Source organism: Aotus nancymaae, unplaced genomic scaffold, assembly GCF_030222135.1.
Source record: "Aotus nancymaae isolate 86718 unplaced genomic scaffold, 86718_ANA_hifiasm-v0.15.2.pri h1tg000051l, whole genome shotgun sequence".
In the NCBI taxonomy this organism is placed as follows: domain Eukaryota; kingdom Metazoa; phylum Chordata; class Mammalia; order Primates; family Aotidae; genus Aotus; species Aotus nancymaae.
This window is the reverse complement of record NW_026988465.1, coordinates 20,326,123-20,470,301: the sequence shown is the minus strand read 5'-3', so window position 1 is coordinate 20,470,301 and position 144,179 is coordinate 20,326,123.

Here is a 144,179-nt window from a genome sequence, read left to right as displayed (position 1 = left end):
CCTGAAAACACCACTTTTATGACATAGCTTTTGGCTATTTTTCATTTTTTTTATTTTTCTTTTCAAATTTATTTGTAGAAATTCTTTAAAAAATATTGATATTAATGCTAAATTGATTTTTTGTTTGGTAAATACTTTCCCTCTATTATTATTCTTTTCTTTTTTATTTTAAAAATACTATCTATTTAGGTACCAATTACAACGAATCAGCTTTGGTAATCGTGTTTTCTATATCCTTATTGACTTTTTTCCTGCTTATTTTATTAATTATATTTTACCAATTACAGTATATATCATTTACTGAAAAAAATGTGTTAAATTCTATCATTCACTATGATTGTATATTTGTCTATTTCTCCTTAGACTGTGACCAATTTTTGTCTCCATATATCTTTATTTTGGGCTATGTTATTAAGTGCATACACACTTGTAATTTTATTATGTAGAGAATATCTGTACCCCAGTAATGCACATTGCTTTTTAAAATATATTTTATCTGATATTATACCAGTAACTGCACTAGTATTATTTGGGTCAAAATTTAAATAATTTCCAGATAACCTCCAGATTCTAAAATTCCCTGATTTTGTAAAAAATACAGACTGTTCAGTCTTGTATGTTAAGTTTGTAGTCAAACTTGACCTTTTAGCCAAAAATTCACATTTCCTAAAAATACTATTATATGATATGCTATATAATGCTAGTATTATCTGCTTACAAATTCCATTATCTACAATATAGCCTTTCCTGTTTTGTTCAAACTAGAAAGCTTACATTGTTGGAAATATCAACTTGAGGGAACCACATAGAGCTGAAGTTCTTGTGCGAAGCCTGTATGAAGCTAAGTTCTTGTGGTTTGCCATCTGTGCTGAGAAATCTGCTAAGAATTTGTTTAGGGTTTTCTTTCCCGGCTGTTGAAGGCCTTTGGCCTTTCAAAAAATTATGTTACCCAAGTAGTTTTCATTAGAGCTTCTCTTTCTTGTCTAGAAGAAGCAATCTAGTTTGTCATTTACTTTTTTCAAGCAAAGATTATATTTTTAAAACCCAGAACATTGAATGAATTTTAATTGTATAGAAGAGTGAAGTGAAGTGTTAACATTATAAAGCTAGTTAATGCTAGAGTCAAGGGTAGAACTGAGCTCCATCTCTAAGCCTGCACTCTGCAATATGCTACTCCTAACTTCCTAAGATCCAATATACGATTTGTAACTTCCCAATATCAAGTGATGAAAAAAATGGTGAAATTCACTTCCTCCATTTGATATCCTGCAATGAATACAGAATGTTAGCACATGTGAAGGAAGACATTTAGCATAGGAGGTAGCATATGGAACCTTTGAAAACATTATTTTGGGGTGGATTATGAATTAACCCTGGGTTTTCTTATTCTTAATTTACATATTTTAACATTGCCAGCATTTCATTTATATTTGGAACATTTCATGAGTATTCAAATATTGCTAGCATAATACATATCTGAGAAAAAAGATCCTGCTTTTTAAATACTTCTTATTCATCTTTTCTTAATTTATTGCTTTCAGAAAGTCAGATCTGAAAGTAACTTTTGTAAAGCATGATGTACTGTCTCATGTCTTCTGTGTTTGCAGATCTAGTAAATCTGCCAAGTCTGTTTGAAGGTCATTTGAAATGACCTTAGAAGTTATTTTTTAAAAAATAAAATAAGTCCAATGATTGAAAAAGAATAAAGTTATATAATTTGAGAGCGATATGTTAGAAAAGTCATCGTTCTTAAGCATTCATGAGGACTCTCTTGTTTTTCACATATTTCAATCCCAAGCCACTTAATGAATAAATAGGTTTTAGTAAGCAAAACTGTGATATAGGAATGGGTGGATACACTTTGTTTCTTTAGCCAGAAACCTGTACAGTAGGAAGGATCATGAGTGTGAGAATATCAGATGGATTGGCTTTTTAAAGCACTACAAAATACTGGTCTTAGTTTAAAAAGAAGAAAAGATGTGTGCTTACTTAGCATTATATTGATTCACAGTATACACAGGCTAAAAGCAAAAAACAAATCTTTAGCTTAAGGTATAATGCCTGGAAATGTTTGCTTTCTTATTAAGTTAGGGAAGATGACAATGGGAATTGATTGAATAAATGAATTTTTATCCTGTTAACTTGATTTCATATTTGTCTGCATAATTTACAATGATAATAACAAAAGAAAATGTCTAAAGAACCCAAATCAAGTCAAACAAATATATATTAACAACATGAGCTGTGGTGCGTCTATGTGAACTATGTCAAGATATAAAAATACATGACACATTTGTATGGAGAAGTTATGGCTATGTTATCACAAATATTAGAAACACATCAATGATTGTGAAAAGTTTCATTTTGCTATCATACTTTATAAAACATAGTTACTCTATTTTCATAAAATAATTTTAAAGTATAATAATTTAAAATTTAGTTTATAAAATATTAAACAATTTATGTAAAAAGTTTGGCATTTTATGTTACACTTATAAAAATGGTACCTCAGGTTTATGTAGCCTCTTTTCTTCTCTAACTATAAGCATTTACCCAGTGTATTTTTAAAGTGACCCCTTAATCCAATGTTCCTGTCACTAGACAAATGTTTTGTAAAAATAAAAGTTTTGGGTGGACCAAATGAAAGTTCAGATTTTCTCAAGAGACTTAAAACTGTTTTCTTCACTAAAAGATAGAGTCTTAAAAGCTGATGAAACTTAATTTAATTCTGGTTTTAGCTATCTATAAGCATGCTTAAGAGAAAAATATCAGTAGACATTTTCTCAAGATGTTTATATATATATATACACATTAAATTTCTGTCTTCAAAAATTGACACAGTAAAAAATTGTGTAAAGCATAATGTGTATTCTGAAGTTGTCGATATTTAAAAATCAGAGTAATTGTAATTGTATTTTATAATTTTATAATATGTGGTACATAACTGTAAATCTTATCTCAAAAATTATTTACAGTCATGTACCACGTAACATTTCAGTCAGTGATAGATCACCATATATGCTGGTGGTCCCATAAGAATATAATGTCTTATTTTTATTGTGTTTTTTTTATGTTTAGATATATAAGTACTTAACATTGCCTATAGTATTCAGTCCAGTAACCCACTGTCCAGATTTGTAGCCTAGGAGCAATAACTTATACCATATAGCTTAGGTGTGTAGCAGACTGTACCATCTAGGTTTGTGTAAGTATATTACATGATATTGGCTTAACAATGAAATTGTCCAATGATGCACTTTTTCTGAACATATTTATGTTGATTAGGGATGCATGGCCATAATACTGAAGCCTAATAATGTTAAATCATATGTCTAAGCACAACAGATAGTGAAGAAGCTGGGAGCAAATCTTGTTTTCTTATTTTTAATGCAATGCCTTTCCCAGTATGTTTAATTTGTACCTAAATTGATATAAGTATTTATGAATTTAATGCATTGAGACGATTGAGATGATTTGATTGAAAACTAATCCTCATCTATAGGAAAGATATAGAAGAAAGAAGTCTTGCCAGAGTAAGAATTGACTAGATTAAAATACTTGAGCAATTCTTTTGGCTTAGAGATTATTGGCAGCTAAAGCAGAAAAAAAATTACATTGAATTATATAGTTGTTGTTTCTCCTAATAAAGAGAATTCACACAATCATCCATAGAGACAACTTATTTTCTTGCATGTAAACTCGAAGTAGAAGACATAAAAAAAGTGAGAAGTTGCATTTGCAGGGCACCTACAATGATCTTCCAGGGATTATATTGGCTACTCTGTCATTCCATATTATTTAATATTCTTAAACATCCCACAATGTAAATATAATCACGGTCCTATCTATGAAGCAACTGAGCCTCATAACGATTAAATTAACTGCCAGTTACTCCCCGTTAACCCATGGTTACTCCCATCACTAGTAAGTGGCAAAGCCAAGATTTGAACTCTAGCTTGTCTGAGAGGGAAGCTAGGTCCTACAAAATTTTTGCAAGAAGTCCTCTATATATTCACTTTGTCCAAAAGTACTGTCTAGTTATCAACAAAATAAATTTATGTATCAATCCATATAATATTATTTTTAATGTTGTTTGGATTCCTGAAATGCATATTCTTTAAATGCATGACTGATTTTTAGTAGCTTTTTTTATATCATTGTACATTTTCACAGTCCAGGATAGTCAACATCCACTTATAATTAAATAAAGTCATAAGATTACATGATTCACCAAAGGAGTGCTCAAAGATTAGAAACTATTCACAAACATTACTCAATTATTTCTCATTTAATGAACACTACTGAGCATTAGTGAGTCTTGTGGGGACAGAATGAAATGTCTTAAACAGTCTTTATTAAGAAAAGTTTAATGTCAACTTGTTGATAAAGCTAAAAATGTGAAGATTAGTATCATAAAACATGTAATCAGTATAAACTCTGTGATACCTAGAAACGTAAGAAAAATATGGGAAGGAAAGAGAACGGGACTTCTGGTTTCCAGTTTGGCATTGAAGGAGCTTAGATGTCTCCACCCTGCCCTACTAACAAGTGAAAAGCTAGACAAACTAAAAAAATCAACAACTTTCCTTAATTCTTTCAGAGAAGTGAGGTCACAGGGCAAAATGATGCTCCAGAAAATGGAGAGACAGACAGATAAAGATAATGACAACTTACTAGAGCAGAAATCCATGAGCAGAATCTTAGGCAGGAATCGTTGCCGGAATGGGAATAACTGAACTATAAGTGACAAATTGCTGCAGGATTAGTGTGGACAAATCTGAGAATTAAAAATTCCAGGGGGATCTAGCTGGGTGAAGGGGACTTTTGAGGAGGGGAACACTTTTGTGAGTTTTACCTCCTGGAGTACTGCAAAGTTCTCACAGTGAATATGTGAGAATACCCCTCTGCTGCCTTCATAGAGCAAGGGGAAAAGTAACTACTTTGAAATATGCCAGAGAGCTGTTTGTAAGAAGACCTGGTCTCAAGAGAAACTTTTACCAGAGCCTAATCTTCTGGAGTTTTTTGTTTTTTTGTTTTGTTTTGTTTTGTTTTCAGAGCTTAGAGTTTAATGTACATGGTGTGAAGAAAAATACCCAACTCTCCAGTCCCCTTTAGTAGCCATCCTGTCCCACCTAAGCAGGAAGAAAAAAAAACAACTCAGAAGCACTGGGGAAAGTCACATTCCAGAGGAACAGGGCCAGCAAAAGACTGATGCCTTATCATAAAACTGTAGAATGCCTCCCCTACCCCACACGTTTCCACCCACATTATTAAAGACCAATTAACTGTAGTTCCTCTTAGTAAGTTATGTCTAACTTTTAATTAAAAAAATACAAGGCATAGTAAAAGGAAGAAAAAACAGATTGAAGAGAAGGAAGAGGCCTCAGAATTAAAGAGAGATATGGCAGCAATGTTAGAATCATAAGATGAGAAATTAAAAAAAAACTATGACTAATACACTTTGGGTTTTACTGACAAAAGTAGACAACATGCCAGAACAGATGAATAATGAGATCAGAAAGATGGAAATCCTGAGAAAGAATAAAAAAATGCTAGAAATGTAAAACATTGTAATAGAAATTAAGAATGCCTTTGCCAGGCTTGTCAGTGGACTAGACACAGCTGAGAAGGAAAAAAAAAAAAAAAAAAAAAAAAACTCTGAGCTCAAAGATGTGACAATCAAAACTAAACTTTAAAAAAGTGAAAAGCAGTGAGAACAAAGACTGAGAAAAACAGAACAAATGTTCAAGAGCTGAAAACACTAAAAAATGATATAAATATGCATAATGTTGATTCCAGAAAGAGAAGAAAAAGAGAAAGGAAAGGTGGTATTTGAAGCAGTAACAACTGAGAGTTCCCTCCAATTAATACCAAATACCAAACCAGAGACCCAGGAAGCTAGGAGAACACCAAGCAGGATAAATGCCAGAAGAGCATCTCATATTTAAACTTCAGAAAGTCAAAGATAAAGAGAAATGTGAAAGAAGTCAGAGGACAATAACACATTGCCTACAGAGGTGCAAAGATAAGAATTGTATCTGACTTGGCCTCAGAAATCATGCAAGCAAGAAGAAAGTGGAATTATTTCAAGTGTTGAGGGGGAAAAATTACTAATGTGAAATTCTGTACTCTGTGAAATTGTTCTTCAAATGTGAAGAAGAAATAGACTTTCTCAGATAAATAAAAATTGAGAGATTAATTGCCAGTAGACCTGCTTTGTAATAAATGTTAAAACAGTTCTTTGGAGAGAAGAAAAATTACACTGATCATAAACTCAGATTGATATAAAGAAAGGCAAAGTGTTAGAAAAGGAATAAATGAAGGTAAAATAAAAACTTTCATTTTTGTTATCGATAAAACTGATCACCGTTTGTTCAATATAGTAATAGCAACAGTATTATCTGATATATATGCGTGTGTATGTGTATCATGATACAGTTTGAAGGATTGTTCTTCCAGATCTCATGTTGAAATTGATTCCCAATGTTAAAGGTGGGGCTGGGGGGAAGTGATTGAATGACTGGGGCAGATCACCCATTAAGGTGTTTAGTGCCATCCCCTTGGTGATATGTGAGTTTTCACTCAGTTCATAGGAGATCTGGTTGTTTGAAGTGTGTGGTACCTGCCTTTTCTCTCTCTTGCTCCCACTCTCACCATATGATGTGCCTGCTCCCGCTTTACCTTCCACCATGATAGTAAGCTGAGGCCCTCATCAGAAGTCAAGCAGGTATTAGTGCCCTGCATTTACAGCCTGCAGAGCCCCAATCCAATTAAACCTCTTTTCTTTACAATTTACCCAGTCTCAGGTATTTATTATAGAAATGCAAAAATGACTTAACACAGAAAACTGGTACCAGGGATGGGGTGTTGCTATAAAGATATCTGAAGATGTGGAAGTGGTTTTGGAACTGAGTAACAGGCAGAGGTTGGAAGAGTTTGGACGTCTCAGAAGAAAACAGGAAGATGAGGGAAATTTTGGCACTTACGCAACTGGTTAAGTGGTTATGATCAAACTGCTGACAGAAATATGGACAGTGAAGGTCAGGCTTACAAGGTCTCATAATTTAGGAAACAACTGGGGACTAGAACAAAAGTCTCCCTTGTAATCCCTTAGCAAAGAATATGTCTGCATTGTGTCCACGTCCCAGCTATCTGTGGAAGTTTAAACATAACAGTGATGTGTTAGGGTATCTGGCAGAAGAAATTTTTAAACAGGAAAGTGTTCAAGATGTGGCATAGCTGCTTCTAACTTCCTATGGTCAGATATGATAATAAAGAAATGTCTTAAAGTTTGAGCTTATGTTTTAATGGGAAGCAAAGAGTACAAGTTTGAGAAATTTGCAGGCTGGCTGGCGGCAGAGAAAGAAAAAGGGTTTTCAGGAGAGGAATACAAGTGGTCTGCAGAGCAACCACTTGCGGGAGAGATTTGCATGACTGAAAGGCAGCCAAGTACTAATAACTAGAACAATGGGAAAAAAGCCTAGAATGTGTTTCAGAGATCTTGGAGGTGGTATCCCCTCCGTCACAGCCCCAGAGGCCTAGGAGGAAAGAATGGTCTTTCGGATCAGGCCCAAGGCCCTGCTGCCATGTGCAACCTCAGGACATAGATTCCTACATTCTAGCTGCACCAACAGCTCAAAGGGCTCCAGGTGCAGCTTGAGTCACCACTCGAGAGGATGCAAGCTATAAGCTTTGATGACTTCCATGTGATGTTAAGCCTGCAGGTACTAAGAGTGGAAAAGTGAAGGAAGCATGGCAGCTTCCACCTAGTTTTCAGAGGATTTATGGAAAAGCCTGGGTGCCAAGGCAAGTAGGCTGCCACAGGGATCTGGGGGTAGCCCACACAGAAATACTCTACTAGGGCAGTGTTGGGAAGAAAAGTGGGGTTGGAGCTCCTATACAGAGTCCACACTGGAATACTGCTTAGTGCAGCTGTGAGAAGGGGGCTGCTGCCCTCCAGACCTGAGAATGGCAAAACCACTAGCAGCTTGCAATCTTAGCATGAAAAAGCCACAGTCACTCCACTTCAGCCTGTGAGAGCAGTCATGGGGTCTGTGCCCTGCAAAGCCACAGGGGCAAAGGTGCCCAAAACCTTTGAAGTACATCTGTGCACCAGTGTGACCTGGATGTGGGACATGGAGTCAAGGTGATTATTTTAGAACTTTAAGACTTAATGATTGCTCAGATGGGTTTAAGACTTGTATGGGGCCTGTTGCCCCTCTGTTTGACCTGTTTATCCCTTTGCAGCAGAAATGATAACCCAAGGCCTGTACCATCATTGCATCTTAGAAGTAAATAACTTGTTCATGATTTCACAGGCTCACAGACAGAAGAACCTCATCTCCAGATTAGACTTTGAAGTTTGGATTTAGGACTTTTGATTGAGTTGATGCTGGAACAAGTTAAGACTTTGGGGAACAATTGAGAAGGGATGATTATGTTTTGCAGTGTGAGAAGGACATGCGATTTGGAGTACAAGGGAAGGAATAATATAGTTGGTATGTTTACCCCCTCCAAATCTCATATTGAAATGTGATTCTCAATGTTTGAGTTTGGGCCTGGTGGAAGGAGATTGAATCATGAGGGTCGATCCCTCATGGAGGAATTAGCACCATCCCCTTAGTGATAAGTGAGTTCTTGCTCAGTTCAAATGAGATCTGGTTGTTTAAAAGTTTGTGACACCACCCCAGTTTCTCTCTTGTTCCTGCTCTCCACATGTGATGTGCCAGCTCCCACTTTACTTCTGTCATGATTGTAAGCTTTCTGAGGCCCTCCCCAGGAGTTGAACAGATACTGATGTTATGCTTGTAGAGGCTTCAGAACCATGGACCAAATAAATCTCTTTTATTTATAAATTACCCAGTCTGAGGTGTTAAAAACAGCCTAACATATATGCTCATGTGTTCTTATATACAAGCGAAAGAATGACAGCAATGACATAAAGAATTAGGGGAATTATGAGGATTTTGTTATTTTAAATATGTGTACTGCCTGTGAAGTGTTACAGTACTCTTTTAAAGTGAACTTGGAATAGTCTGCAAATATTGCAAACTCTAGAGCAACCACTGATAAGAGTTTTACTCTGAAAACCCTAAAAAATAAAAAGAGGAAGTATAAGTGACCCGCTAAGAAAGGATAGAAAATGAAATTGTATACAATCTCCAAATAAACTCCGAAAAGACTGAAAAAGTGTGCAAGACAAAAATAAAAATAAAGACCAAAGGCAAGGAATATAAAACTGTAACAAATAGAAAATGTATGAATCTAAGAATATGAATATCTCTTTAAATGTCTTTAGTTTAAATTCACCAATTAAAGAAACCCCGTCTCTACTAAAAATACAAAAAATTAGCTGGGCATGGTGGCACTCGCCTGTAGTCCCAGCTACTCGGGAGGCTGAGGCAGGAGAATTGCCTGAACCCAGGAAGCGGAGGTTGCGGTGAGCCGAAATCGCACCATTGCACTCCAGCCTGGGTAACAAGAGCGAAACTCCGTCTCAAAAAAAAAAAAAAAAGAGACAGATTGCCAGAGTAGATCAAAAAACAACATTTAACTGTGCGTTTTCTACAAGAAACCCACTTTTAACATAAAGACACATACAGATTAAAATGGAGGAATGTTATTAGTAGTAAACTAAACTGGTAACAGAAACATACCTGGAAAATCCCCAAATACTTGGAAACTAAGCAATAGCATACTTTTAAATAACTCATGGGTCAAAGAAGGAATACCAAGAGAAATTTGAAAATATTTTGAAGTATGTGAAAATAAAAATACAACCTAACAGAATTGTGGGATACAGCGAAAGCAGGGCTTTGAGGGAAATGTATAGCATTGAATGATGTGTTAGAAAAGAAAGAAAGTCAGTATTCTAAGGAAACTACAAAAAGAAGGACAAATTAAATTCAAAGCAAGAAAACTGATAAAAATTAGAGCAGAAATAAATGAAGTTGGAAATAAGAAATTAGAGAAAATCAAAATCAGTAACTGGTTCTTTGAAAAGTTCAGTGAGGTTTGGAAGTCTCTAGACATGCTAATTAAGAAAGAGATGACACAAGTTACTAATATCAGAAATGAAAGAGGTACATCATTACAGATGCGATGGACATGAAAAGGTTAATAAAAGAATACTATGTACAACTCAGTGCCTACAGATTTGGTAAACTAGATGAAATGAATTATTTTTTAGATGTATACAACCTGCCAAAATTCACACAAGAAGAAATAGGCAATATGTTTAGGCCTATTTCTATTAAATAAATGAAATCGAGATTTAATAACCTTCCAAAACAGAAAGCTCCAGGGCAGATTGTTTAGTTCTACCATTTATGGAAGAAATGACAGAAAGTTAAGCAAAACGACCTACAGCAGGTCTTCAAGTAATATCATTTTGTTCAACATTATTATAATGTTGATGAGGAAAAAATGGTCTTATTATACATCGTTTTGCTTAAAGTCACATTTTCCAAGAACCTATTGATGACCTTTAGTGAGGACTGACTGTATACCAATTCTTTACAATCTCTTTTAGAGGACAGAAGAAATATTTTCTGATTTATTTTACGAGACTAGTATTGGCCTAATGCTGAACCCAGATAAAGTCATTAAAAGAAAATAAAGTTACAGACTATCTCTTATGAACAAAAATGGAAAAAAAAAACTTAACAAAATATTACCAAATCAATGTATACAAAGAATGTGTGATTTATTCTAGGTTTGCAAAGCTGGTCCAATTTGTGAAAATCAAAGAAATTCATAACATCAAGAAGCTAAATAAGAAAAATCACAGATCATAAAATGTGTTGGATTTTGTCAAATGAGATAAAGCATTAATCCAATACATTTTCATAATAAAAACTCTCAGTAAACTAGGAATAGAGGGCAACTTTGTCAAATTAATACACATCATCTACAAAAAACCTGCAGCTAACATTATACTTAATGGTGAGAAACTGGATTTCCTGATTCGATGAGGAAAACAACATTGCTTTAACCATGATACTGGAAATCCTAGCTAATGCAGTAAGACAGAAAAAAAGGTAAACTGTGCGTTGTTTGGTACTCGATATCCTAACATACAATAAAGCGGAAAATAAAATTGTGTGTTATTTGGGAAAGAAAATATAAAACTTGATTTGTTCACAGATGATTTGATCATCTACAGTGAAATTTGAGAGGAAAAGATTTAAAACAACCTCCTGGAAGTAATTAATAATTTTAGCAGTGTTGCAGAATATAAAGTTAATGTGCAAAGGTAAAGCACCTTTCGGTCTACCAGTAATGAACAAGTAGAATATAAAATTCCCTGCAAAACAAAACACTTAATTATAAAGCTAACAAAATGTAAGTCTAAATGAGATAAACTATAAAACTCTAATGAAGATACTAGAGAAGAAGTAAATAAGGAAATATTCCACGTTCATTCTTATGAAGAGATTCAATACTGTCTTTTTCCCAATTTGATCTATAAATTCAACACAACCCTAGTTAATCCCCACAAGTAATTTTATAGATATTGACAAATTGATTCAAAAATTTATATGAATAGGCCGAAAACACAGAAAATAGCAACCAAATATTGAAGAGGAACAAAGTCGGAGGACTGACACTACCTAACTTCAAGATTTTGAAACTACAGTAATCAAGACAGTATGGTGTTAGCAAAAAAATAAATCAAAAACAAAAAAAAAGAGAAAAAGACAAATATATCAATGAAATGGAATAGAGAGCTCAGAAATAGACCCACAATGAGATATAGACAATTGACAAAGGGGCAAAGGCAATTCAGTAGGGAATAGTAGTCTTTTCAACAATAGATGGGGGAACAACTGGGCAAGCACAAACAAAGTGAATCTAGACACAGACCTTATACCCTTCATGAAAATTATCTCAAAATGGGTTATAGACCTGCATGTAACACATAAAACTGTAAAACTCCTAAAAGATAACATAAAAGAAAGCATCCATGATTTTGGGTATGGGGTAGCTTTTTAGAAACAGCAGTAAAGGCATGATCCATGAAAAAAATAATTGATAAACTGGATTTTGTTAGAATGGAAAATTTTCACTCTGCTAAACACAGTGTAAGTGTATGTAGAATCCTCCACAGATGGGGAGAGAGTATTTCCGAAAGGCATATCTGAAAAAGGACTGTGACTCAAAATGTTCAAAGAACTCTTAAAACTCAACAATAAGAGAATGAACAGCCTGATTAAAAACTGAGCAAAAACCTTAACATCTCACCAAAGAAGTTACACATATGGTGTATTCATCTATTTTCATGCTGCTGATAAAGACATATCCAAGAGTGGGAAGAAAAGGAGGTAATTGGACTTACAGTTCCACATGGCTGCAGAGGCCTCAGAATCATGGTGGAAGGTGAAAAACAGTTCTTACCTGGCAGCAGCAAAAGAAAATGAGGAAGAAGCAAAAGCGGAAAGCCCTGCTAAACCTACCAGATCTCGTGAGACTTACTCATTATCAAGACAATGGCATGGGAAAGACCACCCCCATGATTCAATTATCTCCCCCTCAGTCCTTCCCACAGAGTTGAGGATCCTGGGAGATACAATTCAAGTTGAGATTTGGGTAGGAACACAGCCAAACTGTGTCAGATAGCAAGTAAGCGTATGAAAAGGAGTACAACATTATATATCATTAGGGAATTGCAGATTAAAATGAGCAACCACCTTACATCTATTAGATAAGACAAATTCCAAAACTCTGACAACAGGCAATGTTGGTGAGGATATGAAGCAACAGGAATGCTCATTCATTGCTGGTGAGAATGCAAAATGGTATAGTCACTTTGGAAGACAGTTTTATAGTTTGTTACAGAACTAAACTTACTCCTGCCGGGTATCCAGCAATTGTGCTCCTTGGTATCTACCCAAATAAACTGAAATCTTAAGTCCACACAAAAACCGTCATATGGATGTTTATTCATCACTGATGAAACTTGAAAGCTATCAAGATGCTTCCCAGTGACTGAATAAATAAACTGTGATACACGCAGACAATAGAATATTATTCATCACTAAAATGAAATGAGCTATCAAGCCATGAAAAGACATGGAAAAAATTTAATTTTACTATATGAAAGAAGCCAATTTGGAAAGACTATGTAATTCCAAGTGCCTGACTTTCTGGAACAGGTCGAGCACGGACGACTTTTAGGGCAGTGACACTAGTCTGTATGATACTGTACTGTGTGAATGCACATCACTGTACACTTCATAAAACCCATAGTATGCACAACAGCATGGGTGAGAGTTAATGTAAACTGTGAACTTTATATGATAGTGATGTGTAATTGTAGGTTCTTTGATTGTACAGACCTATCATTGTGCTGTGGGATGTCAGTACTCGGGGAAGTTGTATTGTGTGTGGGAGCAGAAAGTACATGGGAAACTCTGATCAATTTTGCTTTGAACCTAAAACTGCCCTAAAGTAAAGCTTATTTAATAATAATAAAAGGTGAGGGCAAGGGGAAAAGAACAATGGGGGCCAGAATATTTGGATAAAAGAGTTCATGGAGAAAAAAGTCATGGTCAGAACGAAAACAGGATATTTTCAGTTTAGGACGTTACTTTAACAGAGGTATGGCGCTAAGGGTGGGCATGATACACAAAGAAATATACAGAAAAGGATACATTTGCAGTATTAGATGAACAATATGGAAATAATAAAGACCAAGAGAATAAAGGTATGATTCCTTGTACTTCTCTTAGAGAAAACACAATTAAGGCCATTCTAGTGTGGCCAGCCACAAGGCGGGGCCAGGTAGCCATGTCCAGATTTGTGCCAACTGGTGACTCTGAGGCATACCTAATGGTGGGCATGATTTGATTCTGGGTTATCTAATTGCCAGCTGCTGGGTGGATATTTGTAAAATACAATGATGATAACCTCAGGCAGTTTTTTTTTCTTTTTAGTAAAACTGCAGTTGCTGCTGATTATGAACAATAAAGTTGGACCTTTATGGGGTGTGTAATGCACAGTACAGTAGCTGCTACATGTCAAAAACAGTAGGCTTGTGTTTCGTCTTTTTAAATTTTCTTTTTGACAGCATCAGAATAGCACAGAGAAGGGAAATTTCGTGGAGGTTTTCCCCCAAAGAATTATGGTTTTGCAGTAGTGCTGATTTATCATCCAAGAGACCAGTTCATAAAATAAAAATATAATAAAACATAATGGGGAATGGTTCTTCCTCATCCCTCCACGTAGCTCTTACTAACATTAATGGGAATTGTATGTGATTTGGGGAAGGGGAGGCTGATATTTCCAAAGGGTTTATGTGTAGATGAATTCAATGAGAATTCGTTTTTCAAACACAATATAGAATAAAGGGAGGGACACAGGGCCTCTCTTTGGAGAATACTGTGCTTTTTGTGGGGATAATTTGATTTATTTTCTTGTTCAGAAGTGTGAGGACAGAGCAGGAAAACCATGAGGCACGGAGAGAGGAAGGTGCTGTTTTATTGCTAAAGCCTAATGTGCTGTAAGTTCACTTAGCATAATAGGTTCAAAAATCCCCTCTTAAAATGGATCTTTTTTTTTATTTAGTATTCCACATGGTATATTTCACTCTACCCCCAATTCTGACAACATATAGAAAACATCTCAGAGGGAGAAATGTAATGGTTTTTTCTCTCCTTAATTGAATCAGATCTTAAAGTCTCTCTGGAATTAAGGCAATTGTCTTTAGCATTTGCTTTTTCTTACTTGGTCAGTGTTGTCCATGAGGTTGTATTACTGAACAAGTAATAGTTTTTTAAATTAAAAATATATAATACATTTTAATGCAATTTTTAGTGCAGTATTTGGAAAACCACGAGAAGGTATAAAAAGTAAAAATTGCCAATATTATTACCATCTGGAAATATAGTTCTATTACTATGTTGTTATATATAGAGAGATAGATATGCTATTCATATATACAAATGTTTCTATTTTATTAAACTGCTGCATATTATATATTGACTTTCATATTTCGCCTTAAAAAATTGTGTGACAACTGTTTCTTCATTTTAATGCCTGAATAATTGTCCATTTATTTAATGATCTTCCTATTGTGAGAGGTTTAGATTGTTTCTAGATTTTGCTATTAACAAAAACAACTTGTATAAATTTCTGTGCATGTAATTGATACTAGATATTATAAGTTTAATAATATTTGCCATTTTGGTAGACAAAATACTTTATTGCTGCTTTAACTTTCATTAGTTTGATTAATAGAGCAACTGGGCAGTTACTCAAATGTTTATTTGGCCATGCAGTCATTATATGGTGACTAGACAGTATAATATTTCATAATACCACATAAATCCTTGTATCTGAGGCTGGAGTTCATTTTAAGCTGTATTTAAGTATCAGCTATGAGCAAATGTTTTAGGGCTAGCAGTTACAGATTTTATTACAGAACTCTTAGGAACAGCTTGTTTAAAAGAGAGACATAATTATTCATGGATTAAGAAAGAAATTACAGTGTCTATGTCCCAAAATGTCTGTAAAATCTGTAGACTAGGGGAAAAGCTGTTTTCTTAGCCATTTCAAGTAACTGTATTGCCTTGATAGTTTAGGTCTGCTGAGAGCAGATACGGCCCTAGCTAAGTTAGACTATGGAACCAGCTATGGGCCCTACATGAGAGACAGCAGTTTTCAGTTGGAGCAAAACTCAAATGCTGAATAACTGCCTTCTGGCAAATTCAAATGACAGTGAATATCACTTCTCAACACATGGGGTACAATGGAAGTTTTTCTTTTAGGGACTCTAATTCCCTTCTTTATCCAATTTCCTATTCTCACTCTCCTTTGGAAGTGCATTCTAAACCTGTAGTGATTTCCACCCCTGATTGCAGGATTAAAATACTCTGATGAGCTTTAAACAAGTGTAGATTTCATGGCAGTAGCTCAGAACTGCCGAATCAGGATATTTTTAGGGTGAAACAAATTTATTACATCTTACTTTCGTTATTTTTCAGTTACTCTGAGTTCTGACAAAAGTATATATGTACTGCAGCTACACACGGTGGCTCACGCCTGTAATCCCAGCACTTTGGGAGGCCAAGGCAGGTGGATCACTTAAGATCAGGAGTTTGAGACCAGCCTGGCCAACATGGTGAAACCCCGTCTCTACTAAAATACGAAAATTAGCTGGGTGCGGTGGCAGGAGCCTGTAGTCTCAGCCAAATGTTGATGTTGTTGCTTTCGTTACATGTCTTTATGGAGACTGTTTGGAACTGCCTCCAGTTTCTAATTAAAAAAAAAAAAAAAAGTTATTTTTTAAAAGGCAAACCAAAAATAAGCTCATCACTACTTTCTATTCTGTCAGACCTCACTCGCCTTGTCCTTCCAAAGTACTGGGATTACAGGCGTGAGCCACTGAGCCAGGCCATATTAGGGTTTTTTTTGTTTTGTTTTGTTTTGTTTTTTTTTTGATTCTCACATTCTATCACTACTTAATGTATTATCTGATTACATTTTATTCATATATATATATTTGCTGTAGAGAATAACCTTTTTAAAGATGCACTTTTTATCACAGTTTCACTAAACCTAGAGAGCTTTTTATTGGAGATAAATTTTCTCCTACGATGCTATGTTCTGTCCTGTTTTTCTTCTTTTGTGTTTTGACTTTTTATTCCTTTACTCTCATTTTAGTGTGGTTTGGGGATGGTAGTGGAAGGAAGGTGAATATCTATATTTAATTATCTGTATTAAATGGTTTAATTGAATATCTCCAAAGATGGATTTTGACAGGAAAGGTGAGAGGAAGTTTCAGGAAGTAGTGATGTTGACCGAGGGCCTTTGTATATGACTTAGGTCTGTGTGGAGAGGTGGGCTGGGGAGGAAATCCGCTTGCGGGGTAGGAGTATAGGCAGGATGCAGAAACGGGCTCAGCCTCCCCTCCTGTGTGAAGGGGAGCCTCAGGGAGAGGAAGACGCCACTACAGGCATCCTTCCACCGGGAAGGGTCTTTAATCACCCAAAAAATGTGAGGAGCCACTGGTGGCCTCATAAAAAACTAGAAGCACTTATTAGACCAGTCATCAAATAGGCAAGTGTGATGGCTTTTTTGAGGGTGAGAAATCAGCTTTTCTAATGTCCCTAAATAGAATTCCTTGTACGTTTGTCTGAGGCATAGCAATGGCTTCATCGACATTGGTTTCAGTCATTATCAAGATAATTTGATTAGAATTTAACTTAGTGCATGTGACTCTCAGGGGCATACTGTGATCTGAGTAGTGCTTAACCCACACTGAAACCTGTTTTCCAGAAAAGGCATGCTCTGGAAATCTCCAGTGCAGAAAAGGGCCTTTCCCCTCCCCAGTGCTGTGGCTGCTGCCCCACTGCCATCCTTTTCTCTGAGGAGGGCAGTAGAGACCCACAAATCACGCTTCATCCTAAACTCCTTGTATCCCTTTTCTTAACCACAGAAGATTTTCCTTCTTTTCTTTAATTTTCATGTTTGCATAATTCTATCATCCATTCTCAGGGGGAATAATGGTATCTACTGGGAAGTCCTTCCTGTCTAGAACTTTGTACTCTTGCATTTAAAAATCATAGTCACAAATACAGAATGTAAAGGCTGAAAGCTATCTTACAGATGCGTGTAGAACCCTCACCTTTTAACAGCACCTGAAAGCCATAAAGTTGCTTTGACTCGCTCAAGGCTAAAGGTCTCAAGTTAGGAATTAGTAGCACTAGAACCGGAACCTAAGTCTCCAAACTCGGTGACTTACGCTGTAGCATTTTACTGTCTTTTTGGCAGCTAACAGTCAGCATGTGTTTACCAACAAAGAAAGTACAACTATTACCATGAAATTAAAATGCATGCTCAAGGTTGTTAAACATCACCGTTTCTATCCCAGTTCTATCCATTTGCACCCAAATTGAAGGAAAATTTGTTTTCTCCCCTTATCGGAGGATTTATTTATTTTTCTTAATATTTTTCCCATATTATATGTCGTTAGGCCCTTTAAGGTATATAAAATAGATTTAAAATATAATGTCTAATTAGAGAGACAAGAGATAAATTAAAAAAAAAAAAGCCAAATGAGTTAAAATAATACAAGATCATGAAGGAATGGCTATTATAAGATTAGGTATAACTAGTTGCCAGGTGAATGATCTATACTGTAAGAGACTGAGTTCTGATGGGAAGACGTGATGGACAGGAGTTTGCTAAGGGAAGAATGGAGAAATTTAACGTAGACCTTGAAAGATGGATTGATGTGGCTATTCAGAGGAAAGGTAGAGAATATTCCGGTGGAAGAATGGTTCATTGACGATGCTGATGGTCTTCTGTGCCAGATACCGGCCAAGTGCTAGGCAGACAGATACACTAAGGAGTTCAGAATCAAATCAAGCACAGTGATAACATATATTGTACTGCAATAGAGCTTCCAGAAAGGGCTCAATCACATGGAAAGCGAAACGGATAGTAATAACAAAATCACAGCTAATTGATTGTATATTTAATATGTTTCAGACACTTTACCCATGTTGTAGAACTAAAAATTCACAATAACCCTTGGAAGTAGGTCACTATATCAGTGGTTTACAGATGAGCAAAACTGAAGTCTCAAACTCTGGTCTGGACGTTACGTGCATATTAGAAGAGAATCATAGGAAGCACTGTTAAAACATACCCACACCAAGACCCCACTCCCAGAGCTTCTGATTTCAGGCATCTGCAGAAGGGTCTCAGCATATTTCTTTTACTTCTTTTTATACAAAGGAAGATATTTTGCAGTTGTGTTTTTATTGTAGGGGCTTAATCTATTTACAGAAGGAGTCATATCCTATTTTGTAAATATGAGGGGCTGTCTGGTGTGAAAACAGTAGTGTTAGTTGTTACAGTTATGGTTATTGTTGCTGAAAACCTCTCAGGTGATATTAATGTGCAGCCAGGGCTGAGAACTCCTGGCTTGGAGGGACCAAGGAGCCAGTTCCAAGTTAACACATCTCATGTATAGCAAGGTCAGGTGTCTGACTTCAACCTCTTTTCATTACTTCAGGCTGCCTCTAGAAGAATGGAGAAGGTCAACAGCGGAGAGCACTGTTAACAAGCTGCGTGTGTGCGTGTGTGTGCGCATGTGTGCGTGTGTGTGTGCATGTGTGTGTGTGTGTTTGTGGTTGTGTGGAGCCACATAGAGAAAGTATATGTTCAGGGGATGATAAGGATTACAGTCAGGCTGACTGGAGAAATGAAGGTGTAAAGTGGGAGGCAGGTTTGGAAAAGACACTTAGGTTTACATTTCAGATGCATTATGCTAGGCACCAGGAAAGCACCTCCGAAATTACAGAAATGCTGCCCGTCATTGTACAGGTCACTGGTAATGCCTGATCCCTGTTTCTGAGAATGGTCTTGTTAAGCGCCCCATGAATGATTAGACCAGGGTAGAGATGGTTGATACAAAAAGGCTGAGCTCAGTGTTTTGTTGAACATAAATCTGTTTGAAATGGAATAAAGAGACATAACTGAAGCGAAGGGAATAGCCAGATAAGCTTTCAAGGCCCATTCCAGACCTCTGACTGTGTGAATTAGAGTGATCGCATCAAGGCTACTCAGCACATCACAGAATGGACTGTGTCTGTGTATTGGATGACAAGGCTTAATTGTCACTATCGCAAACTCCCAAACAACACATACATATGCCTGTGAGGGCAGCAGAATCCACATCTTTAAGAAGGGAGATAGGGCTTAATTAATATGAACCTTCGTGCTAGGTTCTCTGCTGTTACATCCCCATTGAAGGAGTGATGTGAAATCCACCAACATCCTTTTAAGGCTGAGGGAGCTCACCCATGGGTGAAGAAGGAATTAATGAGGTTCTCCTGCAGCATCTCAATTCACAGTTGAAGCAGAGGTGAGGCAGGGTAGGAGGCATTCTATGTTGATTAGGATGCCTTCCGGGCATCCTCCTGTGCTGAATATTCTCTGTTCCTCCAACCCATGGCTCCCTACCTTACTAAATGTTTTACTGACCTTTGATTTTACAGCACCTTCTCTCTCCACCCCCTTTCTCCTTGTCTTCCCTCACTGATCCCCCATCAGGAATTGGCACTCCAGCTATCTGGGGAGCAGCTGGAATGCTGCTCTTGCTCTTAGCTTCTCTGAAATGATGGTGGAGTGGATGGTGCGCTTATAATAGGTCTTTAGAAAAGAATGCGTTGATTTCTCTGAGGATTTTTTTTAAAGGCTTTGGGACATGACTGAGGGAATGGCTAATTACTATTTATGACTGTTTCATTCAGAGCTAATTGCCGGAGCTGCTGCAGACACTGAGGCCTTCACGGCTGCTCTGCACCAGATGTGCAAACAGCAATAAAATGGGCGATGGGGCCGATTCTTTGCATGCCAGTCCTAAAACAGACTCTGTGTTCATGTGCATATAGGTACGAATACATGTGTATACACATACGCATATGCAATATTGCAGATTTTAAGCAGAGTCTAGAGGTAATTCTTGAAACCCTTCATTTCTAATAGGTTTCAGATATATATTAGGGTCAGTTTGTCAAGGCATAATTAACAATGCCGGACTTACTGAGAAATGAAAGAACTGAGGAATTTTATTCCTCTCCCTCTTCCCAACATTGAGTGAATGAGCAGGGACAGTGAGTGGTATGAAAAAGTTAGCTGGATTCCTCTAAGTTTGATGAAAGGAAAAGGAAAAATAGAGAAATATTAAACAGGGACTGGAGGGGTTTCCCCCAATTTCTGTTTCAGCTTTCCTCTAATTGATTTTCCTACTTAATGTGAAATCAAGGCAGCTGCAATTTATATGGAGTGTGTTCCTGGATGTGGCACAGTCAGAGCTGCACACATCTGGTGAGCAGCTTTCGGTTTGGGCTGTGAAAGATGTTCCCAATGTAAGTCCCAGCCCTTATACACTGACCCTCCTCCTCAACCCTGTGATATGATAATATCGAACACCAGGATGGCTGAGGAGGGTACAATAACTCTCTTCTGCTTCTTAGGGTAAATCCGTCTTGCAGTCTAGTGAAATATTCCAATCACTGTCGTTCTCTTAGCCATCATGGAATACTCAAGGAAATTTGACTTTTTTTTCCTTTTGAAAGGGGAAAAGAAAGTGTATTAAATAACCAGTTTAATATCTGTGAAAATGTTGCTTTGTTTGGAAGTGAGAGCTGCAAACAGATACAAAGTCTGTAACGGAGAATTACTAGGGAAACAGTTGGTGAGAACCAGTCTTTCCTTCTGACTTTTCTTTCAGAGAAAAAGACCAACGTTGGTTAAGTTTCTGTTATATAAGGGCCTGAGAGAGGCGTTCTGCAAGCTTGTCCCTTTAGGGTAAGGACAGGAAAGTGCTTGTAGGGTGAGAACAGAAGCAGCTCTTACTCAGGGGAGAGAGAGAGAGCCTTGAAGACTAAAAATGATTTTCTAACTAGGGCATAGAAGGAGTCCTAGCTCCCTTCTGCCCAGGTGCTTGGGGTTGTGAATGTTTATAGGGTGCACTCAGGGAATGGACCTCCAGGCCTGGGCTCTCAGTCTTGGAAAAGTCAATACCGACATAGAGGCAGAGTTATCCTCTGCTAAGAAAACCTTAGGCGTTGGGTAATGAGCAGCCATGACAGACAGATGCCAGTGGCCTCTTGCGCATTGCAGGGCAATATCCAGTTCCATTTTTGATTAGATACCAGGGTAAGAGGAAGCATTCTTGTCACTCAAATGCAATTGAGTATCTCCCCATCATTGAGACAAGGCTTTGGAGTCAAAAATAAGTTCCTCTATTATCAAAAATAAACTATTGTGATTTTGTTTGCATCTGCATGTGCTAGATTAAAATTCATCCCCATCGCCCATGTTTAGAATTTAAATGACAAGAAATGCACACAGGCATGGTTCAGGGTCACCGATTAGCTGAAATCATGCTTCCTTATTGCTGGTGAGGTTCCTGGTAATGGTCACTTACTCTTGAAAGACTAATGTTTATTATTCTTTCATGAATCTCTCATGAAACTGTTTGGGCTTCCATACAACATGCACGGATTATGGAGGTAAATAAGGCAGAATTCCTATTAAGGCAGTTTCAGACTAGTGAGGAAGACTGAAATGTAAACAGAACATTTAAATGTGCTGTGCTACAGATATAAATAAAGACTTCAGAGCTGAAAACTTCTCCTTTGTATTTTAGTTTCTCTTGATACTTGAGTTTGAAGTACGTGTACATGTTAAATGTGTCTACCTTTTTCTTCGTGCTTAGATTCTATCATTGCATTACTTTAAAGTATTATTTTTTTCTGCTTTTATAAATTATATGTTGAGATGCTTTCATTATTTTTTGTAAACTGGTTCTTAGGAAGGGTAGGTAGCATTAGTTTGCTAGGCTTGCTGTGACAAAGTGCCACCCAGTGGCTTGAAGAACAGACATTTCTTGTCTCACTGTTCTGGAGGTAAGAAGTCTGAGGTCGAGGTGTCCATAGGGCCATGGTGCCTCTGAGGCTCTTGGGACGGATCTGTTCCTGGCTTCTTTTTGAGCTTTTGGTAGTTTCTTGGCTTGTGGGAGGATCACTCCAATCCTCACATGGCAGTCTTATTGTTTTCATGTGTCTGTGTCCAGATTTCCAGCTTTTCTCTTGGTGTTTTTAGAAGTCTCTCTCTGTCTTCAAGTTTAGACAGTTTGATGTAATGTGCCATGGAGAAGACCCTTTCTGTGTTGTGTCTGTGTGGGACCCTCTGGGCTTCCAGGATCGGGAAGATCTCTCGCTAGACTTGGGAAATTTTCATCTAACACCACCAGTCATTTTTTAAATAAAAACACCGTCCTACTTGATGAAGGACTCAGCTGCTTTACTATGACCTTATTTTAATTAATTACATCTTCAGTGACCTCATTTGAACTCTTATTCTCAAATGAGTCCACATTCTGAGATGCTGGGGTTAGGATGTCAACATACGATTTTTGTGAGGGGACACAATTCAACCCATAAACAAAATGATCTTTTATTCTCTAGAGAGTTCCTCTGTGAATTCACTCCCTGTTGTCCTAAGCAGGCCAACATTCATGCCATCTTTTTGTATGAGATGCCTACCTAGCATTCTTTACAAAAAGACTTGGTGATGCCCGTTCTAGAAAAGATCTGTGGGTCTGCATTTTTAATTTCCCTTCTCCCACCTGTCCACCTTCAATGACTCTAAGAGCAACTAAGAGGGATTGATGAGATAATTCCTTAGTTTTGGGCATCCTGAATTTCAGGATGTGCACTTCAGTGGGCTTGAAATAAAGGGTTAAATAAAAAGTGAGTGAGATACTGCTTCAGAATCCCTGTACTCTGATCTGGAGAGCGGAGAGAAGTCAAACGCAGGCATAAACATAGGCATTTCAAGGAACCCCACGATCCTCTCCCTGATTGTTCTCACACAGATTTACTGTGCTCTTTTATTTTGGGGAAGCTAATAGGTCACTGTGTGATTATTTACAACTTACTATATCATTACATGTTTTAACTCTACAATTGTGTTGCAAACTACTGCAAGAGCAGACGATTTGTCTTCTCTTTTCTTGTCTCCTGATAGTCTTTAATAGAATTATTTGTAAAATGTAAGTGCTCATTGACTGCTTATTAAAAAGTTTGAGTTTGAGAGATTGACACCTCACCCAAATTGTTTCTTCAGGTTCACAGTTTATTTTTAAAATGCCATCAGTAGTGAATGTACCAGAAGATAACATTGTAGCTAATATGTACAACGGATATATTGAATAAGGGCAGTTAGAAACATAATAAAGATAAAAATTTATTTTAGCTTTCTTATCCCTTTAAAAATTATTCAAGGTGAAATGAGCAGGTGTATGATCATCTTCTATCTCAGGATGGAAATGTGGGTAAACCACGTGACTTCTCCACTCACTCTTACCTAGAAAGATCTGTAGTCACTTTAAGTCACTAAGTACAGTGTTGCTTCAGTAAGTAGAATGTGTCCAGGCCAAAATGTTAATAAATGCTTCTGTTGGTGTTTGCCTGGCCTGGGCAAAGGCTCTGAGGTCGGTTTCTGCCTGCTTCTCGCTCTCCTTCTCACCTCCTCAAGCTTTAGCAAGTGGACGTCTCAGATCCACCAATGGATGAGAAGAGAGGACTGGGAAAGGAATAGGGCGATCTTATGTGGCTGTTTTCTTTCCTCTAGGTCTTGTAGGTGGCCAGAACTCATGTCTTACCTCTTGGGGTGCTTTCATATGTTGTTGGTGACTGTCATTGCTGGGGACCCTGCATGTCAAGGAGAGTCTTGCCTTGGGAGGCACCATTTCTGTTACGTTGGTTCCTTTGGTTCTTTCAGCAGCTGTTAGCAACTTAGCACATACGTCTAGACCTCATGCACACTGTCCCTTTCAGTGATCCCAGTACATAGGAAGCAACGGCAGCCCACCCTGTCTTCCTCTCTTTCAAGATCTACATCCGTCCATTGGCAAACACTTTACCATCTTTTGCTACATCCAGTTCAATTGTCTCTATCCTCTTCCACAGTCTGCCTAATTTTTTTAGGCTTAAGCCAAGTGCTAAACTTTGTGACTTTCTCAAAAGCAATGAACACATTTATGTTTTTTCAAGTTGTCCTTTGGAGATACCCAGAGGCAAAGCAGACAGTGAGTAAGCTCTGCGGTTCCTTCTTGGGGTAGGATGTGGACTTTGTGTGTTAGCTACACTTCAATAACCAAGTTGAAGGGCTTACATCATAGCTCCTATTACTCATTCTCTACTGACAAAGTGTCTTAAAATTTGTTATCATTCTTGAATCTCAGCAACCCTATTAGATGAAAAGGTTATAGCGTCCACAGTGGATAGATGGGAAAATTGAGATCTAGAGAAAATAAGTGACTAAAAAAAAACTTTAAAAAATATAAATAAAAAAATAGAAAAGAAAAGAAGTAAGTGATGCAAGCAGGGAGGCAGCTAAGTTGAAACAGGGCTTGGGCTAGAGTTCAGGTTTTCTGATTATGTGGAAACAGTAACTGGTTGTCAGTGGGGATCGTGCTGTCCTGGGAGGAGGTGGTGGATGGGGGGAAAGGAGATTGTGTAGCGTGAAAAAAAATGGCAGACTTTCCCAGTATTTGATTTGTTTTTCATTGCATTAGTGGTATTTCAAATACATGTGTCTGTGAGACTTCTGTGTTTTTCAAAAAGGGTCATGGATGAAAAAAGATGAAGACAAACTGCACTCAAAATACACCACTTCACTGGTTGCCATTGTCTTAACTCAGCTCATCTGGTGTGTCCGGGTTACGATGCTCTGATTTTATGTAATGCACTTCACCACGATGACATTTATATTGAGATAAGGAGTGATTGTCTTATTCCAGTTGAGTTTTAAGAATTATAAGCATAAATGACACTTTAAAATTAGAGGTAATGAAGACTTTAAGCCTTAAAATCCCCGGGAAGTTGTTTATTCAGAAAGCTAAAGAGCTAACAAAACAAAAATAGACCATAAACCTGAACTCTCGCTCCTCCTGCTCCCTCCCACCCTAAGCCCCTCTGATTTTTCTGGTTTATTTTAAGCCCATACAGAACAAAACCCTAGCTGTTCCTTAACAAGTGAGAATGACTTGCCCAGACGCACAATAAAACATTTGTGACAAGCGAGCATGCCCGCCCTGAATCCAGATCTTGCTCAGCACAAGGTACTCTCTGGCTGCCTGATTCAACAAAGAGCCCTCTGTCCCTGCTCCTCGCGGAGGCTGAATGCCAATTGTCTTAAATCTGATTGCTCCTTGAACCTCAGTCCCCTCGTGGATGCACAAGAGTGCCACCCAGAATGCCAGAACCCATTAGGCTGAGCTGACTGAGGAGATAGCTTTAAATCAGATTCCCTTTATCCTCATTCTCTAAAAACTGTAGGTGTATCTTTATGCTTGTTTTTCTTCTCTCCAAGCCCTGGAGTGTTCACTCCTCCCAGCTCTCCTTACCCAAAGCAGCTGCTTTTTCCACCCAGTCAGGCTGCATTATTTCGACAAAGATGTCACTAGTCTGAACCAGCCTCGATTCTGTTAGATATCCATCCTGGGGGCACGCCATTGCATGGTGTACTAAAAAGCAAGTAATCAATAGGAAACAAAATACCTGGCCATAAACAAGTTGAAGAATGCTTTGGAGAGGAGAAAAGGGAAAATAAATTGAGGAGGCATTACTGAGAGACCTTCTCTTAAAAGAGAGTAGAGTAAGATGGCCTTTCCATAAGCCTTTGATATAACATCCCTCCCGAATCTAAAGTTGTTCGCAGCTCATCTTGTATTCTCGTTTATTTTAATGAAAACTAGAATAACTGATTTCCAACTGTGAAAGCAATATACTTATTGTAAAAAATATAAAACCAAAAAATACAAAAAAAAACTGAAAACTCCCACCATTTGAGAATATTGTTCAAGATGTCTCTTCCTCTGTCTTCTCTATCTCTCTCTCTCTCTTTCTCTCTCTCTCACACACAAACACACACATACACAGACTACAGTTTATTTTGTAAACGAAGTATTTGTCTTTAACAATATGTTATGAATATATCAGTAACAAATATTACTTTAATATCTGGCTAGAATTTTATATGGATATACATTTATTTGTTTTGCTGTAAAAGGCTTTATTGTTTCCAACTGGTTCACAGCTTGAGACAGGGCCTGGAGCTTTTTAAACACCCTGGAGGTACTTAAAACGCTGCATCTTGGGTGGAGGTACCAGAAGCCCTGATGCCAGGCAATGCAGAGAGGCTTCTCAAAGGACACGGGCTCCAGAGCCTTATCGTGCCGCTTCAGGGGAGGTTTTGGAAGAGAGACTGGCCCAGCCAGCCTGTGGAGAGTGGACAGGTGGTCACCAGACTTCTTGATGAATTTTTTTCCTCTTTGTCTAGGAAATGTCTCTCTAGAAGTCACCAAGATAGGGTCTGTGTGGGCAGGACTCAGGGCAAGCAGGTGCAGAAGGACCAGGTTCTGGTTCTTCTCCACAGCCAGGGCAGCTTCCACACTCTCCAGGCTTTTACACCCCTCAACTTGGGATACCATCTACATGTCTTGGAAAAGGGTGTAGCCACTGGGCCCATTTTGCAACTTCAAGAGATGCTGGGGCAGTGCCCTCTAGTTGATCTCTTTAGATGTCAAAATTATTTAGCTATTCTAATTGGCATTGCAGTGGAAATCTTCATTGCTACATCCCCAATTATTATGGCAAGTAACTAGTAATGGAATTTTTAAGCAATAAACAATGCACCCTTCAGAATGTTTTAATATTTGTTGTAATCTAGGAAATTATTCCTACTTCATGCATACCTGTTTTGAAAAACACCCAGCCTCATGTTCTTCATGAAGACTGCTTTGAATGAACAAAGCTATTCTTAAAACCTTTTGGTCCTAACACAACTTCATCAATTTTTAATCTAAACTATTATGTACCTAGGGTACAAATAGGAGGATGCTTTTATGTGCTTATGCTAGAATGCATTAATGTATTTACCTTACATGTTTATGTCTGTTTCCACGGTTTCATGATTAGTTCAATGTTAAACTCATAGCAGCGAGTCAGTAACTTACGTTTCATGCATCTCATTCATTTGGAAAATAACCTCCAGACTACTAATGAAGAAAGTCTTGAGCATGTCATTTAATTTTAAAATTTCCTATATTCTGTTTAGAAATGTTTATCTTAAAGGAAGCTGGACAGTGTTAACTCCACAGCAGTCATTCTGGGAATGAGTGAAATTGTCTAGTTATTTGTAAGAGAAGCCTTACAATTTGTTTTGTTAAGTTATTCAGCTCTAGGGGAGTTATGGTCATTTCTAAATTAAGTTATTTTCTTGGACTTACTTTTCTTTCATACACCGTGTTCTGCTGTACAGTAATCATTGATTTCTTAATTGGCACTCTTGATTCTTATGTAACAAAATAGGGCAGCGAATTTAATTGAAATCATTACAGCTAGGTTTTCTGTATGTTTATTGTCAATACAAGCAATTTCTCCCTTTTCAATTTTCAGGCCAGGGAAAAATAACTGAACCTCCTGAGATTGTCATTCATTGCCCCCATCATACACAGACACACAGACACACACACACACACACACACACACACACACACACACACACACGATCATAGGCCTTATCAGGAATGGTTAGCCAATGTTCTACTTTTTCATCGTCCAAATAACTATTTATTCTTCAGGATACAGAAAAAACTGTGAGTAAATGTTGTTCTAGATCTGAAACATCTCTTCAAGTTATATTTCTCATCTTACTCTTTGGCTAAATAAACCAAAGAAGTAGAATTATAGAGCTTCAAGTTAGCTGCTAGCAAAGCTTACCTGCCAGAAGGGCAGAGTTTGGGCCAATTGTTAATATATGACTGCTGCATTAAATAAATGTATTTATCAAATGCATTAAACATTTGCACAATGGTTTGCTAGCTACTCTTGGATAGAGGTAACAAACATGGCAGAATATTGTTGGACCTCACAGTAAACGGGACCAAGAGGACTTCTACCAGCACTGTTCATAGTATGATTTATTATCTTACCCATGTGAAGAGTTATACTCATGAAAACACCATCAGTTCTCACCTGAAAAATAATCTTAGTTTCATACAAACCCCCGGATGAAGATTTCATTTCCAAGCTGTTTCCCTTTGCTTTATTTGCTAAGAAGAATGGATTTTTCATGGACATGTTCTTGTAGGTATGGCTGAACACTTTAATTCTCTAACTAGAATGAGCTTTGATCTTTCTTTGCTGCTTCCCCTACAGAATGATGAATATACAAAACAAACCCACTCTGATTTATGTTAATTCTTCAGATGAAAAAGTAGTATTCATTGTACCTTATTTGTAAATTTTAAATAGTAGAAAGCATATGTATCATTTAAAATTCAGCCAGGGAAGAAAAAAATCACCGAGTTATGTGGAATAAGGGATTTATCGTTGAGATTGGATCTTACCTAGTATTGGGAGCTGGTAAAGAAGTTTTTGGAAAGCTGTTGCCTCTACATCTGGTGGTGGGCTGAAGTTGCTATAGCTGAGTGGAGGCAGCAGCAGACAATAAAAGCTGGGGTAGAGAAAGGTTAAACTGCTCTTCATGAGGACCAAGTGTTACCTGCATCTGTTTCTCACTGTATCCAATCCTGATAGCTAAGGTGACTTCCAGAAGGAGCTGGATGACTTTAGCACATGTACTTGATTTAGGCTGGCCTGAGGACTGAAAGGAGGGGATCTTGGGGGCGCTGTGGGAGCTGCAGACTTGAATGCGGCCCCGTGGCAATTAGACGATCAAACAAATCAGCAACCTTGTACAAGAGCTGCCCTGCAGCTGGTTCCCAATCCAGCTTCGGAGCCTACTGACCTCGTTCTCAGTTACTTCTATATTCCAGTTCTCATGCATCTTTCTCTTCTGGTCAACCTCAACCCACATCCATCAGAGACAAGAATTCTAGCAAATGCTATTCCAGCCTAGTTCAGTTGACACAGTACAAAACCAGCAGGTAGCAATAATATGTATAGACTCATTTTCCACTTGGCCTTACACTTCAGATCTGAGAAATTAACATCCTTTTTGTAGTTCACTCCAATTCATTCTCTTTTGTACAACCATTTCTTTTATATATATATATGTGTGTGTATATATATACATCGATACATAGATAGATAAATATATATATATTACTGCATTTTAGGTTTTGGGGCCCATGTGAAGAACATGCAAGATTGTTGCATAGGTACATACATGGTAATATGGTTTGCTGCCTTCCTTCCCTTCACCTATAGCTAGCATTTCTCCCCATGTTATCCCTCCCCAACTCCCCACCCCCAGCTGTCCCTCCCCTTGTTTCCCCCCACAGATCCCAGTGTGTGATGCTCCCCTCCCTGTGTCCATGTGTTCTCATTGTTCAACACCCGTCTATGAGTTAGAACATGCAGTGTTTGATTTTCTGTTCTTTGGTCAGTTTGCTGAGAATGATGGTTTCCAGGTTCATCCATGTCCCTACAAAGGACACAAATTCATCATTTTTTATGGCTGCATAGTATTCCATGGTGTATATGTGCCACATTTTCCCTCTCCAGTCTATTGTCGATGGGCATTTGGTTTGGTTCCAAGTCTTTGCTATTGTAAATAGTGCTGCAATGAACATTCGTGTGCATTTTTCATGACTTAGGATTCACATGTCCTCCATCTTTTTTCTTTTTTCACCTAACACATTTCTAATAATTATTTAAGAACATCTCAAATATCCCCTACTCTAGGAAGTGTTCTTCACCCCCAGAGGCAAGGCCGTTATTGTTGTATTTAATAAAATACCAAGCACCTCATATTGTGATTGAATGTTTACATTAGTGTTTCTTCCACTAGACGAGAAGTTCTTTTATAGTAGATTGTTAGCCTTCTCATCATTCTGTCCACATTGTGCAACATATTACATAAAAGGAAAATGTATTTGACATAAAAGATAACCTGAGTATATTATGTGTGGTGGAATGAACAGAGATGTTCTGTTAATTCCATAGATTTTTTTCAAGGTTGGTTGCAGAATCATTTAGAAGAAGACAGTTTGTTACCATATTTTGGAAAAATATCTTCTGAGACATCAAATGACCAAAATAAATTCATCAGATTTCTCAATTTGATACGTTGAGACATGGAAGCAAATGGAAATAGAACCAGCAATGTGAGCTGTCTTGGAAAAGGGTTCTCTACCTGCAGCCTACATTCTATTAACTCCTCTAACCCAGATAGCTATGCTGATACTCATGTTCTAGACCCAGATAATATTTTGGTTCATTCTATAATAATAGTTTGAAAAATGCAGTTCAAAGTGTAATTTGCAAATGCATCGTTGGTCTATAAACATAAATTATACTTTTCCATAATAAAGATGAGCAAATGTTGTAAGTCTTTCCATGAATCATTACTCCACTAAGAGAAATAGTGTTTACATGGAGCCATTAGTAATTTGTAAAAGATCAACATTTTTAAAGTATTAATTTATGTTAGGTCAAAGAACCAAAATAGTTGAAACATATTTTCAACAATAACTAATACTCTTTTTACCTCTTTCACCCCTCTGTTAAGAATGGAGTTAGGCAGGATAAGTAATTCCACTGAATATTCTGATTAATGAATATTTTCTCTGCTGATGAGTGCAGCAAGCATATCTGAAGATATATAGTTCAGATTTCTCATGATGAGGTGTTTGGTTTGGGGGAAATTTTTTTTTTTAATGAGACGGTTTATTTTTTCTCATTCTATTTTTTTCTCATTCTATTTTTAGCCTGATGAAAGTTCAGAACTAAACTACATACTGTATTTCAGTAATTAACTTAGCTGTGATTCCTAGAACAAATCTCCCTTGTTTTCCAAATAACTTCGTATGTCCCTTTTGTATATTTTATAAAACTCTCTATTAGTTTGAACTCTGTAAAGTTTTTATGTAAAAATGGTCCAATAGAAAATTAATATGATTATGTAATGGCACATTTTTACAGTAAGCATAGTGTAGGCCACTTTGATTCTTTCCAAATACAGGTAAGCACAAATCATAAATTTTAAAAAATTACATAGTGACCTTATTGGTTTTACTTGTCACAAACTAATGTGTGGTACACTGGAATAAAGATGGACATGGTAATTTTGTTGAAACAGGTACAGTCGGCCGGGCACGGTGGCTCACGCCTGTAATCCCAGCACTTTGGGAGGCCAAGGCGGGTGGATCATGAGGTCAAGAGATCGAGACCATCCTGGTCAACATGGTGAAACTCCGTCTCTACTAAAAATACAAAAAAATAGCTAGGCATGGTGGTGCGTGCCTGTAATTCCAGCTACTTAAGAGGCTGAGGCAGGAGAATTGCCTGAACCCAGGAGGCGGAGGTTGCAGTGAGCCGAGATCGTGCCATTGCACTCCAGCCTGAGTAACAAGAGCGAAACTCCATCTCAAAAAAAAAAAAAAGAAAAGAAACAGGTACAGTCAGTGCATCAGATTCAAAGTTCTTTTGGCATTATTTACTAGAAAATGGAAAAGAGTGATGAATGTTGATGCATTCTTAGATTTTAATACACTTAAAGTTAATATTTTCCTTTTCAGTTTTGTTTTCCTTTTGGTGGAACTTGCTATTCTATCAAAATCAATTTTTTTGGTTACAAAATGCGTTTTTTGTCAAACATAAAGTAACTGCACAATTTATAAGAGATGAAATGTCTAGACTGCCAAAAAAGAAACGAAGGAATGATGTCTCAGTAATGCCATACAAATATAAGCAACGTCAGCACTAAAGACTCACTTAATTTCTAATAATATAAATAAAATACATATTTGAAAAGATTAAGATGGGTTTAATGAGATTAAATTGCCAACAAGCTAGTGAGACTATTTCTTGGGGTGGAGTAACACCTACAAATAAGAATGTAATTTTTAAAAAATTATCCAATTTATGGTCAAAATAGAATGCTAGAGATACCACATGGCTGATGCCATGTTAATGACAATATGGAATAAAATACAGGAATAATGAAATATATTCCACAGGAATATATGGAATATACGAAGATACAACATTATAAAGAAGCCTGTCTGTCTAAATAAGTTAATTAATATAATCCCAACAACACGCCACCCTTATTTCTGGAAGACAGACAAATTAATTGTAAAGGTTACCTGGGAGGTAGGGAAGCAAGAATATCTGGGGAAGCTCTTAAAATACAAAAACTGGCTGGGTGCAGTGTCTCACACCTGTAATCACAGCACTTTGGAAGGCCAAGGTAGGTGGATCATCTGAGGTCAGGAGTTCTAGACAAGCCTGAACAACATGTCTTTAGTCTTTACTAAATACAAAAAAATTAGCTGGGTATGGTGGTGGGTGACTGTTATGCCAGCTGCTCGGGAGGCTTAGGCAGGAGAATTGCTTGAACCCGGGAGGCAGAGGTTGCAGTGAGCCAAGATTGCACCATTGCACTCCAGCCTGGGCAACAAGAGTGGAACTCTGCCTTAAAAAAAAAAAAAAAAAAAAAAAAGCAGGAGCTATTGGTAGGTGAAGAAGAGCATTTAGACCAGAAATTAAAACACACAGTAAAGCCTCTGGAATTAAAATAGTTTTGCGATGATGCAGGATTGCAGGAGCCCTTTGATTGCAATGCAAAACCAACCAAAATTTGCATACAAAATGCAGTTTCATGGTTTTTAAATGATATTCTACAATAAAAAGAACTCATTCTCTTTGGAGAAAAAGCTTATTCCATGGCTGGTGGAGGAATGTTACATGAGTATAAAATAGTGTGTATGCTAGAAAGTTCTTTATATTATTCCATTTATTTTGATCTGTTTTTGAAATTTACAATAATATGCCCTGTTTAGAAAGTATGGTCTTAGAGAAATGGTTAACCGTCTAGTTGGTTCATCTGGCTTAGCTGTAAAATTATGATTTTATTTTTAAATACAGCTTTTCAAATTGAGGGTTTGCCTTTCGGGGGCAAACATTTTGAGACAGAGATAGAGGACAATAGATGAGCTACACTACAAAAATCATAACCTTTTGGTGTCATGTATACAGTAATTGGTTATGTTGAAGATTCTAGGGGATTTTCTTAAGGCATAGAAGAATGCGTGCATCTATCGGTAATTATGTGGTTCTTTATAGAATAAAATACCAGTAATATAATATTAGAGGAACATGTATCATTAGTTGATTTTTCAGTAACAGAGATGAGCACATGCTGCATTATCTATGATTTTTAGGCAGGAAACCGTAGGATATACTAGTGAAACTACCAGAGTTTTCGGTGAAGTTGTATGTGTAAGTGATGGGAAGAGATCCATTGATGTCTAAGAGACTCAAAACCCGTTCATACGCTCTGAAGTTTCACAGAAACTATGTTTCATTCTCATCGGTGTGGAAAGGTCTAATATGTCAAGAAAAACTTGAGATTTCTAAATGTTACATGTTTAGATAATCCCAAATGTAATTGCAGCTGTAAGAGTGATGAGGCAAGGTAAGTTAGATGTCAAATATGTCTGTTCACATAAGTCCCTAAACCATAGTAAGTAAAGCAATTGATCAGAAAGTACCAAGAAAGCATCCACAATGACTTGAGAAAAACAAAACAAAACAGTGATACTGTTCTTTAAAGAAAAACTTTACTAACTGGAGATCAATTCTTTGTTGATGAATTTAATTAAAAAGATAAATTTCAGACCTTGATGGCCACATATCATAGGGTTGTTAAAAATTCTGTCTTCAAGAGAAAGTTTCAGTAATAGAGAAGACAAAATGATACATTTTTCTACATTTTGCCTTTTAACCCTGCCACTGCCATGTCACTACTAGCTTGCAACTTGAAGATCAGACAGCCCATGCTAACTAGCGGTATGACAGCTGAAAGTGATTTATATACAGAAACTCCATGAACTAAAGTCTACCTTTGCAGATCCCCTTCAATGATGGGCTGCCTCCCCATAATGCTGCGATTCTGGTATTTTCTGTGTTCCAATTCTGATCTGAATCTAAGTTCTCTGGTGGTGAAACAAGGCAATTCCTAAGCAAACAGTTCACATCACAGAACTCAGCAATCCCTCCAAGTGTGCGGTATCAGTTAAAAGCTGCTCATTTAAACCGGGGTTTCTTTTTCAATGACTTTTCTAAGATCCCAGAAAGTGAGTGAAAATTTTAACAGATAAGCTGCACAAGGTGATTACCAAGGTTGGTTTTAGCTCCAAAAGTATTTTTCCTTAGGAAGTCCAGCTTTCTCAAGATACCAGGAAGTCTGGTTGTGTTAATATTTCTCTTTTGTATAATTTGAGAATTTACACTAGGTCTCCATAGTTGTGTATTTGGGAAATAAGATATCCTGAATTTATATCTGTTTTTGAAAATGCAAATTTATATGTCACGTGATAAGAAATTCTACTCTAAGAGTCTTGGTTCTAGCTCTAAAGAATACCTGGTTGCAAGGGTGAAATATTATTACTAAGTTGTATTTGTGGAAGTATAAGAGAGAAACAAAATGAAAAAATAGAAAATAAAGGGAATTTAATAAGACATAAATTGAGGGAGATGCATATGAAAGTAATGAAAAAAAGTAAGAAAAAAAGGATTGGTGTTTCCAAATACAATACAGGTAATTATGTGTTGAAAGAAAGGAGTCACACAGAATAGGTTGTTTTCAGACTGTGACCTCTCAGGGCCCATCTTGCAAATACTAACTAATAAGCTAGGTGTATCACAGGTGATTGTCACTCCATAGTCATATGTCTGGGCTGCCTGGGGCAGCCTGTGTTTATGCATGCTGTCCCAACATCATTAATCACATACCCTGTCATTCTTAAAAATGTCTTCTTAATACTTTACATGGTTAGTCTGGGTGAGCCACATTGCTTTTATTTAGTGTGTGTATCTATGTGTCAAAGGAAGAATAGCTCTTTCTTACAATATTCTTTAAGATTTCATTTGATCTTACTGTTAGATTTCATCATGTTTCACATGTTTTTGCTGTCCTATGAAACTTCGTGAAGGAATGGCCCTGGTAAGACAGGGGCTTGTGTCCGTAACACCAGAAATCTGTTTCTTAACTCCTTTGACATTGACCTTGGTTCTGAGCAACTGTCAGTGTGGATTGACCTGCTCCTCATTTCGCCTCAGTAGCATACAATAAAGCTTCTGAAATTAAAATAGTATAGGCACACTTAATCCTTCCCCTTCACCAATCTTTAACTTAACAAATAATTTCTTGAGCATCTATTATGTTGCAGGTATAATGCTTAAGAGACTTGAGAGTGTAGAACTAACATTTTTCTTTTCAAATAAACAAATGAAACCAAAGTTGAGAGATTTTTTTCACACTGAGTAGATGGTGGTAAACGAGGAAGGTAATATACATCCTCTGTTCTCTATTAAAAGAGACAGCAGACTCAGCATAAGAGGAATTCAGGGGCCATGCTCTGGCAGCTAGGTAAATACTAGGGAAATCAGGGGTGTATTTAGAATGGAAGAGCTGTGTTAGAACGCACACGTATAGGAGAGGCGGAAAAGGAACATGTGAAGGCAGCTACAAATTTAGTTTACAAATGAGGACTTAGAGGTTTTTTTTCCCAAAAATGCCACCATTGAAGACTCAGTGAAGGCAGAGATTTTTATTTCTACCACATTCCCATCCAACCTTGCCTATTTATCTTGAGCAAAATACAGGCAGACCTTGAATAATTACGGTGAACTGTTTGAACTTAATCAGTCTGTAACTCCAGTCCCAGCTGTTGTTCCAGATGTGGTTTATTTATTGGAACAAATAAACACACCCCATGATATCTGGTTATTGATGTGTTGGATTTTTTTTTTCTTTATATATGGCAGTAAAAAGCCATAAGAGGTGCATTGCTTTCAGTTTCAGGGCCAGAAATAGCCCTTTGCTCTTTTTTTGTGGGGCTACGTCAGTACTCCAGCTCTCCATCATAATCTTATCCCGAGGAGCACTGAGACTTCATATCAGACCACTGCACCAACACCAGGGTGATAGGAGTCAAGAGCAGGAAACAGCAACTCTCCTAGGTGTCTTGGAAAGAAGCATGTGTGCCAGAGGCTGGGAAATAAATCTAACATTCAAGAGCTTGCCAGCTTGGTGATAGATCTAGGGCTGTGCTATAATATCCTTTCCAAGGTGAAGGAGAAGTTGCTACATCTGACTACAGTAACTACAAAAAAAGAGATGAACATAACACCTAGTGAACCTTTTTGAAATTGGAAAGCCACATATCGTCATTTTTGGAGTACTAGGAAAATGTGAATTTCAAGTGGGACTTCAGCAAGAGAAGGCTTTGTCACAGGTCCAAGTTGCGTGTAAGCTGCTCTCATACTTGGATTGTACGACCCAGCTGGCCCAATTATTCTTGAAATGTCTGTGGCAGATAGGTTATGCATAGAGAACTTTTGTAAAGCCCCTATAGCCGAAGCACTGTATGGGCTTAACGATGTAGAACCAAGCATGCCATCTTCTGTAGATAATTACTCTACTTTTGAGAAGCAACATTTAGACTAGTAGATTGAATATTTGCCCTTGGATTCCTAAGTGAGCATTGTGTGATTCACCAAGCCATAAAGCTGTGTGTGCATACCAGAGTTCTATTATAAAGCTGAAGTGGTATATTTAAGATTGGGCTTGAACAGTCACTGAAGGCGTAAGTAAGTTGCATGAGAAAGTAACAGATTCCCATGGCTCTAATCTTGCTACATTGCTGTGATGGTTAATATTGAGTTTCAACTTGATTAGATTAAAGGTTGCAAACTGTTGTTCGTGGGTGTGTCTGTGAGGGTGTTGCCAAAGGAGATTAACATTTGACTCAGTGGATTGGGATAGGCAGACCCACCCTCAATCTGGGTGGGGACAGCCTAACCAGCTGCCAGTGCAGCCAGAATAAAAGCAGGCAGAAGAATGTGAACAGACTAGACTGGTGTAGTCTTCTGGCTTATGTCTTTCTCCCATGCTGGATGGTTCCTGCCCTCGAACATGGGACTACAAGTTCTTCAGCTTTGAGAGTTGAACTGGCTTCCTTGTTCCTCAGCTTGCAGACAAGCTGCAATTGTGGGACCTCACTTTGTGACCATGGGAGTCGATACTCCTTAATAAACTCCCATTTATATATACATCTATCTTATTAGTTCTGTCCCTCTAGAGAACCCTAATACAATTGCTTTCTTTCTCTGTTTCTCAAAAATCGGCTATTGCCTCATGAATAATTCCCTAAGATGAATTTATTGGTGAATAAAAAATTGGGTCATGATTCACAGATGGTTTTGTGTAATATGCTCAGTTTATTCAAAAGTAGGTGTCTGAAGCACTGCAGCCATACCCCAGGGAGGTCCTGAAGGACCGCACAAAGGGAAATCCTTCTGATGGCAAAATGTTGAGCATTGTACATAATTTCTTAACTTTACCTGTAAGGGGAGATGCTCAGTTATACACATCTACATTAATTCATGGGCAGTAGTTAACAATTTAGCTGAAAGGCCGAACATGAGAAAGGGAGATGATTGAAAAAATCAGTAACAACAGGATCTAGGGAGGATGTAACTAGATATATTCAGTTGGGCACAGAGCGTGAAGATATTTGTTCCTTTTGCAAATTTTCATAAATAGAAACACCAGCAAAAGGTGTTTGGATTTCCTGGACGAGACAACTTATTCTGTGAATGTTGTCAGCTTCCTTTCCAGTCACCCCTGTCCTTGTACAATGAACTCATGAAAAAAGTGTCCATGGAAGCAGGCCTAGGAGATTAAGCATGAATTCAGCCACATAAACATCTAGCCAACAAGGCTGTTCTGGCTACAGGCACTGGTGGATTCCAAAACTGCCAGCAGCAAAGATCAACCCTGAGCCCCCAGTATGGCTCGAGGAGTGTGAACCAGTCATCTGTTTACACGTTGTGCAGGTTAATTTCCATCATGACTGGGGCGCATTTTCTCTCACTCTGGAAAGGATTTGCCATTTCTGTTCAAATTATCACTTCAAAATCAACTGTCTGTGGATTTACAGAATATTTTTTACCTGACAAGACATTCCACACAGGTTGATCCAAGCAGCAGCAACACTAAAGGAATTCAGTGGGTTTATGCTGATGGAATGCATGAATCTTACCATGTTCCCCTCACCTGGATCCCTGGACAGTTAGAGTTCCGAAGTGGCCTTTTGAAGTCACAGTCGTGGTGCCAGCTGTGTTAGGGTAACAGCCTCAAGTCTGCAGCGTATTCTCTGAATCAGCAACCTATTTATGGTGCTGTTTCTCCCTTAGCTGGTAGTCATAGCTCTGGGAATCTAGGAATGGAATATAAGTGGCCTCTCCCATCATTACCCTTAATACCCGCTAGCAAAATTTTTGCCTTCTATTTGCACAGTTTGAGGCTCTGCTGGTTTGGAGGTCTTAGTTTCCAAAAGGAAATGCTTCCACCAGGGGCTACATACTCTTTCCATCAAACTGGAAACTGAGCCTGCTACCTGGCTATTTTGGACTCCTTATGACACTAAATTATGAGACACGAGGCTGGGATGATCAATTTTATTAAGGGGTGATTTGGTTTTCACTACACAATAGGTATGGGGAGAATTATGTTTAGAAGAGAAGAATACTCCTGGGACACCTCTTATTGCTACCATGTTCTATAATAGAAGTTAATCATAAACTGCAGCTTGGTGGGACTGCAAATGGCCACATACTTCAGCAATGAAGGTTTAGATTATCCCATCTAGAAAAGAACCATTGCAAGCTAAGATTCTTTCTGGGGGCAAAGGGAATAGGAATGGGTATTGGAAGAACATCATTAGAAATACTAACTATGACCATGTACTCTATTGCAGAAATGATGACTAATTTAAGGTATGTTAGCAATTAACTATGTATCTCAATATTTAACTTACAGTATATCAAAAACAGTATGTGTGACTTAGCTAGAAGAGAAATGAATCTCACCCAAAAATGAATACATTGACTTTGTCTCTCCTTTTTTTGGGTAGATGGTAAAGTGATTTAGGTTTTACTAGAAATGACATGCTAGATGTTTTACTATTTTTTTTTTACTTGTAAGTTAAATATGATTAAAAGAGGAGCGTATGGGTGTCAGATTGAAAGCTGATAGATGCTGCCAGATTGTGGTATGCCAACTTGGTTAGGCTGAGAGCTATGTTTTTTAAGAATCCTTTTCCCTGCGTGCTTCAAGGTGAGAAGTGAAAAGGGAATGGCATTCAAGATTTGGAATCAGCCATTACTCAAAGCAAGGTGATTGCAGTGAGATGTGGTGATGAGCCAATGGGAGGTACCTGGCAGATCCCAGCTGGTCTTCCTTCTCCTCTGTTTGACGTATTGATCACCTTCCTGTCTGTAGTCTCTGCTGTGTAAAGGCAGCCCTAAGCCCACTACCAGGTACCTGACTGTAGATCCACATAGGTGAAGCTACTCCGTGGCAAAAAGTTCACATAGACCATTCCATGAGTCTCCTTGTATGAGCCCATTTGGTGACTAGATATGCTTGACTTCTCTGATTTCCCTGCACGCTCCATCTTAATTGAAAGATGCACACATTTATAAACAGATTCCCCCACTTCCATGGTGCTACAGGTGGACAGAGGTGTTTTAGGATGTGTCTAGAGCTGAGCCCTACAGTCTTGAGCTGTGGTTTTCCTCTACTACTTCTCCTTGTGGGTTCCTTCCATACCCAGGCTTGAAAGCCACATAACTAAGAAGCCTGAAATTGCTGCTGAATCCACATTTCGGATTTAGTTGCTGTTGCATTTGTAAAATGGAGGTGTGTAAATACTTCTAAAAATTCTCATCTCCTCCTGTTTCAAAGCCCAAACCTCTCTTCAGATGGTTTCCAACCTGAAATTCACTCCCAGATCTGAGTTCATTTCAGTGATCAGGTTGAATGAATTTAACCAATGCCATCTACTTATCCAGGATGCTTTCTGCATGTTTTCCACTATTCCCAAGGTTTGAATAAATGCTTTACACAGATTCTAAATAACATAGTCATATTTCATCATATTGTCTATAATATAGTTATAGTTCATGATATTTGAATATGAAACATATCAAAATATTTACACTAAAATAAGACAGGGATCATTCTTTCAATGCTTTTCTTTAGAAAATACTCATGGATGGGCCAGACACGGTGGCTTATGCTGTAATTGCAGCATTTTGGGAGGCCCAGGAAGGTGTATTGCTTGAGCCCAGGATTTTGAGACCAGCCTGAGCAATGTGGCGAAACTCTGTCTCTACTAAAAATACAAAGTGTTAGCAAGGCATGGTGGTGTGTGCCTCTGATCCTGGCTGCTTGGGAGGCTGAGGTGGGAGGATTGCTTAAGCCTGGGAGGTTGAGGCTGTGGTGAGCCAAGATTGTGCCAGTGCACTCAAGTACTCCAGTCTGGGTGACAGAGACCTTGTCTCAAAAGAAAAAAAAAGAAAAACATTCATAAATATTTCATGGGTATAGGTATATTGCAATTATAGGAAACCGAGAGTTCTCGAGAATGACCAAGCTGTAGGTATAATTAGCATAAAATCATTATAAAAATGATAACAAAACTTTTTCTATCTTCAAGCCCCTCCAGATTTATTGCTAGAATCTCCAGGCTACCCTTCTGAAAGGATCTCAGTGAGGCTAGGCCCCTTTCACAAGAGTTCTCATCCTTTCCTCTCTGCTGCTCCTTTAATTTTCCATGGGGCTTCTTCAGGCTTTGTGTAGATTGACCCTTCACAGTTGAAGCTGTTGCTCCTATCACGCTGCCTATGAGTTCATGCTTATTTTATGATTTTATTACTATCCTGTTGACAGATGGCCTGGTCCATTCCCTAATGATGTCCTCACTGGAATAATTGAACAGCCCCCTTTCTCATCATTATTACGATCACTTTATCAGGCCCCCACAGGACTGCTTTTGACTCTATTTCTTACATAACTCTAAGCAGTTGATTAGCTTTATCATTGCACTGATTTTATTCTACTGCATAGGGTCCTTCTTCGAATCTTGATATAAAATCCCCCAGAGGTCAGTAAAAAAGATCATTTCCTTGGTGATAATCTCATCTCTGTCTCCAGTTCTTCCCACTTATAACAAACTGGTATCCTTGCATAGAATCAGTGCATCCTAACATTTTCTTCAGTGTGAATTTTTTCTCCATTCACTATGTTGCTTTAGAAGTCCAAAGATAACCTTAATTGAATCCAGTCTTAGAACTGGTTGTCTACCTTTATTCAGTACCCTTAAAAATGCTCTTTAATCTTCTAAATATTTATTTTAATTTTTTTCTCATTTTCCCTGGCATGCCCTGACATATTCTGAAATGTTAAAGTGCTAAATAGTAGGCCCAGGTTAAGACTTCCTCCTGAATCTTAAACATATACATTCATCAAACTGTAAATCTTAACATTCCTGGCATATTGCCCTTGGGATTAGAGTAGCTAGGCACTATGTTTCCAGATACTTCACAATGTATATGATAATATATAAAATGACTACCTGTGTACTTATATCAAATGTTCAATTAAACACTCAAGTCATTTTATAATTTTAGACATCAAAACTCTCATTTTATTTCACTTTTCCTAGTTGACAGGACAGAAATATTAAAACAGATATTTTACTTTTATAAATAAAATATTCCTATTTCACAGTGATAAGCGTTGCTATGAAGTAAATGGTATCCCATGCCACATTTGGAAAAAATAACTTTATTCTCTCTGTTTTATTATTATAACCTGGAATTCTGACACTTAAGTGCTCCTTTACAATCTGAAAAATAAAAACGAAACAAAAACGAGTCCAACTATAACAACAGGCCTCTCTTCTTTCTGAGGCCTAAAAACAAGCCTCCTTTCAAGATTCATTGAAATAACTCATACGTTATTGTTAAAATTCTTCTCCATTCATGGAGTTTAGAAAGCGCTGGGCCATCAGAACGAAAACCTCACAGTCCTCTCTCATTCTTTAAATGCGAGTGAGCCATGGGTACAACCAGATAAAAAGTGGCATTATCTTAAACGTTCGATTAAAGAATGGATCTTCAATGAGAGTCCATACAGAGGCATCGTGGCTCCGTCTGTGATGGGAAGCCGCTGTGGCGCCGTGGGTGGGTGACAGCATTTGGGCTTGTGTCTCCTTTGTGTAGTCCAGGTGTTCTCTGAGTTGAAGAAGGACCTTTTTGTGCATAGTTCTTTCAGTACTCTCTAACCCCCTCCAGTCAAACCATGGGTCAGACCCTCCAAATCGAGAAAGAAAACCACTTTTCTATGGGATCATAGAATTTTCTGCACAATGGGAATACACTAGCTGAAGAGGTCAACCCAAAACTGAAACACCAAATGAAGGGCTTCAGAACTGTACACTGGAAGTTGCGGTGCTTTGTCACCTGCGGCTGCTCTTCCATTGAAGAATAGAGTAATTGCTAATTCATGATGAGGAGGCAAAAGAAGGATATTATGCATGTGCCTGTACAATGGCAAGAAGTGGCACTTTGTTTCCCGTGGCTGCCACCCAACAAAGGCAGTAGTGAGAAGCAGGGTCTGGTTACCCTGGTAGCCATGGTGCCGGGGCTGGCCATCCTGGCATCCTGTCTTTGTACTCACAGGCTGCCAGGGCCCTCCCCATTGAAAGGATGAATATGTGGGCCTTTACACAACATCGTGGCTCAAATTAGTTGGATACATGGGGCCTCTTGCAGCACCTGCTCCCGTTCTCAAATTCCAGCTCTGTTGGGAATTATTATCTAGCTCCCTTCTTCCCTCTCTCTCTCCCTTTGTAATTATGTTTAATCCCACAGACACCTGCCTTGGCTTTGGGGGACTACTGATAAAAAGAGATGAAAAGACCTTTTTTCCATTTGTATCCAAATCTACCAAATAAATACAACAGGCCCCAGCTAATTAAACATGTCTAAGGGGAAGGTGTAAGAAACCCCCCAGGAATAAGACTCTGAGTGCATACTGTCCTCCCATTCTATTCGGTCACCTTTGTCTGGCTCCAGGTGCAGGAAAATATTATCTAAGCCATGTTTAAAATCTTCCATCTCTGAAGCTCTTGATGGCAGTTCTGCTTAGATCCTTTGTGATGTTTTGATTTTCAGTACAGTTTTATTTGAAAAGTAGGGTACTCCTCACTTTCTTGGCTGAGGGTAAGACAAATAAATGACAGACTATGTCATTTGTTGCTGAAACATTGAACGTTTCATATCTCTAAATGGAAAGGTTTTCCCTTAAACATGCAATCTACCTCCTCCTCATCACCCTGATTTAAAATTAATTACATTAAAATTATTTAAAAAGGAATTTTATATTAAAAATTACTTTACATTGGAAACATAACAGAAATCTTAGTCTATTATCCTCTGACATATCAGTATTTGAAATCAAACATTTTAGAAAACTGAATAGTTCTGAATTTTCATCAGCATGCTGTACTGAAACAAATAATGTTTTTGTCTTCAAATAGGAAATGAAAAAAATTCTGGAACCTAAATGCTTTTGTGAAAATTAACTCACAGATTTAAGGCGAAAAAAGTTTGGAGAGACCAGGTGGGAAATGAGAAAAGATTGTAAATAATCCTAAACAATTGGTTAGTAGACAAAAAAATTACAGAACAGCAGGGATTTTCTTTCCTTTTTCCACCTTGAGGATTAATGTAATCAGTAATAACTCTGATAAAAGTCCGAAGCACTACACTCTAAGTTTAATGGGACATGGTTGTCATTTGTATTCAAAGTTTTACTGGTAACTAGGAGAAACAAGCTTTCCTTAGTTTCTGTATTTGTGGATAGATGAGAGTTTATGTGACTGGAGCAGGATCAGTTTGGATTGTCTGTGTGGATGGATGAAGTGACATATTTTTTCTTGCTTAGGATGAAGGCAGTAAAAGGAAAACCATCTACATAGATAAACAAGTTTGCAGCCAAAATAGATCATATGACCTAAAAAATCCTTTGTAAAAAACAAAAACAAACCTGGCATGCTATTGGGGTCCCCTGTTATGTAACCAATAATTACCACATAATTTTTTGTGTGTGTTGAAACCTAGAATGCAAAACCATACACAAATATGAACAGACATATCTGAACTTTCCCTTTCATTATATTTGGCACTAAAATATCAAATTGAGACTTACTGACCAAACTTCATGTATGTATGCCATAATATTGCTTGTGTTTTTCTGGCCACATGTGGTTTTTAATCTGTATCAAGTAGTTCTGGAATATGTAATTCAACACCACCTGAACTGTTGAATTTTTTTGGAAGAGTAAGTGGAATATCTTGAGAAACAGGAATATTCTACTGGAATAGGCAGAGAGTCAGATAAGAGGCAATGGACTGAGGACTGTGATTGTGAGGATGCTCAGGCTACCTGAAGATCGTTTATGGCCCAAGATGATAATTGTTAATGTTGAATGTGAGGAGGAAGAAAAACCCAGAACTTCTATTGATACTAATTTTTATCTAAAAAAAAAAAAAAAAAAAAGAATAAGATGTAATAAAGGAAGTATACATAATTTGTGAGCTGATTGACCTTGAGGTCCCCATTGTATCCATCTGCTGGAAATCCTGTGTGTTGTTGAATAAGTGAGGTGTTGGGAGGGAGTGCCCACCCCCACAGAGGGACAAAATGGTGTCTTCACACTGTCGTTGGCTTCTGAAATTGTGCGATATATTGCAATTTGCATACTCCTAATTACCTTGGATTTTAAAAGACATTATCTTCTTTTAACTAAGCTAAATCCTTATGAAATGGACAAGGGGCTTAAACGGAGTCTTGAGGAGTAATTCTGGGTCAGAGATAATGTGAATCATATAATTACAGCAAAAAATAGGAGATGGCAGAACTGTCACTTGCCCACCTCATTTCAGCTCTTCATCTATGACTTCAGGAGGCGGATGGCATAATCAGAGCTGATGAGAAATTGGCACACTAGAATTAATATTATAAAGAACAGTTTTTTGAAATACAGATTTGAATCCACCATGATTAATGGTGAGCCTTGCCTTAACTATATATTCTGCCTTTAGATATTGTCTGAGAATGATGAAGCTATCACATTTAGTCAGATACTTTAAAATACTAGTGATTTCATTTCTTAATCTCATCTTTGGAGTTTTTTTTTCTTTTTGGTATGAATTTATGCATAGACATACTAGCACATTATCACATTTGTATACTATATACATGTACATTATTTTATCCTGTGGTCTAACAGGCTTCCCTATGATTGATGATGCTCTTCTATGCTCTGTGTGTTCTTGGTGAGCCATGTGACCCTCCTAGACATCAGATATCTCAAATAGAAAATGGTTCTCAGTTACCATATCCAAGTTAATTGCTTGGGCTGGTAAAGACTTAATGATGCTTAGCCTCACAAATCTTCTGCCAAGTTTTTAATGAAAAATGAAAAGGTCCCATATGTCCTTTCCCAGAATCCTTAACCAACAGCCTATTTGTTCAACTTTGCATCACAAAAAGAGACCCATTGGTTAAGATCGCAAGACCGAAAGAGAGCAAGAAAGTTATCTCTGACTGAAACAATTATATAGGTATGATTGCCAAGGAAGTGTTGCTACCAAATACATATGGATATGTAGTAAATCTGCCTGAACTTTGAGTGACCCGAAATCTGCCAGCACCCATTACAGGCTGGGACATCTGGTGGTCAATAAACTATTTATTTATTTATTTATTTATTTAACACGAGGCAGCTGTACTTGAGCAGATGACCAGGGGCCGTGCAATCAAAGTGTGAATAGCTGAATTAATAAATCATATTAGGCTTTTTAGGCACTTGTTTAAGGGCTACATGTGCCTTTTTAATTTTCCTTTATTAAGGTCGGCCCCAAATGTAGCAGTGTTAGCGGTAGGGTTATTAGTGAATTATTTGCTTCATTAAAATTTATGGCACATTTTACATCCACCATCTGGGGCAATCTCTCCCCACCTCACTGTTAAAATGTAACCTAAAACCATGGCTGGCACTGATAATGCCTGAAAAAATACTCTATAGATGGAATTCTTTTTTTCTAATGCCAGGATTATCCTGCCAGGAACTCGGTACACAAACACTGTAACAGCAAAGGCAATATTTCTAGTCCAGTCACACTCAATCACTGCTAGAACACGAAATCTTATGTTTAAGTATTTGGCTGAAAGTTTCTTGTTTGTAGGTAAAAAATAGAAGATGTGGGGAGTTGTTATTTTAAAAGTTCAAATTCTGTGGAAAATGGAAAGCTTAAAATGCCTTTGGCAGAATATTGCATATGTTGATCTCTTACGGATCTCCAGGAATATTTGGGTTTAGGAGGCTGCAAATGAAAAATAACAGGAAAGTTTAACCTAAAAGATTGAGATATTTAAGAGTTGGTAGACTTGTACAGCCCACCTGATCCTCCAAATTGTCTGATTAAGTTTTCAGAAAAAAAATTTTAGCAATGGGGGAGTCAACTTACAAGCTTAGCCTTCTGTTCAAATGCCAGGGATGCAAGTCTATCTGCTTGAAATGGAGGACTCTTGAATATGAAACCTGAGATACGTTTCATAGTGGAGTCTATGAGATGGAAAGGAGAATATTTACAATGATACTTCGTATCATTTGAGATATAAATCCTGTTTATTAAACAATATTTATTTTGTTCAAAATGTATACATATATGTATATATAGACATATAGACATATAGTCACATGCCTCATAGTGATGTTTTGGTGAACTATGAACTGCATATATATTGCTGGTCCCATAAGATTAAAATACCATATTTTTACTGTACCTTTTCTATGTTTAAATATGTTTACATACAGACATACTTCCCATTGTGTTCCAGTCACCTGCAGTATTCTGTACAGCAACATGCTGTGCAGGTTTGTAGTGTAGGAGAAATAGACTGTAAAATTTAGCTTCGGTATGTAGGAGGCTCTGCCATCTAGGTTTGTGTAAGTGCACTGTAGGATGTTTGCACAATAATGAAATCATCTAAGGACATATTGCTCAGAATGCATTTGTTTCTTCAAGTAACACATGACTATCATAGTAAAATATATGTATTTATGTACACATACACACATAATTGTAATTTTATGTTGTATTTGGAATGTTCTAATTGGGCCTAGTGATCCCAAATATTTATTGCTTTAATATCTAGAATTCTTCATCTAGATATTAAAATCATTCCAACATCAATCTAAATACACTATGGTAGAGAATCAAGTCAGGATTGAAGTGTTCAAAGAGAGCAAGTTCTGGTCCCATGTGTGCCACTTAACAGTATGTGTAATCTCTTAATGTTTCTGTATTTAAGAGAAAGAAAAATATCTTCTAGACCTGCTGAATAAAGTTGCAATAATCAAATCACAATATGAATGTTGAAACTTTTTGAAAAGCTAAACGTTATTCAAAAGCAAGCTGTTTATTATTAATTTTAAATAAGAAATAAAATGTTTCAATAGGAAAGGATCTTACGAGGTCCAAATCCATTCCTCTAGACAATAATTTAAGAAGCTCAATGATGAGATACTAACTTAATTTTAAAGAACTTTAGAAAAGAACTTGCAAAACTGACTTGAAAAGTCACTGCACCATTTAATAAACTTTGCTGCCAGAAGATTTTTCTCACTTCTAACTTAAATTTCTGCTGTTTTATTAGGAGCCCATTTTATCTTTCGGTAACCGCAAAATAAAGTCCCTTTACTAGAAATGAAATAGAATAGATAAGTAAATAAAATAAAAACACATGACCCTTCTGATCCTGTGATTTTTACTAAATCCCTCTTCCATTTTCAGTTTTCCAAGTAAAATCACGTATTTTATTGTTTTCCCCCAAAGTACTTGAGGGAAAATCTTCTTGATTCTTATGATTTTTTCAAACCACTGTATCCTCAGAGTAAAGAACTGAACCTCATATCCATCCAACTATATATTTGGCTAAAGCATAGTTTGTAAGTAGAGTCTATCTTCCTATCAGTAAACTCAAGAACATGGTTAGATGTGTAACACCCGCACAGAAATGAGTCTTGTTTTTAGACCCAAGGTCTATAAGAGCTGATAATAATCTAGTTTAGTCCCTTCTAAGTATCCAAACCTTGGCTATGATTTTTAAGTGAAGTTTTAGAATAAATTGGAGACTTATAAAGATAATAAAAGGATTTATTAAAAGATGATTCAGTCCATTCTCTAGTTATAAAAATTATATTCACTTTACTATTCACATTCAGTTCAGCTCTCTCTGCCATAATAAATTGAAAAATTCCAGATAGAGACTGCTCTGTCAGCCTAGATCCTAGTGTGAAAATAAATCTGAGCAGATGTTTTACCATCCTAAAATGGACAAGTAGTATGAATGTTGTTTAAAGCTAATGATACTGTGGAGTTATTTGTTACACAGCAAAATAGAGCTCATACTTACTGCTACAGATATGGATTGCTTTTGATGCAAATAGGAATAATATAAGCTTAAATGTGTTTGTTAATAATTTACCGCTTAATCCCATTCTTACTAAGGCCGTAGAAAGCTATAGAGAAACAGCAATAAGAAAAAGCTGTCTAATTTTTAGAATTCATATTCTTTATCCCATCACAAAGCTTACATCAGAAGGGAGTCTAATGAACTGAATTCCAAAAAGTAATAAGACTCTTCCAGGAGAGGTAGGTCACATGAACATTTTGTCTTTGGCAAGCAAGGGAACATAGGCAGCTGCCGTAAAAGTAGGCAAGGAAACCACAACTAAAATATTAGCTGTGATTGAAGAGTGAGCATGGATTAAAGTATTAGTGTAAGATTTCCAGAAGCATCACTCAAAAGTGTATCCACTTGCTAGTCATTTTCCGCTGGATTCTACTGGGTGCTTACATAAAATACTGGAATAAACAAATGAGAACTGCTAGCATGAAACCCTCATTTTTCCCATTATTTTCAAACTCATTTAATAAACATTTTTGATGGCTAGGAAGTGCAATTCAGTTTTGTGAAAGTGGGAATGAAGAGGTGGTAATCAAAGGTACAATGTTTCATTAGAATGAGTAATTTCCAGAGATCAATTGTACAGCATGGTGAATATAATTAATAATAGTATACTGTGTACTTGAAAATTACTAAGAGAGTTGGTTTCAAATCTTCCCACCACAAATATAAGTGATGTGATATGTTAAATAGCTTGATGTAATCATTAAACAATGAAGATATTTATAAAAATATCACATTGTACCCCATAAATATATGCAATACAAAAATTGAAAGGTGAAAGGGAAACACATGCAGTTCGCTTTTGGACTAGAAGGGGTTCAAGACAGAATACCTGTCCTTAAAATCTTAGTACCTCTGTTAATGCAGATAAACTTTACTAATAGACATAAAGAGGGTTTTGAGGGTGGTTTAAATTTGTGATGTGAAAGTAGTCTGTCTCATGTTTCTGAATTGAATTATATGAAACATGTTAAAGTCTTATACCATTTACGTGGTCACTTGTAACCTTACCTTAATATAAGGCAGAAAGAAATGAAATTTCCAGATAGATTATCCAGGAAGAACAACTAATACACGAAGATCATGAACCCATTTGGTAGCACAGGTGTACAGGTCCTGCCTCTGTTTAAAGATAGGGAAGAACTACCTGGAGGAGCCTACCTATGGTCCAAGGGCTACATGATTACAAGATGGAGAACAGCTGCTCCTGCCCACACCATATCCTGCTCAGACATGAGGGAAAAAAAACTGTTTGCTGTTAGAGAAGGGGAAAGATATCCTCTTACCTTCTCAGTCTCTACCTTGATTTTAGGCATAGGTCTGCTGTTATTGAGGGAAATTCACCTCTACAGTGCATTGACATTATGTAAAAACATGTGCTACCATAGAGGGACTTCGAACCAGATGTTACCCAAGATTCTACATTGATACAGGGTAGAGGTCCTCTGTTGCTAGGGAGAGGCAGAAAAGTCATTCTCACCAAATACCCTCATTGTCTTAGTCTGTTCACACTGCTATGAGAGAACACTACAGACTCAGTGGCTTATAAAAAACAGAAAATGATTTATCATGGTTTTGGAGAGTGGGAAGTCTGAGACGAAGGCACCAGCATAGTGTCTAATGAGAGCTTGCTTCCTGGGATCATCTTTTCACTGTGTCCTTGGTGAAAGGGGTGAATGAGCTTGCTGTAGTGTCTTTTATAAAAGGCACTAATCCTACCATGAGGGCTCCACTCTCAAGATCCAATCACCTTCCAAAGGCCCAACATAAAAATATCATCACATGGGTCATTGAGATTCAACATATAAATTCTGGGGTGGGGAGGAAACAAGCATTCAGGCTAAAGCACCCACCAATAGAGGACAGAGTTTGGCTGGCATGGAGTGGGAGTGGGCTCCCCACTCTTTAGACTGCATTTGAGTAGAGAACAGAGCTTGTTTGTCAGTGGAAATGGAACAAAAATGCTGAGAAATCCCATTCTTTGATGCTCAGGTGCCTCATAGCCTGCTGAAGACTGCCGCTAGAATAGAACAGCTGAGAAACACCCCTGTCCCTACCTCAAGCCCTGCACCAAGTAAAAGTTAGCAGAAAAATACCCTGGGGAAAGTGACAGAGCATGGCTGGAGATCTTGCTGAAAGCTGGAGGTAGAAGAGGAATACAAAGAAAAGATTTTAGCACTCCAGGCTTCACAGTAAATAAAAATAGCAGTCACCTGCCACTGGAGAATTTTGAAGTCTCTGGTAGACTGAAAGTAACTAGAGCAAGGTAAAACCAAACACAGGACAGCTACTGGAATGATTGAACCAAGTGTACGAATGGCCTGACAGAAAAAGAAGCATGTCCATTTCCAGGAATAAATCCTTTTCATATTAGCCTCTCTATACACAATGTCTACTGTTCAACAAAAACTTACGAGAGACAAATAAAAATTAAAAAGCAAGAAAAAAGAAACCTCATTGTTCAGAGGCAAAAGTAATCAACAGAAACAGACTGAGAAAAGATCTAGTGGCTGGAATTATTAGACAGGAATTTAAAACTAACTGTAACTAATGTGTTTAATGACATAGTAGATGAGATAAATGGGATGTCTGAACAGATAAGAAATTTCAGAGAGATTACAACTTTCCAAAGAAGTAAAATGGAAATGCTGGAAATGAAAAACACCATATGAAAAATAAGTAATTTCATCAATTAGCCTACAAGTAGACTGGATACAGCAAAAGAAAACAAGTCAGTGATCTTGAAGAAAGGTAAATAGAAATTATAACAATGGTAACACAAAGAAAAATCAATGGTAAACAGTAAAGCTTCTAACAGATTTCAGCTATTAATATTTATAAAACACTCACTTCGACAATAGCTGAATACAATTTACATTAAATCAATAGGATATTTACCAAGGTGGATAATTTTCTGGATGATAAAAGAAAATTCAAAAGCAAAGTGATAGGGGTTTGCCCCCAGCTTTATCCAAGTAAAATTAACAAAATTGTGTATATTCAAGGTGTACAACTTGATGTTTTGAGATATATGTATATATATACATTGTATAATCACCATAGACCAATTAATTAACATATTCAACACCATGAGTGCATGCACACACATGTCACAAGAGGAAATAGAAAATACTTTGACAAAGGGCTAATACCCAGAATCTACAAAGAACTAAAACAGGTTTACAAGAAAAAAACAAACGTATTTAAAAGTGGGCAAAGGATATGAACAGACACTTTACAAAAGAAGACATCGATGAGGCCAAAAAATATATGAAAAAATGCTCATCACTGGTCATTAGAGAAATGCAAATCAAAACCATATTGATATACCATCTCACACCAGTTAGAATGGCGATCATTAAAAAATCTGGAGACACCAGATGCTGGAGAGGATGTGGAGAAATAGGAACACTTTTACACTGTTGATGGAAGTGTAAATTAGTTCAACCATTGTGGAAGACAGTGTGATGATTCCTTGAGGACCTAGAAATAGAAATACCATTTGACCCAGCAATTCCATTACTGGGTATATACCCAAAGAATTATAAATTGTCCCATAACAAAGACACATACACACGTATGTTCATTGCAGCACTGTTTACAATAGCAAAGACCTGGAACCAACCCAAATGTCCATCATCGATAGACTGGATAAAGAAAATGTGGTACATATACACCATGGAATACTATGCAGCCATAAAACATGATGAGTTCGTGTCCTTCATAGGGACATGGATGAATCCGGAAACCATGATTCTCAGCAAACTGAAGTGAGAACAGAAAACAAAACACCATATGTTATCACTCATCAGTGGGTGTTGAACAATTAGAACATGTGGACACAGGGAGGGGAGTATCACACACTCTGGTCAGTAGCAGAGGGCTAGGGGAGGGACAGTGGGGGTGGGGAGGGTGGGGAGGGATAATAAGGGGAGAAATACCAGATATAGGTGATGGGAGATGAAGGCAGCAAACCACGTTTCCATGTATGTACCTATGCGACAGTCCTGTATGATCTGCACGTGTACCCCAGAACCTAAATTACAATGAAAAAAAATACTTTGAATAATAAATTAAACCAAACATATTGGAATTTGTGAAATGCAACTAAAGAAGTGATTGGGGGGAATTTATAATATTAACTGTTTATATTAGAAGAAAGATTTTAAAGCAGTTATCTAAGGTAACACCTTTAGAAATTAGGAAAGCAAGAGTAATTAGATCCAAATTAAGTAGAAGGAAGTCAATAAAGATAACAAAAATCAATGAAGTAGAATGCAGAGTAATAGAGGAAATTTAAAGCAAGCAATGCTGATTACATGAAAATATCCATGTAATTGGAAACCTCTATCTAGACTAATTAAGAAAAAAGGGGAGAAGACACAAATAGTTAATATCAGGAGTAAAAGGAATCCTTACAAATAATATAACTATTACAAGGGTGATACTCAAGTGTTATAATTAACCTTATCAGAATAATGTCCACAATATACAGTCATGCAGTGCATAATGGCAGTGACAGATTACACATGTAATAGTTCCATAAAATTAGAGTTCCATATTTTTACTGCATCTTTTCTGTGTTAAGATACACAAATATTATTGTGTTATAATTGCATACAATATTCAGTCAGTAACATATCGTACAGATTCGTAGTCTAGGAGCAAGAGGCTATACCATATAGCCTAGATATGTAGTAGGCTATACCATCTAGCTGTATGTAACTATACCCTATGATATTTGCACAGTGACAAATTTGTCTAAGGATGCATCTCTCAGAACATAATCTCATTGTTAAATGACACATGACTGTAGATGAAAAGGACAAACTAACTGAAAGACACAAACTGTAAGGTTTACTCGAGATGAAATAGCCTAAATAGCCTTAAATATTGATTAAACAAACTGAATTTGTAATGTAAAACCTTGTTGAAATGAAAATTTTGGGCTTATATGATTTCACTGTTGAATTCAATCAAATATGTAAAGGATAAATAATTACACTTCTACCCATATTTTTTCCAGAATATAAAAGATAATAGTAAACATTTCAACGTTTTTTTTTTTAAGGCCAGAATTACCCAGATACTAAAATGAAAGCAATACATTACAAAAATTAAAAAGTACAGATTAATATCTCAAAGGAAGTTTCAAAAATTCTTTAAAAAGTTCTTTAAAAAATTAAGTTACATTCAGCCATATATAAAAATTATAACCCTTTTTATGTCCAAATAGGATTTATCCCAAGAAATGCAAAGTTAGTTTAACATGTGAAAAATCAATCAATTTAATTCATTATATTCACAACTAAAAAAGAAAAAAAAAAACGTCAGTAGAGACAAAAAAGCATTTGACAAAATTCGATATTCATTTGGTATTTTAAAAATAGTAACTCTCAGAAGACAAGAAATAGAAGGGAACTTCTTAACCCTTCTTTCTTAAAGTGCATTTATGAAAAATTTAGAGATAACATCACGTCATTTAGTGGTGAAAGGTAGAATGCTTTCTTTTTCAGTTGTGGTCGAGTCAAGGTCTCTCTCTATCATCCTGGCTAAAGAACAGTGTCTGCTCACTGCAGCCTTGCCTTCCCAGGCTTAAGCAGTCCTCCCACCTAAGCTTCCCAGGTAGCTAGGACTAAAGTCATACACCACCACACCTGGCTAATTTTTGTTTTTTACATTTTGTAGAGACGAAGTCTTATTATATTGCCTAGACTGGTCTTGAACTCCTGTGTTCAAGTGATCTACCTAACTTAGCCTCCCAAAGTGCAGAGATTATAGGCATGAGCCAATGTACCGGGACTGTTTCTAATCAGGAACAAAGCAAGGAGTCTCACTTACCACTTCTGTTTACCATTTTATTAGAGATATAGCTAGGATAAAGATAAAAAGATAAAGCAAGAAAAAAGAAATAGAAGGTATTCAGTTTGGAAAGGAGAAATAAAACTTTCTGATTTTTATTTTTAAACAGAGTCTCACTGTGTTGCCCAGGCTGGAGTACAGTGGCATCATATCATCTCCCTGCAACCTCAGCCTCCCAGGCTCAAGGAGTCCTCCCACCTCAGCCTCTTGAGTGGCTGGAACTACAGGCACATGCCGCTATGCCTGGCTAATTTTTCTTTATATGTTGTTGTTGGTAGAGATGGGTTTTTACCATGTTGCTCAGGCTGGTCTTGAACTCCTGAGCTGAAGAGAGTCACCTCCTTGGCCTCCCAAAGTGCTGGGGTTACAGGCATGAGCCACCACATCTTGCCTTGGGAAAGAGAAATAAAACTTTTATTTGCAGACAACATTATTCTCTAAATAGAAAAATCGTAAGAAATCTACAGAAACCTTTTTGGAAGTAATACATGGTCTTAGCAAGTGACAGAATACCAAGTCAGCACATAAGATTATATTTGTATATGCTATCAATGTCTAATTGGAAATAGAAATATAAATGTAAACATTTAAATATATCAACAGTGTGAAATATTTGAGACTAAATTTGACAAAACACATGGAAAACTTGTACACTGAAAACTCCAAAACATTGCTGAGAGAAATTAAAGAAAATTTTAAAAAATGGAGTGATGTACTTTGATCATGCATTGAAAATCTCAAAATTGTTATGATGTAATTTAGTCTCAATTTTCTCTAAAACTTTGAAGTAATCTTAATCAAAATCCTGGTAGCTTTTTAAAAAGAAATTGATAGACTTTAAAAAATTCACATGAAAATACAATAGTTTGATATGCTAAGTGAGATTTTCTTTGTGTTAATTTTGCTTTGTGTTTCCTGAGCTTTTTGAATCTGTAATTTTTTTCTTTAATAAAATTTGCTAAATTCTCAGCTGTTTCTTCTAGCATATCTTCTGCTCCATTTTCTCTCTCTTCTGAGTCTCCATCTATATACTTGGTATATCTTTTGTTTGTCTTACAAGTTCCTGGTGATGCTGCTCATTTTTTATTTCTGTTTATGTTTTTCATTTCTATTGAATTATGTTCAGATTCACGGAATCTTTCCTATTGTGGAATCTCCATTTTGCTGTTAATCACATCCAGTGATTTTTTTAAAAACTTTAAAAATTCTAGAATTTACATTAGGTGATTTTTTGTGTTTTCTATTTCTCTACTGGAATTTTTTTTGAGGGGGGTCAGTTTGAGCAGATTTTCCTTCACAGACCTGAGCCTATCAATAAGAACTGCTTGTGTGCTAATTCTACCATTTACATCATCTTGGGGTTGGTCTCTGTTCATTGTTCTGTATAGAATGGCTGATGTTTTCCTCTTCTTCTATTGAATTATATGCTGGACATTTTGAATTATATGCTGGACATTGCAAATGACATCTTACTGAAACTCTGGACCTATTATATTCCTCTAAAGAGTTTTTTTGTTTCTTTTTGCAAACTGTTAACGTGGCTTCACTCAAAATGAAAATTCTGGTGTTTTTCTTTTCTCCTTGTGGGTGATGGCAGCTCAAATTTCAGTTCAGTGTTTTGAGTCTTACCAGGGCTGCTTGTAGTTTGCATTATTCGTGGGTTGTGCAAGGGTCAGCCAGAGACTTAGGCAGATCATATACACAAACTTTAGAGGTCCTCCCTCACTTAACTTTCCCCTTTCTGGAATTTATGCTTTCAATTTCAAAGAATATAGTTGCCCAAAACTGTGTTCTGATTCATCAAGTCAGCAGTGTTGAGGTTTTTCTACTGGAGTTGTAGCTGTCCCACATGAGATACCAGGAACTGCACTTGGAAAACACTGTAAAATAGGAAACTATGTATCATTGCTATATTAATTTCCTAGCGTTGCCATAACAAATTACCATGAATAGGGTGAGTGAAAACATAAGAAACTTATCCTCTCACAGTTTTGGAAGCTAGAAGTCCAAGATCCTCCTTTGCCTTTCCCTGGCTTCTGGTGATTGCCAGCAGTCCTCAGTTTGTAGACCCATCACTCCAGTCTCTCCCTCCATCCTCATGTGGCATTCTTCCTGTGTAACTCCATCTCCAAATTTTTAAAAGAAACCTATTTTTCCCCTATGACATCATCCTAACTTGATTATATGTGCAAAGACCTATTTTGAAACCAATATTTGAAAATACATTCACAGGCACCAGGGATTAGAACTTGAACAAATCTTTTGGAGAACACAGTTTTATCCATTGCAATTCCTTTTTCTAAATATGTTTCTCCAGTGTTTCTCTTTTTATTTGCTCTGCAGAACTTTGAAGCAGTTGATTTCTGTATTTTATCCTGAGTTCACAGTTGTTAAATCTAACAGGGTTGATTTTTATTCTCTAGGAGAAATTGGGTTAAACTTAAAAGGAAACTATTCTCTCTGACAAGTAAGTCTCTCTTTCTGCTTCTATCTATCTATCGATCTATCTATCTATCTATCTATCTATCTATCTATCATCTATCTTATGTATCTATAATCTTCCTTTCCCTATTTCCTTCCTTCCTCCCTTCCTCCCTCTCTCCTTCCTCCCTCCTTCCTCCCTCCATCCCTCCCTCCTTCCTTCCTCCATCCCTTCCTACTTCCCTCCTTCCTCTTTCTTTCTTACTTTCTTTCTTTTTTTCTCATCTATATCCTTTTTCTCTTGTGTTGTCTCTCTCGTTATGTATGTGTGTATCTCTACCTCTTTTATCACTGCACAAATACAAAATCAAAACCCTTGTAACTTAGGATACAAAATGTGTGATTCTACTGCATTTAAGTTGAGATAATTCTTAACTGTTTATTATGTGCTTCTTCCTCAATCACAGGTTTGTTTCATTCTTTAAAAAAATAAATTAACAAATGAAATGGAAAATTAGATCTCCCTGTTTGCCTTACATTTTTGTGGCATTTATCTCTCAAATTTAAAAACAGAAAATCTACTAAAACCACACGTATTTCTCTATGACTACTTTTCCTCCCTCTTAAAAAATGCTTTGAAAATTTTATGTTTGAATTGGGAGTCAGAAAGAAAAGTAGGCAGAAACATTCTCTGTCAATAAATACTTACAATATTCATGGAATTATTTGACTGTTTGAACCTCAGTTCCTACATTAGCATGAGGATTACTGTGAGGATGAAATACATCATTTGAGTTACAGTGTGTGGCACATCCAAACAGAAAGAGGCCTTGTTCACCAGAATTTGGATTTAAATTAACATTCGTATTTTTCCAAGCTGTAAGTGCTTCTTAATACATATTAATAGGACTTGAAAAATTCAACTATGTGAGTACAACAACATAACTAGTTAAGGTAAATGGAATCCACCCTACAGATAACTTGGACCATTCATTGGCTTTTATTTGGGCTTTTTCCCTGGATCACCCCTTCAGAATCACCCCTGGATACTCGTACTGCAGTGATCCAGGACCATGCATAAGGTTTCAGACAGCCCTCTCAAAATTGCCAGATTTTTCTCTTTTCCTCTCTCAAAGACCTAGGATTATGCAGCCGCTTTCTCTGTAAATTCTGCCTTAGTAAGAAATGCAGCAAGTCTTTTGTTAATTTGAGTATTCAGGCTTTGTAAGTATCGGATTCACTTATTCTTTTTTTGTATCCCTGGGCACTCAGCTTTGCCATGCCTACAATGTGGATAATAATGTGTGCTGTATGCATGCTTCTGAGAAATGCAAGGAAATTTAATTAGAAAATTTCAAGAAAGCTCTCCAAGATCTTCAGAGGAAGAACATCATGTGACCACAATGTATCATTAGTATAAAAATAAATCATTCCCAATCCCATAACTCTTAAAGGGTCTTTACACATTGCTAGTGCATTTAAGAAATAAAAGTGTAAACTCACTGAACTGGAAAGAGTCTCCAGGTGTCAAACAGTCCATTCTCTGCTTCAGGAGAGACCACAGTGCTTCCATCCCCTATGACTTCCTAACCTATTTTTAAGACTTCTAAGGAAAACTATTCTAAAAACTCATTGGATAATTTCTGTCTACTGCTTTGTATGTCTCCCCTACACAAGCATGCTCTTTTAATCTACTCTTGAGAAAACGTAATGAAATCTAATTGAAAGGACAACCTGGAATTTCTTAGTCAAGAATCACTGACCTCAGCTATTTTTACACGGCTAAAGACAGCATTAGATATAAGGTAGAAGACAGAAATGGGATTTGATTCTGAAATTAGGTCAGTGTCTTCATGATAAGTCTTTTATTTAAACAAGTTTTCTTATTCAGTTTTATGAATCTGTTGCCACATTAAGTTGTACAAGATATTCATCTCTTCCATTCTGGTTTTAATTTTACCTATATTTATTATGTGGACTGTAAATGAAAACTCAGATTTTTAAAAGAAGTCATTATTGGCTTAGAGCTAAAAAATTAGAACATTTACTTGAGGGCATTTTAGATAAAACTGGCACTTCCTCAATATTTTCCTTAGTAAGAATGATCATCTATGAATATTCATAGAAGTCATTAGTCCCCATTCTACTATCGCTTGATATTCAAAACAATATAAATACTGCCTAGATGGATTTATTGTAGGAAGGAAAATGATTATGCACTGTTGCATTTACAGGTATACATTTTAGGTGACATTCATCTGAAAACCATATATAATAAGAATTTTTCAATTTTTTATGAATTTTAAAGGAACCAGAGTTATGCAGTTGTCGAAGAACTCACTTGACTGTTTCTTCGGAGTGGATAATGACCTCCCTTCTTTTATAAGGGACTTGGTGTCTCCCCTAAAGTTTGACCAGTTCACCTGTATCTGGTGCTTTTTCTATTGCTTTGTAGTTCTCTGTTCTTTCGCTGGTTTTATGACACCTCTGAACTCCACTGGCCCTTGGACCTGTTGAGTTTGAAAAATTCTTAAGCAAAACAAGGAGAGATATCAAGCAGATCATTGTAGACAGTTTCAATATTTATTAACTCAGCAAAAATTGTGAACGTGTAGTTCCGTAATAACTAACATTTTAAGCTATCAAAATCTTGTTATAACAAATACTATTATCACACACTTTGATATAACCACCTATGGTCAAGCAAGATTTTGTAATAGCTACTACTTTTGAGTAGTTTGATGTTAAAAAACACCCAATATTATAAAATTAAAAAGTTTCTTAGAGTTTATATTAACAAGATAAGGCTTAAATGGAACATTTGATTTTAACTCTTCACCTTCTGTATACTATTTGGAATTATGAGGGGAATTATGTTGAGAATCAAGACATTTATTTCCTTTCCATGCATCCCAATCCTATAGACAAAGCACACATTGTAAGGGGGGAAAAATAAAAAAACTGGAAGCAGCAGATCAGCAGACATGCATGTGATTTTATTCAACGAACTGGAACTGAGTTTTTGTCCAAAATAACATCAAAACTAATGTTAAGCGTTTTCTAGTAGCAGTGATTTAAACAAACAAGTGTGGGGGCTTATTTTTAGGCATAGAGGTACATAGGCAGAGGTTTTATGCAGGATTGCTATTAAATGAACTCCCCTCAGCGCCTTGTAAAAGATGGCATTTGAATTATGAATAGACATATCCCACGTTCCACATTCTGCAAGCCACTGATGATTTCTCACTGCCTGGATTGTGGCAAGGGAGCCGCCCCCTTTTGTATTTCTATTGCGTTTTCTCTCTATAATAATTATGAGTTTGGGGATCATTAAAAGTACGATTTTTATTTTTTATTTTTGGTACAAAAGACTGCTTTTGAAGCTCCGTGGCTGATCAACAACATGTTTTAAAAGGCTTTTGATGTATACATGGCTCATTAAGTAAAGGTCAAAATTGGACAATGTCCTGTTAATTTCCTTTTGCTAGAAAAATCAATGTCTGCATCAACATTCATTAAATTTGACAGAAGCGAAGAAAGTTAGATGTGAAATGTAAATCAATACTTATTCCTGATAGGATTAACGTGCTGTACAGAGAATATAAAACATCAATTCTTTATTCACATTGTTCCACCCGCTATTCCACTCTGGCTTTAGGGAGGCTGCATTTTGCCTTCTTGGCCTTCAACCCTAATCTGGTTTTGGGTTTCTGTTAGCTGGAGCTAAATATTCTATCCTTGAACAAGTTTTACAGTTTGTTAGTACACATTAAGTGCAATCATTCCTTTTTTATTAAGTTTGCAAGTTGATAGTGTGTGATGTAATTGACTCAGTTTTAAAGGCTAAATCATACCTTCTGACACACCCAAAATCTAAGTATTTTAAAGGTTTAGAATCAATGTGTAATTTTCAGATTAAAAAAACCTTCGCTTTCCCCACTGTATAGTAATTAACAGATCTTTTGATGGGCTATGAATCCTAGAAGAATGTGGAAAAGTTTAGTTATATGTACACAAATGCCTGGGAGTTTGGTTTGCTGTTGTTATCCTCAACACTGTGTGCTGTATGATTATGCATTTTCATGAACCCACACCCTGTGTTTTGCTGACACTCATGTTCATAATTACAACTGTGCTATTGAAAGATCTTGAGACACCTTTTGAAATGAAGGATATTACATGATGCGAACCATGGTTGCAGTTGATGCATTTTGATTTTTTAAATGAAAAATTAGTATAGTCATTTAACCCCCACCCTGGCAATAGATAAGAAACTCTGGTTATGTCACGTTTATTCAGAAGTTTGAATAAGAAATTCTTTCTTTCTCCGGCCAAACAAATTTCAGTTTGTCAGAATTCTCACTGGGGAATCGATGCTAGACACCACTGTGCCCGGCCATGTCTTTCCCCTTCAGCGGTTTTCTGTTCATTCAGGAATTTCTCTGTAGTATCAGAACTGGGTTCAGTTTGCAATGGGACAATATCCAAATGAGAGAGAATTGGCCCTAATTGGCTGAGTTGAAGGAAGTTAGCTTAGAGGTATCATAACAGAAATCAAGGGGAAAACACTCAGACACGGGAAGTAGAGAAATTGACACTTTTCATGCAGAAGTTAGAGTAAGTGATCATTTTGAAGAATAAATAGGGGCCAGGTGCAGTGACTTACACCTTTAATCCTAACACTTTGAGAGGTGAGGAGTGAGACCCCATTTCTACAAAAAATTAAAAAGAAATCAGCTGGATGTGGTGTTGCATACCTGTGGTCTCAGCTACTCTGGAGGCTGAGGTAGAAGGATTGCCTGAGTGCAGGAGTTTGAGGTTGCAGTGAACTGTGATCATGCCACTGTACTCCAGCTTGGGTGACTGAGTGAGACCACGTCAAAAAAAGAAAAAATAGACAACAAAAAACCAAATAACTATATAGAATTTTATTATTTTCCCACTTAGTTTCAGTAACTTCCTAGGCAACTAATGCCTATTTCTTAACTTGGTCTCTAAAATCCCATGTATTCTGATGCCATACCTCCTTCTCTGTATTTCTCTCATATCACATCATGTCATATTTGCTACCTGTTTAGTAGTGTTTCTTTTCCATCCTAAAACATACCACAGGCCAAACATTTTGTCTTTTGTGATTCACTGTGTGAAAGACTATTCCCATAGACTGTCGTATGGCCAACTCTGATCACTCAGCCCTTGGCTTAAGTTTCATCTCCTCAAAGACACCTTTCCTGATCATCCCCTAAAGAAAAAAATTCCCCTACCTTGGACATGCCTTATGGCATTATGGCCACCTTTTTTATTATTATCACACTTTAATTGCTGGGATACACATGCAAAACATGCAGGTTTGTTACATAGGTATATATATATGTACCATGGTGGTTTGCTGCACCCATCATCCCATCATCTGCATTAGGTATTTCTCCTATGCTCTCCCTCCCCTTGCCCTCCAACCCCCGCAAGGCCCCAATGTGTGATGTTCCCCTCCCTGTGTCCATGTATTCTCATTGTTCAACTTCCACTTATGAGTGAGAGCATGTGGTGGTTGGTTTTCTGTTCCTGTGTTAGTTTGCTGAGAATGACGGTTTCCAGCTTCATCCAAGTCCCTGCAAAGGGCGTGAACTCATTCTTTTTTATGGTTGCATAGTATTCCATGGAGTATATGATGGCCACTTTTTTCATAGCTCTTGTCAGTTGTCTGAAATGATCTATTTATTTTTATTTGTATGCCTTCTCAATAGAATACAAACTTTAAGGGTTAGGGATTTTGTAACTAGAGCAGTGTCTGGTATACTAAGCATTTAAATACATAGTTATTGAATGTATATGCATATTTATTGATTGTATATGTTAATTCACTAGTAACTGAATTAGCAGGCATAAAATAGCACCCCTTGTTTAAATGGGCTCCAAAGGCAGGCAGTTCCAATGAGCTCAAAAGGCAGACATTCAGGTACAGGACACTCAAATGGGGATCTAGTGAATTAATGTGCAGTAAAATTGAGTCCCTCATTTATGTTGAACTTGAATTCTGTTAATGGGGTTTTATCTATTTCCCCATGTCTTGTCTTGGTTTGGGAACCAGAGGCCATGCTTGTTCCCCGATTCCAAGTTTGTGCCTCCAGTTCTTCTCGGTTCTCCTAGCAAGCCCACCTGATTCAATTCTATTGTGCTGCCCAGACACTGGCAGCTCACTCACAGGCCCTCTGAGACCTCTGGATGTTACTTCGTCTCCCACTAACTCTGCCTACTCCTAGATGCCAATATCCACCGGCAAAATCTTGCTCCCTCTGTATACCTTATTCTGTGACCTTAGTACAAGATCTGTCTAGTTCCCCTGGTACAGGTCAGCCTAGCTTTGTCCACATGCTCATGCTACAGGACTTGCCAAGCTCCCCCCGGTAGGGTCAGAAGTGGCCTGAGAAGTCTCCTCTGAGGAATGTTGGCGTCATTGCTTCTGCCAATTCAGATTTTCAAGATGTAGATGAGAAATGAGTACTTATCAATGAGACTGCTTAGCATACTTGAAAAGTTCACGGAGCTATCGTATTTGGATTGAAATTTCTGGAATTACCTGAGTTTATAATTTTCACATATGTAAACTCAGAGGCAAACCTACTTACTGTAAAACTGAAAAACTTTACGTTTCAGAGTCTTTTCTTACATCAGACCCTCTCATGGCCTTGAGAAGAACACTAACACTTTGTTAACATGGTCACGTCTTCATAAAAATTTAGAAGGAGTATGATATTCCCTTTCTGATTTCCTTCAATCACATTTCCCCCAGGTTCACTGGTGTTGCAGTGGCTGTGGGCGTTTTAGGAGGTTCTAGCTAAAAGGAAGTTAAGGCAGGAATACATTTATGGTGGATTTATTGAAACATGTGTTTTGCAGTCATTTTCATGTACACTGAAATTATTGCTAGCCATCCTGATAAAGCCTCAGGTTTTCTGTCAGATGAGATATTCACATTAGCTATTTAATACTAATAGGAATACTTTTCACCCTGAGGAAACAGTGAGCATATCAAAATAGGTCTTGTTTTAGAAAGGTGTCTGCTGCTGGTATGTATGGTTTTGCAGGTGACACAATTCACATTGTAATAGAAGAGTGACTTTATATGTTACTGTGGCTGTATGTCTTTCCTTTGGCTTTTCCTGGAAGGTCAGAGATAGATACATGAGATACTTGGGCTTTAAATTTTTTTTTAATTAACATTTTCTGTAAAAATTTTCCATAGACCATTGTCTAATGTCAACACTAAGAAAACAGCAGGTATTGATTTAATAACAAACTTCATATTATCATGTCTGTTTATCAGAGAAAATGCGACTCCTTCAAAAATCAAATTTGAGCTATGAAGTATAAAAGGAAAAGGTTTTCTCCCCCGATCTTGATCAAAATAGCACACTGAGTAGACTTGATTTGCGGTTTCATTATTGATGTTGGGCAAAATAGAAGACAGGGGAGCAAGTAATGTGCTGCCGGGTATGTCTTTGATTGGGGCTTGATTAGGGTAGTAGGAACATGGAGATTTTACAGCCTAATGGTGCTGTCTGGAAGCAGGCTGGGGAGTTGGTTCAGCTTTGAGTTGAACTCTGTCTCCATCAGAGCGCTCACCCTCACAGCTGGTACTAATCGGGCCGTGCTGCCTGGGCTTGGCAGATGGGGAGAAGAGGGAGACTGCACTTTCATGGGGCCGATTTGCTCCAAGCCACAAGTAGAGGCTGGTGTCCTGCTGTTGACCCATGCTGTGCTCACCCTTTGGCTAATCAGGATATCTCTGTCTCTTGAGCTGTCAGCCTCACATCTTCCAAGATCATTATTTCATTAAAAACATTCTACAGGAAAACATTGTGAGCTTTTCTGTCTACTGCACTGCCTGGATGAAACGGCTTTAAGCCTTCAGCAAGATGCCGAAATGCTCAACTCAGTAAGAAAAAGGATCACTCAGTACTAACTTGGACAAAATGAAAGTCTTTGCTCTTGAAGCTAAGACACCTTTAACTTACAGTTGTGTAACATTTCAGGAAATAAGATTTTATATTTTAAAGTAATATAATGCATTGAATCTTGGAGGAAAAGTTAAAGGTAGCAAAGAAAATTGTTTCCCAAAGAGTAGTGGGAGAAAAGGAATTCCATAAAAACAGAAGAGTAGGAAATAAGGCATGCAAGTATGAAGAACCCTCAGAGAATGACAACGAATTGTCAAGAAATACAGAATGTTTTATTACTGTCATACAGATGAAACTAAGGTGGAAACAATGATAACATTTTTGCGACCTCCAATACATATTTAACAGAAATATTTACATCCAGACTATTGTTGAAAGATATGACATCTTTTTAAACAAAATGAAAGAACACACTCTAATAAGTTGAAATATAAACTGAATGAAGCCCACATTCCAGGCTCATTTTTATAATGGCTCTTATTTCATTTCTAAGAGAAAAGCAAGGCATATTTCTTTCCGAGCTCTAAATTCTCACATGAGATCCTGTGGGATACAAAATTCTGAAGATTAATGAGTTTCTAATGACCTAGTTACCTCTTAATTATTGAGACAACATGTGTTAATAATCATCAACCTTTCTCAATGAAAAAGTTTCAAACATGTGCCTAAAATAAATATGCGTTTTATTCACTCTAACAAATTGGGTAACAGCATTAATGGCAACAATAATATGGGCACAACAATTTTATGCTTACATTAGGAGGCTGCAAGAAAAATTTCTGGCTACCTGCGTGGGAAATTAAGAAAATCCAGGGAGAAAGCATAGATACTTCCCATTAGCTATATAATAGAATGCTATGCTCCATAAGATGAGAAAATATGCACTTTTAAGATGGCAATGCTGTTCATCCCACACAGGTTATTCAGTAACTAACAGTGACCCCTAGAATGATTATGTTTTTGACATTGCAGGAAGACAGCACATACCTTTTTGTGTTTCCAACCTCTTATTCTTCGCTTTAGGGCATTTGAAATTGGATATGGGGGTAAATTCTGATGTTCTTTCCATTATTGTAAAATGAATCACTGGAAAGCTTGAGGGGTTCTGCTAGCAATCGTTAATGAGGCTTTATTAACCTAGGACACTACCCTATGGAATAATAACATAGTGAAATAGATGGACTCCTAGGACACACTTGTTTTATTAATAGTGCAGCAGGGACCTATTCAAGGGCTCTGGGGAATGAAAATAGCCAGGTGAATGGGGTGTGCAACTTTTCCTTTTAGATCAGCAGTTCACCTCTGGCTCAAAGCAGATATGGCCCCAATTATACATCACAGTTATTAAGTCAGTCCTTGTAGATTACTTAATGCTGTAACTGACACTCTTTCTCTATCATCTAATTAGTTAACCTTAATTCTGTGTCTAAATTCATGAATTTTTTTTAAATTAAAAAATGTAATTTCTACCTTACTTTTGGGACTTCAAGATTTGAAAAAAGAAACAAAATATCCATTATAATATGATATAACCAGTTTTTGTGGTTTTCAATCTGAGCCATACTTTTTTTTTGTTTCCTGTCTTTCAAAATTTAATAAGGTCAAAGAAGGTCCAGGAAAAGAGGAATGAGTACCAAAGGGTGTTTGAGCACCGGGGTTGAGAAAGAAAACAATATACACATTAAAAGTGAGAAGAGAAATGCAAACACAACAAAAGTAGGCACGGCTGAGCAGGGAGGTGAAGCTTCCTGAGGACACCCACACAATGTGCATATGTGCGTTCTCTCTCAGTGGTCCATGAATCTTCAAAGAAAAAAATGTTTAACTTGGTTCAGGGTTTTCAAGGAAAAGAGGCTCCCCTCAAATTGGCTACATTGAATACTACAAAAATGACCAACAGATAACTGCCATTCTAGTTTTGGGTCCTCTCAGACTGAATTTTCTATGTGGCTCCACACAGCTGGTGTTTGGTTCTGGGTTACCCATTGAGGACTTACTATAGTGATGGTCTGCTTTGAAGAGGCAGCGATAACCCATTAACTGGCAGATGCATACTCATAAACAAAGAGACACTGGAGGTGTGTATAACAATTTGCAGTCACGGTCACGGCCATCTAGTACAAATTTGAGTTGGTGACCAATTTAGATGCAGGGATTTTTCTGAGCATTTAAATATCATTTATCCTGAGAAGTGCACATTACCGAAATGAACAGGAGACCCCATTGGGACTTAATTAGAGAAGGCTAAGCTGGGAAGTGACAGTTTCCATGCTGTTTTGGAGCTGTGCTCTAGCCCTTGTTCTGAACTCCTGTGTAATACAATTAATATCCTGTATCTACTTTTAATAGAGGCAGTAACTCTAGTAAGACACATTATTGCTTCTTGGCCCAAAGAGAAATGTTCATATATTTCTCTCCTCACTGTTATCTGTCAAGCCGACTGGCTTCGTCTGTGCCCTGAGACATTACATATTCGGGAAAGCAGTTGTTTCCATATGTCTTGCGGGAAAGCTATCATTTTTCAGAAAGGCATGAGGTGCATGGAACATTTTTCGTTTTTGCTTTTTCTCTGCATATCTCAGGTGGTAGCCATTACAGCATTCCCAGTACATACCACTGATGTGAGAACTGGAGCTTCTATAACCTACAGTTTATATTTATTTCATTGGGAGGCACAGTTATAAAGCTGCTTCCTGACATACAGCAACAGCTGCTAAGCATCTGTACACCCTTCTTACAAAAGAATTCAGTAGGAACAAGAGAAATTTGGTTAAGGATGGATGGCTACTAGGAAACTTAGCTATCATGTGAAATTCAATTAATGACAAAATTCTCAGCATCCTACTTTTGATCTATTTACTGACAAAGAGAATAATGGCAATATTACTTTTATTTTTTAGCCAACATTTTTATTATGATTTGTTTCCTCCAGATTCCTTCCACATCCATTGTTCAAGGTTCAGGCTCAATATACAACTAATTTATGAAGCCCATTTGGACCACAACAATGCTGATGCAAGATGGTAAGGAATTTCTTCTTTTTTTTCCCTACAGTAACTGAAGACTGTTTATAATATCTGTTTCCCGTATATATTATTATTGGACTTTTTAAGAGCAGTTTTAAGTTTACAGGGAAATTGAGCAGAAAGTATGGAGTCCTCATATTACCTTCATTATTAATATATAATATGGTACATTTGTTAGAATTGATGAACCAATACTGATAGACAAAACTATCAACCAAAGTCCATAGCTTACATTAGGGTTCACTCATTCTGTTGTGCATTCTATGAGTTTTGCCAAATACATGATGGCATATATTCACCATTAATGGTGCAGTGGCTCATGCCTGTAATCCCAGCACTTTGGGAGGATTAGGCGGGTGGATCACCTGAGGTCAGGAGTTCGAGATCAGCCTGGCCAACATGGTGAAACCCGCATCTACTAAGAATACAAAAAATTAGCTGGGCACCTGTAATCCCAGCTACTTGGGAGACTGAGGCAGGAGAATTGCTTGAACCTGGAAGGCAGAGGTGGCACTGAGCCAAGATGGTGCCATTGCATTGCAGCCTGGGTGATAGAGCCAGACTCTGGCTCAAAAAACAAACAAACAAAAAAAGGATCAAACAGAATAGTTTCACTGTCTTAAAAATCCCTTATGCTTCACCCCTTGGATCCTCCCCACTTTCTCGAAACCCTTAGCAACCATTGATGTCTTCTTTGTCTCCTTGGTTTTGGAGCTTCCACAATGTCATATGGTTGAAATCATAAAGTCTGTCTCCATTTCAGATGCACTTATTTCACTTAGCAATATGCTTTCAATGTTCCTCTATGTTTTGTCATGGCTTGACAGGTTATTTCCTTTTATTGTTGAATAACGTTTTGTTGTATGGATGTACCACACTTTGTTTATCTACTAAAGAACATTTTGGTTCCTTACAAGTTTTGGCAATTATGAATAAACCTGCTATAAACATCCGTATGCTGGTGTTGGCGCAGACATATGTTTTCAACTCCTTTGGATAAATAGTGAAGAGCTTGATTGCTGGACCTTATGGTAGGAGTAAGTTTAGTTTTATAAGACACCTACCAAACTGTCTTTCCAAGTGGCTGTACAGGCCACAGTAGCACATACTGTAGTCCTAGCTACTTGGGAGGCTGAGGCAGGAGGATCACTTGAGCCCAGTAGTTTGAGGCTATAATGTGCTATAATTGTGCCTGTGAGTAGCCACTGCACTCTAGCCTGTACAACATAGCAAGACACTGTCTCTAAAATTTAAAAAATTTTTTTAAGCAAACAACAATAAAAAATCCCCTCAAAGTGGTTGTGGAATTCCGTGTTCCCACCATCAAAGATTGAGAGTTCCTGTTGCTCTGTATCTTAGCCAACAGTGGGTGTCATCAGCGTTGTAGATTTTGGCCATCCTAATAGATGTGTAGAGATATTTTGTCATCTTAATTCACGTTTTCCTGATGACAAGATGTGCTGTATCTTCTCAGATGGTTATTTGCCATCTGTATATTCTGTATATCTTCTTTGCTGAGGATTCTGTTATAGTCTTTGGCCCATTTTAAAAATCAGGTTGTTAGGCCTGGTACAGTGGTTCACACCTGTAATCTCAGCATTTTGGGAGGCTGAGGTGGGCAAATCACTTGAGTTCAAGGCTTTGAGACCAGCCTGGCCAACATGGTGAGACTCCATCTCTCCTAAAAATACAAAAATTAGCTGGATGTGATGGTGTACACTTGTGGTCCCAGCTAGTTAGGAGGCTGAGTCAGGAGAATTGCTTGAATCCAGGAGGTGGAGGTTTCAGTGAGCTGAGATGCCACCACTACACTCTAGCCTGGGTGAAAAAGCAAGACTCAGTCACAAGGAAAAAAAAATGATAATGAGGTTGTTTATTTACTTACTGTGGGATTTTAAGAGTTCTTTGTGTTTTATCACGTAGCTTCTTCAAATAATCTCTCCCAGTCTGTGGCTTGTCTTCTCAATCACTTGACGCTGTCTTTTGGAAAGCAGAAGTTCTTGATTTTAATGAAGTCCAGCTTATAAATATTTATCTCATGAATTGTGACTTTTGTGTCAGCTCTAAAAAGTTATCACCATGCCCAAGATAATCTATGTTTTCTCCTATGTTATTGTCTAGGAATTTTATAGTTTTTCATTTTACATTGTGGTCTATGATCCATTCTGATTTAATTTTTGTGAAGGGTATAAAGTCTTTGTCTAGATTCGTTTTTTAAAGATACTATGTCCAGTAGTTTCTGGACCATTTGTTGAAAAGATCATCTTTTTAATATTATATTTCTTTTGCTCCTTTTTCAACAATTAGTTAATTATCATTATCTGGATCTGTTTCTGGGCTCTCTATTCTACTTCCTTAGGTTTTTTGTCTATTACAGTAAGTCTTGAAGTTGAGTGGTGTCAATTTTCTAACTTTGTTTTTATTCAATTTAATGTTCACTAGTTTTGGTTTTTTGCCTTTCCATATAAATTTCAGAATCAGTCTGTCGATACCTACAAAATAATTTTCTAAAATTTTTGTTGGGATGGCATTGAATATATAAATCAAAGTGGAAAAAACTGACATGCTGATGATATTGAATCTTCCTATCCATTAACATGGAATATCTGTCCATTTATTGAGATTTGTTATCTTATTCATCAGAGTTTTATTGCTTTCTTAATTTCAAGCTTCACTTGTGCTATGATTTGGATGGGGTTTGTCCCCACCAAACTAATGTTGAAATTTTATTGCCAATGTAATAGTATTGAGAGGTGGTGGGGCCTTTTAGAAATAATTATGTCATTAAATGGATTAATGTCTTTCTTGCAAGACTGGGTTGGTTCTCTTGGGACTGGGTTACTTTTCCCAAGAGCAAGTTGTTTAAAAGCAAGATTGAGCTCTGTGTTTCACTCTTTGGCATGCCTGCTTTTCCTTCTGGTTCTCCACCATGTCACGATGCAGCATGAAGCCCTTACCAGAAGCTGAGAGTAGTCTGTTACTGCAACACAAAACAGACTAAGATAACTTGTTCATTATTGATGTATAGGTAAGAGATTGACATTTGTATATTAATCTTGTATCTTGAAACCTTGCAACATTGTTTATTAGTTCCAGGAAATTTCAAATCAATTTCTTCCAGTTTTATATAATCACATCATTTTTGAACAAAAATAGTTTTATTCTTCCTTCCCAGTCTGTATACCTTTGCTTACTTTTCTTGCCCTGTTTTGTTAGCTAGGATTTCAAGTACAATGTTTAAAAGAGCAATAAGAGCAGTTGTAATTCTTGTCATAGATCTTAGAGAGTAAGTTTCTAGTTTCCTTCCATTGAGTGTGGTGTTACCTATAGTTTTATTGTAGATAATGTACATCAATTTGAGGAAGATTCCCTCTATTCCTAGTTTACTGAGAGTTTTTTCTTCTTTTTTCATAAATAGCTTTGGATTTTGTCAAATTTTTTTGCATCTATTGACATGATCATGTGGATTTTTTTCCTTTTTAGCCTGTTGATATGATGGATTACATTAATTGATTTTTGAATGTTGAACCAACCTTGCATACCTGTGACAAATCCCGCTTGATCACTGTGTATAATTCCTTGTATACATTGATGGATTCCATCTGCTGATATTTTACTGAGGATTTTTGTATCCATTTTCATGAGATATATTGTTTGATAGTTTTCTTGTGATGTCTTTGCCTGGTTTTGGTATTAGGGTAATGCTGTTCTCATAGAGTGAGTTTGGATGTATTCCCTTTGCATCTGCCATCTGGAAGAGACTGTCGAGAATCAAATGATTTATTATGTAATCATTTGATACAATTAATCAGTGAACCCATTGACCTGGAACTTTCTGCTTTAGAAGATTAATTATTTATTCAATTTATTTACCAGCTATAGACCTATTTAGACAATATCTAAATTATTTTGTTAATTTTGGCTTACTACATCTTTCAAGGAATTGGCCCATTTCATCTAGGTTGTCAACTTTGTGGGAACAAAGTTGTTTATAATACTCTTTGATTATTCTTTTAATACGCATGGAATCTGTAGTAATGTCCCATTTTGCATTTCTGATATTAATAACTTGTGTCCTCTCTGTTTTTCCTTAGTTAGCCAGACCAGAGTTTTATTAATTTTATTGACTTTTTCTAAGAAACAACTTTTGATTCCACTGGTTTTTCTTATTTTCTGATTTTTATTTTATTAATTTATGCTCTGATTTTTATTATTTCTTTTCTTTTGCTTACTATGGATTTAATTTGTTTTTCTTTTCCAAGTTCTCTAAGGTAGAAATGTACATTATTGATATCTGATTTCTTCTTTTCTAATATATTCATTTAATATTATAAATATTCATTTAATATAAATTTCCCTCAAAGCATTGCTTTTACCTCATTCCATAAATATCAATGTTATATTTTCATTTTCATTTACTTGATATTTTTAAGTTTCTCTTGAAGTTTCTTCTTCGGCCCATGTGTTATTTATGAAAGTGTTGTCCAATCTCTATGTATTTTGGGAATTCTAGTTATACCTACATGTTACTGATTTTTAGTTTATTTTCACTGTGGTCTGAGAGCAGGTATTGTTTGAATACTATTTTTTAAAAAATTGATAAGGTGTTCTTTTATGAACCAGGATATTATCTCCCAGGTGTGTAGTCCATAAGAACTTTAGAAAAGTGTGTGTGTGTGTGTGTATGTGTGTGTGTTTCTGCTGCTGTTGGATGATGTCATCTGTAGATATCAAGTATATCCAGTTGATTAATGATGTTCAGTTTTGTCTTTAATGGTTTTTCTCTGCTAGATAATGTCTGTTTTTAATAGAAGATGTTAAAGTCTCTGATAGCAATAATGGATTCATAACTTTCTCCTGGAAATCTACCAGTTTTTGCTTCATTTAGTTTGATGTTCTGTTGTTAGGTACATACATGTTAAGGATTGTTATGTCTTCTTGAAGAACTGAACACATTATCATTGTGTAATGTCATTATTAATCCCTCATGACATTTCTCATTTTAACATCTGCTCTGTATTAAATTAATACAATTACTCCTGCCTTCTTTTAATTGGTCTTAACATGATGCATATTTTTCATTAATTTACTTTTAATCTATATGTGCCTTTATATGTCAAGTGGTTGTAGACAGCATAGGCTTCAGTCTTACTTTTTGATTCACTCTGACAGTCTCTGTCTTTTAAACCATCATTTTGACCACTGATGTTCAAAGTGATTATTGGTATAACTGGATAAATATCTGCCACATTTTCTATTTGTTGCTTTTGTTCTTCATTCTTATTATTGTCTTCCACTCTTTTCTGCCTTTTGTGATTTTAATTGAGCATTTTATATAATTCTGTTTTCTCTCCTTTCTTAGCATGTCAGTTTTACTTTTCTTACTCCATTTAGTGTTTGCTCTATGGTTTGCAATACACATTTACAACGAAGCCAAGTCTACATTCAAATAGTGCTATGCCTCTGTACATGTAGTGCAAATAGTCTATCATAACTAAACATTTCTACTTCCTCTCTCCTACCCCTTGTATTATTGCTGTCATTCTCTTCATTTACACATAAGCATATATGTTTATGTGTGTGTAAACATATATAATCAAATATAGACATTATTGTGTAGAACAAACTGATGTCCTTTTGATCTATTAATAAAAACTTGTTTTTGTTTCTATTCATTTATTATTTCTCTTTTCCTTCATGTAAATTATAGTTGTTGATCTATATTATTTTATTTTTCTTTTGCAAACTTTTTTTGTTTTTGATATTATGCTTTAAGTTCTGGGTACATGCTCAGATCGTGCAGCACTGTGAGACAGGTATACACATGCCATAGAGATTTGCTGTATCCATCTCCCTATCATCTACATTAGGTATTTCTCCTAATGTTATCCCTCCCAAATCCCCCCATCCCCTGTTATCCCTCCCCTAACTTTTAAAAATATTCCTTGCAAGGCAGGTCTGTTGGGAACAAATTTTCCCAATTTTTGCTTATTAAGGGTAATTTCACAGGGTACAGAATTTTGTGTTGATAGCTTTTTCCTTTAACATTAAATATTTTAGTCTACTCTCTCCTTGCTTGCATAATTTATTGGGATAATTGGATATAATTCTTATTTTTTATATGTAAGATATTTTTCCTCCCAACTTCTTTTTGGGTATTTTATCTTTGACTTTCTATAGTTTGAAAATGATAACACCTGTGGGTAGTTTTTGTTCATTTTTTGTTTTTGTTTTTGTATGTATCCTACTTGGTGTTTTCTGAGCTTCTTGGATTTATGGTTTGGTGTCTGGCATTAACTCTGGAAAATTATCTTTTATCCATTTTTAAATAAGTTTTTTTAAATTGTTCACTTTTAAGAGGTCTATGTATAGTATGCATATCTGTCCTTTAATAGATTTATGTTTTACAAAGATTTTCTCTCAGTCTGTGGCTTGTCTTTTCATTCTCTGAATAATCACTTTTCATGTATATAACCAACACTACTTATTCTAAACCTTTCACTAGCCTTAGAGCTGCTGATCCAAGGGGTATAAAAGATATGAGCAGACCTGGACCCAACTAACAGCTTGAAGAGAAGGCAAATCAAGTTAAGGTTAGTTGAGCTCCAACTAACCTAGAGATATACACACAAGACATATACTTACATGTATACTACATATACTTTATTGTTGTATTTTATGCATCAATAGCTATCAAAGACATGGACATGGCAATTAGCTTACTTGAGGAGATAGTAAAGGAATTAGAAAAGGGACTAGGGGCGAATCTTGAGATTGCTAACATTTAAAGGTTGGGTTGTAGAGGACCAAGGAGTGGACAGAGAAGAAAGAAAAGTCAAGAACTCACAATGCCAGAAAAGCCAAAGAGATAGCAATTAGTCAACTGGAAAAACTTTTGCTGTAAGTTCAAGAAACATAATTTGGCAATGTAAACATTTTTGGTTATATCAGCAAGAGCCATTTGCATGGTGAGAGATTATATTGATATCAACTGAAAGGTCAGTATAGGAAGAGGAAATAGAAGTAGCTAGTACAGTAAAACTAGCACTTCTTCTTTTTTTTTCTGAGATGGAGTCTTGCTCTGTCACCCAGGCTGGAGTGCAATGGAGCAATCTTGGCTCACTGTCACCTCCGCCTCCCAGGTTCAAGCGATTCTCCTGCCCAACCTCCCAAATATCTGGGATTACAGGCCCATCACTGCACCCGGCTAATGTTTGTATTTTTAGTAGAAACAGAGTTTCACCATGTTGGCCAGGCTGATCTCGAACTCCTGACCTCAAGTGATCCATTGACCTTGGCCTCCCAAAGTGCTGGGATTATAGGCGTTAGCCACTGCACTTGGCCTAACTAGCACTTCTAAAGAGATTTTGTACCTGAGGAGTTGATATCTGAAAGAGGAAGAAAGAGAAAGTGAAGTGATGGAATGTATTGTGTGTGTGTGTGTGTGTCAGCTTAGAGAGGATATCATGTTAACTTACTGATTAAAAGGTTCTAGTTGGTTGGGGAGAACACAAGTACAAGAAAGAAAATACTTAATTACTAGCACATGCCAGATTTCAAAAAGTCTTGAGGGAGAGGAGTTATGACCACAGGCTGAAAGACTGGCATTTTACAGATGAAATAACAGCTTTATATAACATGTGGGCAAGAGGTTTCATGACAAGAAATTGAGGAAATTCCAGTCTGCCACCTTTTTTCTGGAAATTACTGTCTAAACTTGACATCATCTTCTGAGAGAGTAGAAATAAACTGTTTTTACTCACAATAGTTCTGACATTAAATGCGTGGTGACTTTTCCAACACCATTTCTCCAGCTCTCTGACATCAGCTAGGTGTGTTATAATTCAATTCAATTCTGACACTATCTACCTGGAGTCAGCATCAGATCTCACAAATTAAGGGCTCAGTCCTACAATGCTGCCCTTAATTCACATGCCAGTTATAAATTCAGGGTTATCACCAGTATTTCTGACTAACAGACCATAAATTCAGGGAGTTCACACAACCCCTGCTCATGTTTAATAATTTAATAATTTACTATGTGCCTCACAGAACTGAGGAAAGTGCTTTGCTTATTATTAGTTGATTATAAAGAATATAACTCAGGAACAGCCAAATGGAAGAGCTCCATAGGTTTGAGAATGGAGATCGCACCGAGCTTCCATGCCCTCTGCTATGGCTTGTTCCCACCAAATATCCTATTGAAATGTCATCCCCACTGTAGTGTTGTTGGGAAGTAGAGACTAGCAGGAGGTGTTTGGGTCATGGTGGTGAGTACTTCATGAATAGATTAATGCTTTCATGATTCCTCTTGGAGTACATCAATTATCTATTAGTTCCCAAGAGATCAAGTTATTATAAACGGCCTAGCAGTTCTTCCCTCTCTCTTTTGCTTCCTCTATCACCATGTGATCACTGCGCATGCCAGCTTCCCTTCATCTTCACCATGAGCGGAAACAGCCTGAGGCTCCCACCAGAAGCCAAGCAGATGATGATGCTGTGCTTCTTGTTCAGTCCACAGAACTGTGAGCCAAATAAAGCTGTTTTCTTCATATATTACCCAACCTCATGTCCTTCTTAATAGCTACACTACATAGATTAAGACGTTTTTCTAGCACCTTGATGTGTTCTGCAAACCTAGAAGCTCTCAGAAGCCTGTCATTTTATGGGCATTTTATGGAGATTTTATTGCATAGGCAAGATTGATTTAATCACTGGCCATTGGTGATTAACTTGATTTCCAGCCCCTTTCCCCGACTCTGAATGTGAGTTGGGGGAATGGAAGTTACCACCTTCTAATAATTCTTTGGTCTTTCTGGTAAGCAGCCACCATTCTGAAACTATCCAGGGGCCCCCACCTACCAGCCATGTCATTAGCATACAAAAAACACTCCTATCGCTTCAGAGATTCTGCGAGTGTTCCAGGAAACAAGAACAATGACGAAATACTTTTTTTGATATCACAGCAAGAAAGTAGGGAATTCAGATGCTGTCTCTGTTGCAGGACCTCGCTTGTTGGTTTTATGCCATAGTGGATGCTCTCCTGTGTTGCCTAGATCCACTCTTGAAGCATGAGTGGGAAGAGAATGGCCTTTCACTTTTCATTGTATAAGAGGGCTAACCCTACTTGTAATGAACGAATAAAGAAAATCCATTCATTTGAGAGCTTCCACTGAAAGTTTGAAAGTTTTTGTTTTGTTTGTTTTAAAATCAAATAATGGTCATATGTGAGTTAAGCACATCTTTACATGACCGAAAATACCTGCATTAAATCTAAGTGGGATCCTTTTATTTTTCTCTTCACTCCTCTGTCTTCTGGTATCACTTATTTTACATTGCAAATAAGCACGTACTCAACGTTGAGTTGAAAACCTGGTTCTTCTTCCCTTTCATTTAAGATTTCAAAGTTCAAACTCAAAGAATAGACATATGAGGTTTACCAACATAGGTTGGTAAAGGAAGGATAAAAGGTGATAGAAGAAGAAGAGAGATTTTTATGGTTAATACTCTGGATCAACAATTCAGCATAAGTTTTAACCTTGAAATTCTTCCAGAATTTTATTCTCATAGGCTTTATGGCCAGCTGCCTCGAGATAGACACATTTCTTTCTACAAATATCTTCTTAAATTTGACACTTGGGCCATATGCTATGCTGTTTCACTCTGATTTTCAGGCAGAAGTCTCCTTATTCTACATTTATAGTCTTGTACCATGTAATGACATTTTGGTCATTGATAGGTCACATGTACTACAGTGGTCTCATAAAATTATAAGGAGCTGAAAAATTCCTTCCACCTAGTGACATTGCAGTGTTGTAGTATGACACAATATGTTTTCTACATATAGATGTTTAGATACATAAATACTTACTGTTACATTAAAATTACCTCCTATGTTCAATATAGTAACATATTGTACAGGTTTGTAGCCTAGGAGCAATAGGCTATCCTGTACACCTACGTGTGTAGTAGGCTGTACCATCCAGGTTTGTGTAAATATACTTTATGATGTTTGCACAATAACAAAATTGCCTAATGATACTTTTCCCACAATGTATTCCTGTTGTTAAGTGATACATGACTGAGATTATGTGGGACATCGGTCTTGCCAAAGGCTTCCCGCTCTACTAGAATCCCCTGGAATTGACTGCCTCTCCCAGATCAGAAAAGCATGGATGTTAACTATGACTAGGAGATACCAGGTAGTTAGATTATATAAAGACGTGTTCAGAACCATTATTTGAAGATGGTTTATGACATTCTGATTCCAATTCTTGTGGAAGATTCTTGCTACAGATGAACATATTCCCTGCTTTGGCAGTTATTGATAATTTTATTCATTGGAAAGGTGAAGGTCAAGCCAGCTCTGCCTGAGTGGTTGGATAATGAGGATCTCATACACAATTTGGGTGTAAAAGTTCTGTTGGGCTATAGCCGTCAGTCCGAGGCAAAGTTAGCACAGATTAACTGGTTGTCTTTGTTGCGGAATCTCCCCTGTTGGTTTTATACCAAAGTAGATGCTCTGCTGCACCGCCTAAATTCAATCTTTGCAGACTCCTTTTCCCAGTGGCTGAAGAATGTCTCTAAGGCATGCATGTCTCAGGTGTTTCTGAGAGCATGCCCCAACAAACCGTCCGAATGCACATCTCCGTCTCAGCATTCATTTCCTCTTTTACCCAACAGTACACTGTCAAAGTGCTGATAGAAATATTAGAACATGTCTTTGGGCTGCTTATTGCTGTGAAGAGCTTACTGATTTGCTCACTGTGAATCAGGAGCAAGCTATAAAACAATATATTAACAAGGCAAAAATAAATACCATTTCCGTTGCTATCAATTAACATTCAAGTTAATTTAATTCTAACTTGCATATCTAAATAGTTTCTAAAGTTTAATAATTGGGACAAGTCCTTAAGTCAGTTTATTAGCTCTGTGATTTTAAACATTAACTTTTCTAAATGTCCTCAACACTTTGTTTTAAAATACTGAAATGATACTGTGTTAGGCTGTGCTTGCATTGCTATAAAGCAATACCTGAGACTGGGTAATTTACAAGAAAAGAGGCGTGGCCGAGCACTGCGGCTCACCCCTATAATTCCAGCACTTTGAAAGGGTGAGGCAGGCGGATCACCTGAGGTCAGGAGTTTGTGAGCAACCTGGCCAACATGGTGAAACCCCATCGCTACTAAAAATACAAAAATTAGCCGGGTGTGGTGGCAGGTGCCTGAGATCCCAGCTACTCGGGAGGCTGAGGCAGGAAAATCACTGAAGCTGGGAGGTGGAGGTTGCAGTGCCACTGCACTCCAGCCTGGGTTACAAGAGGGAAACTTGATCACAAAAAAAAAAAATAATAAAAAGAAGAAGAGAAAAGAAAAGAGGTTTAATTGGCTCATGGTTCTGCATGCTTTACAAGGAGGATAATTATCATCTGCTTCTGGGGAGGCCTCAGGAAGCTTTCACTCAAGGCAGGAGGCAAAGCAAAAACTTGCACTTCACTTGACGAAAGCTGGAGCAAGACAGAGACAGTAGAGGGCAGGTACCACACCTGTTCAAAGGACCGAATCTCGCAAGAACTCACTGTCAGGAAGAGAGCACCCAGCTGTGAGGGATCTGACCCTGTGATCCACACACCTCCCACCAGGCCCCCTCAACACTGGGGATTCCTTTACAACAGGAGATTTGGGTGGGGAAAATACGTAAACTATATCAGACACTAAACACACCGAGGTTGTGCGTTTTCTACTCTGTGGTGTCCTTTTCAGGGTATTCTATATTCTGTCATCTCTTTGCTTTTTTTGATGAGAGAAGAGGAAAATACCACATAAGCTGGAGCCAGTGCCATTTTTTTGTCCATTTCTTTGGTCTGTCACTGGATGACCTTTGTAGATTCATACTGTAATCTGAGTGTCTAAATTGCTAGTTTAGTGTAGTTTTTAATATTCAAACTTGTTTTTCTTTTCTGTTGTATTTTTTATATCCCTCACTACTGTGCCTTTCCATAAACAGCTAATTAATATTCTTCCTATTATATACATGAAGTTTTATTTATTTATTTATTTATTTATTTATTTATTTATTTATTTATTTTTTGAGACGTAGTTTCGCTCTTGATACCCAGGCTGGAGTGCAATGGCGCGATCTCGGCTCGCCGCAACCTCCGCCTCCTGGGTTCAGGCAATTCTCCTGCCTCAGCCTCCTGAGTAGCTGGGATTACAGGCTCGCGCCACCGTGCCCAGCTAATTTTTTGTATTAGTAGAGACGGAGTTTCACCATGTTGACCAGGATGGTCTCGATCTCTTGACCTCGTGATCCACCCGCCTCGGCCTCCCAAAGTGCTGGGATTACAGGCTTGAGCCACCGCACCCGGCCACATGAAGTTTTATTTTTAATAAAACTTTACATCTTTGATAGTGTTCTTTTTAAACAGGCTAAACCTTTCTCTTTTTAAAATTTGTATTTTTAACATGGTTTTGCTATATGGAATTCTAAACTGAGATTTTCAGAGTTGTTAGTTGTAGGAGAAATCCAGTGGGCAGAATAAAGTTGTGACAGATGGAACAGGGCCAGGCCACTGTAAACGTCTGTGATTTGGGAGCGTTTCAGGGAGCTGACCTTTGGATTCTGGGCATCAGGGCCACCTCTGTACTGGTCCTTGTTTTAGTAATGGCAATTATTTATGAAGGCAGACTATTGGTTTGAAATGAATAGCTCCTGTTCTTCCATATGTATCCTCCCACTGAAACTCAGTAGTTAGGTTTTTGTTTTTGTTTTTTGTTTTTAAACAGCATAGTACTCCTGACCATGTATAGGAAGTTTAATTTATTCTAACCAGGATTGACCTTATTTTGTATAATCGTCTACTTCTCTGCCCCCATTATCCTTCTTACTCTTTGGGGTGGTATTAATTAAAAGCCATTGATTTTCACCTAATGTCAATCCATCCATTCACCCATTTATGCTGCAAATCCCACTCATTCTTACTGAACAGTAGCATTCATTACAGATGCTGCTTCTTTCTATTCATCCTTTCTATTACCAAATCTTCCTACTTCTTTCAGAAGAGTCTGTCCTTGACCCACGAGGTCCTTTCCTTTTTCCACATCTCTTTGTGGCCTCTTTTGGCTGAATGCTTTAGTGACAATGACTACATTGACAATTCCAAAACCTCTCTGTTCACCTTTAACCTCTGTCCCAATATATATATTCTGTGTCAATCAGAGTTCCCCTCTAGGCATTCAAATGCATACTCCATCTACTTAAGAATGAAAGAATCTTTCATTTTGTCCCTCTTCCATTCCATCATTTAGAATCACCTTAGGCATTACTCTTCTAAAGTCCAAATAGCATTTTGATGCATGTCAAGATCAAGATGTATCTTTAAAGACAGACAGTCCCATGGTCAAAGCCCTTTTGCTGAGAGGCATTGCAGTGCACAGATGTCAAACTGTGGGAGAAGGGCTGAATGCAGGGCAAGGCCTGGGAGGTAACAGACAGGTTTCTTCCTCTCAGCAAGTCCAGAGTCTTCATTTTAGCAGCTTCCTCAGAAGTGATTAAACGTTGAAGGACAATTCAGGCCAAAACAAATGCAAAAAGTAATAATAATAAACTGATTTGGACACCAGAATATCAGAAGCTTAATGTATCGTGGAAGAGATGTCTCACAAGATGAGCTGAATCAGTAGCTTTTCAGCTCATGAAGAAACTGCTGCTTAAGTGAACTCAGTAGAAAAAAATCAGAGCTCTAAAGGTTGCCTGATGGAAGGAGCACTTGAGGGGTATCACTTGGTACGCAGGTTGTCCAAGGAAAGACCTGAGGCTTAGCCAAGTTAACTGCAGAGTCTAGCTTGAGCGTGGACCTCAAGGCCCAGGCTCCTTTCTTATATTAAGTCATTTATTCAGATGACTTTTTACCTCTATTTTGTGTTGATTTTTACAAATTTCGATTTCAGAGCACTATTTCCTTCACTGTGGTTTTTCCCTGTCCGATAAGGGGTAGCGGTCTATAGTTCCGCAGTCTGCTTGTATTAATTACAGGAGGTTTCTTTCATTCTAGCCAAAAAGGTTTTATAGATAATCCTTATTCCAGTGAGAAGGAGAATTAGATCTAAAAAGCACGTGCGACAAGTAGTTAATTTCCCCTATCAACAGCTCTTGAAATGAGATCCTTGAGACTTAGTTTTTTGATGACTATTGGGACAGGTCACTTGAGGTGTAACTGATGTAATCTAGGAGGCTTTAATCCTTTCTGAACAGCAATCATGAGTAGACAGGTAGTACTAGCACATAGTAAATGTAGTTAAGACGGTTTTTTTAAAAATGCAATTGGCTGCAATTAAAAAAAGGGATTAGCCTGGTATGGTAAAATGCACCATTTAGAAGCAATACTATCCTGTCAATTGCCACATTGTGCATCTTTAAGAATTACTTTTTATTTCTTTACTCACTGCACATCCCTAAGAGACAGAAAAGTGAATGGTTAAGAGTATGCTCTCTGGACCCAAACTGTCTGGATTGAACACAAATTGCTGTATTTTAGCTTTTCTACTTTACCGAGTGCCTTAATTTCTCTGTGCCTGCATTTTATCATCTATAAAATGAGGGTTAAAATCGTATCTATTTCATTAAGTTGGCAGAAGATTAAATAATATATTGAACAGTAGAACGATGTTTGGTGTAGGGTAAGAACTATCTGCTATTATTTTTATAGAAATTTATGAATGTGAATATATGGTTTTACAAAAAGCAGATTTGGGGGACTTGCAGGGAGCTGTGTTCTCTCCTTCCCGTCTGTTTCCTCCTCTACTTAGATCAATGCCAACATCCTCAATTCCATTTATACCCCAGGTAACCCATGTTTCAATATTTATGTCTAGTAAGTGTTTATATGAATTCTCTGAATTTATATGATTCTATAAAAATATACATAGATGGGGAACAGTTGACAAAACAATCATTTTGCTTTACAGACGTGGTAACATATATAAGCTTTTCTACATCTTTCTTCTCTAAAGTAATTTGTTATAGCATGAATTTATGGCCGTGGCTGTGATGCAGCTATATAATTATTTGTAAATTATTTGTCATTTGATGGTATTCATTTCCAGTTTTATAAAACATTATAAGCAACAGTACAGTAAATACTCTTTTATAGATAAATTTTATGTATTTTCACTTTTATTTCTGGGGCAGAGATTCCCATAGTGGAATTGCTTGTTTGAAGGATGTGTGCATTTTAATTTTCAACACCATCAGGTTGCCTTCTGTAGTTGCAACACTCCACACTTCCAAGAGTAATGAAGACAACACCCCTTTCCTGGCATCTGCAGTTGTAATAGGTGCCACTCTTTTTGATACCAGCCTGATTGATAGAGAAAGTCCGATTATTTAGGGGAGGTTAAAGGACTTGCCAGGATGAAACTGACCATGCTGGAGCAGGAAACACAAACAGAAATCAGACAAGGGAAGGAAGGTAAGCCAGAAGCTGGTGGAAGTTTAGTAAAACAGAAAATGAGGAGCTGCTTTCTAGGCGAGGGCTGATAAACGGAAACAAAATTCAAACCGAAATGTGGTGAATTCACTTTAACTCATCTGTTGCTTTATTCATTTAGAACTATCTTTTAAACATCTATTAAAGCCTGGATACTTACAGAAAGGAATATAGCTGCTAATAAGATACACAAGTTCTATGCATTCAAAAAATACTCCGCTTTATGCAGAGTAGCTAGAGCTTTAAAAATGCACAGCCATCCAAAGTTCATAGGGGTCAGATCTGGGGAAACATTTCATGGATGCAGATGAATAATCACAGTGTAACAATCAATTGCACACTGAGTATAACAGTAGAATCCACTTCAAATTAAAAAGCCAGACGAGAATAGAATCCACTTCTATAACAAGTGGGGGCCGATAGGATTAAAGCTGGAAGCAGGCCCAAGGTGTTTAAGATACGTGGTAGAGGGATTGCTATTAGATATCATTGTTTATGGGGTAGGGGCAAAGAGACTGCAAGGACCCTGCATGTCGCAACTGGAGGGGTCTTCACCACAAGGCAATTTAATTGAAATGGAAGAGTTGCTTCCTGTGTAGCTTTGTTCCAGTGCCTGATGCTTGACCTTTTGGATACAACACAGAGCAGAACTATTTTCAAATTCCAGGGAACTGTGGGACAAATGTTTTTGACATACTGATTAGATAGATGCTACTAGTTTTCCAGGAAAAGAGTTCAACAACGGAACACTCCTTTTAAAGAAGTGGAGTGTAGCTGAGGCTTTCTACTGTGGCCCTTCTACAGTGCAATGCCGTGAGGCCACAGAGGATTGTTGTAGGAAGTATGGGCAGGTGCTCATCAGAGATTCAGGAAATCATACTGAGAAAGGTTTTGGGGCTTAGCAATGAGAAGGTAATTGGTCAGCTTGGAAAAGAGTTTTTCCCAGAATTCTAAGAGCAGAAGGTAGGTTTTAGGGAGACTTATACAGGAAATGAGTCATGGGGAAGTGAAGACCAAAAATGTAGACTACTCTTTTTTGATTTCTTGTCGTCATAGGAAGAAAGGTGATAAAATAACAGGAGAAATGTTTTGAAGGAAAAATATTTTTCATAGAAGAAAAGTAAGATATATGCATACCAACAGGTAGAGTAAGAACAGACAGTAAATACTGATGAAGTTAAACAGCAAAGCGAGCTACAGCATGTCTAAAGGAAGCTGGAAGGTAGACGGCTGGCTCAAGGGCAGAGACAGAAGGTTTAGTCTCAAAGGGCCGGAGAAGGACTTGGAGATTTCTGCTCCTAGAAGTCTAGGTAAAGAGAGTGTTTGAAAATAAATACACAAGCACACAGAAATTATGAAAGCAATGTCACTGAAAAAATTTATTTCTGAAAAATAGTTTATGTGTATGTAGGAAATGTTAAGAGGGATACACATTAATGCATGCATAGTGTTACTTTTGTTGAGTGAGTTTTATTCATTAAATATTTGATGCCTAGTCCTTCTCAGGAGCTGTCTAGTCCAGTTCTGAGAATACAAATGTAAACAAGTCTTGCCTCTTGTAGAATTCATATTCCAGGAGAGAGGCAAATAAATGTAAAAATCGTATCAGTAGTGAATGCTATTAGAAAAACATTAAGGAAGGTACAAGAATAGGGAGTGATAGCAACTGCTGTTCTAGGTATGGGAGCCTCTTTGAGCAGAGATCTGAAGTAGAAGGGATAAGCAAATACCTGTGGAGAGAGCTTCCAAGCAAGGGGTTAGCAAGTGCAAAGACCCTGGGCCAGGAAAGTGTGGATGAGCTAAGAAGACATAAAAAGAGGTGCATGTTTTTAGAGTAAGGTGAAGAAGAACAGGAGAGGGTTGTTTATACAAGAATTTCTCAGTAATAGGAAGGGCTTTAGATTCCATTGAAATGCAATGAGAAGCCATCGGAGTGTTTTGAGCATGAAAGTGGCACGATCTGACTTATATTTGAGTGAGATTACTCTGGCTGCTGTGTGCAGATTAGAAAGTTAAGGGGATGAGAGGTGGCAGGAAGCCTGGGTAGAAGGCTTTTGCCACGGTGAGAGGGGATAAAATGTGATTGAATTCAATATTAAGAAAATTTGCTGATTGGGGATTTGACTTTTCTGTATGGTTAGATTTTTTTTTCTTTGCAATGGCAATTCACAATTTTGATAATTTAGGTCAAATATCTTAAACAGTATTATCACATTGCTAAATACCAAACTGACCAGCATTGTCAGGTTAATAGCATATTAAGACAACAAGAACAACAACAAAAACACGTAAACCAGAACAGAGTTCTTTAATAATGAAATGATAAGCAAAGCTCGTATTCAAAAGATACAGCTCTCTTCAGTGGGTTAAAGTTGAAAGCTAACTCAACTCAAATTGTAGAAACCAAAGAAGGGACTCCAAGTATTAAGCTACTGTATTAGTCCATTTTGTGTTTTGATAAAGGAATACCTGAGGCTGGGAGAAAAGAGGTTTGACTCATGGTTCTGTTGGTTGTAAAAGAAATATGGCACCAGTATCTGCTATTGGTAAGTGCCTGAGGAAGCTTCCCATCATAGTGGAAGGGGAAGGGGAAGCCGGCAGTCACATGGCGAGAACAGGAGGAAGGGAGAGGAGGTACCATGTTCTTTTCAAAAACCAGCTCTTGCTTGGATACAGTGGCTCACACCTGTAATCCCAGCATTTTGGGAGGCTGAGGTGATCAGATCACCTGAGGTCGGGAGTTAGAGACCAGCCTGACCAACATGGTGAAAGCTCATCTTTACTAAAAATACAAAATTAGCCAGGCATGGTGGCATGTGCCTATAATCCCAGCTACTCAGGATGCTGAGGCAGGGGAATCACTTGAACCTGGGAGGCGGAGGTTGCAGTGAGCCAAGATTACACCATTGCACTCCAGCCTGGGTGACAAGAGTGAAACTCCATCTTAAAAAAACAGTCAAATGAAAGAAACCCCAAAAAACAAAAAAATAGCTCTTGAGTGAACTAAAATAGTGAGACTGACTTATTACCATGGGGAATGCACCAAGGTATTCATGAAGGATCCACTCCCATGTTCTAAACATCTTGCACATGGCCCCACCTTCAACACTGGAGATCATTTTTCAAGAAATTTAGAGAGGACAAATACTCAAACTAAATCAGCTATTTTTCCTCTAGTTCTCACTAAGTGTTGTGTTGAAACTGTGGCTTTCTTTTCTGAAAATCCACAGATCAAGCCCATGGATTATTAATCAAATCAAGTGGTTCATATAATGTTCTCTTTATGGAACAATTGCAGTATTTGTTTTTGTATGAAAACCATTTGGATTGAGTTTGAATTTTGGATCCATTAAAATCAACGTCTGGGTAGTCATTGCTAGTGAACTTTCTGGGGTTGAAGCATACATTCAATTTTTCGGTTTTCTGCATAATTTGAGATCAGGGAGAGAGAAAAAGAACAGAGTTGACATTAAGAAACTTATGCTGTCAACAGAACAATTACAGAGCTGTCTGCTGACTAATCAGAAAAAAAGAGAAAAAAAAAAGCAAAGTGAGTTTACTTTTCTTGTCCTGAATTAAACTTTCCATTCGAAGGCTACTAAAGGATTGATTTTCTCCCTGCTTGCGAGATGAAACCAGGGAGTGTTCTACCCTTGACAAGCAAACTGCTGCTTAAATTACTGTCTGACCTTTGGCTTGCTGGTGGAGCAGCATTTCCCTGACATGGCTTTGTCAAGCTGTCCTTGCTCCTTGCAAACCTCAAGATAGGACATAATGTGCCAAGCAAGTTCTTCCAAAAATCTTGCACAGAGCAAGCTGGCAACTTTTCCAGTAATTTGTGGTTGTGAAAGATGAATAGTAGACATTTCAGGAAAGGGAAGTGTCCTGGGGCAATGCATTATATAGATACTCACTTCCGGACTGGAAATCTCATTCTGGAGGTATGTGTTCATTTAGTTCAAATCTTAGTTTGACAACTGGAACTCTGAAATTAATAATTTAAAATGGAATAATTTAGATGCCTTTCATACTTGTGTTTATAGATTGAAAAAAGGGACTATCACTATCACCCATCTCATCTGTAACTATCATGTTCTTATTGAATATCTGCTACTAAATAAGAGCGTTAATCCTACAGCTAAACTTTAACTCTGACTTGAAAAATATGCGTTCACCTACCAGTGCCAACCTACTCATTTCCAATTTTAAGAGCAGAAATATATTTTTGTGGTCAGAACTTCCTTTTAGGCTTCCCAATCCATGTCACTGAGTATGAACTCAAACTCATTTTAACAAAAGGACCCAGGCCCCCTTCCATGCTAGAGATGGACGTGGCTGGACCTACATCTTCTTGTAAATGGGGAGATTTCAATTATGTTGCTTTGGCCAACACCTGTCTTTCCTCTCTTTTCTTTGTTTTCCTAGACCCCGTGTTGGAAACTAACATTTAAAGAGTATTTTTATATGACATATACTGTGAAAATGGCCTTACATGCATTATCTCACTTAAACCTTGCAACAGCCTAAGCACCACTACAGGGGAATAATGACACTCAGTTATCTGTGAAGAAACCGAAAGACAGCTGGTGAGGTGCCAAAGCAGAACTTTAAAGCTCATCTACCTCTAATACTGCTGCTTCATTATTCAATACACCCACATTTTTTCCAGAATTAATTTTATTAAGTTATTTTAAGGATGTGAAGGAGAACCTCTAAGTGAAATGAGTTTTTTCTTTTTTCTTTTTTTATCGTCACTTCCAAGATAATCAGTGCCTATGAGCAATAACAGTATCTTCCTCTATTTGCTTCTGTCAGTATATCAACTTGTGCTTTGTAACGTATGCCACAGAACGCTAAAGTTCAACTGTTAAACTTGAAATTGCGGTTAACTCTCTGGTCCAACGAGCATGAAAAAATAATGATTATGGCTCTGCAAACCACCAAACCTCACCTCTAATTTTATTTCCCTTCCATATAATCTTCCTTGCATTTGATTTGACCAAAAAGAATATAAAACTGTCTAGGTATGAGATTTATATAACAAAGTTAATCTTTGAATCTTTGATATAGAACCTGTTACATGTGGAAAGGGTAAATAGTATGCATGCATGAAAATGTGTGTGTGTTTGTGTGTGTGTGTGTGTGTGCGTGCGTGCACAGGTGCATGGCTACACACGTGCACAATTTTGCTTAGTTTATTCTGAAGAAAAGTAAAGGTAAAGTCTTGTTTAATGGGCTGATGCAGACGTGGCTTCAGCCTCCTTAAGGGTGAACATCCTTGAGACGGGGACGCAGGACTGTGTTGCATTTTGCACACCTCACCTGTGGGTGGGCCATGCATGTTCCTAAAGGGAAGTCCAGGAACCTGCTTTGAACTTCTTTATTGTTATACTAAGTGGAAATCTGTCTCATGTTCCTCTTGGTACATGTGTAGTGCTTAAAATTATTGATTATATGAATTAATGAATAAGTGTAACCAAAATAGGCAATTTTGGAGAAAATGTGTTGGATATATTTTATTACATGTGGACTTTCACAGTGCAATCTGGAACTTCCAGTTGGCACTCAAATGATTAATTTTTGAATTTAATTTTTAATTAAAAATATTCAGAATTATTCTGTAAGCTCAGTATTTATATTTGCTGTGTTATATTTGTAACTCTCAGAGTGCAGAAATCCAATTTTTTTCTTTTCCACTATGTCTGTCAGCAATGTTAGTGGTAAAGAATGTCGGGAAACTCCAGGAGCCAAACTCTGAAGGTAGAGAACCTTTTCTTTGTTAAGTAGAGCTGTGGCTTTAAGAGACTGAAATTGTCACTTGTTGCATTTGCCCTGTCATTCTATCCTCCATTACCAGGGATAAATAGAGATATTATCTGGGGTAAGCCACCAAAAACATGATCCATTAAAAAAATGGATAAATTAGACTTCATTAAATTTTTTCAAATGTTCTCTGTGAAAGACATTCTTAAGAGAATTAAAGAAACACGCACTAAACAAGCTACTTATGGAGAAAAACTAATTGCATTTTTTGTGACAAAGGACTAATATTCAGAGTATATAAGTTACTCTCAATATTCAATAATAAGAAAACAACCCAATTTTAACATGAGCAAAAGACTTGAAAGGACATTATATTAAAGAAGACATGAGGATGACAAATAAGCACACGAGAAGATTTTCAGCATTTTTAACCCTTAGAGAGATTCAAAATTAATTCATCATGAGATATTACTACGCACTTACTAGAATGACCAAACTAAAAAAATAAACACAGACACTCCAAATTGCTATAGAAGAAGATGCAGCAACTGTGTGTCTCGTACCTTGCTGAGGAGAATGCAAAGTGGTATAGACACTCTGAAAAATGGTTTGACAGTTTCTTACAAACTTAGGCAAATACTCGCTACATGACCCATCAGCTGACTTTATGGTGTCTACTCTAGAGAAACAAAAAGTTAGGTTTCTCGTCTGTGTGTGTGTGTGTGAGTGTGTGTGGGTGTGTGTGTGTATGAGTGAGAGACCCAATCCCCTAACTGCCCAGAAGTCATACATAATTTTGACTCATATAGAATTATGATTCAAGTCAGAGTGAACGTCTCGACCCTACAGAAATGCGCAGGAGCTAGGAAATGTAGAAGAGCATGTGGATATCTCATGAGCTTATTATTTGATGCTACCTTTAAGATGTTACTGAAATCACAGTCTTGAATGACAAATAATATTCGGTAATATCTTGTTTAGAAAGTCAGATCTTCTGTCTCTGAGTTATAGTTCTCCTCATTTCAGAAATCTGAACTTACATTTCCCCTATTTGTTTTTAATAAGCAGAGTAAAATTGACTTTTTTCTTTTGATATACTATTCCATGAATTTTAATATATGCAGTGATTCATGCGACTAACACCAGAATCATGATACAAAACAATTCTATCAATCTCAAACATTTCTTTAAGCCGTCCTTTCATTCTCAGCCCCTTCACTGATTCCTGACCCCAGATAACTAGTGATCTATCCTTTATTTCTAGAGTGTATCTTTTGGAAAATATCATATAAGTATTACCAAACAATATACAATGTTTTAAGACTAATTTCTTTCACTCAGTATAATGTCTTTGCGATTCATTCAAGCTGTTGTGTGCACTGGCAGTTAATTATTTGTATTGTTGAGTGATATTCTATTGTGTAGATATACTACAGTGGCAATTTTCAAATCAAATTTATTTATATATATTGATCTGGAAACATAGATAACAAGTAGTATAAAATAGATATGTGTCTATTAGCCTGAGTGTTCTTTAAGAATTTTTGAAGCATTTTTTTCTTCAGCTATGAACTGTAGTATACTATCATTATGACTTTATTATGTTTATAAACATATATGTGATAGAAATACTCTGCATGCTCATGAGCATACACCAACTACACGTGCATAGACAGCATGAAAGTACGACAGGGTGGCACCAAGTGTTTATTTACAGGACATTACCTCTCCTCTATCTCAGACAGTCTGTGCATCTTTTTAATTTGTGCGTAAGGAGACCCAGGGTCTATTTTGCATCTGGCATCAACTGTGTGATTTTTGATAAAGAAGTCTGGTTATATCAGTGATTATGAAAATAGGGTGAAGAACCTGAAAGGTAGAGTGACTAAACATCCCAGTTTGCCTGGGACTGAGGAGGTTCCCAGGATGTGGAACTTTCAATTCTAGAAATGGGAAAATCTCAGATAAACAGGGATGGCTTGATCACCCTAGGGGAGAATTGTCGGAAGATCTTGAGAATGCAGTGGGACATGTGTGGTTTTAAAAAGCACATTCAGTAGCATTGTTTTTATTATTGAATCATACAAACCTTATGTTCAAAGAAATCTCTTTGAGTAAAAAAAAAATACAGCAGGTGATTACCATAATAATGGCAAATACTTTTACAGTACTGACTGAGGCTAGGCCTGGTCCTAAATAGTATATGTATATGAACTCATTTAATTTTTATAACAGCCCTTTCCCACTTTTCCTGATTTAAGAAAATGTATTCGTATGAGGCCTACGCTTGAAAAATCTACAAATACAAGGTCATAATATGATGTCTCAGGCAATCTTGTGATATTACTGTGAATTAAAAATAATCAAGAAACACTGTATCAAGTACTCACTGAAGTTCTTTTTAGATTCTTGGAATATTTTCAAAATTTCATGGACATAAATTAGGTAATAGATAAAAAATATGATAAATCTTCCTCATAAACATTGATTGAAATAGATAAGCTAAATAGTACAGAGAATGCAAGTAAGTTGAAAACTACAAAATGTCAAATGCAAGCATGCCAACTTCAGGAGAAATAAGAATGTATTTTATCACATGCCTCAAGAATCACCATTTAGTATTTTTGTGGAGAAAAAATTAAAATAAATATATGTGTATACTCTTCATTCTATGAAGAACTTGTGGAAAAAATATAAAGCAATAAATTAAGGAAATGTTAGATTATATTGCGTCTATAAAATGTTGAATCTTCTTTTCAACTCTGCAAAACATCTGACTTACATGTTTACCTATAGACTAATTTGAAGTTTTGCTTTTTTTTTCCTATTCCTTTTTTGTTTGTTTATTTAAGGTTCATCATTAAGGAAACCAAACCACCAGAAACTCAGAAAGTGATAAAAGTCAATTAGACATAAGTAACACACATTAAGACTCCTGGTTCAAGGTTCATTTACTCCACAAAAATTTATTTTATAAACCACAATAGTTGGGAGTATTGTGATTATTAGAAGGCAGCAAAGCATGGTTAAGAGGGCAGTTGAGCATTCACTCAACAGTCCTCTTTGAATCCTCTCAATCTTCCTCACTCGACATCCCATTTGTCTGCAAACTCCACCAGCCGGATCTCTAAAGGGTGTTAAAGTATTCGTTATTACTTTTCCTGACTGGGCTCCCTGCTTTCATCCTTGCCTTTCAAAAGTCTAGTGTAAACGTGCATTCAGGTTGATCCTATTTCACTAAAATGAGATTCTGTCATTGCTCTTATTAAAACCTCTAGTGCTAGTTTCTTATCTCACCTGGAGTCGGAGTCCATGTCAAAGTCCTAACAAAGATCTAACGTGTATCTCAGCCACTCCTTTTATCTCCCTGGCCCCATCTCCTATTTCTTTCTTGTGGCTGGCTTTTTTTCTGGCAAAATTAGTTCTCTTGCTGTTATTCAAACATGCAAAGTGCAACCCTCAGTGAGACGTTCTCCATTAGGGCTTTAACTTTGGTCATTCTCTCTTCCTGGCAAGCTCTAACCCAGCAAGTCTTACTCTTCTCCTCCTCCTCCAGATATGTGTTCAGATATTGGCTGATTATTGCAGCTCTTCCCGACCATCTTATTAGAACAGCAAGTCCCCTATCTTCTCGCTATACTCTCTCTACTTCTTCCTGCTTTACCTGCAAACATCTGTCAATATCTGGCACGTAATTTACTTGCTAATTTATTTATTGTCTTCTCAGTTGAAGTAAAACCTGTATGAGAGTGAGGGATTTTACTGGTTTTGCTCATAATTATATTCCCAGTGTCTAAAATTTTAAGTGCTACATATCAGGTCCTAAAATTGCATATTAAATGGATTGCATTTTTATGGAAGATTGACCACATCAATATTTTAGGAAGTGAGAATTTGAAAGTGAAGGAGATTAAAAAAAGCTGTCTACTCTCATGGAATTCACCCTCAAGAATTTGGATTCAGAGAATTGATGTTCAGATTTAGGCCTGGTCACCTGGTGCAAGAGTTGAACAATGTCATAGAATCTCAGGTCCACCATCTTCTCATTTGTGAAGTGGAGCTCCTCGTCATATCTACCTCCAAGGGGACTGTACGGATTAAAGAGAATAGTGATGAGTATCAAAGCAGTTCGTACTTTACAAGGTGCTAGATGTATACTTCAATATGTTTTACTATGAGTTTACATTCTCATGAGAGAGATAATGACTTTTTTAAATTGAGAAGGCAAAGAGGGATGCAAAATGTGACTTCAAAGTGGAAATAATATTTAAAAACTATTTTACTAGGTTATCGGTGGACTAGACCTAATCATGAAGAGACTGAAGTTTTTAAATAAAGAAGCCATTCTGGGAAAGGAAGAGGAATTTGAAAAAAACAAATTGCAGCCACAGGAAACTGTTAAATGCCTTTCCAGGCCCAAGTTCCCTCTTTTCCAGAGTCACCAGGCAGTTTTTCCAGATACTTACTGAGCTAGAGTGTCTGGAAAAGTATATAGAAAAGGGGTTAAAATCCAGTGCAGCTAGGCCAACAGTGTAGGTTTGCATCTGCCTAGAGGAAAGGGTGCCTCTTCCAAATTTGCACAAAGATACTTTACGGACTCTTCAAATCGCTGCATCCTTGAGTCTAGGTGGCCCTGGTTAAGATAAACCGATAGCCATTACTCCCTCCTATAAAAGCCCATAGTTCTTGTGACCAGCCCTGTTTATGAGACACTATCATGTGATGCATTTTACTGTTAGTATTACTTTTCTTGCTGTCATTATTTGTCAATAACGTTTTTATTATGAGATATGTATTTATTGAGCATCTGCAGTGTGGGGGGCTGGTATTCTACATGTGGATGTGTTTATAACTGCTCTCTCAAACAACAGAAAACATCTTGAACGTAGGTGTAGTTAGAGTTCCTCAAATCTATTTGGGCCTCTTGTGCAATGCCTTGTTTACCTGTTGAGATATTTTTGAAGAGATTTACTGATTGATTGGGATCAAAATAGTCCAAGAAAAGGCAAATGGCAATGATAGCAGACAGGGAAAAATCAAACTGTAAAATAATTACTAAAATTAGAAGTGTAAATTTGGTTTGTAGCAGGGGAAAAACTAAAGTCACATCATGAAAGTTTAGGATGTGTTACTTACACCTCTTCATCTGCTGATCATATTTTTAGCTTCATTATTTTTTTCTTTGAGTTTCTCTGGTATAATAACATTTAATTTTAAAATTACTTTTGCATTAGAAATGTTCTTAAAATGACTTTGACATATTATTAAATGTGACTTCATGTTTTCAAATAAATGAATAGGAAAATGGGTGTACATTATCCTGAAGTTTAGTTTAGAGTCAGTTTTTGGAGAAGATATCTATTTTGTAGAGAGATGCCAGTGCAGACTCCTCAATGATGTGAACAATGAGGACCAAATTTTCATATGCATTTATGGGTAAAATTTATTAAGACTGTTGCCGAGATGTCATCCATTGTGAGACTGATTTCAGAAACTTTAAATGAGAAGTTGGCTATCTTAGGCATGTTGAAATAGGATAATAAATGAAAAGCAGGCTGGGTTGTGTGCTGGGGCTGTGGATGGAAGGGTATGCTCAGCTCTGCAGATGTTGAGTTTAGGCCATCTGGGGAGATCAAAGCATAAGACCTCACTCTTAGACCCAGACAAGGTTCAGGTTGAATAAGAAAGACACAGGCTCAGGACATTCAAACAGGTGATTTATAGCTCAAAAGGGCATCAGCTGACCAGAAGGAAGCCCAACAGACAGAAATGAGGTGTGTTCCCAAGGATACAGATGTATGAGGAGGCTTATTATGTGAATTAGGTACAATGGGATCTAGCATCACATAGAGATGTCCCTCAGTATCCATAGGGGATTGGTTCCAGGACTCCCACAGATACCAAAATTTGTGGATGCTCGAGTCTCTTACATGAAATGGCATAGTATTTGCATATAACCTATGCACTTCTTCCTGTATGTTATAAATCATCTCTAGATTACTTATAAGACTTAATGCAGTGTAAATGCTGTGTAAACAGTTGCTGTGCTGTGTTGCTTTCTTAATTTGTCTTATTTTTATTGGTGCATTGTTGTATTTTTTATTTAAATATTTTTGATGTGTGGTTAACTGTATCTGAGATGCAGAATCCGTGGCTACAGAGGGTGGATTGTGCATGTGGATTTGTTAAGATGGCTCAGGTAAAACTTTATTCCCCCTCACAAAATTTCCACAGGAACTTAACTATTTCTCCTTAAGTAACAAAACAGAATTCAAGGTTAAATTTAACATTCCTTACATGAGTATGTGTAAAGAGAGATAAAATAGGAAATATATTGTGCTTCATAAAAATAATAAGGAAGGCGGGCATGGTGGCTCACGCCTGTAATCCCAGCACTTTGGGAGGCTGAGGCAGACAGATCACTAGAGGTCAGGAGTTCAAGACCAGCTTGGCCAAGATGGTGAAACCCTGTCTCTACTAAAAATACAAAAATTAGCTGGGTGTGGTGGTGCACACCTGTAATCCCAGATACTCGGGAGGCTTAGGCAGGAGAATTGCTTGAAACTGGGAGGTGAGTGTTGCAGTGAGCCGAGATCATGCCTCTGTGCTCCAGCCTGGGCGACAGAGTGAGACTCCATCTACAAAATAATGATAATGGAGAATAAGCTGTTCTGATACTGTAGCCCTCTTCTGTAAATAGATAAGCAAAAGATTAAAACATGATATAATCAGACAGAAACACCTGGATGGTTATGCAACTGTTTGTTTTAATTCTGCTGCTTTTTATCTTTCTCTCTGCTTTTATGGGGCGTAACTTGTTCTCTCCTTCACAGTCCTATCAAAGGCAGCAGTTGTAGTCTTTGCCTATAGCCCTGCAAAAATACGTTAAAATAGTTTTTGTGAGAGTGGAGCTAGAAGTAAGGGTATTTACAAAAGATGCTTATTCCCCAGATTATGAATATCACCTTTATATTAACATAAGAAACAAATCACTGAGATAGTATACAAACAATGTTATTCAAGGTGAAGCTTTGGCACAACGGGATTTACTCCAGCCTCCAGACAAAATAAAATTATAAGGGTTCTTCATCAACAGAGAGAAGCGTAGAACTGTAAATAAGCAAATAAGCAGATTTCTTCTCACAGGAGAATAAGGTGATTTATCTGTGTGGGATGTGACTTGAGGCTACAAGGTGTAAGAGAGCTAATATGGCACATATATGCCATGGAATACCATGCAGCCATAAAAAAGGATGAGTTCATGTCCTTTGTAGGGACATGGAAGAAGCTGGAAACCATCATTCTCAGCAAACTGACAGAATAGTAGAAAACCAAACACCGCATGTTCTCATGCATAAGTGGGTGTTGAACAATAAGAACTCATGGACACAGGGAGGGGAACATCACACAGTGGGGCCTATTGGGGGTGGGGGGGCTAGCAGAGGGATATGAGGGGGTGGAGAAGTTGGGGAGGAATAACATTAGGAGAAATACCTAATGTAGGTGACGGGGGGATGGATGCAGCAAACCACCATGGCGTGTATATACCTGTGTAATAATCCTGCATGATCAGCACATGTACCCCAGAACTTGAAGTATTAATAATGAAAAAAAAGAATGAGGAGGTGTTCTGGAGGTAGCAGAAAAAGGTTATGTTTCCTTCTGAGATAAGGACAGGGCTAGCTTATATGATTCCCCACTGTCGTCAGGTTACTATTGACTGAGTGATTATAAGGTTATGGATTCTGTAAGGTCCTTTATAATCTAGCTTCCCAAATCTCATTTCATGCCATTTTCCCCATGCTGTCTGCAGTCCAGCAATTCATTCTTTGAGTTAAATTGTATGTATATTCCATAGCAGACTTCTTGCAGTTTTCCAATAGTGTCACACCGGGCCTCGTCTACAGGCCTTCATGCAGGCTGAGTTCTCTTCCTGTAGGCCCTTGACTCCCTGCCTCCCAACTTCAGTAACAGCTTACCCTTTAGGACTCTCTTTATACAAATTTTCCTCTTAGAAGACTTCCTGAACCCTCAAGCCAGGTCAGATTCATTGCTTTGTTGCTTAACATCATTCTGTGTTTACAGTCATAGCCTTTTACAGACTATTTATAGTTACTTATTGACCTTGCATGATTTTAAATTATAAAGGGAATAAAACTCACTAGTAAGTATTTTAAATTATAAAGGGAATAAAACTCACTTTTGCAGAGGCTGATAATTGCCTGCCTACATCTGTTCTTCCCTTGATTCATAGCAATAGTTTGCTCACTCTCCCCACAAATCCATTCTTCTCTTCTTCCATAGTGATAGAATTATAGCTGCAATACAGTTATCCAGCCTGGGATTTCCCTTGCTGCTTTGTCACCAATCACTTCAGTTTTGGCAATTTTAATTACATGTGATGTTTTATTTTTCACACATGCTCATTTGTTTGCATGTCCTTTCCCATCCCCATGAACTAGAATCTGGACATCCCTGAGACTCAGTACTTGGCACATGCAGAGAAACAAGATGGAAAGGACCTGGGTCCCTGACTGACTACACGGAATAAAGCCACTATCCACCTAGAACTTTATCCTGTGGCTATTCTGAGAAAAATAAGCTTCTGTCTTCTTTAGGATGTTGAATTAATTTGCAGTTTGTGAGAGCAGCTGATGCTTTTTTTGGACTAGAAAAATTGAGTAATAGAAAAATCCTACAACTAAACTTAATATATGTTGTTACCTCAAGTGTTAGGCTGCAGGGTGGGGAAAGGCATATTGCAGACTTCAAAGCCAGTGTTTCTTCTTATGCTGTGGCAAAATATTTCATAAAACAATAACTTGAAAGCTAAGTACAATTGGCTCTAAAGAAAACATTTTACGTCGTATTACTAGTGTATATCAATTTCTTGCTGTTTATGTGAAGAAATTATAAAAATGATCAGCTGATTTCTAAGAAGATACCCAACAGAATAGACGGCATACAAAAATTGGAAGTCCTACAGTCTTACACAAGCCAATGGCTTCTCTCACCAAAAAATTGCAAATGATTATTGCTATTCAGAACCTTTACCTAAGGCTGCCTGTTATGCCAGCCAAGGGAATGAGTTGTCACTCCCAGGCCAGGGATACTGTACAGTTCCTGCCCTTCATGTTTCACTAGTCTGCAATTTGTTCTATACTTCAGTTTTCTCAATGAAAGTGTTTATTGAATTTGATTTTGTATTTTGTTCAAGCCTGAGAAAATAATTCAGATAATATAAAATTTCAGCAAGATAAAGTAAACAAGGGGAGTTTTTAGTTATTTCCCTTAAGTGATACTGATTTTTCTATGTATAGGAAGAAGCTTGTATACACATTTGGTAGTTAATGGGCAACCTGTGGTGGAGACTGTTATGTGTGGTCAAAAAATATCCTTTTTGAGCTGGGAGCAACGGCTCATGGCTGTAATGCTAACACTTTGGGAGGCTGAGGCAGTGGATCACTCGAGCCCAAGAGTTGAAGACCAGCCTGGGCAACAAAGTAGGACATCTGTCTCTACAAAATACAAAAATTAGCCAGGCTTTGGGAGGCCGAGGTGGGTGGATCACGAGGTCAAGAGATGGAGACCATCCTGGTCAACACGGTGAAACCCCGTCTCTACTAAAAATACAAAAAATTAGCTGGGCATGGTGGCGCGTGCCTGTAATCCCAGCTACTCAGGAGGCTGAGGCAGGAGAATTGCCTGAACCCAGGAGGCGGAGGTTGCGGTGAGCCAAGATCACGCCATTGCACTCCAGCCTGCGTAACAAGAGCGAAACTCCATCTCAAAAAAAAAAAAAAAATTAGCCAGGCATGGTGGTATGCACCTGTAGTCCCAGCTACTCTGGAGGCTGAGGTAGGAGAATCACTCTGAGCCCAGGAGGTCAAGGCTGCAGTGAGCCGAGATCATGCCACTGCACTCCAGCCTGGGTAATGGAGCAAGACCCTGTCTCAGATATATATAGGTAGTCCCCAGCTGGGTTAGTGTTATCCCAGATAGGGACTACATATCTCAGCCTTCCCTGTAGTTGTAGGTGTTAATGTGATTGCTCTTACCAATGGAACATGGTCACAATAATGCATGCCTCTTCTAGACCTTTATTCCATGCTCATCCATTCATCTTTTACCACAGACCTTTATTCTTTTACTTTCTGGTCACTGTTTATGCAGTTCTGATTCTTCATGTTCTTTTTATAACAACCTTATATACACGAGACACTGAAAATCCCAGCAAAATTGTGTAAAGTCCATTCCACATAGACAAGGGCATCACATTTCTTTCCCATGGGCTATTACCAGTCCTACTAGGACTCTATCCAGAATCAGTACTTAGATGTCTTCTTTTCTCATAACCCTAAAACTATCTTAAAATGTTTTTCCTTCCCATGGCTCAGTGTAGGAAGCAGTAAAAAATCAATCTATTTCCTTGGGTACTCAGCAACTCTATTTTCTTCTATCTCAAGTGTCCTGTATCTTCTTAGCTCCATAAATTTGTTCTTAGTTTTGGGAGGGTATGGTGGAAGAAAAAAAATCCTGACACTCTGTATTAGTCCGTTTTGTGTTGTTATAGAAGAATGCGTGAGACACTGGGTAACGTATAGAGAAAAGAGGTTTACTTGGCTCATAGTTCTACAGGCTGTGAAAGAAGCATGGTGCCAGAATCTGATTCTGTTGAAGCCTTCAGGAAGCTTCCTCTCATGGTGGAAGATGAGTGGAGAGCAGATGTGTCACATGCAGGAGGGAGGAAGCAAGAGAAGGAGGAGAGGAGGTGCCAGGGCTTTTTTGTAAAAGCAGTTCGTGCATGAACTAAGAATGAGAACTCACTCAATACCTGGAGGACAGCAATGAGCCCTCATGGGAGAGCTGTCCCCATGACCCAAACACTTCCCACAAGGTCCCATGTCCAACATTGGAGGTCACGCTTCAATGTGAGGTTTGGAGAAGGCACACATTACATTCAAGCCATGTCACTGTTTTTGTCCCCCCAAATATGTTTAGGTCCTAAGTCGTCTTAATTATCTTATGAACAGAAGCTTTTGAAATTCATGAAGGAAAAAATTATTTTTTATCATTATTTTTATTTTCTTCTGTTCTGTAATCATACTTTTCCTGATGTGTAAGTCCAGAAAAATTTTGCTGTCAAAATAGAGGTAAGGGCCAAGAGAGAAAAGAAATGCCAAGTACAGTATCACATTGGTTAGTAGTTTTCATTTAATGGGACAAATTACATGATATTTATTTCAGAATCTAAAGTTGGTTCTAATTAAACTTGTAATAATATAGCAAGGAATGATCTCAATTTTAATTACACATGGCTTGATTTCAGAAAGAGCAAAACATAACATGAAAATGTTATGGCGGACCATCCTCACATTAAATATAAGCGCTTTGGCTTTCCATGGTAGAGCATTAGGAATCCTGTTTGTCTGAAGAATTGATTGGTGTCCTAGGAGAAATTGGCTTCAGGAATAGTTCTCAAAACTTAGGATTGTAGAATTAAAACTATTGAAAATGTGGGAGAGAAGGAGGGAAGCAGGTAGGCAGAAGAGATTTGAGATGCTCAGGCCAGGTCCTGGACACTTGTCACACCAAGAAGTGTCCACCAACCCAGTCTCAGGTCCTTAAGAAGAGATGGGGGGTCCCAGGGATTCTCCTTGGCAAAAGCTGGAAAACAAAACTGTCTATGTTATCATCGTGATTAATATTTTTAGTTTTCTTCTCTCAAATTGGTGAAATGGAGAGAAGAAAGATTACAAGTTGTCAACTGCAAGCCTCTAAAGAAATAAATAGATATATTAGTACAATTAGTACAGTTCCTTTTTCCAGAATATAAGGAGGAATCTGAAGGAGGCCTTGGCAGAAAATGTGAGTATCTTATAGGAAAAGGTAATAGTGAATTTTACATGCTAAAGAAAGATCATGGGTGTTGGTTCATATGGTAGAGAAAGTGGTCAAGCCCCTGTGACGTTGAAGGGAAGACGGGGTCAACTGGCAGTGGGGAGTTGAGTGCTATGATTTTTGGAAATGTTTTGATGACCAAAATGTAACTTCTTTGAGAGCTGCCCAGAATGGGCATTCAATGAAATAACCACTTTGTGGAAGTGGCTCCCAAACATCGCCAATGTCCACCAGAATGCCAGCCCCTAAGGTCTCTTTTACATCATTTTCTATCAGGCTTTTCTACACTTTTTTAAGTTGAGCAACTTCTTGAATCTCTCTCCATCCTGATCACCGAGAGATCCTGCCTCCTTCTCTTTTGTTTTTTCATCCTCTTGTCCACCTAACTCTCCTTTTCCACCAGTTCCTTAAAATGTAGGACTCCCCCTGTGTTCTGAATTCCTTTTTCTTACTTTCCAGTTTTGCACTGTTTCTCCCTGGAAATGCAGACTACTCAGCTATCATGAATGTAGTGAAGATTCCCACTCAAATCTGTGACGTTCTTTCGGGTTTCTCTGGTAGAATAATTGCACCCTTCTTTTTGTGTCAATTAAATATCCCCCCAGCTGCATGAAACTGGGGTAGCTTCTGTTTACTCGTTCCTTTACAACTGGCACCCAGCACAATGTCTGCAGCATACTGGGGCATTTCAGTGTATATGAATAAATACATGCAAGAATGAATGAATGTTTACCTACATTTATAGGTGTTACAAATTAGCTTTTAGTGCAGACATTTTTAGTAGTAATTTAAAGTAACCCGCGAGTCTCAGAACTGAATGCATGCCACTTTTTAAATACACTTTTTTAGTTCTTTTTACTTTAGCCCATCTTCTCTATCAAGTGGCTTTCTGTTCAATTTGTTAAAAAAATTACAACAGCAACATTAACAACAACAAAAAATTGTATTAAACAATGATTACTGCAACAAATTCTAACACTGAACACATGTTTTAGGACAATAAAAAATGGCTAAATACAAAAGCAGTTTGTAGAAAGAGTAATCAAGCCAATAGCAACGCCCTTTAACATGTTAATTTTAAATATCCAGTGTGTTTTTAGAGTGGAGATGTCTTGAGTTCTATGTAAGTTGTTGTTGTTCTGGTAGAAGATATATTCCTTACCTTTTACACCGACCTATCACAAAGAAGTTACAACTAAAACTGATCTCCAAAGTGGAGGAGAATGATTGATTGAGACACAGGATATAGAATTTCTAGACAAATGCTGCCCTTTTGTTAACTTACATTGCAGAGGTAATCTGTTTACCTTCAATGAATAGACAAATAGCCCATTTATGTTAATAGTAACATTTTGAAATATCATAAGATTATTACCATGTCATTCTCAAGTGTCATTTGTTGACTTTTCCCTGAGAATTATAGATATTTTCAGCCTAAAGGGAAATCAAGAGATCATCTTATTCAGTTCTCTGTTTTTAGACAGGTAAGGTATTAATATTCCCATCTTAGGAAGAAACCACTACCCAAGATGTGAGAAATTGAATGATTTGACCAAAGTTCACAGTTAGTTAGTGGTAGAATTTTAGATTTCACATTTTCTGAATTAGTGACCCTGTTTCTATTCTTTGTCACTGATTTCTGTCAGCCACATTTATGACACTGCATTAACCTTATAAAATGCTATCATATATGGTATATTAAGAGGCACATTGTGGTGAGATTCAGGAAGAAAGGATACATTATGACCTTAAAGGACCAGAGAAAAGAAAAACAGCAGGAAGTTTTAGACTCCACTTTTACACTGTAAAGATTTCACACATAAACAAATGAAACTTAAATGAAAAAAAAATCATAACTGTGACCTTAAATGTTTGCATTTAAAGAGTAAAATAGGGATAGGAATAATGTCAGTAGGTTGAGAGAAAACTCTTTATCTTAAACTTTTTTTCTACTCAGAATGCTGTGAATAAACAGCAGAGTCTTATTGTTATTCTCTTTGAGGTATGCTCTTGTAGAAAGAAGGTAGTTAAGAGAAAAATGCCCATTATGTAAATGTTTCGGTACTTGAAACACACTTCTGATATCTTAGAGTAAGGTATTTGCAGAAAACATCTGTAAAGTGTGATTGTGCAATAAACAACCATGAATGCCCTTGTCAACTCTCCTTCTGAAAATGTCTCAGCTAAAAGCAGCCTTCTTCAGCCACCTTCTACCACTGAGAGATACATTACTCTAGCATTAAAGAACTCTTCTCTTTGAATCCAGTTATATCTGTCCTCCACAGACACTGACCTGTTTTGAAATAATTATTTCTTCTCCTGTTTCTCCATCACCACAACAATTCCTATTAATCTTGTTAAAAATAAAACACAAACTTTAGACTAATTAAATTTAGCAGAGTTTATTTGAGCAAAGAACAATTCATGAATTGGGCAGCCCTCAGAACCAGAGGAAGTTCAGAGAGCTCTGTCCAGCAATAACAGTATAAGCAGCCAGGTGTTGTAGGCCAAATGTAGAAACCAAGTAGAAAAGTTACCTAATTGGTTACAGTTAGGTGTCTGCCTCATTTGAGCATGGTGTGTACTTGCCTTTTTTGGGGCATGGATTCAGGAGTTAGTTAAAACTCAGCTATTTGTTATACTCCTTAGTTATGTTTTGGTTTGTTTACAGACCAAGTTTGGTTGAACTTCATTAGGTAGGAACTCAAAGTACAGAATCAGCCTCAGACACATTGCTTTCTGTTTCTTTGATGTAACACATTACAGTAGCTATCATAATGTACTCTGTGTGGTCATCCCGGCAGCCATTCATGTCTGCCCCCTTGCAGTTGGCCACAGTCAGTTCCAGTCAATCAGAACAGTCCATCCTTCTGGTCACAATGATTCATTCAGAGAAGGGCATATATTGAAATTTGGCACAATAAGAGTGGATCTGAGAACTTTGCTCATGGGAGGAATAGGGAAGACATGATGTCTCTTGCTTTGAGTGATGCGGTATGCAGATATGAGGTGCAGCATGACTCTGTCCATTCTCTTATGATAAGGAAGCCATCCTAAGGATGCAGGTGACATGTGAACAGGGGGAAGATGTGAGTACCACACAGAAACAGTGAAATACGCAACACATCCTTGAAGCTTTTCCTCTTCATATTTCAGTTACAAAGGCCAAAATCCAAGAGGAATTCAGGGGCAAGAGGCTAGTTTTAATTAGATATTCTTTCACTTAACTGAAAGTATCTTAAGAATTATCAGGGTAGAGGAAAGCTGTCTTACAACATATATAATGTGACACTCACAGAGCTGAGAGTGTCAGACCCAGAACAATGAGAAGCCCACTCTGTCAGTGAGGAAACTTGCAATTTTGTTTTGTGCCATCTTGTTAAAGGTGGGGGCACCAAATTATGAACTATTGATGCTTTAATATGTAATTTTGTGATACGATTCATTCAAATCATTTGCATCTTGGAGGTGACTTTTTAACTCCAAGGGAGTGATTTTCTTATACTGTAACTTGTATAAGTTAGTTTTGGAACAGGAAGAGTTTTCTGTTTGCCTCTCAAATCATGTAGACTAATCTGTGTGTGATACATCTTGAGTGAAAAAAAATCAATCTTACTGTTAATTTAGATAACAAAAATAATGCCATTCTTTAACATATTCAGTAATTGTTCTTAATGCTCATCTGTAATATTGCTCTTTTTCTTAAGTGCCCAACTATGTTAAAACTTAATTTATAATTAAGGAACATCTTGCATGGTTTAAATAGCATTTTGGATGCTCCCAAACCTAAGTGTTTGTCAGCATTGTTTTGTTCTGCCTTTTAAAATTTTCTTTTAGTGGATACTAAACACTACTGAATTGCTACATGGGACACAGCCACACAGAATTTCAGTCTCAGCTGCATAACTAAGGCAGATGGAAAGGCGCAGCATCTGCTGCACATTCTGGGTAAATGTTCTATAGCCTCTTAAGCAAATGTAAATTCAAGGTGCCCTGTGTTCTGCCCAAACTTTTGGCTGGCCTCCAGGAGCCCAGGTGAACCATCTGTCCATTTATATTTATACTGAATTCTCGAAGAAAATCTGATGTTGCCTGATTTTTGCTTGTTTACAAAAGTGGTCCACTCTGTGCATTGGGAAGAATCTGGGGCAATGAATAGAAAATGCTGGGTTCTGGTCATACATACTAACAGACAGTGTAATCTCAGAATGTTTCACTTCTCTTGGTTCCTTTTCTTATCTGTATAATCACAGGGTGGAACTAGATGTTATCTGAGATATCGTCCTTATTCTATGGAACATTTTTCTTTATGGCGAAATATCATCTCTCATCCATACGATTTGGTAAAAAACCTGATCGTCTGCTTTGACCAAAATCCTTTAAGACTTAAGTAATGAAATAAACTGGACTCATGAGGAAGCCATGTGAACTAGATAAACAGTGGTGGATACTTCAGTGAAGCACCAGTCTAACAGATTCTCTTTGAGCATAGCTGCATGTCATGCATCCATCAATTCATCCAACCATCCATCTAATATGTCTTGAGCTCTTACAATGATGGTGACTACTGAATTTACTGAGAGAATAAGATGGAACGCCGGGAATGGGCAAAAATAAAACATAAGATCATTTCTCTGTGCTGAAAAACAGAGTTCGCCATCTCATAAAAGACCAGAAGTAAATAAGCAATTAATTTACTAACTTCCTTTGTGGATTGGGGACCAAGGATCAGAAAATGAAGGAGAGTAACGAGGCTAAATGAAAAACTCAAAAGAAGGAAACACTCTGGATATGAGAGAAAGATTTTTCTCAGTTGCTTACCCTTTGCCACCAGAGTTAGAAAACCACCTGAAATAAACGTATCCCATAATTCCACAGCCCAATAAGGAAGCATAGATGATTAAATATTCCCTTTATAAATCAATTTCCTGGATAATGTGAGCTTGTTGAGTCCTGAAACTATGTTTTGTACACCGCTGCACCCGTTATAATTAGCACAGAGCGTAGCATGCAGTAGACTCGATAAATACTTGCTGCAAAGGCTATTGGATGAATTAACTCAAAGTAATTCTAACTGCAGCCCTGTGATGTGTTCTTCTCAGTTGTCAGATAAAATATTTAATATGTCAATATGTATGAAAGGAATTAGGCTGATTTATGGAAAACAGCAGAAATACTACAATTTCACTTTTATAAAATTAGGAAGGCAGTGATGAGTACATTCTTTTAAGTAGTTTTGATACTGAACATTTATGCTTAGAGAAGGTAGAATAAGAAGTTTGTGTAATTATAGAGATATTACTGTACCATCTAACATGGAATTTACTAATTACTGATTATGATTACATTTATTAAGAAACCACTGTTGCCTTTCAACAGGCCTCAGCTGTTAGGTAACTCCTCTCAGTGGATGGCATTCAGATCCAGGGTGGCCAATTTAGAGCAGAGGTTCAAGCAGCCTGAGAAACAAAGATACAGCATTTCACCCTACGCTAGGCCTTGACAATTGCAGCTCTAGCCTCAGGCCAAGGGCTGGTGAGTGTGTGCCTCCCTCACTGTCCATCGTTCCAGCAATAAGCTTTCTACGGTCACCCAGAGAGCAGCAGCAGTAATGTCATCAAGACGGTGTAGTAGTTCCATCCCTCTCTTTTTTTTCTTTTTTCCCCAAAACAAAGGAGACCTATATATATTGGAGGTTCTTAAATTTTATTTATATACAATAAGACGAATTTTGGATGCACCATTACTTTTATGTAATCTTTACTGATGGACCCTATTCTTTTAGCAAAAGATACCCAAACCTGAATGTTGTCAAGTGAAAATAACTTCAGCTTTTATAGGAGCCATAGGGTCATTTGAAGCAGTGGGAATGTCTTAATGATTAAGGATAGATATTTTTCAGGGTATATGTGGCTGATGGAATAGGGGCTTGGTCAAATCTGTGTGGGATAGACTAGAGGCAAGTGAAGCTTTCAGGACATTCTGTGGCTTCAAGGGAAAAGCTTTCAAATCTTTTAAAATTGCTCTGTACTAAGGCATTTCAGGGCCTGCTTCCCTTTCAGATTCAACCATCACAAAAATGGGAAGCATTGCAATCATTTCAAATGGGTACAGTGTGCAGAAGGTAAGAGGAGCATTAGGGGTATTAGAGCACTTTATATTGGTGTGTGCTCATTCTGTCACTCAGTTAATCTGCTGGCAGTGATTCTAAAATGCTAACGCCACATGGTGTGAGCCAGGAATTGCGTGAGATCTCTGCAGAGGAAAAAAAAATCTGAAGAAAATGGTGTTTGAGAAAGAAAAATTATAGCTGGATAAAATTAAAGTGCTAACGTATCCCCTCTCCTCCTACTGGTCTAGACAATCCACTAGTGCCCCTCTGGATAAAGTCTGCTGTGGGCAGAAGCCTTTAGGAGTTAACTCTTTATCTTACTTCTGCTCTGTATGTTGATGCTTGGTAGAGTTGCTTATGAGAATTTTATCTTTCCTTTAGAGAATGGAATAGTCAAACAAGTTAGGTAAAAGGAGCTCACCTTAGCACATGTCTCCAGCAGACACCACTAATTGCCCATCCAGACCTTCACCATCTTCCCAGACAGAGCTTGGATGCCCTCAGCCCTCTGGGTGAATGGATGGAACTCAGGGTGGCTGAAACACTGAGCCAGTGGACCGCTTGCTACAAAGGCTCTAAAATCCTGTTTCCTTCAGCATGCCACAAACATCAGATCATTTTTAGGTTGTGATGACATTGAACATGTTAGGTCTCACTCACCCTCCAGATCTCTGTTCTCCCTTTCTTCCTTATTTAAGATAATCTGATTTTGTTTGGGTCAGAATGTGCACAATGTGATTGACAAAAATATTTAATATCCTGGTTCCCTTATGGATAGACATGTCCTGATAGCCTAGTTGTTACCAAAATAAAGTGAGCAGAAGTCTTCTAGATGGGCCTCCTAGAAAACCTAGAATTCCCTGGACTGCTGATTCTCAAAGTGTAGTCCCTAACTGGCAGCATCAACATATCCTGCATCAACAATCACTCTACACTAAGGCATTTCAGGGCCCATACACTTCCCTTTCCTATTCAAACACAACAGTGGAGAGCATTGCGATCATTCCAAATGGGCATAGGGAGCAGAAGGTAAGAGGAGAATTTGGACTTTTAAAGCATCTTATATTGGTATGTTCTAGTAAAAATGCAAATTCTTCACAAAGGGCTACCAAATAAAAAACTGGGGGTGAGGCCCAGCAATCATTTTATTAGTAAGTATTCAGGTAATTTTGATGAGTGAGAAATTTTGAGAATAAATGCCTTAAACCTAGAGTAACAGTTCCTAGACTTGCCTGAGAAGTGGAGTCACCTGGGGTGACTGATACTTGGGTACTAGTGAAACTACCTTTGCAAAAATTATAACTGAGACGATTATTAAAATGAAAGAGATCTGATTCAATCTTCGTTATAACCTCCAAGCTTTCCTGTTCATTCCTGGGCATAGGCCAAGCTAACTTTGGGAGGAAAGTAGTTTGTAGATTAGCTTGGAAATAAAGACAATTCCTTTCTCCCAAAAAACCCCTTCCTGCCTGGGGACTAGACTGCCTTTGAAGTACTAACAAATTAGCCACAAGATTAGAAGTTATGGTATAGGAGACATGCAGCTGGAGGCTGCAAGATTCTGAACCTCCCCAGATTGCTCCTAGGGATAACATCACTGTTGTAAAACCTAAGGTCAGTGCTTGAGATACTTTGCAGACCCTGCACTCGATGGATCAGCCATACCACCCAGATCGATAAACTGGCTCATCTGTTCTCGTGGCCTCCACCCAGGAACTGACTGAGCTCAACAGTAAAACTTCAATTCCCTGTGATTTCATCTCTGACCTGACCAGCCAGCACTCCCAGCTCTCTGGCCTTCTACCCACCAAATTATCCTAAAAACTCTTAATCCGCAAATTCTCAGGGAGAATAATTTGAGTCTGATTTAGTCAACCTCTGATCTTCCATATATCTGGCTCCACATGAATTACTTTCTCTATTGCAATCCTCCTGTCTTGATAAATTGGCTTTGTCTGGACAGTGGGCAAAAAGAACCCATTGTACAGTTACACTACCCTACAGGTCCTCCTTGTATTGTCCTGAGATGTGGGTTGTGCCAAACCCAATCACCTTGTTGAGATACTGATCTCTGGTTATGCTAGATGTTTCCTTCTTGCTCCTCAGGGGATTCTACAGAGTATCAATGTCAGCAGAGTCTGAATTCTGAGTGACACATTCTACTATGTTCACAGTTACTCAGTGATCAAGAAGACTAAAACTGAGTTTGCATTTTTATTTCTGTTCACTTATTAGTTGAAAGCTTCACTTTAAAAGTTAGTAACCAGGAGAGCTGTGCCAAGAATCTGTGTGTTTCTTCCTTATCCATTCTCTTCTCCCCACAGTTGTTCTAAAAAAGGATGAGAGGGTTAGAACTCAAAGTCCTAAAGAATGTTTAAATATGGTAGCAGTGGTAACAGTCCTGTGGAGCAACCAAAGAAACATTGTTTTATGTTCACTGCGGGATCCTCATGTTGGGAGACAGAGTTTTTTACATATGTTGATGTGGCAGAATGCCACTTCCTATGGGCTTTGTCTAGGGCCTCCAGCTAAGGCTAGTGCTGGCTGTGCCCCAGTGTGAGGTATGCTAAGGAAGCAACTCAGTAGTTTAGGCTTGGGGCACTATGCTTTGCCGCTCTCCAAGTTGACTTGTTTATTGGTCTGTAGGCTTTCCTAAATTGTTGGAGAAGGCCGCCAAAATGGGCACAAATAGTTGAAGCAACACTGTGAGCAGTGTTTAAAAATTAGGTTATTGTGAATGAGCCAGACTGGGTGGAGCTGATGCATTTGGTAGAACACATGTTAGAGGTTGGTGGTAGTTTTGTTTCACAGTGAGATTGGATGCTCACAATGGCAAACCATGCTTAGACAAAGTCCCCCTATGCAGCTTGATCTGCAGTTAACAAGTATCTGAACTGAAAATCAATTTAATTGGAGTTACTTTGATAAAAGCAGCCTCATGGAAATGATGCTGACTGTTCCCCTCAGCTGCAGAGAATTGTAGCAAGTGAATGCTTAGTTAGGACAGCATTTCTCTAATTTAAATGATATACACACCAGTTTAAAAGGAAAAACAAAAGGCTTCAGTAGTCCTAGTGGTGATATAAGATAGTTTTTTTTAAAAAATGTTACCTATAAACAAAGAAAAGTTGCTACTGGATATTAAAATTATCACCAATTTAATACAGTAAATCATGTTTGCTGAAGAAAAAAATCTTGTTTCAATTACCAAATTATAATTTTTTATTGATGTATGTGCCAGTCTGGGTCTGCTGAGAAATACTTGCCAACATGAACATGCAAGAATTTTATTAAGAGAAATGCCTGTGAGAAAAAATGAGGAGGGAACCAGGGAGTCTGACAGCAATCTATCACCAGAAAGGGGTCCTGATCTAGCCTCTAAGAGAGGATTCTTGTATCTCGTACTGTAAAGAATTCAAGGCAAGTCCACATGGCAAAACAAAAGCAAGTTTATTAGAAAGTAAAGTGGTGAAAGAATAGCTTCTCCACAGACTGAGTAGCGTGTTCCCAAGAATAAGAGGAGGAACACGGCCACCCTAGGTACAATGCTTATTTATATACAGGATTAAAAAAAAGTCCTCGGGAGATGCACGTTTGTGATAAAGGATTAATTTTCTTATTACTATATTTCGCAAATCAATATTATCTTTAAAACAAAATTAGGAATGTTTCTGTTCTCAAGATATCAGGATATCAGGACACTCCTAAGTCTGGGTCTATTTAGTAAATGTTATCGATCTGTTCCCTTAACTGTAAACATCTAGATGTTAGGAATGCCTAACTTTCTGGGAGTGCAGCCCAGCAAGCCCCAGCCTCATTTTACCTAGCCCTCACTCTAGATGGAGTTGCTCTGGTTCTGACATGATTACAGGAAGGAAGGAAGGGAGGAAGGGAGGGAGGGAGGGAGGGAGGGAGGAAGGGGGAAGGGGGAAGGAGGAAGGGAGGGAGGGAGGGAGGGAAGGAAGGAAGGAAGGTTGGCTGGAGTGTCCTGGGCTGCTGGGCTGCCTATGGAAGATTTGCGAAGGCCACTGCGGAGTCATTCAGCTAAAGATGTCCATTATAGGAGTGCCAGTGTCTCCGGGACACCTACTCTAGTGTTCCTGTTGTGTCTTCAGTGTATACTCTTGCACTTAGCAGCAGAATGTACCCGAGTCACATGGCACCAAAGTATGTTATCAGTGGTGAATCCCTATGGGTTTGCATCAACCTCAGTTCTTGCCTCTTGAGCAGAAAGAATTTGACCAAGGGGCCTAAGGCAGAGTGAGAGACCGAGGCAAGTTTTAGAGCAGGAGTGAAAGTTTATTAAAACATTTTAGGACAGTAATGAAAGAAAGCAAAGTTCACTTGGAGGAGGGCCAAGTGGGTGACTGGAGAGATCAAGTGCACGGTTTGACCTTTGACTTAGGGTTTCACATGTTGACATCCTTCCCGGGTCTTGCATCCCTCCTTCCGATTCTTCCCTTGGGGTGGGCTGTCCTCGCACACCGTGGCCTGCCATCACTTGGGTGTGGCTGGGGCTGCCTGCAGTATATGTACTGAAGTTGTATGCATACTCAGTTGAGTTGTTTTTCCCTCACTAGCTGAGCGTTCCTGTAAGGTCATTTCATATAGCAGCTAAACTCCATTTGCTTCTTAGTGCACATGTGTGAGCCCACTCCTCCAGCTCCTGAGATCTTATCTGGAATTGGCTAATCACCGGCTTCAGGTGTCTTCTATTGGGAGCCTGCCATTCCACGGTGCCAGCTGTGACCAATTATTATTTTAGCGGGACAGTTTAACAATTATCTGACCATCAGGTGATAGTCACCCGACATTCCTGGTTGGGGGTTGAGGGGGCTGTCCTGCCCTGCTCTTTTCTACCTGACTACCTATTACAATATTTCTAGTAATCGATCATTACAAGCTAGCACATAGATGGTATGCATTCAAGTTGAAATAATACCTCTAACAAACATCTTTTGAGATGCAGATGTGTATAGAACAACGTAACATTTCGTGATTCAGTTTTTCCATCACTTTTATATATCGTAAAATATTGGTAACACTTTCTAAGGTCATCGAAACTTAACTTGCCACGATTTTATCCTTTTCGTTTTATGTCTGTCTCTGTTCATTTCTTAGTTGCCAGAAATAATTAAAATGCATATTTACTTTATACTGTTTTTGCTATTGCATATCTAATTTTTAAAAAGTCATCTGGGGACTTTGGCCAAGATGGCCACATAGGAACAGCTCTGGTCTGCAGGTCCCAGCAAGAGAGTGCCAGAAGACGAGTGATCTCCACATTTCTAACTGAGGTACCAGGTTCATCTCATTTGGACTGGTTAGACAGTGGGAACAGCCCAAGGTGGGCAAGATGAAGCAGGGTGGGGCATAGCCTCAACTGGAAGGCTCGAGGGGCCGAAGAACTCTTTCTCCCAGCTAAGGGAAGCCATTAGGGACTTTTCTGGACACTCCAGCACTCGAGCTCAGATGCTGTGCTTTTCCCATGGTCTACACAACCCACAGACCAGGAAATTCCCTCCAGCACCTACAACACCAGCACCCTGGGTTTCCAGCACAAAACTGGGTGACTGTTTTAGTCAAGTGGCACCTGGACTGCCAGTGAGACAGGATCCACTGGCTGGAAATTCTCACAGTTAGCACAGCAGTCTGAGCTCCAACTGAGATGTTTGAGCTTCGTAGGGGGAGGGGCACCCGTCATTGCTGAGGCTCAGCTAGGCGGTTTCAACATTGCCTTTGTAAACAAAGCCACTGGGAAATTTACACAGTAGCTGGGCGGAGCCCAGTACAGCAGATCAGCAATGCTTCTGCAGGCAGACTGTCAAGTCGATTTTCTTCTTGCTGGGCAGGGCATCTCAGAAAAAAAAAAGGCAACAGCCTATCAGGGACTTACAAAGCCTGCACCTTCCTGGGACAGAGCACCTGGGAAAAGGGATGGTTGTGGGTTCCGCTCCAGCAGACTTAAACATCCCCGCCCAGTAGGCCTGAAGGGAGCGACAGATCCCCCTGAACAGTGCTTCAGCTCCGTTAAGGGACAGGCTGCCTCCTCAAGTGGCTCCCTGGCCACCTCCCGACCCCCATGTATCCTAACTGGGGGACAAGTCATACAGGACAGGTCTGGCTGATATCTGGCAGGTACCCTTTTGGGACAAAGCTATGAGAGGAAGGAACAGGCAGCAAGCCTTGCTGTTCTGCAGTCCCCATGGGTGATTCCCGGCAAGCAGGGTCTGGAATTGACATCCAGAAAACTCCAGCAGACCTGCAGCAGAGGGTCCTGACTGTTAGAAGGAAAACTAACAGACAGAAAGAAATAGCTTCAACATCCAAAGGTAGATAAATCCACAAAGACGGGAAGAAACCAGTACAAAAGGGCTGCAATCACCAAAACCCAGAATGCCTCTTCTCATTCAAGGGATCGCAAGCCCTCACCAGCAAGGAAACAAAACTGGATGGAGAATGAGTGTGAAGAGTTGACAGAAACCAGCTTCAGAAGGTGGGTAATAACAAACTTCTCCGAGCTAAAGGAGCATGTTCTAACCCAATGAAAGGAAACTAAGAACCTTGGTAAAGGTTAGACAAAATGCTAGTGAGAATAACCAGCGTACAGAAGAACATAAACAGTATGATGGAACTGAAAAACACAGCACAAGAACTTTCTGAAGCATACACAAGTTTCAATAACCAAATCGATCAAGCAGAAGAAAGGATATCAGAGACTGAAAAGTCAATGAAATAAAGTGAGAAAGCAAGATTAGAGAAAAAAGAGTGAAAAGAAATGAACAAAGCCTCCAAGAACTATGGGATTATGTGAAAAGATCAAATCTACGTTTGATCAGTGTACCTGACATTGATGGAGAGAACGAAACCAAGTTGGAAAACACTCTTCAGGATGTTATCCAGGAGAAATTCCCCAACATAGCAAGACAGGCCAACATTCAAATACAGGAAATACAGAGAACACCACAAAGATATTCCTCAAGAAAAGCAACCCCAAGGCACATAATCGTCAGATTCACCAGGGTTGAAATGAAGGAAAAAATGCTAAGAGCAGCCAGAGAGAAAGGTCAGGTTACCCATAAAGGGAAGCCCATCAGACTTACAGTGGGTCTCTCTGCAGAAACCCTACAAGCCAGAAGAGAGTGGGGGCCAATATTCAACATCCTAAAAGAAAATAATGTTCAACCCAGAATTTCATATCCAGCCAAACTAAGCTTCATAAGCAAAGGAGAAATAAAATCCTTTATGGAGAAGCAACTGCTGAGACATTTTGTCACCACCAGGTGTACCCTACAAGAACTCCTGAAGGAAGCACTAAACATGGAAAGGAACAACCAATAACAGCCACTGCAATAACATACAAAACTGTAAAGACCATCAACACTATGAAGAAACTGTATCAACTAACAGGCAGAACAACCAGCCAGCATCAAAACATCAGGATCAAATTCACACATAACAATATTAACCTTAAATGTAAATGAGATAAATGCCCCAATCAAAAGACACAGAGTGGCAAATTGCATAAAAAGTCAAAACACATCAGTGTGCTGTATTCAGGAGACCCAGCTCACATGTGTAGGCACACAGAGGCTCAAAATAAAGGGATGGAGGCAGATTTACCAAGCAAATGGAGAGAGAGAGAAAAAAAGAAGGGGTTGCAATACTAGTCTCTGATAAAACAGACTTTAAACCAACAAAGATCAAAAGAAACAAAGAAGGGCATTACATAATGGTACAGGGATCTATGCAACAAGAAGAGCTACTATCCTAAATATATATGCATCCAACACAGGAGCACCCAGATACATAAAGCAAGTTTTTAATGACCTACAAAGAGACTTAGACTCCCATACAATAATAGTGGGAAACTTAAACACCCCACTGTCAACACTAAGCAGATCAATGAGACAGAAAATTAGCAAGGATATCCAGGACTTGAACTCAGATCTGGACCAAGCAGACCTAATTGACATCTACAGAACTCTCTACCCCAAATCCACAGAATATACATTCTTCTCAGCACCACATCACACTTATTCTAAAACTGACCACATAATTGGAAGTAAAACACTCCTCAACAAATGCAAAAGAATGGAAATCATAACAAACAGTTTCTCAGACCAATCAACTTAGAACTCAGGATTAAGAAACTCACTCAAAACTGCACAATTACATGGAAACTAAACAACTTGCTCCTGAATGACTACTGGAAAATAATGAAATGAAGGCAGAAGTAAAGATCTTTGAAACCAATAAGAATAAAGACACAATGTACCAGAATCTCTGGGACACATTTAAAGCAGTGTCTAGAGGGAAATTTATCTCACTAAATGCCCACCAGAGAAGCCAGGAAAGATATGAAATCGACAATATAATGTCTGATAAGAAGAACTAGAGGAAGAAGATCAAATTCAAAAGCTAGCAGAAGGCAAGAAATAACTAAGATTAAAGCAGAGCTGAAGGAGCTAGAGAAACAAAAAACCCTGCAAAAAATCAACAAATCCAGGAGCTGGTTTTTTGAAAAGATCAACAAAATAGACCACTACCAGACTAATAGAAAGGAGAGAAGATTCAAATAGATGCAATAAAAAATGATAAAGGGGATATCATCACCCATTCCACAGAAATACAAACTACCATCAGAGATTGCTACAAACACCTCTATGCAAGTAAACCAGTACATCTAGAAGAAATGGATAAATTCTTGGACACATATACCCTCCCAATACTAAACAAGGAAGAAATTGAATTCCTAAATAGACCATTAACAAGGTCTGAAGTTGAAGCAGGAATTAATTGCCTACCAACTAAAAAAAGTCCGGTACCAGACGAGTTCACAGCCAGAGGTACAAAGAGGAGCTGGTACCATTCCTTCTGAAACTCTTCCAAACAATACAAAAAGAGGGAATCTTCCCTAACTCATTTTATGAGACCAACATAATCCTGATACCAAAGCCTGGCAGAGACTAAATGAAAAAAGAAAATTTCAGGCTAATATCCATGATTAACATTGATGCAAAAATCTTCAATAATACTGGCAAGCTGAATGCAACAGCACATCACAAAGCTTATCCGTCACGATCAAGTCAGCTTCATCCCAGGGATGCAAGGCTTTCACATCTGCAAATCTATAAACATAATCCATCACATAAATAGAACCAAAGACAAAAACCACATGATTATCTCAATAGATGGTGCAAAGAAGGCCTTTGACAAAATTCAACAGCCTTTATGCTAAAAACTCTCAATAAACTAGGTATCAATGGATTGTATGACAAATGCACAGCCAATACATACTGAATGGGCAAACACTGGAAGCATTCCCTTTGAAAACGGGCACAAAACAAGGATGCCCTCTCTCACCACTCCTATTCAACATAGTATTGGAAGTTCTGGCTAGGCTCATCAAGCAAGAGAAGGAAAGCATATTTGAATAGGAAGAGAGGAGGTCAAATTGTCCCTATTTGCAGATGATGTGATTATATATTTAGAAAACCCCATCGTCTTAGCCCAAAATCTCCTTAACTGATAAGCAACTTCAGCAAAGTCTCAGGATACAAAAATCAATGTGCAAAATCGCAAGTGTTCCTATACACCAATAATAGATGAAGAGAGCCAAATCATGAGTGAACTCCCATTCACAATTGCTGCTGCAAAGAGAATAAAATACATAGAAATGCAACTAACAAGGGATGTGAAGGAACTTCAAGGAGAACTACAAACCACTGCTCAAGGAAACAAGAGAGTACACAAACAGGTTGAAAAACATTCCATGCTCATGGTTAGGAAGAATTGATATTGTGAAAATGGCCATACTGCCCAAAGTAATTTGTAGATGCATGCTATCCTCATCAAGCTACCAATGACTTTCATCACAGAAATGGAAAAAAACACCTTAAACTTCACATGGAACCAAAAAGAGCCAGCATAGCCAAGACAATCCAAAGGAAAAAAAAAAAAAACTGGCGGCATCACACTACCTGACTTTAAACTATATTACAAGGCTACTGGAATCAAAACAGCATGTTACTGCTACCAAAACAAAGATATAGACCAATGTAACAGAACAGAGCCCTCAGAAATAATGCCACACATCTACAACAATCTCATCTTTGACAAATCTGACAAAAATAAGCAATGGGAAGAGGATTCCCTATTTAATTAATAATGTTGGAAAAACTGGCTAGCCATATGCAGAAAGCTGAACCTGGATTTCTTCCTCATACATTATGTAAAAATTAACTCTAGATGAATTAAAGATTTAAACATGAGGCCTAGTACCATAAAGATTCTAGAAGAAAACCTAGGCAATACCATTTAGGACATAGTCATGGGCAATGACTTCATGACTAAAACACTAAAAGCAACAGCAACAAAAGCCAAAATAGACAAATGGGATCTAATTAAGCTTAACAGCTTCTGTACAGCAAAAGAAACTATCAATAGAGTGAACAGGCAACCAACAGAATAGGAAAGAAATTTTGCAAGCTACCCATCTGACAGAGGGCTAATATCCAGGATCTACAAAGACCTTAAACAAATTTACAAGAAAAAAACAACTCCATCAAAAAATGGGCAAAGGATTTGAAAAGAGACTTTTCAAAAGAAGACATTCATGTAGCCAACAAACATATGAAAAAAAGCTTTCATCACACATCATTAGAGAAATGCAAATCAAAACCACATTGAGAAACCACCTCATGCCAGTTAGGATGGCAATCATTAAAAAATCTCGATACAACATATACTGGAGAGGATGTGGAGAAATAGGAACGCTTTTACACTGTTGGTGGGAGTGTAAATTAATTCAATCATTGTGGAAGACAGTGTGGTGATTCTTCAAGGATCTAGAAATAGAAATGCCATTTGACCCAGCAATTTCATTATTAGGTATATACCCCCAAAATTATAAATCATTCTATGATAAAGACACATAAACAGGAATGTTTACTGTGGCACTGTTCACAATAGCAAAGACTTGGACCAACCCAAATGTCCATCAATGATAGACTGGATAAAGAAAATGTGGCACATATACACCATGGAATACAATGCAGCCGTAAAAAAGGATGAGTTCATGTCCTTTGCAGGAACATGGATGAAACTGGAAAGCATCATTCTTAGCAAACTGACACAAGAACAGAAAACCAAACACTGCTTGTTCTCACTCATAAGTGAGTGTTGAACAGTGAGAACACATGGACACAGGGAGAAGAGTATCACACACTGGGGCCTGGAGGATGGAGGGCTAGGGGAGAAATAACAGGGGGTGGGGACATCAGGGAGGGATAGCATTAGTAGAAATACGGGGCTATGGATGCAGCAAACCACCTCCATGGCACATGTATACCTACGTAACAAACCTGCATAATCTGCACATGTACCCCTGAGCTTAAAGTATAATAAATATATTTTTTAAGTCATTTGTTAAACTATAGTTTGTTCTTCCAAAAACTACTTTAGTTTTGAATGACTAGTGTAGTAAAAGGGTGTGAGGTGATTTTACAACTGGAAAGTAATTCAACATGAATAAAAGGCTGCCTTTGTAAAATTGTCATTCTGATAATAGAACAGAGCAGCTTAGTGGAAGCCAGTTACATTTGCTGAAATACAGAAAGTTAAATATCATTGTGTTACTGGATTATTACAAATATGAGTATAAGTAAATGCAGTGGCAACACTGTATTCACATGGTGGTGCAGGGTTGTTGGGTGGCTGGCCAGGTAATCTGTGTCAACAATTCTCAATTCTAGCTAGGTAACAGAATCAGGGCACTCCTACAATATGCATCGGTACCTGAGTGTCGCCTTTCGGAGATTCTGATCCAGTTAATCTCCAGTGGAGCAGAGTATTCATACATTTTAAGCTCATAGTTTTTTAATGAAAAGACTTATGGGTTTTTTTGGTCATCTTAAAAATGACAAAATAATTAGCATAGAGATATTTTGATTTTTGAAAATATGATCATGGGTAGTAGAGTCACTTTGGAACACAGTTCAGCATTTTCTTATAAAAATAAACATACTCTTACCATATGATCCAGCAATTGTACATCTTGATTTTTACTCAAATGAATAAAAAACTCACAGTCACACAAAAACCTGCAAAAAGATGTTTATAGAAACTCTATTCGTAATTACCAAATTTGGAAGCAACCAAGAGGTCCTTCATTAGGGAAGTAGATAAACTATGTACATCCAGACAATGGAATATATTATTCAGCACTATAAAGAAATGTGCCATCAAGCCATGAAATGACATGGAGGAAACATAAATGCATATTACTAAGTGAAAGAAGACAAGCTTAAAAAGCTGCATACAATATTATTTTGCCTGAATTACATTTTCTTCATTAAAAATGAATTTTTAATGATGAAAAAAAGAAACGGCATATTACAAGGATTAGTGGTTACCAGGGGTTAGGGAAAGGGTAGGATAAATAGAGTGCAGAGGATATTGAGGACAGTGGAACTACTCTGTGTGACACTGCTGTGTTGGATATATGTTGCTACACATTTGTCAAAACTCATAGAATGTACAACAATAAGGGTGTACTCTAATGTAAACTATGGATTTGGGTAATAATTATGTGTCAGTGTATGTTCTTTAAATGTAAAAGATGTACCATTTTGGTGAGAGGTGTTGCTAGCCGGGCAGGTGGTATGATTGTAGAAACATGAGAATTCTCTGTATCTTCTATTCAGTTTTTCTGTGAGCCAAAACTTGTTGTAAAACATAAAGTTTATCAATTAGAAATTATGATCATGGGCCTAATGATCCCATGATTTAAATTTCGTTTTATTTGGAAATTAGAATTGGTTGTACATATTCTTATTTCTGTTACCTTACATCTACCATCTCATGAATTTTATTTTCAAAATATCAATTATTTTTATAATACTGTAATTTTGAGGCAGTTCTCTGTTAAAAAAAAAAAAACACTCCATAATGATGCAGTAGGGGTATTTTATTTAAAATTAAATTCAATTGCAGAATACTTCTGAGGCAAAAGAAGGCTCAGGGCTTCATTGATATTGGCAATTGGTCAACATCAGTGAATCAATTGGCATATTAGTAAACAATCTCCAGTAGTTATATCAATATAATTTCTATAACGGAAAAATTGTGGTAACAAAGGACTATATGGACATTTTTAATGAAGAAGCTGGAAAATTTATAATCATGAAAGCTGGTTAATTTTTTTTTCTAAAAAAAACTGCTGAAATACATTTGTTTTATTCGTAGCTACTACGCAAATAGACAACTTCCTCAAATTTAAGAGAACTAAAAAAAAATTATAATATTAAGGGAGTATGGTGTTTCCTTTTATTTGGATAGATTTGCAATAAAATATTAACTCCCAAAGAATAGCTTTGTATTATTTAAGTCTTAAGCTTGGGACTCTTAGAGAGCTGATGCTAATTCTGGCTTTAGCTTTTACTGATCATAGTCTAGGAAGGAGATTAACTTCTCTTGAACTCAGTTTTTCAACTTGCAACATGGGAATAATTATAACTTGTTTTTTTTTTTTCCTGAGACTTAGGCAAGATAATGTATGTAAATTACCTGGCAATTGGAGCATAGTTATGGTCAAATTAATTGTGAGTTATTACTGACAAAAGCATATGATATAATTACAATGACTCTTGCCCCTTTTCCAATCAAGGGATGGTTCACATGGTTTTCATTTATATTTTTTTTGATTCATGGAAAATCTGGATATTCTAATAAATCTGTCCCTGCCAGAAACAGGGACATACTCCTAGGATCAAAAGTATGTATAAAATACTCAAAATTTCAAGAGCACTTAAAAATCTATATATAATCCCCATAGTTTTAGGGCAATCTATTTTAAAGTTTGTTCTGAAGATAGTGTCATGGAAATAGGAACTGTGGGTTTAGGAATGGTGCAGAGTGATTCTTTATTAAAGAACTCAAGGGACGCGTGAGAATACACATCAGTAGAAATGTAAGCGTGCTGGTGCTGGTTTCTCTGTTATCATGGCCTCCACCTTCCCCGACCTTTGATTCTTGGGGATCTGTCTTCTGTTTTCCAACTTCTCTGATTTTGATTTCTATTCTGTTCAGACTCAGTGTACCTGACTAATCTACTTAGAACAAAATAAATATCGGATCCTGAGGCTCGTTGCCTGGTTTCCTTTCCTTTGCAAGACTTCTGGCACAAAAACTAGTGGTCAACGTCATCATTCTATTTTCCTTCCCATGGAATCTAATGTGTCTCACTAGAGATTCTTCAACTCCATTAATTCATGCAACTGATGTGATATATTAGAAGCTCAAACAGAGGAATAGATTATAGGAGGTCTATATCTTCTGCCACCAGCAACACATTTTATGATTCCATGTAAGGTGATCATGAATCCCTGTAAGCCTCAAAGCTGATGAAGGCAAGAGCTCCCATCCCATGTCTCTTCCATTGGTTTTGTTACAGTAGAGCTTCTTCTTTTTGTTATTTTTTTTAAGAGAAGGGATCTTCCCTTGTCTTTCAGGTTAAAGTACAGCGGTGCAATCATAGCTTACTGCAACATTGAACTTCTGGGCCTAAGCAGCTAGAATTGCAAGTGTGAGCCACCATGCCTGGCCCTCTTTCTGTTTTTTAATTACTCTGTTTTCTTTTCTGGCTGCAATGCAACAAGAAAAAAATATGTTATTATTTATCCTTAATCCTAAAAATATGTTGTTAAATTTATCCTAAAAATATGTTGTTATTTATGCTTTCTCCAGATTGTAATAGCTACTCAGTATTTCATGACCTTGATGCCTTTAAACAGTATAATGAGTTATTTTTTCAAATGTTCATCAATTTTGGTTAGACTGTTCTCTTGTAATTGGATTAAAGATATGCACTTTTGTCAAGAATACCAGAAAAAATGGTATTGCATCTGATATAGGTTGGCCATGTCCCCGCCAAAATCTCATCTTGAATTGTAATCCTCATAATCCCCAGGTGTGTAGGGAGATACTTGGTAGGAGGTGATTGGATCATGAGGGTGATTTCCCACATGCTGTTCTTGTGAGAGTGAGTTCTCATGAGATCTAATAGTTTTATAAGGGGTTCTTTCTCTTTACTCCTCACTCTTCTCTCTTCTGCTCCCATGTGGAGGTCTTGGCTTCTCCTTCCCCTTTCACCATGATGGTAAGTTCCCTGTGGCCTCCCCAGCCATGTGTTACTGTGAGTAAATTAAACCTCTTCTCTTTATAAATTATCCAGTCTTTGGCAAATCTTTATAGCAGTATGAAAATGGACTGATAAAGTAAATTGGTACTGTAGAGAGTGAGGTATTGGATAACCCCAAAATGTGGAAGTGACTTTGGAATGGGGAAACAGACAGAGGTTAGAACAGCTTGGAGGGCTCAGAAGAAGACAGGAAGATGTGGGAAAGTTTAGAATTGCCTTCAGAGTCATCGAATGGTTTTAACCAAAATGCTGATAGTGATATTGTCATTGAAGTCCAGGCTGGTCTCAAATGGAGATGAGGAAGTTATTTGGAACTGGAGCAAAGGTCACACTTGCTGTACTTTAGCAAAGAGACTGTGGTACTTTGTCCCTGCCCTAGAGATCTGTTGAACTTTGAACTTCAGAGAAATAATCTGAAGTTGGAATTTGTGTTTGAAAGGGAAGCAGAACATAAAGGTTTTGAAAAGGTTTCAGCCTGACAATACAGGAGAAAAGAAAAACCCGTTTTCTGGGGAAAAATTCAAGCCAGCTGCATAAATTTGCATAAGTAATGAGCCAAATTTTAATTGCCAAGAGAATAGGGAAAATGTCTCCAGGGCATGTTAGAGGTCTTCATGACAGCCTCTCCCATTACAGGACTTGAGGCTTAGGAGGAATAAATGGTTTTGTGGGCCTGGTCCAGGGCCTTGCTGCTTTGTGCAGTATCTGGACTTGGTGCCCTGTATCCCAGCTGTGGCAAAAGGGGCTAATGGAAAGCTCAGGCCTTTGCTTCAGAGGATGCAAGCCCCAAGCCTTGGTGGCTTCCATATGGTGTTGGGCCCGCACGTGAACAGAACTCAAGAGCTGAGGTTTGGGAACATCTACCTAGATTTTAGAATATACATGGAAACACATGGATGTCCAGGCAGAAGTTTGCTGCAGGGAGGAGCCATAATAGAGAATCTCTGCCACAGCAGTGTAACAGGGAAATGTATGGTTGGAGCCTCAACACAGAGTCCCCACTGGGGCACTGCCCAGTGCAGCTTTGAGAAGAGGACCACTTTCCTCTGGACCCCAGAATGGCATATATACCCACAGCTTGCACCTTGTGCCTGGAAAAGCCATAGACACTGAATGCCAACCCAGGAAAGCAACTGGGAGAGACGCTGTACCCTGCACAGCCACAGGGCAGAGCTGGCTATGACCATGGGAGCCCAACTCTTGTGTCAGTATGACCTGGATGTGAGACGTAGAATCAAATAAGATTATTAAGAAGCTTTAGGATTTAATGACTGCCCAGCTGGATTTCTGACTTGCATGAGACCTGTAGCCTTTTCATTCTGACTAATTTCTCTCATTTGGAATAGATACATTTACCCAATGCCTGTGACCTCATTGTATCTTGGAAGTAACTAACTTGATTTTTATTTTACAGGCTCCTAGGTGGAAGGGACTTGTCTTTTCTCAGATAAGACTTTAGACTTGGACTTTTGGGTTGTTGCTAGAATGAGTTAAGAATTTGGGGGACTGTTGTAAAGGTATGATTGTGTTTTGAGATGTGAGGACATGAGATTTGGGAGGGATTGTGGTGGAACAATATGATTTGGCTGTGTCCCTACCCAAATTTCATTTTGAATTGTAATCCTCAGGATCCACACGTGTCTGGGGATAGACTTAGCAGGAGGAGATTGTATCTTGGGGGCAGTTTTCCCCTGCTGTTCTTGTGATAGCCATGAGTTCTCATGAGATCTGATGGTTTTATAAGGGGCACTTCCTCCTTTGCTCCTCACTCTTCTCTTTCCTGCTGCCATGTAAAGGTCTTTGCTTCCCCTTCACCTTCTGCCATGATCGTAAGTTTCCTTAGGGCTCCCCAGCCATGTGGAACTTTGAGTCAGTTAAACCTCTTTTCTTTATAAATAACCCAGTGTGAGGCAGTTCTTATAGCAGAGTGAAAATGAACTGATACAGTGTTCTTCTCAGTGCATCATATCGGGGGTACATGATGTTGACATATCTTACTGATAATGTTTATTACTAAATACAACATGGGATAGTGGAACACTAAAAGTACATTGTGGAAAATCTGGTAGAAATTGAAGGTTTGGAATTTAGTCAATAATATATCAATGTTAATTTATTTTTCTTGATAATGATACTGTGGTTATATAAAAGGTTAACATTAGGTGAAGCAGGTTGAAAGATATAAAGTATCTCCTTTCATTATTTTTGCAACTTTTCTATAAATCTGAAATTATTTCAAAATGGTTTTGTAATGCAAAATATGAACAAAGTGTATGGGGAAGATGATATGAGGGCCTGGTAATCTGTTAGTGAATAATAAATTTCCATCTAAACATTGGTCAAAATTGTTCTAAATACATGCTTAGCATACTTTGCAATGTCAATAGATGAAACTTGGCCACATGGAATATAGAAATACAACATTCCATCTATAAAGTTACAATGCTTAAAAATAGTTTGAAGGATAACTGAACATACTCCTTTCCCATCTCTTCCAAAACTATAAGTGAATTACAGTACAGTGTTTTTCAGGTTTGCAAATATATACTCTGAGATTACTTGTTCAGAGTTCAATGCTACGACAGTTTCACAATCTACATGGCTATTCTTCATATTAACTAAAATGTAATTTTAAACATTACATCATCCTTCCTCAACTCCTCTTACAGGTTTCTTCTGTAATATAACTCTGGATCAATTCAATTACATCTCAAATCAGAAGAGGTTCAGATAAATAGTATAAGAGTAAATCACTTTTCTTTAAGACAGCTGGAGTTTATTAAGTTGAAATATTTCAAAGGCTTTGCTCAGAATGTTTTTAGAAATTTGCATTTGAAAATAACGTAGGAAAAAATGAATATTACTCATTTCAAGAATGTGTTGCTATTGATATTAAAACAAATGTTAAAAAATAGAAAAAGAGTCTTGTTTTATCTTTTGTGGGTTGCTTGTGGCTTTAAAAAAATTTGGTGCTATTACTAAGCTTGTGTTGCTGCTTTTTATATGAACGGTTTGAATTAAAGCAGCTGTTTTTGCAAGGACAATAAGCCAATTTTGCTAGAAATTTTGAGGACATGATTTAAATGGAAAATCCACCCAAGAAGTCGTAGGAGGGTTATCTAGGCTATATAAAATAGGTCTCACAGTACCCACTATCCCCCTGTAGCTTCAATAAATGCCAATTATGGATAGATATCATCAGCATATGCATATTCAAAATATAGTCTTGTCCATGTGGATGACTATGGTTGGAAAGCCTTACATGAAATCTAGGGTTTTGTTTTATTTTGTGCTTGTTTTGTTTTCTCATAGGAATACTTGGTTTCTCTGTTTATCAACCCACACTTCAGTCATTTTCCAAGTTTTATAGAACATATAATCTTGTTATCTGTAGAACTGCTTCTTTATCTGTCACTGGCATAGATACAGCCCTCATAATTCATTAATTCCTTCAAAAACATAGACTGCCAATTGTTATGAGAAATTCTGTAGAGGGATTCTTTATAAAATGGAAGATTGTTGATACCCCTGTCCTGATAATATCTTCCAGTGAGTCTCTAACTTTCAGGAGAAAGCCCCACTCTAATATAGAGTAGGTAAAGTCTCGTGGCTGGTGTTGCTATTGCACCCTCTCCCTCATTGTGGTCTAAGACATATCGAATTTCTTGTGTCATCCCAAACTTATCATGCCTCTGCACATGTCCATCCCCTGTATTAAATTCCTCATCACAAGCTCTAGTTACCTTTTGCAGATACTACAAAAGTCAGCTTATGGGCTACACTCTTGAGAATTACCACCTAGTAAATGCTTGTAAAAATAGAGGAAAAGATAAAAAAAAAAAAAAAAGCAGACACAGAGTAATGAATGAATTACTGGTTCTGTTTCTAATTGGGTCTACATGGTTTCTTAGAGACTTTGATCCTCAGGGAAATGTCCAGAGCAAGAATGGGACCCGTATAGTATGCTGAAACTCCTGGTACAAATCAGTGAATTGGTCTGTTTCACAATGCCAAGAGAGTGGTGTGTGTATGTGTATGTGTGTCAGTGTGCATGTTTATTTTTCTCTTAGAGAAGATGATGGTCATTCTGAAACTCAAGCAAGTTGCTAACTGAGAGCACCCCATATTGAACCTGGTCTGAGGTCATCTAGAATCTTTGTTTAACCAAGAATCTATTCTCTGTCCATACCTTGCTAATATAAATAGCTTCACTAAGTAGAGAAAAAAAATCACAGAAGAGATGGAATAGAAAAGTCAGGGATCTTTGGATTCTAAAAGTGCATATTTCTAGAAAATTGCTAATCCGGAGATCCAAACATACCTTGACAGCCAAGGAAGTCTAGAATGAGACCCTCATTACAGAGTCCTCTTCCATTATCCCACTCCAGGTTTGAGTGAAGGCTACCGATGACTTCTCTTAGGCCTGCACCATGGTTGGTCCATGGTTACTGTGAGAAGCAGCCAGTCCTCACTGGGGTAGGTCATGCACCTTCTTACTTACCTGAATGAATTGATGTCAAACAATTTTAATATCATCTTTATCAAATTTATTCTTGTACAAAGATTCTCTTTTTAAGAAAATGGTAACCCCCACCCAAAGTTACCATAAGTTAAAAGTGTTACAGCTCCTAGGAAGCCCATTATGTGCTCAGAAAGTGATCCCCACTGGCTGCACCCTAACACTGTTGTTACTGTGGATTGGTTGCTGCCTGTGCTGCAGTGGGGCCCCAAGTGTACTTACGTTTTCATTGTTTACATATGTTTTCTGTCTTTGCTCTTAATCTGTAAATATCTTTAAGGAAATACCTATCTTTGAATCATTTTAATCCTCATAGCACCTTGCATGATATTTTACAAATAGAGGTAAATAAATACGGGTTAAGTTACTGAAAGAATAAAGAAAAATTTATATTTTTGACTTTGGAGCATGCAATGTGACTTTCTTTGCCTTCTTTCTATAGTAAAACTCCCTTGGCTCCATGTTAATTTCTTTGTTCTATTAACTTTGATAAAATCTAGTCTTCTAACTTGGTCATAGACATAAGCTGTACCAAAATAATGAAAAATCTTAGGTCTTTTTGGACAAATATGAATAAAAATGTGAACTGATCTCTTTACATTAAAAAGTTTTAGCATTCTCAATTACTTTGATTTCAATAACTTTCTGTAAATATTTGGGGATAGGAATATTTGGGAACATTTTTAGGTTATACTTGTTGGTCTCTTGATCTTGCATTACCTTTCAAATAGAGTTGGAAAACACACTATGCAAAGTTAACTTCTACTGCTTTTTGTGGCTTGATCATTAAACTCAAATTAATACCCTTCATTTCTCCTATGGCAAAAAGTACTCCTTGTGGTGAAGTAGAATATATTATGTATTTGCCATTTATCCAACATTTTAAAAACAATAATTAGCATCCTGAATCGTTTTATAAAATCTAGTAATTCAAGCCTCCAGAATTTTTTAAAAATCATAATAAATTTTTACCTGGGAGGAAATGACTGCTTTTCTTGAACCAAAGATATTTGAAGCCCTGCAAGTAGTCAATAAAAGTCACTGGTTGCTTTTTTTCTGTAGTGCTCTCAAAAGACGATACTAATTTTTAACTGAGGTGATAAAGGCAAATTAAGTTTTACTTGATAGCATTCCATGGAGGGATTTGGGTTTTTATTTCCCTTTTCCTTATAATTGAAAAAAATTAAATTTTATTGTGTTCCAGACTATAATACCCATTCCTTTGGCTTCGCCATTTTTATTCTGAAGCAAGCACTGAATTAGATACCTACACATCTAAATTCTTAGCCTGTGTCTGTGTATCAGCCTGTGAATTTGTTTTTCACACTTTAGGTGTAGCCAAGGTCTAACATATACACAACATGTGTCTGGCACTTAACGGGAGCTGAGCCAATGTTTATGGAATGGAATAATTCATGCTTAACGTGACTTTGGTCAAAATTTTCTCATCTCTAAAGTTGAATATAGTGACGTTCAACTTCCCTTTCCTTTAAAATTTTATGATTCTACATAAGTCCTTTCCCAAATTGCTATGAATGTAAATTTCAAAGTATTTTAGAGCAGAGCAAACTAGGCTACTTTTTTTATTGTCTAAGGTATATATTTACCTTTCATCAATGGGTATTCATTTTTGGAGACAAAAGGTCATGTACATGACACAGTATTACATTCTTAATGATAAAGGCATTTCTCTGCAAACTATTTTGCCATAAAACTTGGGTTGAAAAAGGGTTGAATATCAGGTAGTATCAGAGACCATATATATATATATATATATATATTTTTTTTTTTTTTTAAATATAAGTTCTGGGGTACATGTGTAGAACATGCGGGTTTGTTACATAGGTTTACAAGTGCCATGATGGTTTGCTACATCTGTCATGCCATATTTATCCTGCCCTCGTGATTGAATTTTTTATTTTTAAAACATATAGCTTGTATTGGACCAACACTCAGAGACATTTTCAAGAGTACCCCAAAGAACAAATATTGAAATCTCAACACTAGGCAGTGCTAGACTGGAAAGTGTATTGGTGTTATTGGTCTAGGTGTGTTGAAAGATATAAATGTAAATATTCAAAAAATTCAGCAAAGCACAAACAGGATAAATTCAAAGGAAACCACACCAAAATAAAAAGTCCTAAAGAAATAGAGAGAAAAGCAAATTATTACGTAGAAGGAAGATCAAGTGATCTCTGATTTCCTATCAAAACAGTGGAGTCCTGAAGCTAGTGAAACACCATCTTTATGGTGAGAATGTATCTCAAGAATGAAGGCAAAACTAAGGACACTTCCATTAGAAAGCTACAAGAATTTGTTACCAGTAGATCTGTACTACATGAAATTCTAACAGGCATTTTTCATACTGAATGAAGAGCATCTAAGATATATATATGTATGTCTTATATATACATATATTTATATACATATATGTGTATATATAGCAAACCAACAAAGAAAAAAAAACACTTATAAGGCAATATTCGAAAAACCTATATAATTGGATAGAAAATTAAAATGTTGTTTCCCCCACTATTACTTTGAGCTGTGCTTGGGGAAGTCTGCCTTACTGCCTCTAACACATCTCACCCAAACACATAGCTTTTCAATCACTTCCTGTAGTTAAAAAGGAACTGTTTCTGTCTCCTGGACTTCCTCTTACCTGATGAATGCTCACTCTTCCCACTTTCGCTAGCCGAGTTTCAGCTGAAAATCAGGAATAGGGAGAGGTGTGGCCTGTTCTATATCTCTCCTTCTTTCTCTTTTCTGTGTTCCTTACTCTTTATGTTGTTGGAGGAAACAAATAATAGTAAATAAAAACATCTGATTATCTTTGTATTAACAAGTGCTGCCATGGTCTTTAAGCAGCTAAAACACAAGTCTGCAGCCTCTGGGCACACCAGAGGGCCTATGTCATAGGTATTCAGACTCTGGTTATATCCTGGGGCCTGTGTCACAGATACTCAGAGCCTGACCATCTCCCCGGACCTGTGAGCAATCTTAGGCTACCTCATGGCCTGCTTTAGTGATGAGCCACTAGGAAAACTTTTCATGCTTGACATTCAGCAGCATAACCTCAGCCAACTTTTCTCGCCAGATACTGTTCAGTCATGTATTTCTGGGAATCCCTCTTTGTCCAGGTGTGTTAAGGAAACACAGAAAACAGAAGCCAGTCTCTACTAGGCTGCTCAAGACTGGCTCCTTTCTTCTGTGTTTACTTAACACACACAGAATCTCTCAACCTCACTACCTCACTATCCAAAACTGGTGGGCGTGGCTTTTCTCTGCTCAGAGGTCACCCGCGTCCCATCCTCCGTTAAAAGGAGCAGAAGGCATCTCAGAAGTCTCTTCCTAAGTGAACGGTCAGTCAGTAATGAGATGCTGGCCTTTCTTTTAATCCTTCTTACTTGGTTGTAAAGAGAAGACAAAAACAGATCCCCTTTCTATTACTAAACAAGAAAGGAGAGAAAAGCCATAGAAGTCTTTCTCTAAGCCGGTAACCCACCGTTCCCTTATATACCCTCAAATCTTCATCTTCCTTACGTGGTTTGTTAGAATAGATTAATGAGGGAAATACTTGAAAAAATGGAATAATTTTGACTGCCTGGGTTTAAACACAAGCGTGCTGTGTCTTTCAATGTGGACTCTCTTTAGAATGTGGGAGTAATCATCACTTCTTTAATATCTGAACCTGATTCACCAATTCAGAAATTAAGAGAAAAGCAAATCATTACAAAAAAGATCTATTCAGCATTCTGTTAAAATTGCACAGATTAAAATCTTCTAGGTATAAGGTCCACCGGTTGTTCTTAAATAATAACAACAAAAAAATGGTTGGGCATAGTAGCTCATGCCTGTAATTTCAACACTTTGGAAGACCGAAGTGGGCAGATCACTTAAGGCCAGGAGTTTGAGACCAGCCTGGCCAACATGGCAAAACCCCATCTCTACTAAAAATAAAAAAATTAGCTGAAAGTGGTGGCATACACCTCAGCTACTTGGGAGGCTGAGGCAGGAAAATCACTTAAACACGAGAGGCAGCCTGGGTGACAGAGCCAGACTCCATCTCTAAAAATAAGTTAAATCTCTCTCTCTCTCTCTCTCTCTCTCTCTCTCTCTCTCTCTCTCCTCTCTCTCTCTCTCTCTCTGGAAGGTGGAGCAAGATGAAATAACTCGTTTAAAATTCTTTGAAATCTTGAATTTCTATTGCATTCACTTACTGTGAGTAGACATTTAAAAATAAAAGCATTTTGTGAGGTTTGATCTGAATGACCCCCAGAGCAGCTCTGTCCCCTAAGGTTTTGTAATCTCTATGCTCATAATGAACAGGTTAATTAGGTATAGCTATGTCCATAATGGGAATCACGCTTTTTAGGATCAATTGCAAGTTCTACAAATTTTGAGCTAATGACTTAATCAGTGACACACCATGTGTTCTATATGCAAATTTATGGCTTCACTGTCACCTATTTTAATGTATTCTAAGTCTGCATCCAGTTGATTATCTCCTGAAATCTATAAAAATATATGGAATGCTCATAGGTAATTTGACATAATCAAAACTAGACGTATCCTCTTCTTTCCAAAATACTGTATTCCTGTATTTATTCATTCAGTAAATATATTTTGAGCATTACTCTCATGATCAGTCAGTCTTATGAAGGGAGATGGCTAACAACCAAATATTCTGTGAGATGGTAAGATCTGTGGGAAGAGTAAAGCGTAAATAGAGGATGAAGGGAGTGCTTTTTTATGTAAGTAGGTCAGCGAAGTTTTCTATTGTACGGTCATATCGGGGTTGAGACATTAAGAAGCTATAGCTGTAAATCACACAGATACCTGAAGGAAGAGCGCTCCAGAGACAGGAGCTGTCTTGAAGTATTCAGAAAAAGGGAAGGACGCAAGTGTACCTGGAACACAGTGAGCTCAGAGAAGTGCATAGCTTAGGTCACATACGGTCCTCTCAGCTGTTACAAGGACAGTATTTTTGATCAGGGAAGGATGTGAAGAGCCGGAGCTGCTGGCTGGACCTAAGGACAATACTGACTGCCACTGTCTTATGTTGGTTGTCATCATCTCTCATCCTTTTTAACCTATAACTGCCGTTTTTACCTGCTGCCTTATCATTCCTAAATTCACCCTCTGAAGTCAGATTATAGTCTTTCTAAAATGCATATCTTATTCTGTGACACTTGTTACTAAAATCCCCCAATGTTTCCATTAAAGACCAGGTCTAATCTTTTTAGATTAGCATACAAGATCTTTTGTAATCTAGTTCTTTCTTGCCTAACCAGACCATTCTCCCATAGCTGCCCCTTAAACAACAAATAGTTCTTTAAATGCACATTGGTGTCAGATGTCTCTGCACATGCTGTTCTTACTTCCTGATGTCCCATCATCAACTGGGCTCTCTGCTCTTCGTCTACCATCGCATGCCTCCTACACAGTGATGCCTTCCTTGACTTTCCCAATTTATGTTCAGGGATACTTTCTATGTGTGCTTCCTTTTATCAAAATGTATTTTCCTGGTCTTTCTACATTTTTTATCTTCTCTATTAGATTATGAGCTATGAAAGGTCAGTGGTTAACTGTGTGTGTGTGTCTGTTTCTTTTTGTATCTGTGTTACCTACTTCAAAGAGCCTACCATGGTGATTGGAACATAATAGATGCTAAAGAAAATTCCTCTTAAATAAATAATGCAGATTCATCTAATATTTTGCAGATTATCACTTATTCTGATCATTAAGAAGAAAACTTGAGCAAAAGAGTGAAAAGATAATCCAAAGGAAATAAGAAACTGTTTGCAAATTATACATCTTATAAAGGTCTAGAATCCAGAATATATAATGAATACTAACAAATCAACAGAAAGACACAAATAAAAAATAGCAAAGAATATGATTAATTATTTCACCAGAGAAGATATACAAATGGCCAAGAAGCACAAGCAGAGATGTTCAGTATCGTTACAGTCATCAGAGAAATGCAAATCAAAACCACAATGAAATAGTACTTCGCATCTACTAGGATGGCCTAATAAAATGATCATTTTAACTTGTTTATCTCCATAAACAGCCTACTTACACATAAGGCCACTTTTTAAGATACTAGACATTAGGATGGCCATTTTTGGAGCATGGATACAATCCAACCTATAGCAGCACTAAAATTGCTAAGCTCTGCAAATGTAATTAAAGCTTCTGATCTTAATAGAGCCACATTTTTAAATGTAAGTAGACAAAAGAACTGAGAAAATAACTTTGAGGAAACAGGATATACAGGATGAAGGAAATTAAGAAACAAATTTCAGATAGATATGAAAAGGCATCAACAAACAAGAGCAGGTGCTCTAACTGAGCCAGGGTTTAACGTCAATTCTATTCCTACGTGGATTTCTTTCCTTTTCATTTTTATAAATGTAAGCACTGAGAAACTTTGTTCACACAAATAAGCCGATAGAAATGAAAGAGATCTCCTTGTGGCTGTTAATTAGTTGAACTCGCTTAGTTACATATAAAAAGCACATACAGATCAATCAGCAAAGTTTTTAAATCGCAAATTAACTGATAACAGAATTAGGTCCTACTATAATTTTGTTGAAAGCAAAGCATTGCAAACCACCACCTACCCTGCATAAAGCTGTTATTTAATCAGTACAGTTAGTGACTTCCTCTACACAATCCATCATATTTCAAAGTTTCTTTTCAGGACTCAGGGATTTTTATATTTTTGGAGTGATGTTTGGCAGTAAATTTCAGAGTGGACACATGGGTTTTTGATTGTTTGTTTGTTTTGCTTCAAATAAGCACAAAGAAATATTTTGTATGCATAGCTCTATGAATTTTACCATAGGTAGAAATTGAAGTAAACACCATAACAAGGAAACAGAATAGTTGCATCATGACTTCGTACTTGCCGTTAAAATACCTTCTTTATGCTACTGCTTTTCCCTCGTAGTCTAACTCTTCCTCCGACAACCCCCTCACGCATAACAATGCTGATCCAGTCTCCATTGCTCTATGTGTTTCTTTTGCAGAACGTTATGTCAATGGATTCATACAGTAAGTCCCCTTTAGAGACTTTTCTTTTTTCACTTAGCTTAATGCGTTTGAATACAACTGGATTATTTCTTGACCCTGAACAGCATTCCATTGTATGGATGTACCACAATTGTGTATCCATTCATCCACTGAAGGATGTTTGGGTTATTTTTAATTTGAGGCTACTATGACTAGAGCTTCTGCAAACTTTTGTGTGCAGGTTTTTGTGGAAACATAGGCTCTCATTTGTATTAGTCTGTTCTCACACAGCTATAAACAACTAGCAGAGACTGGGTAATTTATGATGAAAAGAGGTTTGACTCACAGTTCCAGCGGCCATACAGGAAGCATGATTAGGAGGCCTTGGAAAACTTACAATCATGGCAGAAGGGCAAAGGGGAAGCAAGCGCCTTGTTCACATGGGAGGGCAGAAGGAAGAGAGAGTGAAGGCGGAAGTACTACACACTTTCAAACAAACAGATGTTGTGATAACTCACTATCATTAGAACAGCAAGGGGAAATCTGCCCCCGGGATTTAATTACTGCCCACTAGGTCCCTCCCCCAACATTGGGGATTACAGTTCCACATGAAATTTGGGTGAGGACACAGAGCAGACTATATCATCATTTCCACAGTGTAAATACCTAGGCATAGGATTGGTGGGCCGTACATTGTGTATATGTTTAATGTTTATTTAATGTTTTCAGAAACTGCCAAACCACCTTCCAAAGTGGCTGTACAATACTGCATTTACATCAGCAGTGTATAATTCCTCCAGTCATTCTGCATCCTCGTTAGCCCTTGGTATTGTCAATATTTATTATTCTAACCATTCTAACAGTTTTATATAAAAATGCAAATGGGCCATTTTGAAAGGAGAGATGAAGAAAACAACAACAAATTTGTTTTACAAATTTGTAAAACAATTACAAAATATGTGACATATATGTAATTGGAATATCAGGAAAAGATAAAAGGAAACAGAACGAATATGTGAACCAGTAATGGCTGATATTTCTCCAAGTTAATCTCAAACTACAGGTCAAGGAAGCGCAAAGAACAATAAACAGAATAAATCCCCAAACCAAAACTAAATAAATATAAAAAATAACACCTATATACTCTATCTAGATAAAGTAAAATATTTAAAGTATTGAGATAAAAAGAAATAAACAACCTGGAATTCTCTACTCTGTCAAATTATCCTCCAGTGGTGAAGGAAAAACAAATAGTTTGTCAGACAAACAAAAATGGAGAGCATTTTCACCAGTAAACTTGTCTTGCAAAGAATGTTTAAGAAGTTCTATAGAGAGAAGGATAAAAATGTAGGTTAGAAAGTAAGATCTACATAAAGAAAGACAGATAATCAGAAAAGGAATAAGTGAAGTTAAATAAAAGTGTATTTTTCTTTTTTTTGTGTGTGCGGTTTTTTTTAGATGGAGTTTCACTCTTGTTGCCCAGGCTGGAGTGCAATGGCACGATCTCGGCTCACTGCAACCTCTGCCTCCTGGGTTCAAATGATTCTCCTGCCTCAGCCTCCCAAGTAGCTGGGATTACAGGTGTGGACTACCACACCTGGAAAATGTTGTATTTTTTTTAGTAGAAGTGGGGTTTCACCATGGTGGTCAGGGTAGTCTCAAACTCCTGACCTCAAGTGATTGACCTCCATCGGCCTCCAAAAGTGCTGGGATTACAGGCATGAGCCACCATGCCCAGCCAAAAATGTTTTTTTCTTACTCCTAGTTGATCTAAAGACAACAGTTTGCCAAAAATAACAGCAACAATGTATTCAGTTATGTATGTATACATATATGCTTGTGTGTAGGTGAAGTGAATGACAGCAATGATACAGGGGCCAAGAGGAAACAATGAGGATTACCGTATTATTATAAGACACTCGCACTACCCACGTACAGCACTATTTGAAAGTGAACTTGGATTTGTTTTAAATATATATTGCAAACTCTAGGGACAACGACTATAAAAGGTTAAAAAAGAAATATAACATGTATGCTAGGAAAGGAGAGAAAATGGAAATATATAAAATGTTCAATTAAAACCACAAAAGGCAGGAAAAGTGGAAGATAAAAATAGAAAAAAAACAAAGCAATAAATAATAAAAGTAACAAACACGAGAGATATTAATACAACTATATCAATAATCATTTTGAATATTGGTCTAAATTCACGAACTAAAAAACAGAAATTGTAAAAGTGAATCAGAAATAAGAACCAAATGTCTACAAGAAATCCACTTTAAATATAAAGACACATACAGATTAAAAGTAATGGAGAATGAGAATAATATATCATGATTTTCTTTTCATAAGAAAGAAGGAGTACCTTTACTAATTTCAGATAGAGCATTCTTCAAAGATAGAAAGTAATTAGAGAAAAATGGGAGCATTACACAATAATAAAGAGTGACTATTCCATCAAGACATAGCAATTCTTAATATGTATGCATCCAACAAGAGAGCATCAAGAATACATGAGGCAAAAATTGATACAGCTTCAAGGAGAAACAGAATGTGCTGTTACATCTGGAGACTTTAACACTTCTTTATCAGAAATGGACAGACCCAGCAGACAGAAAAGCAGTAAGAAAATAGTTGAATTGAACAGCACCATTGATTAATTGAATATAATTCACATGTAAAGGCTGCTTCATTAAAACTGCAGAATGCACATTCCTCTCAAGCTCACATAAAATATCCAATATGATGGGTTATGTTCTGGATCATAAAATACATGTTAACAAATGTAAAATAATAGAAATCATACAACATCTACTCTCAGACTACAGTGGAGTCAGGCTAGAAATAAATGACAGAAAGATAGCTGAAAAATCCCAAAATACATAAGATTAGCCAACACACTTCTAAATAACACATGGGTCAAAGAAGAAATCTCAAGAGAAATTTTTAAATATTGTGAAAATAAAAATAAAACTTATCCAAGTTTGTGGGACACAGCAAAATCTCAAATTTTGTGGGATGCAGTGCTTAGAGGGAAATTTATAACATTGAATGCATATATTAGAAAAGAATAAATATGTAAAATCAGTACTCTAAGCTTTCTTTTTTGGAAACTAGAGAAAGAAAAGCAAATTTTGTCCAAAACAAGCAGAAGAAAATAAATAATAGCGGGAAATAAGTAGAGAAAATAAATCAAATGTTAGTTTTGAAAAGATCAATAAATTGATACACTTCTAGCCGGGCTAACTAAGAAAAAAGGAGAGAATGCATATTACCAATATCAGAAATAATACAGGGAATATCACTACAGATAGCATGGACATTAAAAGGATAGTAAAGAAATGTTATGAACCAGTACTATGACCACAAATATGGTAACTAGATAGAATGGACCGCTTCCTAGAAGGACACTAATATGGGTTAGTGTCCTTTAGGTGAGTGCATACACTGTGAGACATCCAGACAATGGAATAATATTCAACACAATAAAGAAATGAGCTATGCATTCATAAAAAGATATATAAAATACTTAAATGAACATTATTAAGTGAAAGAAGCTAATCTGAAAAGCCTACATGGTGCATGCTGCATGATTCCAACAGTAGTACATTCTGGAAAAGGCAAAATTATGGAGACAGTGAAAAGATGAGCAGTTTCCAGGTGTTAGGCAGAGAAAGGGATGAATAAGCCAAACACAGAGGGTAGTGAGGGCAGTAAAACAATTCTTGGGGATACTACAATGGTGGATACAAGCCACTGTATGTTCCTGAAAATTCATAGAATGTACTACCTCAAGAATAAAATTTAATGTAAATGATAAATTTTGGCTGCTAATGATGTGTCAGTGTAGGTTCATGAATTTTAACAAATATACCTCGGCTCTGTGTCCCCACCCAAATCTCTTGTCAAATCATAATTACCAATATTGTGGGAGGCACCTGGTGGGAAGTGGTTGAATCATGGGGGCAGACTTCCTCCTTGCATTCTCGTGATGGAGTTCTCATGAGATCCAGTTGTTTAGAAGTGTATAGCACCTCCCCCATCTCTCTCTCCCTGTTGCTCCAGCCACGTAGGACATGCCTGTTTCCCCTTCACCTTCTACCATGATTGTAAGTATCATGGGGCATCCCAGCCATGCTTCCTGTACAGCCTGTGGAACTGTGAATCAATTAAACCTTTTTCTTCTTAAATTACGTAGTCTCAGGTAGTTCTTTAGAGCAGTGTAAGGATGGACTCACACAGCACCGCTCTGATGGGGGATTTTGATTGGAAGGGGGCGTTTTGTGATAGTGAAGGTAGGATGTATAGGGGAACTGTCTACATTCCATTCAATTTTAATGTAAACCTAAGATTTCTCTAAAAATAACTTATTAATAAAAGAAGAATATAAATTTGTAGAAAATGTTATCAGATTATTATACTACAATTTTCTACAATTATAATATTCTATTTTTAAGTTCAGTTATGGATATATGAGCACTTATTACATAATCCTTTATGTCTTTTTTGCTTTTCTGAAATATGAATTAGTAGAAAAAATATTTTTAACTCGTTGTTTTCTTGTACCACCAGCCATTCCTTATGTCTATTAAATGATGCAATCAATTCCAATTCTTTAGCTCTTATGCCTCAAGTCTTTAATCTTACTATTACTTTGAGAAAAAAAACTATCAAATATTCATTACAGTTGCCAAGGCTACTGATAATATTCTTTATTATAAACATTTATTTTTAAATTAGAGAACATGAAATAGTAGTCTTTTGAAAATCAACTATTGAAATTAATGTTGATAGTTTTGAATGATAAATACAATGTGAAAATAACTTCAATAACTAAACGTTAAGCTTCTTCATTTTAAGAATGCCTTAATTATTGGTTAGTTAGTTCTTCATTAGGAAGTAGATTAGGTCATTAAAACAGTTGGTGTAATTTACTGAAGACAATAGTATGGTGAATTCAATATTTGTAGTATAATATTGTCATTTTCTTTATCTGCATACTGTACTTTCTATATGAATTGGTTTTCTTGAACCATCATTACTGAACAGAAAAATTAATCTCAATTGTTTATAAAAGAGATGAAATTCCATTTTATTCTAGAAACATCCATTGCTACTGTTTTTGCCTTTTACATACATTTTGTCCAAAATCTAAACTTTGGGATTCCTGAGGGAAGCATGTCTGGTTCAGGCACTTAGTCTCATCACTCCTCAAATTGCCCCCTTCTTCCTAAAGCAAAGGTTGTTTTTTAAATGATGGAATGAATCAGCAAGTGAGTGAAGTTTATTGAAGGCTGCTTTTAGAAAATTCCCTTTTTTTGATTTGTATTGCACCATGATGCTCACATGTATAACTCAATATATTATTAATTTAATTGCTTTGTAGATTTTATATCTTTGCTTCTACATAATATTTTAGGTGATCTTTCTCATTTATATTTCCTAATTTCTTAAAATTATATTCAGGCCTTGATGCCAGTTTACCTGTTTTAGACAAAGTTTTAGACTCAACAAGTTTTTGTGACTCTGCTAATCACAAACCGAAATGGCCCGAGATAGCACTGGGTAAATGTCAATAAAATCATTCTATTTTTGCAGATGTTTAGATTTATCTGTATCAAATTTGACTGTGAATATGTGTCTCCATGTGTAATGATCTAAAGCTAAACGATGAAAGCTGTTCTCCAGAGAAAAAAAGAAGACATTCTGAATCCTCACTGTAAATTATACGCCATACAAAATCAGTCCAAATTGTTCAAAGTCTTGGACGCTCACAGTGTGATTATGCTCAGTGCTGAGAGTACTGTGTAATTATCCTAGTTAACAGCAGTGTGCTATGCTCGTCTCCTAAGAAGAGATGCAAGACGTAGAACTAAAATAAGTACAGATGCGGGTCCCTGTTTTTGTTCTCTGACTCAGCATGTGAAAAACAACCACTCAATTCCAGGCTTTTCGCATTTCCCTAGTAAAGATGTTAAGCTAGATGAATCAAGTATTTGCTTGGTAAATACGAATTTCTGCAGTTGAGATGGAAGGCCAAGTGCTATTTGTGTCTCAAAAGCTAAATTCACTTAATAGAAATGAACATTAATTTTCCTTCCATAATGAAGGAAATCTGTTGACTCTTTTGTATCTTTTTGATTTCTCAGCATGGGAAAACTGTTAACTGAAACATTTTGAATTTTGATGATACTGCATTGTAATTTATGATAGTTATAGTATCAGACAATAATAAGAAAAAATAAGATGATGAGAAAGTGGATGAGAGCTAGGCAAGTCTGAAGCCACGTTCCTACCTTTAAAAAGAAAATAGAAGCTAACAGGGTGCTTGATTTAAACAGATAGAAATAAAATGAGTGAAATTTGTTACAGTAACATGGTTGTTGGTTTCCTCCCTACCTCAGCTTTATTTACCGTCCTAGAGAAGAATTTGGGGATCAGGAACGAAGCTGCAGTACAGCATATAAAACTTTCCCCTTAATACATAAACCTCACTTTCCCAGAGGCTCCTCTGGGCCCTTTAAATCAGTCTTCACTCTTAATTGTGTCAATTAACCGTGCCCCGAGTAAGCCACAGGGGCAAAGCTGAGAAGTCAAAGAAGAAGGAGGTGAGTATGTGGCAATCCTCTTGACATAATGGAGACTAACCTAAATTACATACTTTATTATAATGGCATTACTAACCTAAATATCATTGCAGATGATTCATTCCCATCATAATCATGAGGGAATCCTGCAAGTGAGCCTGAGAGAGAATTGGATCCTCATTTTTTATCATTCGATTTGACATGTTCTGCTTTGAAAACATAATAGCCATTTAAGAGTGTGTGGCATTTGTAATCCATCTCCAAAGGGTTGCTCTTTTACATCCCGCCTAGGTCAATAAGACCAAAAAATCATGGACATTTAAGCGTAGTTAAAAGGGATTGGTTGGGAATGAGGCTGTTTTTACCCTGAGCACATTTCTGAGTTAGTTACTCTGTGGTAACTGGAGCTAATAGGACAGTTCTCCACGGGCAAAGTGAATCTGAGAGTCTGAAGCAGTGACCTAGATAATCCAGGCAAACTGCCCACTTTTGCCTGGAGTGTCAGGAAAATTGCTCTAATTCCCCACTTCACTTTGATAGTGGAAGCCGAGTCAGTTTTCTTCAGTGTCCTATTAAGCTCCAAGCTCCTCTTCTTGGTCTTTAGGCTGGGGCTGAGCCTGTCGGTTGGAGCTCATTCTCTGTAACTCTGGCTTTGATTGCTATGGAACTGGATGGGGCTGAAATAATAATTCTGTTGACCTCGTGGGAGCTGTAGGGCCATGTTATCCATCCAGTCACTCTTGTGTCATTTAAAATAGTGCTGAATGAATAGCAGTAACAGAATGCTTCAGTCCTGGTCAGTATTTCATCTATTCATCCATTCTACACGTTTACTATGTGTCTATTACATTCCCATTACGGTCCATGGTAACAGTATGTCCATGGTTGTATTGGGAATTGGTAATTTCTTTTGGCCATCCAGTCCCTGAACATATTTCATGTGTTTTAGAAATTCCCCAAGTTATTTGCTCTCTGCTCCTTTCTGGGCAGGCCAGTCACTCACTCGTCCTGCCTTACTTTTCAGTTATGATACAGGCTGGATTTTTGAAGAGGAAGCTAATGAAGCAGAGAATCGGGCATTGCGCAGATGGTGGGGGCTCTGGCTAAGTTCCAGGGTAGCAGAGTAGTACCTTAAAGTCTCCAACCGGCCGGGCGCGGTGGCTCAAGCCTGTAATCCCAGCACTTTGGGAGGCCAAGGCAGGTAGATCACGAGGTCAAGAGGTCGAGACCATCCTGGTCAACATGGTGAAACCCCGTCTCTACTAATACAAAAAATTAGCTGGGCATGGTGACGCATGCCTGTAATCCCAGCTACTCAGGAGGCTGAGGCAGGAGAATTGCCTGAACCCAGGAGGCAGAGGTTGCGGTGAACCAAGATCGTGCCATTGCACTCCAGCCTGGGTGACAAGAGCGAAACTCCGTCTCAAAAAAAAAAAAAGTCTCCAACATTGTCATTGTTAGCTATAGAAGCCAAAGGGTCTCTACGTAGGGTAGCAGAGGTGATATCTTTGTTGAACTCGTTCCGCAAGATTTCAGTCATTGCTCCTGGTTATGAAGGCTCGACAGTTGTTCTGTTCCCTCAAAAGATCCCCAAGAGCTTCCCAGTACCTTGTAGTAAATACGTTTCCCAAATAAGCTAGCTAGAGTTGATTTTTCTTATTTGAGATAAAATGGTTCAATGAGAAAACCAAGATGGAGTGGGCAGAAGGGAATTATATATGAGAACATATTTGAACTCACACTGCAAAGATGTGCAGATTCTCACCCTGCATTTCGCCAAGACTCTAGGACTTAGTAGAAATTCTATCTTCAGAGAAGGTCTGAATGAAACATAGATACATAGAAGAATGGATGGGAGATGATAAATAGATAACAAAAGTTCTCATTTTGATTATAAATTGTGTGCTTTGCTATGATCGAAACGTTTGAGGATGTCAAATAAAAAAAATTTTACAGTTTGAGTCATGTTGGTATATTAGAGTAATTAATGCAATAGATAAGCCCTCAAATTTCAGCACTTTGGCAAAATAAACATTTAATTTCCAACTACATCAGAGTCTGGCATTGGTGCGGCCACTCCCTAGGGTACTTCGCATCCAAGAGGGTACTCGGGCCACGTCCAACATTACCTGTAGCCTCCAAAGTCCAGGGAGATAGAGAGGAAGGGACAGAATGTCTCCTAACTGCCTTTGGTAAAAAATGACTCAGTTCCCCTCACAGTACCTTAGCCAGGGTGACTTCCTATTTCCACATAATTTCCAGGAAACCTGGGGAATATTGAAATAAAAATATTTGGTAAGCTTTAAAAGCCTTTGGGTGTCTACCATTTGATCACTGGATATTCATTCACTCTTTTCCCACAGGAAGAAGGCAAATGCGTGTCTCTTCCCAAAGCAGATAACCCCAAGTCACATCCAGTTACTGCAGTTAGCTCCAGTCCACGATCTGTGGGTGATCCCCATATCTTCTCCACTGTATCCAGATATCGTTCCCTTTGCTCCTGAAGCCTGTGGACAAAACATGACAAATTGTCTGCCCTCTTCCCACTCACACCCGTCCAATATATAACATTAAAATAGAGATGAGATAGCTGCAATAAAATTCCATTGAGGAGGAGGGGGAATGAGATACAGCTGTCAGTGCTTCATGGTAATTAGGAAGTCACATCCGGCAGAAGTCAAGAGCCCTTCCCTGTGGTGTGGGAGGCACCTTGATTGCATCCTGTTCCTCTCTCTGGGGGAGTTCCCTAGCTGGCCTCCAGGGACCAGGAGCTCTGGCTGTAGCCTCCCAGACTTTTTTCCTTTTTCATTATTCTCTTTGGCAGCATCTGAAAACAATGCTGGGGGAATATGCCCGCTATGCAAGTTGCACAGTTTTCTCGGTCGTCTTCTCTTCTCCTGTGCGGAATAATACAACCTATTGTTGCTTCAATTCTCAAATGTCAAAGGACTTTGATTTTCATTTTTTTGTCAATGCTTGCTTCTGGTTTCTTTGGCAAAATAGTATAGTTTTCTACTCAGAAAGTATGTAGGTTTATGATCTATAATACTTGTATCCAGTCTTGTTTCATGGGTCAGTAAGGGTACACAAAGTTCTTTTTGAAACATAATTCTTAACCATTTTCCCCTTTCTTTCTTGCTTAGATGCCAGCTTCTCTTAAGTGAGTTTCTTTTTGGATACCTCTTATGACCACTTCAAAACCTTGGCATCATATTTGATGCCAACTAAAGTTGCTCCCCCAGTTCCATAAAGGCTTTGACCACTTTCCTGTGAGTATAACCAAGCAGTACCTTTCCACAGAGTCAGTGTCTTCTGCTTCTTATCGTGGGGTTCCAGGATTTGGCATCCCCAGGAGCTGCTCATTATT